At 36.1% G+C, this 144,179-nt stretch overlaps 1 protein-coding gene across 2 annotated transcripts; it reads left to right on the top strand.

Moving 5' to 3' along the window:
• Nucleotides 1–23,818: 23,818 nt before the first annotated feature.
• Pex12 (peroxisomal biogenesis factor 12) lies at nucleotides 23,819–127,018 on the top strand. Of its 2 annotated transcripts, none has more exons than XM_090410471.1 (7): nucleotides 23,819–24,208; nucleotides 36,082–36,190; nucleotides 61,631–61,695; nucleotides 78,448–78,668; nucleotides 105,430–105,604; nucleotides 115,315–115,394; nucleotides 126,737–127,018. In XM_090410471.1, the coding sequence occupies exons 1-7, from the start codon at nucleotides 24,089–24,091 to the stop codon at nucleotides 126,849–126,851; spliced, it is 885 nt and encodes a 294-aa protein (XP_090266597.1). In that variant the 5' UTR covers nucleotides 23,819–24,088; the 3' UTR covers nucleotides 126,852–127,018. The 2 variants fall into 2 exon arrangements, with proteins under 2 accessions (XP_090266597.1, XP_090266595.1); XM_090410469.1 differs by lacking the exon at nucleotides 61,631–61,695 and adding an exon at nucleotides 56,531–56,745.
• Nucleotides 127,019–144,179: the final 17,161 nt, after the last annotated feature.

The raw sequence follows: 144,179 nt of genomic DNA, 5'->3' as shown, positions 1-144,179 counted from the left end.
TTCCTTATTCCTTTTCGTAGTTTTTTCTTTTTTTTTTCTTTCACTATCAATGTGCTGTTCTTTCGTTTTCACAATTTGTCTCCTAGACTTCAGCTCCCCGACCACAAGAAACTGAATTCACGCTTCATCGTTTTCTTGCGGTGCAGTCACACACACACACACACACACACACACACACACACACACACACACACACACACACACACACACACACACACACACACTTTAGTGAAGAACCTCATGCACTGAATTTACCATCGTTATCTCCTGCGCACGTTAATCTGTCCAAATACTAATACAGTCTCAACATCACCTTTATTTAGTATCGCCTCCCAGTTTGCATTCATTTCATCAGCACATATTCTTCCCCTCCCTAATATATATATATATATATTTTTTTTTTTTTTTTTTTTTTTTTTCAGAATTCATTTTTACTCGGTTGGAATATTATGAAAAAGCTTTAATGACTGATACCGAGAGATAAAAAGATAACATGATATATTTGAAAAGATACTACTAGAACGAACTGATCAGCATCTTCAGGCATCACAATCAAAGAAATATATAAAGAATTACAGAGACTTAAAATTGTAATAACAGAACATGTACAAAAAGACAGTAGCGTGCTTGAAAACAAAATGCGAGCTTGAGTTCCAAACAAACGTATACTACGGGCTGTCGCGAGTGCGCCAATACTAAACAGAGGCAACGTGTGCGTCAGACAGATTGAAACTTAGGCTGTTGTTGATATGAGAGGAATCTAGAGAAATTTCTCTAGATTCGACAATCTTTCTCTCGAGTTCATCATAGCACACATGGATGTTAGAAGTTTGAGTCCAGTTCACAATGTGTTGGCGGCCTTCGTCTGAGTTAACTGAAAAGAGAACGTGGCTAGAGAGAGCGCTGGCTCTAGTCCTGTTATAGGAGATATCTCTACGGTGTTCATCCAAACGTAGAAGGATGGATTTAGCAGTCTATGGCTTTCCACAATCACATAAAATCTTGTACACTTCTGGAAAATGAGTTGGAAGATGTTTCTCTTTAGGTTTGCTAAGTATTGAACGACGTTTTGGGAGCGTAGTGAAGCAAGTTACACAACTTACCAGATGTGCTGAGAGTATTAAAATCTCAATTTTTAGAAAGCCTACTCATACTGATAGATACCTTCATGCTTCTTCCCATCACTATCCCCCACAAATATTTGGTATTATTTCCACTTAGCTCACCGAGCCAAATATTTACTTACAGAAGAAACAGAAATTGAAAATGAACTCCTTTTTCTTAAAAAAAACTTTTATTAATAATGGTTTCTCTCCTAAGAAAATTGACAAATTTCTTTTCCCCAGTCACTCAACCACTTCTGAAGATCCCTCTTCCCCCAGCGCCTTCATCTATTTGCCTTACATCAGTTCTCTTTCACCAAAACTGGCAAAAATTCTCAAAAGGTTTAACTTCAAAACTTGCTTCACTACGCTCCCAAAACGTCGTTCAATACTTAGTAAACCTAAAGAGAAACATCTTCCGACTCAGTTTCCAGGAGTGTACAAGATTTTATATGTGGAAAGCCATACTATGGCCAGACTGGTAAATCCATCCTTCTACGTTTGGAAGAACACCGTAGAGATATCTCCTACAACAGGACTAGAGCCGTATGAACATTTGAAGATATCCCCTATATCTCTCCATTGTTGGGCGTGCACTTGCGTTCAAAATCACGTGAACGGCAAAGTTGGATGGCAGCACAATGGCAGTCTAAGAGATTATAGCTGAGGTTCTTGTTGTTGAGATGTATTTCATTAAGGATGATTTCTTTCGATTCCACAATTCTTCTTTCTAGTTCATCATAGCAGCTAAAGATATTTTCAGATTTGTCCCATAAGACTGGATGAACGAGGTTTTTCTCGTTAGTGTTAGCAGAATACAGAACATGGTTCTACAAAGCACTAGCTCTTGTTCTGCGGTATGTGACGTCTCGTTTATGTTCTTCAAGATGTAATTTGATGGATTTCTCAGTCTTGCCAAAATAAGGTTTAACGCAGTTGCACCAAATTCGATTAATGCCTGGATATTTAAGGATTTCGTGTCTTGTCTGGGCCTACTTAACAAGGAACACAGTTTCAGAAGAGGAGTGAATGAAGTTTGGCCAATTTTGGCGAAACGGGTAGGGAAATGTGGCCTTTTTCGCTATTTGTATCTTCAGTATGGCGAGGAGGTGGAATGAAAAGTAACTTATTAATTGTTTGCTTCGAAAAACCATTTTGTTGAAAAGTAGTAAGAAGAAACTGAACCTTTTTGTTAATATCTTCCTCTTCACACAGGACTGAGCGAGCACGCTTGCCTAGCGTAGAGATAATACCAAGTTTTTGAAGTGGGTAGTGATGGGATTATGCATGAAGATATGTGTCGGTGTGAGTTGGTTTTCTGTAAATTGAGATTCTTAATTTCTCAGAAATGCGAGTGAGTCTAACATCCAGGAAAGGGAGAGTGCCATCAATATCTAATTCTGGTAAATTTGAATTTGGGTGATGACTGTTGAGGTGATCAACGCTGTTCTTTAGAGATTCAGAACCGTGGCTCCAAATTAAAAAGATGTCATCGATATATGTTTTCCACGTTTTTGGTTTCCAAGAAAAGGAGAAGACAGCTTTTCCTTCAAAAGATTCTAAATACATGTTTGCCAGTATGGACGATAACGGGTTACCCATGGCTAAGCCAGATTTTTGTTTGTAAATAATGTCTTTAAACTGAAAATAGCCAGAATTAACCCAATGGGTCAAGAAAGACAACTTTTTTTTAATAATTTATCTTTCAGAAGCATAAGAACTTCTTTTGTAGGTACATTTGTGAACAGGGAGACGACATCAAACTAGCCATACGGGAACAACATAGGCGTTAGCTGATTTTTTTTTTTTTTTTTTTATATACTTGAAACAAAATCAACGGAATTTTTGTTAAAAGAAGAGAATAAGCCGAAAAGACATTTTAGTGATTGTGCTAAATACTTGGAGAGTTTATAAGTGGGTGAATCGATGTCTTCTACAATTGATCTTAGTGGAGTGTCTTCTTTCTGGTAAACTCTGTAGTTGTTCTAAGAAGGTTGTTTGTACAGTTATGGAGTTCATGAGTTGGATCTCTGTCAAGAATCGAGTATTCGTTTGCAATAATTGGAACATTTTGTTCTAATAATCTTCAGTATTCAGGATGACAGTGGCGTTATCATTATTAGCAGGAAGGATGATTATATCTTTGATTTTTTTTTTTTTGTAGTTTTTTAATCCCTTGACGTTCTGCTGGAGAGATGTTGTCTGCAGGAGGTTTCGGATTATTGATAATAAAAATAGATTCCACACGGAGTAAATTAGTTTCTTGAGTAGGAAAGAAAGAGGTAGGCTTTTCAATTTTAATAACAGCTCCTTTGGGATGGATTTTGCTGACATCACGAAATTATAGCCCTTATTAAGGATACTCTTTCAGCACTGGAAAGGTTGTAACTAGATTTGTTAATAACAATCTTCTCAGAACAGAGTTGGAACTTAGGTGTCAATGATTTTTCTTGTTTTTTTGCTTTAGAGCTTCGAATTTCCTAATTAATTTTAATTTGTTGTTAGTTTGAGACCTTGAAGTTTGAAATTCGGTCGTCTCTTTGATAAGTTTCCAAGTGTCGCAGTCTAAAGTATGTTCAATAGTATCAGATAAAGAAGCTTTTTTTTTTAATAAATAAATAAGCCAAAATGAGCCAAAGTGATATATATATACTGTATATAACACCACTAGTAATCCCTGGTCTAGCATCTCTTCCAGCATACACCACTTTTTGTGTATCGGCAACCCAATTATTCATATCACCAACTTCATATTCCCATCCATTTTTGCTGTACAATTCCTTGAACGTGTCTATTATGCTCTGTTTACATCGTTAAGTATTATTATTATGCGCCATTATGAATTTCAGTTTCAATTTTTTTTAATGATATTTTCAGTTACTTTTCTGTAAGAGATCCTCTCCACTCCTTCCAGATCGTACCTTGAATTGGGCATATGCTATGTCATCTTGCAGTACTGCACTTTTTTGTACTGCAAGTTAGACAGCTCGTAAAAGTGAAACTTTGAAGTGCACTTTTGTTCAATCCATACGTCCACCTGTTCATAATGAATTCCAGAACTCTAGCTGGAATAATTCAATTAGGTTTAAAAAAAAAAAACATCAGCTAACGCCTTTTTATTCCCGTACAGGGAGTTAGCGAGGCCGTTTTAGCCCTATCTAACTTTTGGAGACTGAGTGGGCAGTTCAGTCTCCATTGGTACCCAATCAGAGATAGCTGGCCCAAGGCTCTCATTAATTAAGTGCACGCAGTGAAGAGAGATGGCTCAACAAGTGCCGCCATCTCGTGGTCCCTAACACAATATATTTAATGTCAATAATGTGAGTTCTACGGTCGATTTTATTGAGTTTACAGGACGAGAAACTCGAGTTTCCGGTTTTCCGTTTTATTTATTTATTTATTTATTTTTTAAATATGAACGAGTGTAGACACTCATAAAAATATGTATTCTTTGATTATCACAACTGAACTTAGAGCGGTTTTGACAATGTAAACATAATTTTGTCTCACCTAACTTGCTAATAAAATCACTCCAATTATAGCGAGAGAGGGGGGAGAAAGAAAAAGGAAAAAACATGTGATTAACATTTCAAAGCGTTTAAAAAAAGAATTATAATAGGAGGGGGAAATTGAAGAAAGAAAAAAAAATCTCTCGAGCCTGTGTAGCTCAGTGGATGTGGCGTTTGCACACCATCGCACTAGGCCGCACGAAGGAAGTCTTGGTTTCGAGTCTAGTCGGCGACTAGAGGAAATTTTTCTAAGCCTTTTTTCGACCGGTTCCCGAGTTAGTCGATCTCTGGCACGGGCAAGCAGGTTTTTCCTCCCGGAAACTCGGGTTTTTCGTCCTGTAAACTCAAGAAAATCGACCGTAGAACCCACATTATTTCAGACATTAAATATATTGTGTTAGGGTTAGAAACCACGAGATGGCGGCACATTTGAGCCGTCTCTCTTCACTGCGTACCGCTTAATTAGTGATAGCCTTGGGCCATCTGTCTCTGATTGGGTACCAGTGGAGATTGAACTGCCCACTCAGTCTCCAAAAGTTAGATAGGGCTAAATGGCCTCGCCTACTCCCGTATATACGGGAATAAAAAGGCGTTAGCTGATTTTTTTTTTTTTTTTTTTTTTTTTTTTTTTTTTTTTTTTTTAAATCTCTCTACAAACAGGTTATCAAAACCTGTTATAAATTATGTATATTATTTCTGGGAAAACTCCCATGTTACTCCTCATTATCAACTATTATAATACAGCTATATTGCCTGCTTCAGTTTAGGAGTGCCCCTGTTTAAATGTCATTGGCTATTTACTCATGGGTTCTTAGGGCATTATGAGTGTAGATGTACTAAAAAGTATATGTAGCTTAAGGAATAGAAATTGCACATACCTTTTTCTGGGTGTTGTGGCTTTTCCTCAGTCTGCGATGTCGAGAACTGCAGAGTGTGTGTGTGGTGTGGAGGGGGGGGGTAGGCAGTTTGGTAGAATAAGTTAGAAAAAACCCGGGTTTTTTCTAACTTATTCTACCAAACTGCCTACCCCCCCCCTCCACACCACACACACACTCTGCAGTTCTCGACATCGCAGACTGAGGAAAAGCCACAACACCCAGAAAAAGGTATGTGCAATTTCTATTCCTTAAGCTACATATACTTTTTAGTACATCTACACTCATAATGCCCTAAGAACCCATGAGTAAATAGCTAATGACATTTAAACAGGGGCACTCCTAAACTGAAGCAGGCAATATAGCTGTATTATAATACCTGTTATAAATGTTTATAAACCTCCTATTAAACTTTCTATAAGTAAGAGTATTTATTATATTGTTCATAACACACGGATTTATGCATTTTATGCCAGTCATAAAATATATTATTATTATTACCTGACACCTCCAGGGAGTCCAAAGACTCATCGAGGGGAGGGCATCTACTCTACATCTCTTTCCACCTGAATGGTGGAGAGAGAGAAAGTTGTAGTTGATTGAGTCTAGTTGTAGACCCAATCCACGAACTAACTCAACGACAGCTACTCCCCACCCCCACAGACAATCACAAGCGGGATTAGAACCCGCATCTTTTTGGTTGGCAGGCGAATACACTAACCACTCGGCCAACCAGGCCGGCAATATTGCCAACAGATTTTTATTAATGTTTCATCGAAGGGAGATAGTAGTAATGTATGGCAGTAATTTGAAAATTAGGTTTTTTCACTGCATTGAAGAAAAGACTCAATGCTGTGAAAAAACTTTAGCGGTCAGTGCTATTTTTAAATTTAGAAGGTATTCTTGTGTGATCAAGACTTGCAAGATATCTAAATGCTGAATATTTGTTTTTCGTTATGGTTCCCTATGACTGAATAGATTACCTAAAAATTAAAAATGTCCTCTTCCATTAGATTTTTTATGGTTTGAACAACTTTCGGAATAATAAAATTCTTAGAAAGTAATGCACTCATTAAAATAAAACAATAAATAAATAAATAAATATATATATATATATATAATAGTAATTCGAGAGCCGATGTCTTTAGGTATTCGGATATCATATGCGCGGCCATTTAAGTCAGTCATAATCATTCGTTAAACAGCTTTAAAAAAGGGGTGGGAGAAAGCATCATGGATGTATTCAATTAATATGCTTATATATTTCTTTTTCTTTGTTATTCAGGATAGTTTTGTGACAGAAGCATAACTTCCTGCTTAATGTACTGCGTAATTCGCTCTTCAACCAACACGTGTGAATTCAAATCGTCTGCAACTTTGCACGGAATGACGCAATTCACACGCGCTGTTCTTACATATTTCTTTTTCTTTGTTATTCTTTGAAAAAATTACAAACAGAATAATTTCTGTACGGAAGCAAAACCACCTACTCTGCCGAATGCGCCGCATATCCTCTCTACAGCAAGTGATTTCAAATCGTGCAGCAGATGAAAATCGTCTGCTACCTGTAACTTGGCACGGAATGAGATCAATACGCTGTATATTACAGACCTGAAAGTAGATAGCTGTAAAAAGTTTCATGTTGGTTTATAGAGAGGGTATGCCATGAATAATCTATCTTCACACCCACCGTGCTAATCTACAAGATTACATTTTGTGGGTAAAATTTATATTTAAAACAGAAAAAAAAACATACGCATTGTACTCAGGTATTCATATGATGACACAATGGCCTTGAGGCCCCTATAGTGCCATATTTATGGAGAAATATGGCACTATATCACCCCCCCCTCCTCATTTTATCTGGGCTGGGAACCGGCATAGTTGACGGACCAGGCTGGGTGTTAAGTATTCCTGACTGTAATCCGTGTGTGTTCACGGGGGTCAGTTTGCCTGTTCTGGGGAAAAAAAACCCGAGTTACCGTTTGAAAAAAACCCCTACCTCTCTGTATGAGACCGGCTAAGTGGCAGCCAAAATCACAACGATACCGAATTAATTCATAATTAAATTATATTGATGATTAATGAATCACATTAAATGAAAATGCCTCACCTTCCTTTTCATGTTAAGGCTCAATGAAAACCTAATAACTGCTGGCGACAGGGTGGTTAATCCTGTCTATATGCCTGTAAATTGAGTCTGTACTTACTGGCTCCTGTTTTGTGTTATGAAAAACCAGAGTTTCCAGGAAGAAAACCCCTTCCAATCCATATGAGACCGGCTAATTCACCTTCACTTGAAAAGCGCTGAAAAAGGTTATTTGTATCCTTGACGGGATTCGAACGCAGGTCTTTCCGACCAACGAGAATTGTTGATATTGAGTGAGCCATGAATACTCTCTAAATGAAAGCATATATAAATAAAAATATTCATAATTAAGCAAATCAATCAATATAAAATAAATTTCATTAATTAAGAAAAATTCTTGATGCCATTACAGAAATTTAACCTAGCTAAACTATAATGTATAAATATATAGTAATACTATAGTATATTCTCTCCCCTTCCCCCCCCCCCCCGGTGTGGCAATCCCGTTGATTAAAAAAAGGCATGAAAAACCCGTAACTAGCACTTGTCGGTAGTCATTAGTTATTTTTGGACCGATGGTTAACGACCATTAAAGGCTAACATAAATTTATGTGTATGCCCATCCTTACATGCTTTGAAGCACTAAGGAAAGCTTTCTGGAGTCAAGTTTATACAATCGTTATTGAAAATTACCCATTTTTGATGCAATCAAACTTAAGAACAATAAGGCAGATGATACCAGACAATAAATTCTCTGGTATCATCTTTTGCTTAAACTATAGTCAGGCAATAAATTATTTTCTAAAGTAACATAATTACACAATTTCTTAATCCCAGTTTACAATAAATACAGTATTTGATTTTCATCGCGATTTGTAATTCAGTACGAAAATATTCAGTAACAATATTATTCTTACTCGATCAAGTTGTTCTTTCAGCTGAGTCAGTTGTGATAAACTCATGCTTGTCAAGTCGATTTTTTCAGTCTTTTCTTCAGCCATTTTAATTTACCTTTGGATTGAAATATTAAACTAAATAATTACAAAACTGTTCATGCAAAGAAAAATAATAAATTAAACTTCATAGCTTGCACACCACTCATGTTAGAAAACGTAATCGCATAAATTGCCACAGAATAGAGGTCGCATTTGTCCCTGATAATGAGTAACTTTCAAAAGTCAATTTTTCGAAACACAGTGCATTTTTGAATGGCGCTGTACTATATTTTTCTCTGGTTATTATTGCAGGTGCGATACTCAGGTATTAGCATTTCTCTGTGAATATATTTGCAGCATGCAAAATTAAAATTCAGAAACACTTCCTCTTTAAGATAGCTCTGAATTAACATTCATACATGACAATGTCATATGAATCATTTCGATAGTGAATTCACACCCTGGGGTGTTAATTCACCTCTTCCCAGTAGAAATCATTCATAAGTTTCCATAAAATTGTAATGAAGGATATTCTCCCACAAAACAGACTAATATAATAGTAATAGTAAAATAATAATAATAAATAAAATAAATGATAATAAAATCTACGACTAGACGTGATTAGGCTAATTCTAATAGCGAACTCTAGATGTGGGAGTTACTACGTTAGTAGATTCAACGCTTTTTAAAATATCTCCAGGAACAAATTCCCAAGCGAATGAAATTTATCCAGGGAAAAAAATAATAAGGTAGAATATGATGTTCGTAGAGCAAATATTAATGCGCACGAAAGAGCGGAGTTGCTATGCTTGTCTTGGACTCTGTTCACTATAGTATCATAGTGTTCATTCTGGAACAGTAAAGAATTCTGTATTGTAGGAGCATCTAATAGGAGCATGTAAGCTTCATGTAATGAAGCTGGAATGAATCTTCTATGATGAAATCTCACAGCTCCATGGAAGTCTGAAGTTATTAATTTTACCAAATTTCGAAAAACTGCAGATCAGAAATCGGAAATACTATTTAAGGTGAGGAATATATAATGACAGAGCTATTGCCATTTCATATTCCTAACCTTAACTGGAATAACTGCCTGCCATATGGAATTTAATTAAGGCAAGAAACTAAGGCTATGAGGCTAGTACATTATGTTTGTTAATTGCATGTATTCTTTTAGTCGTTCTTTTCTTTTGAAGGAAGAAAAGTTCGACATTTATGGAGGAATCTTCACCTCTGTATGAAATGGCTAACTCTCTTTCAGGTAAAATTCATTTATAAAGGTTGTTCCGGTTCCGCACAGGATTCAAACCAAGCGCTTTAAATTCAAACGTGACGTACCAGCCTTGAACATGGTCCACGTGAAGGACGTCCAAAAAATGTAACAACACCAGAAATCATTGATCAAATGCATTATATGTATTGGATGATCGGCGAGTTAAAGTGATTGAAATTGCTAAGAACATAGCCATTTCAAAGGAACATGAAGGATATATTTTGCCTGAAGAATTGCAAGTGAATAAGCTTTGCGCAAGATGGGTGCCGCATTTGCTCACAGCAGATCAAAAACGCACTCGCATGAAAATCTCTGAATAGGGCTTGGAGCGTTTTAACAAGAATAAAACTGATTTTGTGTGTTTATTTATTACTATGGATGAGACTTGGATTCACCATTACACACTAGAATCCAAACAGCAGTCAAAACAGTGGACAGAAGCTGTTGTTCACCATTGTTCAGCGCCAAAGAAGACAAAGTCTGTTCCGTCAGCAGGAAAGGTCATGGCATCGGTGTTTTGGGAAGCTAAAGGCATTTTGTTTATTAATTATCTTGAAAAGGGTAACACAATAACTGGGGGGCATTATTCCGATCTTTTAACCAGACTAGACAAAAATATTCTTGAGAAAAGACCCGGTTTGCAGAAGAAAAAATCCCCTTTCATCAGAACAATGCACCTGCTCACAAAAGTGTTTTGGTAATGGAAAAATTAAGGGATCTGCACTATGAATTGTTGGAACATCCACCCTATTTCCCAGATTTGGCTCACTCTACTTCTATCTCTTCAGAAAATTAAAACTCTTCCTCGCTGGTCAGCGTTTTTCTTTGAATCAAGAGGTGATCATCTTTAGAGGGTTATTTTGCAGATTTTACTGGAACCACTACAGGGGAGGGGTAATGGCGATGGAACATCGCTGGAATAAATGTATTAGTCTTAACGGAGATTATGTTTAAAATTAAAAATAATTTTGAAATTATAAATTCTTTTTTTTTCATTGTTAGGCCGAAACCGTTTTAGACCACCCTCGTATAATTCATTATTTTGCTGTCTCTCTCTCTCTCTCTCTCTCTCTCTCCATATAGAAATTATTGTTTTCAGCAGCCTAGTTATTAATCCAAACCTGGAACTTATGAATGAAAGTAACGTACTCTTTCTTTCAATGCTATACAGTACTTCTAAATTTAAAGTATAACATTCCAGATGTAGCTTTCTAAAATCATTCGCCTTAAGGAACCTCAAGGATCATGTGTTTCATGGATCATGAAACGCATGATTTCTAACATAACACAATATATCTTAAATGAGATCAATATATTCCTGAATATTTAGCTCTCTGTCATGCTGTTTTTGATTTCTGAGAGTTTCTTCTGTTCCACTAAGACCTGATTGATTTTAAAACCCCATTTCATGGGGCTACAAAATTTTACCAAGTTCCACAGGAACTTTATTATTGGACAAATTTTCTTCCAAGATTCCTTTGCTCTCTCCTTTTGAAGGACAGTAGGCATCTCGAACAGATCTACTTTCTTAGAGTTCTGAGCCCTAAGAATATTTTCATCTTGTATGCAATAAAGTCTTCTTTAACATTGAACGAAGTCATTATATTCTCATATCACTCATAGTTCATTCAGAACTTAACAATGAAGAGCAATGAATAATGCTGCTCCTGTCTTGTGTAAACTGAAAAGTTTTATCCTTCTCAAAAGTCCATTTTATATCCTTAACGGACATTTGAGAAGAAAAAAGTGAGAAACGGATTTATGAGGAAAAAAAAACTAAATCCTCTAATACCTTATGAGGATGTGTATTTTCACATAAATTAAAATAGGCCATAAATAACTTAATAAATACATGGTGGGAAGTCCTAATGGAATGGCATTTGCTTGCCTACTTCTAGAAAGCTCGAAGAAAGATTTAGAGGTTCGATTTTAATCTACCGACCGAATGAACTTTTTCAACTATTTATACAGCCGGTTCCCATTATGTCGGTGGTTGACACAAAGGAATAGGTTTCCTTTCTGAAAACTATAGTTTTCAAACACGAATTTTAAAAGTGGAACATGGAAGTGTGTTACAATTTAGTTCATGGGATGGTGGCAGTGGTCTGCTTTATTTTCGATCCTCAAAATGATTTTTTAAGAGCGTAAATAATCATTTTTATGGTTCAAAAATACAACAGAGCTTGTGCTCATCATGAAGGCTTGAAAGATGAATGGGACTAATCACCTGAATTCTAAAACGTTATTTATTAAATTAATTAATTATTAAAAGCTACACCTGGTCACACTGAGAACAAAAAAGTGTTAGATAATTTGGTTACATTTTATAAGAAAGTTATCTGACACCATTAATTCCCGTTGGGTAGACAGCTGTTTTAACTTTAAGTAATGATTGAGAAACAGATTTTACCCATTGACATCACATGATTGAGCTCAAGACTAAAGTTACTTCTTCGCTGGGAACCTGCATGAAGGTCAAAAACTAGAGATTTTAACCTCGAAACTCAACTTTCGTCTATGTTTCTATCCATTTCAGTTGGTTTCGTCAACCACTGAAAGCCAATCGAAATACTAGATGTATGACTGGATATGTGATAGAATTTTATCGTTGGGGTTGGCAGAATTAAAGATGTGATTAGACAGTTCTCTAGTTTTAGTTCTACCATATGTGATGTCTCTCATATATTCTTCCACATTAATTTAATGGATTTCAGTCTGAACAAAACAGAGATATTTGCAGTTGCAACAAAGATTGTAAACGCCAGGATATTTTCAGATGTTGTATTTTTGTGTAGGTGTACTGAATAAGGAATGGAGCTTGGGTAGATGGGTGAAAGAAGTCCAGATTTTAAATTTCTTGGGAACTTCACCTTTCCTAGGAACAACCATTTTCTTCAAGGTCGTAGTAAGAAACTGTTGTTCTTTGTTGAAATCCTCTTCTTCACAAGGACGGAGTGAGCAGGTTTACCGAATGTAGAGATAATGCGAAGTATATGAGGCGGAGATGAGATTTTTCATTCACAATTTAGGCAAAATTAAAATATTTTATATTTTGTTTTTTGCTGTAATTACTAAAATGTTTTTTTTTACCACAACTAAGTATCCAAATACTTTTGCAAACATTTTGTCAATCCGATTACAAAGAGGATCAGCAAAATAACCGTTATATACGGTGTAAAAATAAACCTCTGCATGCGTAGCCAATTTGTTCGAGATCCGGAGCAAAGAAAACTGACATGACGAAGACGAGGTAATAGCTAAAATGTACCACATATAAACAACCGCTATCAAGATATAAAATTGACTATGGAGATTGAAGAAAATAGTTCCATCTGTTTCCTAGATGTTAAACTCACCAAGACGCCTGAATCAATTAAAGTCTCTATATTTAGAAAGCCAACTCATACAGACAGATATTTGCATGCGTCATCCCATTACCATCCAGCGCAAAAGTTAGGTATTATATCAACTCTAGCGAATCGTGCAAGATCTGTACTGTTAGATGAAGAAGAACTGAAAAAGGAACTACAACATTTTAAATGGACCTTTAAAAACAATGGCTACTCTCTAAAAAATATTAACAACCAATTATCCCACCGTCAACGTAGCAACGTAGAGACACAGGACGACTCCAAAGGTCATATCGTCTTGCCATATATCAGCACACTATCCAAAAAGCTGAGTAGAATTCTAAAGAAGTTTAACATAAAAACGTGCTTTTCGACTATGCCAAAAATAAGATCACGCTTCAAACTATAAACAACCTCAAAACCTTCTACAATTCCCAGGTGTATATAAGGTGACTTGTGAATGCGGAAAGCCTTACTATGTGCAGACAGAGAAATCTATCTTACTACGCCTCGAAGAGCACCAGCGAGACATTGCTTATAAAAGAACCAGAGCAACTGCTCTGTCAAGCCATGTCCTGTTTTCAATAAACACGAACAACGAAAGCCACCAACATGAAATAAACTGGACATCAACTTCAAACCTACACATCTGCCATGATAAAGTAGAGCGCCGCATTGTCGAGTCAAAAGAAATCACCTTGGACCCTTTACACATGAATAACAATCTTAGCTATAATTTGGCTGACTCTTTCAACTCTACTATTAGATACTGGAGATCGCGTGATTCCACACACGCACAGGTGTACAACAATAGAACTTTAACTCGGACTGTAGTTCAAGCTCATAATAACTGTAATTTACAATCGAATATTATGGCTTTATAATTGTATAGCTTTAGAGTGTGTCAATGTTAATTTCGTGTCTTTTAATATCTTTCTATGTTCTTATTGCCTGATGAAGTCATTCTTGACGAAACATGTTGCGTTTTTTCAAATAAATGTCATTGTGTTATAATTCTCGGGTTTTAAGCCAGTTAATTTAGAAAAATGAATATATATATATATATATATATAAAAGGTTTAATGACTATTACCGAGAGAAAAGATGACAAGATATATTTAAAAAAGATACTACTAGTTTACTAGTTTCGTTACAAGAACATCCTCAGGTATCACAATCAAAGAAGTATATATAAAAAAAAAAATTTAAAAAAAAATACAGAGACTTAAAATTGTACTAACAGAACAAGTATAAAAAACAGTAGCGTGTTTGAAAAAAATGCAAGTATGAGTTCCAAACAAACGAATACTATGCGCTGTCGCGAGTGCCCCAGTACTGAACAGAAGCAACGTGTGCATCAGAGAGATTGTAACTCAGGCTGTTGTTGATATGAGAGGAATCTAGAGAAATTTCCCTAGATTCAACAATCTTTCTTTTGAGTTCATCGTAGCACACATGGATGTTAGCAGTTTGAGTCCAGTTTACAATGTACTGGCGGCCTTCGTCTGAGTTAGCTGAAAAGAGAACGTGGCTAGAGAGAGCGCTAGCTCTAGTCCTGTTATAGGAGATATCTCTACGGTGTTCATCCAAACGTAGAAGGATGGATTTAGCAGTCTGTCCATAGTATGGCTTTCTGCAATCACAAAATCTGGTACACTCCTGGAAACCGAGTAGGAAGATGTTTCTGTTTATGTTTGCTAAGTAATGAACGAAGTTTTGGAAGCGTAGTGACGCACGTTTTGAAGTTGAATTTCTTGAGAATCTTGGCTAGTTTTGGTGAAAGAGAGCTGATTTAAGGCAAGGAGATGAAGGCTCTTGGGGAAGAGAGATCTTCAGAAGTAGTTGAATGCCTGGGGGGAAGAAATTTGTCAATTTTCTTTGGAGAGAAACCATTGTTAATAAACGTTTTTTTAAGAAAACGGAGTTCATTTTCAATTTCTGTTTCTTCTGTAAGTAATGATTTGGCTCGGTGGGCTAAAGTGGAAATAATACCACATTTTTGTGGGGGATAGTGATGGGAGGAAGCAAAGGTATCTGTCAGTATGAGTAGGCTTTCTAAAAATTGAAATTTTAATGCTCTCAGCACATCTGGTAAGTTTGAGGTCTAAAAAGGGAAGGCAGTCATCTGATTCCAGTTCGAAGGTGAAAGAGATTTTTTCATGGCACTTGTTCAGGTGGTCTAAAAATAAATAGAGGTTATTGACACCGTCTTCCCAGATGAGGAAAATATCATCAATATAGCGGTACCAGACTTTTGGTTTAAAGTGAAAGCTGTTAATAGCTTTTTCTTCAAAATCGTTGAGAAATATATCCGCAAGAATCGGAGAGAGTGGGCTGCCCATAGCCAGATCTGAGTTTTGTAAGTAGATCTTGTTATCATATTTGAGGTATCCTGATTTTATGCAATGAGAGAGAAGAGCAAAGAGTTTTTTTGATAATTTGTTCTTGAGAAGATCGAGGACTTCTAAGAAGACCTATCACGAAACACGTTTTTCTCATTCTCTAGACAGTTCATCTTGGAACCATTTAAAAGAAATTAGCACTCTTAAAGCTTCTAAAATACATAATTTAAATAAAATAAAACTCATTAGAAAATATGATTCTCTTAAATATAATCAGGATAGCAAAACCTCATTTTGACTCTACATATCTAAAAAATGTTGTCATCAATAAGTCTTCCCATCAATTATCTTTGGCAGAAGAAAGCATAATTGCTAAAGGTCTCGACTTTGTCACTGCTCCTACATCCATCCCTAAAGAACATCTCTTAACAAAGATAGAAAAGGCAGCTTCTTTATTACCAAACAAAGACGCTAACCTCCTCCGTATGGAAGCAATTTTCTCTATAAATAAAGCTAGACCTCCTCCTGACAACATTTCTTACTCTGAAAGGAAAGCTATCAAGTCCTTAAAAGGTAATAGTAACACAGTTATCCTTCCGGCAGACAAAGGGAATGCAATTGTCATCTTAAACAAGTCTGATTACCATAATAAAATCTTGGAACTTTTAAATAGTGATACCTACTCAGAAATTGCTAATGACCCTACGATGGAACTACACAATAGAACTAATAAATTATTAAAAACCACCTTAGAGTTACGAAGAAACATTCGGCTTTCTCTTAGGTCACTTCATCCCTTGATACCTCGAATGTATGGTCTCCCCAAGATTCACAAAAATAACTGCCTACTCAGACCTATAGTTGAGGGCATACACTCTCCCACTTATAATCTCTCCAAATTTCTAGCGAGTTTTCTAAGAAATCTTTCTGGAATTTCCTCTTCACATATTAAAAACTCTGCAGATTTTGTTTCTAAAATCAAGGACATCAAACTTAAAAAAACAGATTTAATGGCCAGTTTTGATATTGTTTCTCTTTTTACAAATGTACCTGCTCAGAAGTCCTCGATCTTCTCAAGAACAAATTATCAAAAAAAACTCTTTGCTCTTCTCTCTCATTGCATAAAGTCAGGTTACCTCAAATATTATAACAAGATCTACTTACAAAACTCAGATCTGGCTATGGGCAGCCCACTCTCTCCGATTCTTGCGGATATATTTCTCAACGATTTTGAAGAAAAAGCTATTAACAGCTTTCACTTTAAACCAAAAGTCTGGTACCGCTATATTGATGATATTTTCCTCATCTGGGAAGACGGTGTCAATAACCTCTATTTATTTTTAGACCACCTAAACAAGTGCCATGAAAAAATCTCTTTCACCTTCGAACTGGAATCAGATGACTGCCTTCCCTTTTTAGACCTCAAACTTACCAGATGTGCTGAGAGCATTAAAATCTCAATTTTTAGAAAGCCTACTCATACTGACAGATACCTTTGCTTCCTCCCATCACTATCCCCCACAAAAATGTGGTATTATTTCCACTTTAGCCCACCGAGCCAAATCATTACTTACAGAAGAAACAGAAATTGAAAATGAACTCCGTTTTCTTAAAAAAACGTTTATTAACAATGGTTTCTCTCCAAAGAAAATTGACAAATTTCTTCCCCCCAGGCATTCAACTACTTCTGAAGATCTCTCTTCCCCAAGAGCCTTCATCTCCTTGCCTTAAATCAGCTCTCTTTCACCAAAACTAGCCAAGATTCTCAAGAAATTCAACTTCAAAACGTGCGTCACTACGCTTCCAAAACTTCGTTCATTACTTAGCAAACATAAACAGAAACATCTTCCTACTCGGTTTCCAGGAGTGTACCAGATTTTGTGATTGCAGAAAGCCATACTATGGACAGACTGCTAAATCCATCCTTCTACGTTTGGATGAACACCGTAGAGATATCTCCTATAACAGGACTAGAGCTAGCGCTCTCTCTAGCCACGTTCTCTTTTCAGCCAACTCAGACGAAGGCCACCAGCACATTGTAAACTGGACTCAAACTGCTAACATCCATGTGTGCTACGATGAAATCGAAAGAAAGATTGTTGAATCTAGGGAAATTTCTCTAGATTCCTCTCATATCAACAACAGCCTGAGTTACAATCTCTCTGACGCACACGTTGCTTCTGTTCAGTACTGGCGCACTCGCGACAGCGCGTAGTATTCGTTTGTTTGGAACTCATACTTGCATTTTTTTCAAACACGCTACTGTTTTTTATACTTGTTCTGTTAGTACAATTTTAAGTCTCTGTAATTTTTTTTAATTTTTTTTTTTTATATATACTTCTTTGATTGTGATACCTGAGGATGTTCTTGTAACGAAACTAGTAAACTAGTAGTATCTTTTTTAAATATATCTTGTCATATTTTCTCTCGGTAATAGTCATTAAACCTTTTTTATAATATTCCAACCGAGTAAAAATGAATTTGAAAAAAAAAAATATATATATATATATATATATACAGGGTGTTCGGGATAAATTTGACATATTTATAATTAATTATATTTTTCCGTAAGTTACATGTATTAACACACACTTCTCTTCATTTAAAAGTTTGGACCCTTCTTCATTCATATACAAGATGTCATAAAGGATGGACAGCTGGAACCCACCTGAATCATGGAAGAGAATAACTTGTATCATGATGATTCGTGCCCGCCATCAAAATAAGGATATTACGACTGCTGCCCAATGCTCCCTGAATACAGTAAAAACAATCAGGCATGAACTAGAGACTTGCAATGGTGACTACGAGGATGTAGCAAGAAGAAAGATCCCTAGCAGACGATCTGATTGCGTTCGTACAGCAGAATTCCTCGCAAATCTGCAGGAACAGGTGTTGAAGAACCCTGGCATTGGAATTCGGGCTTTGTTCGTGGAGTTGCTAACTGTAGTCAAGCCCTGGATAACAAGGGTAGCCAATGGTAGGCCGTATGTATGGCAGCAGGATTCGGCCCCTTGCCACACCTCTGGGAAAAGTCAAAAATGGTTGTCTGAAAATTTCTACGACTTCACCAGTCCAAATGTTTGGCCTCCAAACTCCCCAGACCTTAACCCCATGGATTATTTTGTATGGGGCGCAGTTGAAAAAGACACCAATCGCACTTCCAGTAATACAAAAGCCCAGTTAATGGATAAAATTAAAACAGTTTTTGCGGCCCTTCCCAGGGAGACTGTAGCATCAGCTTGTTCGAGGTTCCGAAGCAGAATTGAAGCTGTGATCGATGCTAATGGTGGTTATTTTGAGTAAATCTTGTTGATAGTATTGTAATTAACTCTGCCTGTAATGTTTTTTTTGTCAATTCATTAAATTTAATAGATACAAAGAAGATTTTCTTTTTCCTTACGAAACTGTCAAATTTATCCCGAACACCCTGTATATAATGATAAGGCTTTGTATGTTACGTTTCTATGTCACGTTTTTGAAACGTCTTGAAACTCAAGGGCTACCCTGAGTGTCGAGTCTTCAAAATTCGTGTCATCAGAATTCAAGGAGAATCGGCCTAGCAGTCCAGAACTCGGGGATTCGGCGCCAAGGGGGAGGAGCCCCCCCCTTGAAGACTCAACACTCACGGTAGCCCCTGAGTGTCTAGTCTTTGAAGTAGCCACAGCCGCTCGCTCTGTTGATAACTTTAATAGGAACCAGGGTTTAATTCTCTCAGAGTATTAAGATATGGAGACCCCTAATTAGAAAACAGGAAATGAAGTTCAATTCAAACTACAGAACGTTCCTTAGCAACAACTAGTTAATCATCTACACGCGATACGTCTATCACTGACGTTCAATGCTATTTTAGTTTGTAACTATAATGATTAGAATTTTACAGTTATTCATATATGTGTAATGTTTTTTAACCTAAGTGCTTGTACTCTGAAGATGACAACAGCTAAAGTTTGGTGAAACTAGTAGGTTTAATAAATATTTATTAGTTAACACTTGATCTAAAAAAAAAAAAATCAGTTAACGCCTATTTGTTCCCGAATAGGGAGTAGACCTTGATCTATTGTTCAAATAATTGCTCTAGTTAGATGATCAAGAAAATAAACATTGATTATGAATAGAATCTATGGTGATACGAAAATAAAGGTACGCCGTTATGAACTCCTGAAATGTAAAAAAGCCAGGTTATTAAATCATCTTACACTTTAGACATCATTTCAATTCGAGTCGGGCCAGAAATATTTATTTCAAGACATCGGTGTTGCTCCTTCGTGAAAGGTCACAACACACAAGATTCTTGCTAAGTCAAATAGATTCACAATGTTACGACTTCTTCATGGATCTCTCCGGCTCTCTAGATAAGGAAGTTTGGCAATTGTTAGACAGAATGATCAACACTAGCTAGACAAAAGTTTTTAATAAAAGCAAACAGACCCAGATCAAGAAATTCAACTACCTTTATACAACCCATAATAAGTCTAAACCTTCTTTACCAGATAACCAAGTTATTCTTAATTTCTCAGACCACATCCTAAAGAAACCTGAAATCGTTATTCTCAAGAAAGGTTTCAACTATGCCATAACTCCTCAACAGATACCTAAAGTGGAATTCATCTGAAGTTTAGACAAAGCAATCTCATTATTACCACTACACATAGCAAATGATCTAAGACTAAAAAGTTGCATAATACTCTCCTCTCCTAGAACCACAAAACAAAACTTCATTTTCTACAGATAGAAGGACTGTTCATAATCTGAAAAGGAACAAATACATCATAATACTTAAGGCAGATAAAGGCAACAGTACTGTAATACTGAACATCAAGGACTACAAGGATGAAGTAAACAATCTACTATCGGATTTGTCTGTTTACCGTATTTTAACGAAAGATCCTACATTAAAAACCATCATGATACAAACGAATTACTATGCAATATGGCCAACAGATCTGATTAAAAAACTAAAATCTATGCACCCTTTAACTCCAAGACTCTATGGTGTTCCAAAAGTGCATAAAGATGGTATTCCTTTACGCCCTATTGTGGATAGAATCAACTCACCTATCTACTTATTGTCCAAACATCTCTCCAAACTCTTACAACAACATATCCACAACTCAGAGAGTTACATTAGAAATTCACAAATTTTGTGGAAAAATTAAAAAACAATACCATATCAGAAAATGATCTTCTAGCTAGCCTAGATGTCACCTCTTTTTTTACAAACGTTCCCGTGGTGGAGGTCATCAGCATCCTAGGTACCTTGTTTCCACAAGATATAACCTCACTGTATGATCATTGCCTAAATTCAAACTATTTTTCTTGGAAGAATACGATTTACCAACAATTAACTGGCTTGGCAATGGGCAGTCCACTTTCACCGTCTTGTGCCGACCTATTTATGGAAGACCTCGAAAATAAAATCCTATCTCAAATAATTCCTAAACCAACAATTTGGTGGAGATATGTGGATGACATCTTCATTCTATAGAACCAGAACAAGGATGACCTACTTGACTTCCTCAATAAGATCAACTCCTTTCATCATTCTATTAACTTTACTCTGGAACTTGAAAGAGACAAACAACTGCCGTTCTTAGTTAATTCTTAATTAAGAATTAAGAAGCAAATTAATGGCCATATAAACCTATCAGTTTACAGGAAACCTACGAGTACAGGTAACGAGTACATTTCAGCTCCTCTCACCATATTTCCCACAAACTCAGCGTGCATAGTACACATGTTAAAGAAATGAGCTGCCCACATCACAACAGATAACAAGAACCTTCAAAACAAGTTAACATTAATATCCAATAATCTGAATTTGAACGCTACCCACGAAGACTCGTTAACAAAATCCTTTTCTCTGAACCACCACAAAGAGAGCGAGATGATACTCAATATATCAAACTATCGGAATTCCGTATGTGAGTGGCATCTCCAACAAGCTCGGTAGTCTCCTTAAACCACACAAAATAAGAGTGACATTCAAACCTATAGAAATAATTCGTGAACTACTAAGATCTCTAAAAGATAACCATCCTTTCTATAAATATGCTGGAGTTTACAATATTCCATGCACATGTGGCTCAAGTTACATCGGGCAGACATCAAGAAGCCTCGAAATTAGACAGGAGTACATTGTTCCCCTTACATAGAAGAAGACTACCACTCCCGAATGTTTAAAGAAGCAGCTACAGTCGCTCGCTCTGTTGATTACCTTAAGAGGAACCAGGGTTTAATACTCCCAGAGATATGGAAAACCCTAATTAGACCTATTAACACAGGAAATGAAGTTCAATTCAAACTGCAGAACGTTCCTTAGCAACAACTAGTTAATCATGTACACACGATACGTCTATCACTCACGTTCAATGCTATTTTAGTTTGTAACTATAATCGTTAGTTATTCATATTTGTGTAATGTTTTTTAACCTAAGTGCTTGTACCCTGAAGATGCCAACGGTTAAAGTTTGGTGAAACTAGTAGGTTTAATAAATATTTATTAGTTAACACTTGATCTATTGTCCAAATAATTACTCTAGTTAGATGATGAAGAAAATATACATTCATTATGAATGTAATAAATAATTCTAATAATTAAAAAATTATATAAACAAAAAAATTATATAAACAAAAAAAATTATTATAAAAAAATTCTGAATAATGTTCATTGTTAACATTAGAAGAACGTGTGTTATAAATACATAATATAGAGGCAAAAAAATGCTATTAAAATTTTAGTCGAAATCAGTGTAGAAAATAAAGCACTTAGAGCTGAATTCTGTAAAATGATAAGTTGCAATGTCACTCAAGATGTCTATTGTATGTGTAAATATTTTAGCAATCAATAAATTACTATTACTATTAAAAAAAAAAATAATAATAATTTATTATTAATAATAATAATAATAATAATTTATTAATAATAATAATAATTTATTAATAATAATAATAAATTATTATTATTATTATTATTATTATTATTATTATTATTATTATTATTATTATTATTATTATTCAGTATATTCTATATTCAAAAATTCTGTATAATCTTTATTGTTAATATTAGAAGAACATGTGTTGTAAATACATAATATAGAGGCAAAAAAATATTATTAAAAATTTTAATTGAAATCCAATGTAGAAAATGCAACACTTAGTACTGAATTCTGTAAAATTATAAGTTGCAATGTCACTCAAGATGTTTATTGTATGTGTAAATATTTTAGCAATCAATAAAAAATATTATCATTAAAAAATATATATATATATATATATATATATATTATTATTATTATTATTATTATTATTATTATTATTATTATTATTATTATCTCTTCGGTTAGATTTTTATTTTTCGTGGAATTGTTAATTGTGATAGGTTTTGTCTAGGTCCTCAGAGATATTTCCAATTATGTATCTTGTCATGTTTAATGTTAAGAATAGTTAAGTTTCCTTCCCATTGCACGCTTAGACACGAAGATTAGAGTCTTGCATTCAGTGGCTGAATATAACCTCGCGAAAATTTTAATTGAAATCCAATATAGAAAATGCAACACTTAGTACTGAATTCTGTAAAATTATAAGTGCAATGTCACTCAAGATGTTTATTGTATGTGTAAATATTTTAGCAATCAATAAAAAATATTATCATTAAAAATATATTATTATTATTATTATTATTATTATTATTATTATTATTATTATTATTATTATTATTATCTCTTCGGTTGGATTTTTATTTTTCGTGGAATTGCTAATTGTGGTAGGTTTTGTCTAGGTCCTCAGAGATATTTCCAATCAGAGATATTTCCTCAGAGATATTTCCAATATTCCCATGAATCTTGTCATGTTTAATGACAAGATACATAATTGTTAAGTTTCCTTCCCACTTGCACGCTTAGACACGAAGATTACAGTCTTGCATTCAGTGGCTAAATATAACCTTGCTTAAAAAATGTTATGTTGAATTGCTCTCATTAAGACCCTTTTTTATTTTATAAAAATATATCATGTATTTTTCGAAATAAGATTTATTTAGAGGAAAAATAATATTTATTTATTTATTTATGTAGGCTATTTGTGTATAGTCTACTGGGAAGAGGACACCACCTAAAATTTGGTGGACATATTTATATGACATCGTTACAGTTGTATTATTATTGGACTAGTGTTGATCTAATTGTGGATCAACACTAGTCCTTTTAATAAATAACATAAATTTTACCAAAATATTACCGGAAACGTTCAGGAAGATGGGACTCATAGAGGGAGGCACATATCAACCACGCCAGCTGTACTTATTCTTGAATTCATTCACATTACTGAGTAATATACAAATGTGTTATGTCGCATTTCTGTTTTATGTTCCGTGCAAGTTGTTAGCTAACTTTGTTATAATATGCGTACTTTCTTTTTCCTTCTTTTTTTTTTTTTTTGGAGTGATTTGAAGTTAAAAAATCGATTGAAGATATGAAATAAACATTTTGCAGTAATGGACGTATAATTCAAAACTTTGAAAAGTGAAGAATCTCCACGGAGTAGATCTTATCACAAAACTTTTGTACATATTTATTGCTTGCCTATTCTTTTTTTAATCTTTGCGCACAAGAATGGCAGAGTACGGAGCTCATCTGACGAACTTTCCAGACGAAAAGCCGTCAGTATTCGAAGTTCTTGCTCAAGACAGTCTGTCCACTGGACTACGCTCTGGGATAAAATACTTGTGTTTGGTAGTATACGTTTTTTTTTTTTTTTTTTTTTTGGGTGTGGGGGGGGGAAGGATTGTGGGAGCCGAAAATAATGTAATCCAAAAAAAAAAAAAAATCAGAATACTGTTACTATCTGACATGGATGTATTTTCAACATAAATGAGTTTTGTCTTGGCTAAAGTTGAATGTGAATATAATAATTATTAAAGATTACATATCTTATTATTATTATGACATCTCCAATTGTGAGAGTGCACCTACTCTACAACTCTCCATCTCCACCAACTGTTGGAAGTTTATTTTTCACTTGGTTAGACTATAATAAATTTAGTTTAATCCTTTATCCAAGTGTAAGCAAACAAAGTTTGCACCTGAAAATATCTTCAGGACTGGGGTAAAGTAGTGCAACACCAGGCAACTCTGAGCAAAGGTGGACCAAGCTCTCATTACTCCTTGTCTCAGTATCTTCCATTATGCAAAGCACATCTCCTTGTGGACATGTATACTGCTATGCATTAAGGGAAGGGCCACTACCAAGGTGGTACACCTGTTGGCAACTCCTATAGGTAAATATGACCTCTCCTATTGCTTCTGCCTTAGTATCTCCATGTTTGGGTTTGCCTCTCACTGATGAGACCTCAATAAAGGTTGAAACTGGTCTGGGTAGTGGCCTTAATGCATAGCAGTATACATGTTTGCAAGACGATGTGCTTTGCATTCTTGGAGACACTGAGACGAGGAGTAATGCGAGCTTGGTACACCTTTGCTCAGAGTTGCCTGGTGTTGTACTACCTTACCCCAGTCCTGAAGATACGTTCAGACGCAAACTTTGTTTGCTTACACTTGGATAAAGGATTAAACTAAATTTATTATAGTCTAACCAAATGAAAAATAAACTTCCAACATCTTTCTCTAAATCCAGAGAAATTCAATAATAAGGTGGTACACCTGTTGGCAACTCCTATAGGTAAATATGACATCTCCTATTGCTTCTGCCTTAGTATCTCCACGTTTGGGTCTGCCTCCCATGCTGGATATGAGAGACTCTGCTTAGGGTAGGTTTTTGTCTGTCTCTGAGTAGAGCCACAGCTGAGATTATGGCTCTGCTGGTGGTGGGGTGAGCCTGTCACTGAGTGGAACAAAGCTGAGTTGGGCAATCTTTTGGGATCGTCTAATTTTTAGAGAGGTCTTTACTTAAATACACCTCAATAAAGGTTGAAACCGGTCTGGGTAGTGGCCCTTCTCTTAATGCATAGCAGTATACATGTCTGCAAGGAGATGTGCTTTGCATTATGGGAGATACTGAGACAGGGAGCAATGAGAGTTTGGTCCACCTTTGCTCGTAGTTGCCTGGTGTTGCACTACCTTAACCCAGTTCTGAATATATTTTCAGGCACAAACTTTGTTTGCTTACACTTGGATAAATGATTAAACTAAAATTATTATATCTCCACCATCACCACTAATCTTTTCACAGACAGTTACAAACATCCATGCACGTGGCGGATTCGAACCCATGTCCTTTTGGCTGGAGAGCAGACATGCTAATCACTTGGCCAACCAGGCTGCATATCTTAGTATCACTATGATAAGAAATATTAACATGTAGGAATAAGGTGGCTCTGCCACTGTATAAAGCACTAGTCAGACCACACTAGGACTATTATGCTCAGATTTGATTGCCTGGTTTTCATTGTGTTGTGGAAACATTGGAGATGGTCCAGAGACAAGTGACTAAGACAATATCAGAACTCTGGAATGTTGGCTATGGAGAGAAGATGAAAGAATGTGGATGGGGAGAGAGAAGAGGTGATATGATAAAGATGTTTAAGTTAGTGACAAGACTTTATCAGATTAATAGGTGATTATAAAAAGAGTAGAAGGCAAGAGAGAAAGAACCAGAGGCTATCCCTGGAAGTTTTGTAAGAGTGTGGTAAAGAAGGGTGTAAGGAGTAGATTTTTTAGATGGAGAATGGTGAATGAATGGAATGCATTATCGAAATATATTGTTAATGCAGGGAGTGAGAATTTTAAGAGTCAGTATGATAAATATGTTGTCACTTGAATGAACCCATCATGATGAGTCTGCCAACATGGAGGGTGTAATAATAATAGATTAGAGACATTAAACAATGTAGAGGAAAGTATTTTTTAAATGTTTCCAGTAGTAATCACTTATATTCTCTTACCAAACATTTCTTGTTAGACAGCTTCAAAAAAAACAGAGCAGACAGATATCAGCAAAGTGACTAGCAGATTTAAAAAATGTATTAGCCAACTGCATAGTTGGATAATAGTGAAGGGGAAGTGTATTAAATCAGAAATAAAAATAAACACTGGAGTATGATTTATTAATAGCAGTAACCATGAGTTGTTTCTCTATCCAGCTTTTTTTTTTTTTAATATGAATCTCATCTGCAAAAGGCTACTCTGAGTAGGCCAAATCCTAGTTGACACTTTTTTACTGTAGGATATGAGGATGAGATTGGCTATGAGAAGGTCAGCCTGTGGAAAAGGAAAATTGAACAAGGTTATGGTTGTTGCCAAGTGCAGAGAGCTAACATTTACATGTAGTTTATTTGGATGGAGAGTTGGCTAAGAAAAGTTTCATTGGAAGGATGATGAGGAATAACTTGTTTTCTGGTAGGTATGATAGAAGCTTAACTATTTACTGTCATTACTGACGACAGATAGTTAAGCTAGTCACACACCCTTTTTCACCATATATTTATGCAACTTCTAGGGATGGCCTCGCGTTCTTCCCATCTTAATATCCACTCTTTTATAATTCCTTCTTTATTAATCTAGTAGAATAAGTATTAATTTGTATTAATCCTGGTGTTGTAGGGGGATGCCAGTTGAGGTTCCATAAGGAAATTAGACTAGAAATTAATTCCTTTGAGTTGTGGTGCACATCATTAATGTTTGTACTGATGTCTTAGATGTTTGGTGAAATTATTGTGAAAGTATTTTTGTCAAAAAACTATTACAATTGTTATCTCTCATGGATGGTGTACTGATTAAAACTTGATAGTAAGGACGTGCAGTAAGATGAAGTTATTATAGACAAAATTTCTACACCGGGAGTCCCATATTTCTGTCAGTATTTCCTCAACAGTCTCCTGCACTGTCCTATATATGCACTTTTTAAAGGTGCTACCTGCCAGAGTTAACATGCAGCTACAACAGCAGCATTATTCACCAGTTGGTTGAGAAGCCTTTAGATATGTTACCATCAGGTTGAATACTGTGTACTGTCTAGCTAAAATAAATTTCTGCATTTGGCCTGTGGAAACTGCTTTACTACTGTACCCTCAAATGGAGGGGCGTGTCTGAAGAAAAGGTGGGAAACACAAAGCAGAGACCCTATTCTCGAGACAGAACATGTCAATAGCCACTGCTTCTAGGAATCAGGATGGTGGTGTTTCACCAAGTGATGAGTCATCTGTTGCCAAGAGGTCTAGTTGACATTTTATCTAGTGAGGACAATGTGCTTTCAGACTTAATGTCAGACTTAAGCCTTAACACACAAATGTGTTTATAAGGTAGTAGTACTTCCTTGCTAGAGCCTCATTTATGGAAACAAGCAGAATCAAAGAATGGTGGGTTGACTTGGGAAGAAGCAGCTATATATTTTGCATCACCAGACCATTAATGAAAATTGATAAATTTTCAAACAGAAATGGATGACATAACAAATCTGGTATTCAATTTCTACACCATAATAGATCTGCTCTACTGTTGGAAGTTGAATCAATTTATGTATAAAGGAGATTGGGCAAAGCAGAGATGATTGTGTAGATATAAATCGAGCCTGTTTACATCTGCACAGAATTTAATAAAGTTTCAATATTAAATTCTTAAATTAAATTGTCTTGCATTTGGCCATAATATAATAGCTGCTGCATTATGTTACACAAGACTTTTGCTAATTTAATTTCTGGTAGAAAATTGGTGGTACTGTTTCCTCCCCCCCTTTCTTGCAAAGACATCCACAGCTACATAATATACATTGTTATTGCCAACTATGTATATCCAACATTATAGCAATTTTATGATACTATCCCTTACAAACCTTCCATCATGAAATGCACCCTGCCACAAGGCAATAAGTGTAAACAGACAGTTCACAGAGAATCATATGGAGCATTGTAGCCAGCACAAAACTGCTGACTGAACTCAAAATCATATTAGTAAGATGAAATGCAATGTAAATTTAGGATATCGCCAAGTCTTGCAATATTGGACTTATCCTAAATTTACGTTACATTTCATCCTGTTGATATTCTTTTGTGTTCAATGAGGATTTTTGTGCTGACTATTGCAATGTTCCATATCATTCTCTTTGAAATCTGTGTTGATGTTTATTACCTTGTGGCATGGTGTGTTATCATGAAAGTTTATAAAGGCTGGTATTATAAAAGTGCCACAATATAGGATACACACAATTGGCCATAATGTATACTATGTAATCTGTATCATCATCACATCACTACTTACTTCCAAACTTCATCACTAGGACAATACTAAGATGAGAAGTATTCATAAGTAACATCCATATCCATGGCCATAGTCATCAGATTGGAATTGTAGAGTGATTTGCTGCACTGTGGTCTGGGAATTCCATGCTTGCCATTGAAATGGGCAATATGCAATCATTGTTGCTTTTAGGGCACTACTCTTCTACAAAAAGTCGTTGTTGTTATTATTACATGCTACTCAAGAGTCCTTAGACTCATCGAGGGAGGCTCTAAACATCATGTCAAGCACTATCCAATATTTGCACAGTACCTATCATACTTTGCTTTGAACTCATTCATAGTCATGGCACCCATAACAGACTCTGGCAACCTATTCCACTCATTCACCACTCTCCAAGCAAAAAACTGCTAACTATCTACTTACTCTGTTTCCAAGAATGGTCCCTAGTTCTTCCACCACCAGACTTGTTCTGAAAAATTTCCTCTGAATTAATCTTATAAAAAAAACCTTTAGTAATTTGTATGTCTCAATCATATCATCCCTTTTCTGCCTATCAACCAGTTTCTGTAATCCACAAATCTTCAACTTGTTCTCATAAGGTTCATTCCATAAATCTGCTACCATCTTGGTTACTTGCCTCTAAATCTTGTCCACCTTTTCCTCATTTCCAAGAAACACTGGTTCCGCAGTTTTTCAACAAAATCTTCCTTAAGACTAATACGTTTATTCCAGCAATGCTCCAGCGCCATTATCCCATCCCTGTAGTGGTTCTCAGTAAGATCTGAAAAATACCCCTCTACAGCTGCAATCACCTCTTGATTTGAAGAAAAACGCTTAACAGTGAGGAACAGTTTTAGTTTTGGGAAGAGATAGAAGTCAGAGGGAGCCAAATTTGGGGAATAGTATGGATGTTCCAACAATTCATAGTGCAGATCCCTTAATTTTCCCATTGCCAACACACCTTTGTGGGGAGGTGCATTTTCCTGAAAAAAGATGATTTTTTTCTTCTGCAAACCAGGTCTTTTCTCACGAATTTTTTCATCTAGTCTGGTTAAAAGATTGGAATAATATTCCCTGGTTATTGTTTTACCTTTTCAAGATAATTAATAAACAAAAGGCCTTTAACATTCCCAAAACAACGATGCCATGACCTTTCCTGCTGATGGAACCGACTTTGTCTTCTTTGCTGCTGAACAACCAGCTTCTATCCACTGTTTTGACTGCTGTTTGGATTCTAGTGTGTAATGGTGAATCCAAGTCTCATCCATAGTAATAAATTGATATACAGAATCAGTTTTATTCTTGTTAAAACGCTCCAAGCACTGTTCAGAGATTTTCATGAAAGTGTGTTTTTGATCTACTATGAGCAAGTGCCTCACCCATCTTGCTTAAAGCTTTTTCATTTGCAATTCTTCATGCAGAATATATCCTACATGTTCTCTTGAAATGCCTGTAGTCTCAACAATTTCACGCACTTTGACTCGCTGGTCATCCAATACCATATCGTGCACTTGATCAGTGATTCCTCTTTTGTTGCACTTTTTGGACATCCTTCATGTGGATCATCTTCAAGGCTGGTACGGCCATGTTTAAACTTGGCAGCCCATTTCTTAATTGTCAAAAATGAAGGAGAAGAGTTCTCATAAACTTTTATGAACTTCGAATGAATTTCTTTTGGTGTTAAACTTTCTTTTACAAAAAATTTTATAGCTGCACGATACTCAATTTTATCCATTTCAAGGGATACAGACAACGCTTTTGCTTCAGACAGCTGTATAAAACAAACATGATAGAATGACTTGCAATTTCACATGGATGTGTATGACAGATGTACCAACTTAGAAAAAAAAAAATCTTGCTGATAGTGTTGCCATCTAGTCAAGGCTGAGAACTTTTCAGACCACCCTTGTATTCTTCAGTAACCAAATAATCTAATGAGCTGTTTTAGCCACTTTTGCTATGTGCCTGCCCCGTAAACTTTATCTGCCTATCCACTAACCCTCCCAAATCTCTGACTACTTCAATTTCCTGAAGTACAGTTTCAACAACGTGGTATAGATCTGGTAATCTTGTCACCCCAAAATGCATAACCTTACACTTTGCCACATTAACATCTATTCTTCTTTGCCCAGAATGCCAGTCTATCCAAATCATCTGCAAAATTTTAACATAATCTGCATTAACTATTGCGCTACCCAACTTTGCATCATCAGCAAACAATGGAACAGCATGTATTTTATAGCATTCATTTCTCTGTGTTGAGAAAACATGAAATTACAAGTAGCTGCTCAGATGTTCAAACACGCCCCCTCCTCCCCATTCCAGATGGTGAATTGAATAATCAACCTTCCCAGGAAGTGTGCGACTCCTGTATATCAGTATTTATTATTATGATGATTATTATTATTACATGACAACTCCAGGGAGTCCAAGGACTCAAGGAGGGAGGGCATCTACTCTACGATCTCCAACACCATCTACCACCCACCACCACCACTAGTATTTCTACAGACAATCACAAACATCTATGCCTGCAGCGAGATTTGAACCTGCAGCCTTTTGGATGGAGAGTGGATATGCTAACCACTCGGCCAACTAGACTGGCTGGTTGGCTGAGTGATTTTAGGCCTGCTTGGTCATATTTTGGGCTAGTATTGCATGTATACCTCTTTAGCGTGTTGGTACTTAGGGACTTAAGAGTGCGTCACCGCTGCATAATAGCATATATAGTTTTTCTCCACACTGTAGGATCCTTCTCTCTGTGTTCTGATTGTCCAGCATAAGAATAAAATGACTACAGACTGAACTGCTGATTTTGATTAGGCATGAAATGTGCATATTGTGTTCCTATTACAACAGTATCCAGTAATGTTAATGTATATATTTTATTTTATTTTTTTAAATTATGACTTGATTTAGCTGCCTAATGATGCCAAGAATAATGATCCTAAAATTGTTTACAGTGGTTTCAATGTATAGCTGTGCCATGAGTTATGTGCCTGAAGTAATTAATTTGGATGTCAAATCTTCTAATATAGTGTTTAATGAAGCTAATCTTCTAATAATCAGTTTAATGTCCACGCGGTTAGCCTAGTGGCTGTGCACTTCGCAACCGTATGCCTGGGGAAGGAGTGTCCTTGGTTCGATTCCTGCCGACGACGTGAGGAGCTTAAGGATCTTCCTCAGCCGTAGCCAAGTTAGCCGGTCTTGGACGTAGACAGTAGGGTTTCCCCCAGTTTATCCTGGGGTTTATCATCCTGCAAGCAGGCAAACTGACCTTGAGAACTCAACATTACAGGCCATAGGATACACCGGGGCATAAGGCTGACCACCTTATCCTGTAAACGGTTTGAGGTCCGACGATTAACTAACCCTCGACACCGCAAGGTAAAAGAGGGTAAAAGGAAGATGATGATAATGATGATGAAGCTAATCTCATCCACATTATTATTATTATTACTAGCTTTCGGTTATAAGTGCAGAACAGTGATCTCAATATCTTTCAAGCTTTGAAGCAATATTATTCTGTTGTGAAGAATCTTGAAATGATCAAGAGAAAAGATTGTCAATCGACTCAGAGCTTACAACAAGACAAAATCATAACAGAATTTTAACCAAATTGAGCCTATGAATTCTGAACAAAAGAAATAAAAAAAATCCCATTAAAAATAAGGTTAATATACCAGCCTGGCTGGCTGAGTAGTTAGTGTATTCGCTTTCCAGCTAAAAGGCTGCGGGCTCGAATCTGGCTGTGGGCATGGATGTTTGTGATTGTCTATGGAAATACTAGTAGTGGTACCAGGTGGTCGGCGGTAGATGGCATTCATATACGCATGGATAGGCTTATGTGTTCGTCAGTCACGTTGTAATAGGTTTCACGGTATGATAAGAACACAGATGGTTAAGAAAATAACTATTTATTAACTTAAAAGCTAATATTTCGCTGGTATTATATCCAGCATCTTCAGAGCACACAACACAAAGTTTGATACAAATGCAAGACAACCACAATCCAGTGTAACAGTGGGGCTAGTATAAGTGATTGCAGCGTGCAACACAAGACTAAAGTCCTAATATGGCGCCATCTAGGTTAAAAAAAAAAAAAAAAAAAAATTCAAGTTTTGAAATAGTAGTCCAAATGATAGTCTTAAAAAGTTTGAAAAATATAAATTAAAAAATAAAAGTAATAAATATTAATTTGGTCTTAGGATGACTGTCTCCCAAATCTTTGGTAGATTTATACAGCCATACTTGTTAAGGTTTGGAGTATGTTTTAAGGCTTCTGTTGATTCCAGGAACAACCTCTCTGACTTGTAGAAGCTTCTGTGCATTACTTTTGTTTCTTTCCAATTGATCCTGTGTGCAGGGGTATCCACAGCATGGTCTGCCAGACTCGACTTACCATAGCGAAAATGTCGGATATATTTTTTGTGTTCACTGAGGCGGATGTCCACATTTCTTCCTGTCTGTCCATAGTAGGCTTGATGGCAAGAACAGGGCACTTCATAGACACCTGGATGTGATAAAGGAGTGCATTTGTCCTTAGGTGAATGGATGAGAGTTGCTAATTTTATATAAGGTTTAAATACTGTGCATAGTTGGTGTTTGTTAAGCACCCTAGATATCTTTTCAGATGTTCCTTTAATGTATGGGATGGTGATGGTTTTGTTGTAGTCTTCTGTGGTAGATAGAGGGGATTTATGGGTAGCATTTAGTATGTTATCTATTTTATGGGGATTATAACCATTGATTAAGAAGGTTTGACGTAGGTGAGAAAGTTTAGCAGTGAGAGCAATGTCATTGGAACAGATTGCCCTAGCTCTATGGGTTATTGTTTTTAAGATACCATATTGTTGAGAAGGGTGATGGTGTGATTGTTTGTGTAAGTATCTCCCTGTATGTGTGGGTTTTCTATAAACCGAAAATGATAAGGAACCTTCTGGAAGACGTGTGATCAGTGTGTCCAAGAAGGGTAGGCAGTCATTGTAAAGTGGATTTTAGGGTGCTGGCTATTTAGATGCACTAAAAATGTATTCAATGTGTCTGGGCCATGTGGCCAAATAGCAAACACATCGTCAACATAGCGTAGCCAGAGACTAGGTTTGAGAGCGGCTGTGTTGATAGCTAATTTTTCCAGATTTTCTACGTAGAAGTTGGCTAAGGGGGAAGAAGGGGTGAACCCATAGCTGTCCCATCTAATTGTTTGTATATTTTCCCTTTCCATGTAAAATAGCCTGCCTGTAATGTGAATTTAAATAGCTAAAATATATCTGGGGGAAATTGTGAATTTAGTAAGTTAAGTGTTTCAATCAGTGATACATTAGTGAATAATGAGGTGATATCAAAACTCACCATTAGGTCTGAACTATTTAAGGTGTGGTTTTCTAAAATACTTTTTAGGTGGGTAGAATTTTTAACAAAAGAGGGAGAATTGTTTGTGTAAGTGGTTAATAATTTTGCTAAATGTTTAGCTAGTTTATATGTAGGACTGTTTATACTATCTACAATGGGACGCAAAGGTGTACCTTGTTTGTGCATTTTAAGAGCACCATATATTCTGGGTGCTTTAACGTGCACGGGTTTGAGTTTTTTGAAAATTTCTTTAGGCCAGGAAGTGATTTTGTTCAGTAACTTGCATACCTTATTCTTTTGTGAGTTGGTGGGATCTCGATCTATGATTTTATATATAGACCGGTCTTGGAGCAGTGCATGCATTTTGCTTTCATATTCTGTTGTATCCATTACTACAGTGGCATTTCCTTTGTCTGATTTGGTTATTGTAATGTGATTATTATTGCGTAGTTCTTTTAGAGCTATTATTTCTTTATGTGGGATATTATTTTTGGGAGGCTTAGAATAGATAAGGATATTGGCCACGTCTAACCTAATATTATTGGCTATGGCTGGAGGCAAGTGGTAAATCCCACGTTCAATGGAAGCCATTATTATGGTTTTAGGCACATCTTTTGGAGTAACGGCAAAATTGTGTCCAAGACTTAACACTCATGGCCTCTTTGGATAAGGTTGTCGATGATAGGTTCACAACGACGCCATCTTGATGAAATTGCGGCCGCTGTGTAACATTGCGTTGCTGGAGGATTTCAAATTTTTTCTGGTGTTGGTTTTTACGCAGGATCAATTAGAAAGAAACAAAAGTAATGCACAGAAGCTTCTACAAGTCAGAGAGGTTGTTCCTGGAATCAACAGAAGCCTTAAAACATATTCCAAACCTTAACAAGTATGGCTGTATAAATCTACCAAAGATTTGGGAGACAGTCATCCTAAGACCAAATTAATATTTATTACTTTTATTTTTTAATTTATATTTTCAAACTTTTTAAGACTATCATTTGGACTACTATTTCAAAACTTGAATTTTTTTTTTTTTTTTTTTTTAACCTAGATGGCGCCATATTAGGACTTTAGTCTCGTGTTGCACGCTGCAATCACTTATACTAGCCCCACTGTTACACCGGATTGTGGTTGTCTTGCATTTGTAACAAACTTTGTGTTGTGTGCTCTGAAGATGCAAATAGTTATTTTCTTAACCATCTGTGTTCTTATCATACCGTGAAACCTATTACAACAGGCATTCGTATAGTTGAGGTCAGTTGGTGGATTGAGTTGTGGAGACAGAGTTGTAGAGTAGGTACCCTCCCTCGATGAATTTTTGGACTCTCTGGAGGTGTGAAATAATAATCATAATAAAATAATTGTCTTATCAGAAACTACACTATTCTGTTTAAAACAGTTTCTAGCAATAAGCAAGCCTACATGAATAAATAAATAAATAACATTGTCTCAATATTATTCTTGACTAGTGCCTAATAATCTGAATTTATTAAAATGCAGATTAGACAAGAATGATATCAGCCTTTGTGGCCGAGTGGTTACCGTATCTGCTCTCCAGCCAAAACAGGTTCGAATCTTGCCGTGGGCATGGATGTTTGTGATTTTCTATGGAAATATTAGTGTGGTGGTGGGCGATGGATGGATTTGGTGTAGTTGCGCTTAGTTGTAGTTGATGGAGACAGGTGTAGATAAGGTGTCCTCTCTCTCAATGAGTCTTTGGACTCCCTGGAGGTGTCACATTATAATAATAATATTGAGACAATATTATTTATTATTTATGTATTCATTGTAGGCTTATTTATTACTATGGATTTTTTTGAACAGAACTGTGTAGTTTCAATAAGATAGTTATCCTTATGATATTTTTAATGGGATTTTTTGAATTTCTTTTGTTCAGAATTCATAGGCTCAATTGGGTTAAAGATTTTGTAAGTGCTTAGTCATTAACTTTATAGAATAATTTTAATATGATGCTGAATAATCAGATCTCTTCACATTATTGTTGTACGAATGTTATTTTATGTTTAAGCACATTAATAATTACTTTCTCTCTCTTTTAGGTTTTAGCAAACAATTCATCAACAAAATTTCAGTATCTCTATAGAAACTTTGATGAATTTTATACACTACTGGACTGTGTCATTCAGTATTTTCATCTCAAAAATTATGGTGGGTGGCCAATTGTTTATTATTCAATAAAATCAGCAAAGTTTGATTTTGGTGTATATATATATTTTTTTTTACTAATATGTTCACATTTGATATTGCAGGTACATTATGAAGTTGCAAAAACTGGTGTGTTATAGCACCATTATTTTTCGATATGTAATTGTTATGAAAGTGGTGGAATCAATTGTGCAAAGTACAGCAAGTATAATTACGAGGGTGGTCTGTAAAGTTCTCCGCCTCGACCATACGTGACAACACTATTGGCAAGATTTTTTTTTTCTAAGTTGGTATCTGTTATAAGCATCCATGTGAAATTGCAAGTCATCCTATCAAGTAGTTTGTTTTATACAGCTGTCTGAAGCAAAAGTGTTGTCTGCCCTTGAAATGGATAAAATTGAGTATCATGTGGTTATAAAATTCTTTGTATAAAAAGGTTTAATGGCAAAAGAAATTCATTTGAAAAGTTCATAATAGTTTATGGGCACTCTTCTCCTTTGTTTTTGAAAATTAAGAAATGGGCAGCCAAGTTTAAACATGGGCATACCAGCCTATAAGATGGTCCACGTGAAAGACATCCCAAAAGTATAACAACACGAGAAATCATTGATCAAGTGCACGTATGGTATTGGATGAGCAGCGAGTCAAAGTGTGTGAAATTGCTGACACTATAGGCATTTCAAAAGAATGTGTAGGATATATTTTGCATGAAGAATTGCAAACGAAAAAAGCCTAGTGCAAGACGGGTGCCGCACTTGCTCAGCAGATCAAAAGCGCACATGCATGAAATCTCTGAACAGTGCTTGGAGTGTTTTAAAAAATAAAATAAAATAAAGAATAAAATGATTTTGTGCGTCTATTTATTACTATGGATGAGACTTGGATTCACCGTAACACACCAGAATCCAAACATCAGTCAAAACAGTTGACAGAAGCCGGTTGTTCAGCGCCAAAAAAGACAGTCTGTTCCATCAGCAGGAATGGTCATGGCATTGGTGTTTTGGGATGCTAAAGGCATTTTGTGTATTAATTATCTTGAAAAGGGTAAACACTAACCGGGGAATATTATTCCAATCTTTTAACCAGACTAGACAAAAGAATTCGTGAGAAAAGACCTGGTTTGCAGAAGAAAAAAAACATCTTTCATCAAGACAATGAAGCTGTCCACAAGTGTTTTGGCAATAAGAAAATTAAGGGATCTGCACTGTTAATTGCTAGAACATCCACCCTATTCTCCAGATTTGGCTCTCTCTGACTTCTATCTCTTCCTAAAACTCTTCCTCCCTGGTCAGCATTTTTCTTTGAATCAAGAAGTGATTGCAGCTTTAGAGGGGTATTTTGCAGATCTTACTGAGAACCACTACAGGGATGTGATAATGGCACTTGGAACATCTCTGGAATAAATGTATTAGTCTTAAGGGAGATTATGTCGAAAAATAAAAATAATTTTGAAATTCTAAATTCATTTTTTCATTGTTAGGCCGAGAACATTTCAGACAACCCTCATATTTCAAGCTACTTGCAACACACTGAGATCCCAGCCACTTAATCATCTGTAATCACTGGTGTAAATTGTTGAGAGATGTTATTTGGTGATGGTCTGCCAGTATATTTCACTGCATTACAATGATGTACGAGGGGGGTCTCGTCTTTAGCTGTAAGGGGAAATACACTTATTTTACTGTGGACTCCTTTCTTTGACATGAAATACTCACTTTTGAGCTTGACCATTAAGCATTGAGGAGGAATAGAGTAATCTTTATCGATTCACATCAGATGTTATGTTTTGATTCATCAAGTGTTATATGGCAATTTTGGTTTAAGACTGGCCTAACGTACCCTTCCCTGAGGGTGGGGGGGGTTATTACACCCTCCACGGAGTTGGTAGACTCATCGTGGGAAGTTCATTCAACTGACAACAAAATCTATCATACTGAATCTTAAAATCCCTAACACTCCCTGCATTAATAACATATTCCTGTAATACATTCCATTCACTGACAATTCTCTGTGTAAAAAATTTACTCCTCACATACCTCTTTACCACACTCTCCCACAACTTCCAGTGATGTTCTCTGGCTCTTCCTCTCTTGCCTTGTACTCTTTTTATAATTTCCTCTGGATTAATCTAATAAAATCCCCTTACTAACTTAGACATCTCTATCATATCATCTCTTTTCCTCCTATCCACCACCAGCCTGGTTGGGGATAGGAGGAATGCTGCTGGCATGGATATTTGTGATTGTTTTACCTTGTCTACTGCTTTAATCTTTGATATGGTGCAGTTATCCTATCCACCAATCTCTGCAATCCACATTTCTTTAATCTCTCTCTCTCTCTCTCTTCATAGCCAGCATTCCTGATATTGTCTTAGTCTTAGTCACTCTTTTCTGGACCCTCTCCAATGTTTCCACATCACAGTGAAAACCAGATGACCAAATCTGAGCACAGTAGTTGAATTGTGGTCTGATCAGTGCGTTATACAGTGTCACAACCACCTTCTTATTCCTGCATGTTAGAGTACTTCGGATCATAGCGGCATTATGATGTGCAGTCTTTTCAACACTTGCAATATGTCCTCTAAACTTCAGTTGGTGTCAACCATCACTCCCATATCTTGAATCTCATCCACTTTGGTGGATGAGATTCAAGATTTCTGCACTCCGAAATGCAACACCTTGCACTTATTATTATTAAAACTACTACCTCACTCCTTTGTCCAAGTCAAAAGTGTATTCATATCTTCCTGAAAGGATTTAATAGTACTGAAGCTACTTATAATTCTCCACAACTTTGCATCAGCAGCAAACAATGAAGATCCTGTCAGTCTACATGATATATTATTTACAAACAAATTAAACAGCATTGGCTCAAGAACAGAACAAGGACATGCAACTCGTTATTCTCTGTTTTGAGACTCTGCTCCATCATACACAACTTGCTGGTATCATTCAGAGAGCCAATCTCCAATTCATCTAACCATTATACTATCTAATTCCCATTGTCTGCAGTTATACACCAATTTATCATGTGCTAATCTGTCAAAATGCTTTTGCAAAGTCCAAGAATATCACTATATATTATTCTCCTTTATTTAACACACTAATTACCTTTTCATAAAATTCGAGTAAATTGCTAAAACCTACCCTTTACAAATCCATGCTGATCATCATAAAGAATACTATGTCCATCAACTCAATCTTGTATTCTATTCTTAATTAATCTCTCCAACACCTTGGCTATAACTGCGGTTATAGACTGGTCTATAATTGGAACCTTCTGTCCTAGAACCATGTTTGTGGAGTGGTACTATTTTGCCTTCTTTCCACTCCTTAGGAACCTTACACATGGCAAGACTTTCACTAAATAACTAGGTCAAGGGCATAGCTAACTTTTGTGCACATTTCTTAAGAATACATTTTGATATGTCATCCATTCCCACAGCTTTATTAACATATCACCCAATCAACAACATATACACCTCCTGATTCTTTTGCTTCCAATTCTCGTAATACTTGCCTTCTTTCTATATATTGCTTGGCATCATTTACACCAGTATGATATACACTGATAAAGTGGTCATTCAATAATTTCGCTATATCCTTTGCAATGGTTACTCTGCTGCCATGACTATCCAGATTTATTTTTTTATTTTTTGCTTGCCATATAGCAGAAAAATTTCCTTCCATTAACCTTGGACTGACCAGCCAAGGTTAATTGAAGTCTTCTCTAATACTGCATCATTTCTTTACCATGTTTGTCATCTTCCTAGCCTGCACTTTATATTCTTCATGGATCCAATTGTCACCAGCTGTCTTGTACCTTCTCCATAGCATTTTCTTTTCTAATACAGCTTGCTTGATTTCACTGTTCATCCATTTCACTCCTCCTCTCTTGCTCACAATTGCTGTAAGTGTTGCTAGTTGTGAGAGGAGTTTTTCTAAATAAAACTGATTAAGAATTACCTACATTACTATGAAATAAACTTCAGCAATGTCATCGACGATTTTGCTAACAGAAAAGCAAGAAAAATAACATTTTAGAATGTTGAAATTAAAGTTTTACTTCAAAAATAAACATACTGTTTTAATTTATTTCCCTATACGTCGTTTTGACTTTTTATAGTATTTTTCGTGTGTATTGAGAGGGGCAGCAAACTCAGGGACTGCCCCCCGGGTGGCAAAAGCTCTAGCTACACCACTACACTACACACATGACCAAAGTCATGTAAGAAAGTTTTAAAGCAAATAAAAGTTGAGCAGCTCTCAGATGTGAACTGTAGACTAAAATACACAAAGATTATTGAAGAAAAATGAAAGAGTTTGAGAACAAGAACCGAACCTTGGAGATTCAGTGGCAAACTTTGAAGAAAACCCTGATTGATTCAGCCAGAGAGGCATGTGAGGTTGTCTGCAAGGATAGAAAAATCAGAACTCCATGGTGGACACAGGAAGTTAAAGAGGCAGTGAAGGAAAAGAAGAAAGCATATCAAAAGTTCCTGGCAAATAAGTAAGCTTGTGCTCTTAGAGAATACAGAGACAAATGTAAGAAAGCTAAACACTGTGTTCTAAACAAAAGTCATGGGAGGACTTTGGCAAGAACATGATTTTTGTTTAGCTGTTGCTAAATGAAACAAGCAGCGATAGCACAGTGGTAAAAAAAAACACTCAACAGGCATACAGTCAGGAATACATATCTCTCTTGAAGTAGAAAAAGCCATCAAAGGCTTGAAATGTGGAAAGGCAGCAGGAGTAGATGATATTCGACCAGAAATGCTGAAGTATGGTGGTATAAAAGTCTTACAGTGGCTGCACTTCATAGTTCAGAAGGCGTGAACAGAGGGACGAATTCCTGATGATTGGAATAGAGCTCTAATAGTACACGTATATAAAAAGGGAAATAAAACTGAATGTGAGAATTACAGAGTGTTTCCCTACTGAGTGTTCCTGGCAAGATTTATGCAAGTATACTTGAGAAACGGTTGAGAAGAATTGTGGAAGAAAAGCTTGGTGAAGAACAAGCTGAATTCAGTCCAAATAGAGGCTGTCAGGATCAGATCTTCACTTTACAACAAATAGTTGAGAAATCATGGGAATATAACAAATTAGAAGTGAATAGTCTATTACAGAACATTAATGTGAATACATCTGTGGGATTGGATTGTATACCAGCACGGGTCTTACGTGAAGCGGCCAAAGAGTTGTCAGTGCCCTTGACCATATTGTTTAATCTGAGTCTTGGGTCTGGTTTAGTCCCAAAGGGGGTGGAAAGAGGGGAAAATAGGAGGATCTGCATAAAGGAGGATCCAAGACTACTGTTGCAAATTACTGACCAATCAGCATATCAGGAGTCATTGTCAAGTTCTTGGAGAAAGTAGTCAAGGGAAAAATACAGGAATGGATTAATGAAAATGAGATACTGTATGGAGGACAGCATGGTTTTGTGAAGGATAGATCATGCCTCAGTAACTTGCTCAGCTTTTATAACACAGTGACGGCTGAACTGGATAAGGGTAATGGTTTACAGTGATAATGCTGGGCCTGGCTAAGGCCTTTGACAGGATACCACATGGAATTCTAATCCGTAAACTGCAACATATAGGAATGAATATAGGGTTAGTGAGATGGATAGGAGGGTGGTTGATGGAGCAATATCAGAAAGTAGTTTACTCAGGAGTAGAGTCCAAAAGATGGCCTGTGACTAGTGGTGTGCTGCAGGGTTCTGTTCTTGGACCACTGCTGTTTAATTTGTTCATTAACGATATATGGAAGGATCTGAGAGGAACGGTTCATTTATTCACTGATGATGCAAAGTTGGGTAGGGCAATAGTGAATGCAGAGGATGTCAACATTTTGCAGAATGATTTGGATAGATTGGAGGTATGGGAGAATGATGTCAATTTAATGTGGCAAAATGTAATGTTATGAATTTTGGAGTGAAAAGATTAGCAGCAGTATATCACATTGGTGGAACTGTACTCCAGGAGATTGATGAAGCCAGGTACTTGAGAGTGTTGGTGGATAGGGAGTTGACAGGATACCACATGGAATTCTAATCCGTAAACTGCAACATATGGGAATGGATATAGGGTTGGTGAGATGGATAGGAGGGTGGTTGATGAAGTTTAGGGGTCACATTGCAAAAGTAGCTAAATCAGCTCATCAAATAACTTGGATGCTGAAGAATACTTTGACGAGCAGAGACAAGCAAGTTATTGTTCCTCTGTATCGAGCCTTGATAGGACACCATCTCGACTACTGTGCCCAGATTTGGTCACTAGGTTTCTTCTTGATGGGGAGGAGGTTGAGAGGATCCAGAGGCGAGTGACCAAGATGATAGCAGGTCTATGGAATGAACCTTATGAGAACAGGTTGAAGATTTGTGGGTTGCAAAAATTGGTTGATAGGCAGAAAAGGGGAGATGTGATTGAGACATTCATATTGCTGAAGGGTTTCTATAGGATTAATTCAGAGGATATTTTTGAGAACAGGACTGGTGGTGGGAGGACTAGGGGACATCCATGGAAGCTGGGCAAGAGTGTGGTTAGTAAGGGTGTTAGAGCTAGGTTTTTTACTTTTAGAGTGGTGAATGAGTGGAATAAGCTGCCAGAGTCTGTTGTGGATGCTGTGACAGTGAATGATTTCAAGGCAAAGTATGATAGATACTGTGTGAATGTCAAATAGTTGTGATGGACATGATGTTTAGGGCCTCCCTCGATGAGTTTAAGGACTCCTTGGAGTCACCCGTAATAATAATCTGTATTTAAGTTTTGTCGATCCGGAAAATGAATATGATAAGGTACCAAGAGAGAAGCTATTCGATATGCTACAGTTACATGGTGTCAATGGGGCACTATATCAAGCAATATAGTGCCTTGCAACTGACTTGCAACTCAAATATTAGCTTTATTTGAGTTGCAAGTCAGCAGTTAGAATTGAATTAAATCTGGTGTGAGATTTAACATTAAACATAATGTTTAATGTTAAACATTTTTTTAAACATTAAATATTATGTTAAATTTAAATTTAATATAATGACAAGGATGTACATTATCACCTCTGTTATTCATTATCTATATGAATCACATTATGAAGGAAAGTGGTATTAAACATGATATCAGAATTGGAATGTTAATGTCAGCTGTATGCTTTATGCAGACGATGTTATATTTCTAAATAAATCCGCTACAAGTTTGCAAGATTTCCTGACTAAATTGAATAACTGTTGTAATAGATATGGTATGAAGGTCAGCAATAAAAAGACAAAGACAATGAAAATAGGTAGAATTGTTGAAATATCAACTGTGTTTTGAATGGGGAACCTGTGGAACAAGTTAAACATTTCAGCTACTTAGGCACGATTTTTAGTGAAGATGGTAAATTAAATATGGAAATAGACAACAGAATCAACAAAGCTGGTATGGTAGGAAGTCAATTGAATAAAGTCATATGGAATAAGAGAGAAATTAGTCGGAACACTAAATTAGCTGTTTACAAGACGGTGTTGAAATCAGTTTTATGTATCTGAGAGCTGGGTCAGAAGTAAAACACTTGACCAAAGACTAGAGACAGCAGATATGAGAGTTCTGAGAAAGATTAGAGGCATGAACAGATGCCATCAATGGCAATATCATATTAAAAACGAGGATATTAGAAAAGAACTTGACCTTGTCAGCATTTAGGAATGTATTAGCAGAGCCAATCTCAGGTGGTATGGTCACTTGAACAGAATGGGCAAGGAAAGATTAGCAAAACAAGTGTTCTCTGCCAGGTTGGCAGGAAAACTACCCAGAGGAAGACCAAGATATAGGTGGATTAATATGGTACAAAGTGCCTTAGATGATAGAAATATAAGTTCTGATAATGTTGGAGTCTTGACAATTAACAGACTGATTTGAAGGAAAATTGTAGGTAGGAGCTTAGTAATGATGTAAATTTTTCATGTAGTACTATCATATCCTGTACACTCCTTGAGGGTACATGTCAGGAATTTGTTGATGATGATGAATTAAAATAAAATTTGTTTCAATCTATATATCAATGTCAACCTCAGTTTGACTTTGATATATACACATAAATATGTGTATATATTTGATGTATATGTAGCAGGCTGAGAATAACTACTTGGTCAACCATTGACCATAGTTTGCCTACTGGTTAAAATAAATAAATTAAATAGAATTTAAACAAATTATGGATAATAATAATAAAATTCAATAAAACATAACACTCTTAGTAAAAACTACATCAGCAGTTAATTGTTTCTTTAAGTTCTGTCACTTTTAATTTCTGTTAGCTGCCTGAGAGTTATTGGGTTGTTAGTTTCAAGCTATCATTTTTTGTTGAGATTTGGCTGGTTGATGAACATTTCATAGACTTTCTTGAATTCATACCAGATTTTGATCTGATAATAAGGACTTAGGTGCTTTCCAGTCATTTTGGTGATATGTTGCAAGTGTATGGTCGGAAAGATTTCCTTTTCCGTTATAAAGGTACTTGATGTGTTGTTTATGTTCTTTGCATTTTGGGATAGTATTGCCTGTTTCACATATGTAGAATAAGATACAGGTACAATGGATTTGGTATAATATACTTGGATGGACAAGTATATTATACCAAGGAAGGCACTATACAGGGCAGCCATAATTAAACTTCCCCTATTCAGAGCCTTATGCAGCTTGATACAACTGGAATGCCACCAAATTTGGTACGGAAAATAATCAGAACATGAGAAGTATTCTGTTAAAAAAAAAAAAAAAAAAAAAAAAAAAAAAAAGTTTGAAATGTTGCCAATAGGGGGAAATATGGCACTGTACAATCTGTAAAAAAAACATTAAAATGAACAGACAAATGAATAACAAAGATTAAACTGAAATGAAAAATTATCCTTATGGGTTGCACTTATGATAACACAGCAATGAAACAATTGCCATTTAATTTAGCACAGTTATTACAGTCACTGCCACATAAGTGCTGTCACAAACCTGTTGCACAGCTCGAGCATGTTGAGTTCACCTGTGCAAAAGAGGACCCTGGTTCAGTGTGACTGACATTCTTGTGGACCAGAAATTGCATCCTGTACACAGCATTCTCAACAGCAGAATGTAACGTCTGAAGGAATGTTCGTCACAGTCAGTGATATGTTATTCTTTAAGGCTGCCAAGTTCAAGACACCACCATGATAGATATTGGCTTTCAGGTAACCCCACAACCAAAAATTGCATGGAGTAATATCAGGGAAGTGAAGTAGCTAGAACTGGAAAGAAGCAAGTAATCTATTTCTTCTGTGAAGTGATGCCGTAGAAACGGCTGTACTGGTCATGCAATGTGGGGAGGTGCTACATCTTGCATTAAAATGGTCTTGCCCAGACGTTGTCATTTGCTGAAGTTGCAGAATGATGAAACGGTTCAGCATGTCACAATATTTCCATGTAGTAATGGAAAAAACTACTGGTCCTGTCAGAATGATGTCCTCAAAAAAGAATGGTCCTATTATAACATCTGCTGTGAAGCAACACCAAATGGTAATTTTTTGGTGAATGTAATGGGAGTTCCTGGATCATATTGGGGTGATTTGGAAGTCCAAATTCAACAATTTTTAGGTGTTTACAGTCCTGTTCAGATAAAAAAAAATGCATCTCATCTCCCCCACAGAATTTTCCATGACTAAGCATTGTTGACTTCCATTCTGACCAGACATATCAGAGCAAATATCAGTTGCTTATCATAATCATCATCTAACAGCTGCTATATGCAGTTGATCTTGTATGGATTAAATGTAATAATTGTATGCAAGACTTTCCATACCATGGAATAAGGCATGTCTAGTTGTTGCACCATCCATGAGCACTGCTACTACCAACAACATTTTCATATGATCTATCGACAATCGCGGTGGCAACTTCTTCAATTACCCATGGTGGCACTGGTTTCCATCCTCTTCCAGGTCGAATTTCCAAAGATCCTATTTCTTCAAACTTCTGACTCATTGATCTGTGTTAATTGACAGAGGACCTTTACAAAAGTTCTGGTAGGTTCTAAACTCACGAAGAGTGGCTGATGCATTGCACTTGTTAAAGTAAAATAACTTTATAAATAACAAATGATAAGGTAAAGTCCAAATGTTGAACACGACTATCAATAGGAATGCATTTGTGAAGTTCATAGCTCTAATGATGCTAGCAAAACAGGTGTTTAAGTTTGATTTATGCAAATTTTCAGCTTCCTTCTACAACAGCATCATATTCCCCCTATCGGCAACTTTACTAAGTTTTTTTTTTTTTTTTAACATGGAATAATTCTTCCTATGTCTTGATTAGTCTCTCTACCAAATTTGGTGAAATTTCCAGCTGTTAGATTGAGCTACATAAGGTTTCTGAATAGGGCAAGTTTAATTATGGTCACCCTGTATATATGAGGATTATCCGAAAGAATAGACAATATGAGGGTGATCTGAAAAGTTCTCATCCTAACAATGAAAAAACCAATTTATAATTTCAAAATTATTTTTAATTTTCAACATAATTTCCCTTAAGACTAATACTTTTATTTCAGTGATACTCCAGCACCATTATCCCACCCTTGTAGAGGTTCTCAGTCAGATCTGCAAAATACCCCTCTAAAGCTGCAACCACCTCTTGATTTGAAGAAAAATGCTGACTAGCGAGGAATAGTTTTAGTTTAGGGAAGAGATAGTCACAGGAAGCCAAATCTGGGGAATAGGGTGGATGTTCCAACAATTCATGATGCAGATCCCTTAATTTTCCCATTTTGGGAATGGGAAAATTAAGGAATCAGTGCACCTGCCCACCTTTGTGGGTAGGTGCATTGTCCTGATGAAAGATGATTTTTTGAATTCTGCAAACAGAGTCTTTTCTCCTGAATTTCTTCATCTAGCCTGGTTAAAAGATCGGAATAATATTCCCCGGTTATTGTTTTACCCTTTTCAAGATAATCAATAAACAAAATGCCTTTAGCATCCCAAAACAACGATGCCATGACCTTTCTTGCTGATGGAACCGACTTTGTCTTCTTTGGCACTGAACAACCGGCTTCTGTCCACTGTTTTGACTGATGTTTGGATTCTGGTGTGTTACGGTGAATCCAAGTCTCATCCATAGTAATAAATAGACGCACAAAATCATTTTATTCTTTATTTTATTTTATTTTTTAAAACACTCCAAGCACTGTTCAGAGATTTTCATGCATGTGCGTTTTTGATCTGCTGTGAGCAAGTGTGGCACCCGTCTTGCACTAAGCTTTTTCATTTGCAATTCTTCGTGCAAAATATATCCTACACATTCTTTTGAAATGCCTGTAGTCTCAGCAGTCTCATGCACTTTGACTCACCAGTCATCCAATGCCATATCGTATACTTGATCAATGATTTCTGGTGTTGTTACACTTTTTGGACTTCCTTCACATGGATGATCTTCAAGACTGGTATGGCCGCGTTTTTACTCGGCAGCCCAGTTTTTAATTGTCAAAAACGAAGGAGAAGAGTGCCCATAAACTTTTATGAACTTCGAATGACTTTCTTTTGATGTTAAACCTTCTTTTACAAAGAATTTTATTACCGCATGATGCTCAATTTTATCCATTTCAAGGGATACAGACAACACCTCTGCTTCAGACAGCTGTATAAAACAAACTACTTCATAGAATGACTTGCAATTTCAAATGGATGCTTATGACAGATGTACCAACTTAGAAAAAAAAAAAAAAATTGCCGATAGTGTTGCCATCTATGGTTGAGCACTTTTCAGATCACCCTCGTACACTACAAAAGTTCAGCATTAAGGCCATATTCAAACCATCAATGAAAATAAAACCTATACTAAGATCTTTTAACGACCTATTATAAGTTGGTGCATATACATTGTAAATGTATATGCACCAACTTATAATGCTGGTGAAAAAGAAAAATACGAATTTTATGATATACTACAAAAAGTAATAGATGACACAAGGCCTAGAGATGTAGTAATGGGAATTCTAAATGCTAAAATAAGAAGTGATTTTACAGGTAGAGAAATAATAATGCGAAAAAGAAGGTACAGGAAATATAAATAAGAATGGAAAGATTTTATTGGATTTCTGCATGATGAATGAATTTGTAATTCATTCAGCATGTAGGATAGGTTACAGGTGCAGACTGTGATAGGATTACTTTAAACAGTGCTGATGGTAGGAAGGTAATGGAGGGAAAAGATACAATACAATACACCTTTTGATATATCGATGTATCATCCAGGTGGAGATTTTTCAGTTGATAGAAATTCACAGGAGGAGTTCAGCATATTGAAAGATATCAGTGTGAATATAGCAGGACTGAATGGCCTATCAGCTCATTTACTATGTGAATGTGCAAGAGAATTGACATTGCTTGTGATGGAAGTTGTTCATTCTAAGTCTCAGCTCTGGCAGAGTTTCAGGGAGGGTAAGATAGTTCATAAAGAGGGTAAGATAGTTTCATTGTTGTATAAGGGTGGCTCCAATACAGATGTAGAAAACTACAGACTGATTATTATATCAACAATGGTTATGAATGTATTGGAATAGTTGGTTAAAGGTAAAATCCAATAGTGGGTGGATAAGGATGCAAACTTCTATAGTGGGCAGCATGGCTTTGTAAAGAGTAGTTCTTGTCTCAATAATTTATTCACATTTTATAATGAAGTGACAATGGAATTGATTAAAAGAAATGGCCACACCATGATATTGCTGATTTTGTAATGACATTTGATAGAATACCACATGAAAAGCAGTTACAAAAGTTGGAGGAAATGGATATGAAGCTACTAGCATGGATGGGAGTAACTGACAGACACTCGAGAGTATTATATGGTGGAGTACCTAGGGTTCTGTACTAGGGCCACTGTTTAATTTTATATGAATGATACAAGGAAAAATTTAAGGGAGATATCAGTTGTTTGCTGATGCAAAAGTCGGGAGAGCAATAGTTGATAAAGGTGATATAGATATCCTGCAGAATGATTAAATAAATTTGCACTGTGGGTAACTTATAATGATTGTCAATATAATGTTGCAAAATGTAAGGTTATGCATGTTGGGTTAAAAAGGTTACATCCGGTGTATCATATTGATAACAATGGGTTGCAGGAAACTGATGAGACTAGGGACTTGGGGATGATGGTGGACAGAGAGTTAGAGTTCAGAGGATATATTAATAGCTAAAGTTCATAAAATAACTCAAAGGATTACTTGGATGTTGAAAAATATGCTAACAAGTAAAGATATGGAAGTTATTATCTCTCTTTATAAAGCTATGATTTGGCTGCATCTTTACTACGATGCACAGATTTGGTCACCTGGATTTCTTGGGGGATCAGCAGCTGGTAGAGAGCTCAGAGATGAGGGACCAAGCTGGTGATGGGGCAGGGATACTCCTTATGAAGACAGGTTGAAGTTATGTGGATTACAAAGTTTGGTTGATAGGTCGAAAACAGAGGACATGATAAAAATTTCTAAGACATTCAAGAGATTTTATAAAATTCATCCAAAAGAAATTTACAATCTATGACAAATAGAGAATTAGGTGTTGTCTGTGGAAGTTGTGTAAGAGTGTGGTTATTATGGGTGTGTGGACTAGATTTTTTGCATGGAGAGGGGTAAATGAGTGGAGTGATTGTCAGAATTGGTTGGGATTTCCATGACAGTGAATGAGTTTAAGGAGAGGTATGAATAAGTTTGTGTGTAAAATATTTAGTTTCGGTTTCCTACAGTGAGTTTCTGGACTTTATGGAAGTAATATATAATAATAATAATAATTATTCACATCTGACCTCCATGCAGTCGGAGAATGTTGTGAATGTGTACATTCACAACATACTCAGGCAATGCATTCCACTCGCCAACCACTCCATGCAAAGAACACTCTTCTGCTCACACCTTCCTTATACAGTTTTCAGTGATGCCTCCCTCCCTCCCATTCTATGAAAAATCTCTTCCGTGTCAGCCTGATAACTCCTGACTAGCTTATATGTCTCAATCATATCCCCCTGTCCTCTTCCTCCTATTCACAAGGCTCTGCAACTTACATGCTCTCAATCTGTCTTCGTATTCCACATTCCAAAGACCACTTCACTACCTTTGTGAATCTTTCCTGGCCACTTTCTAACATATCCTCATCATCATGAAAACCTGCCAACCAAATCTGTGCACAATAATACATATGAGGCTGATCAAGGCCTTATACAGTGGCATCAGAATGTATCTATTTCTGTATGTCAGGGTTCTCTGCATCATTGCCATTATCCGATGCGACATCTTCACAACTTGTGCAATGTAGCCCCTGAATTTCTCTGTCTCTGTCCACCATCACTCCTAGATCTCTCATCTCTTCTACTTCCTTTAAAGTTTCCCCACCAAGTGTATACTTTGCATCCCATTGTTGCTTACCACATCTCAAAAACCTTACACTTCGCAACATTGAACGGATAGTTCTACTTATGCCCATTCATGCAATCTATTCAAATAATAATAGAATGTATGACATAAATGAACTAAAAAGTATGGAAACTAAAAGAAAATATGCAGTAGAGATTAAAAATAGATATGATGTTCTTGCTCACACCAGACAGAATGAATATGAAGAATTTAGAAGCATTGAAGAAATGTTAACTGGTATTAAAAACATAATACCACAAAGCTGCAGAAAAAATACTAGGAGTGCATAGAAGAAAAGACAAATAATGGATTTGTTCACATACAAACTCAGAATTGAAGAAAAAACTAAATAAATAAATAAAAAATAATACCAGATAAGAATAACTTCAGATTACAAGAGAAATATAAAGAAATACATAAAGAGATTAAGAAAAATTCAAGACACGATAAGAGGGAGTTTATAGAAAACCCACTAAATGAGACGGAAAAAATTGGAGCTAAGAGGTGATACTAAAACATATAATATTACGAGAACAATGACAAGCAAGAAAAGAAGATATATTATCAAAGACAAACAAGGAAAAAAACAATAATAGAAAGTTGGATAGAATACCTGAAAGAGATAATCGGATGCAACTTCTACTCACTTTCACTTCCACTTGTCTCCTCCAGATGCCAGTGTTATAGCATCCAAAGATAAATCTGATCTCCTGATATCACACTCTTTCTCTAACTCCTGCATAGATGATGAAGGCATATCGCCTCCTTCCATGCCAGCAACCAACCTCTCTATGCCTCCTGTGGTCTTTCAGCAAAAAGACAAATGAAGAATATTAGGCAACCTCGACACTATAAAGTCTTCTGATCCTGATGGCATCTCTCCTATTGTACTCGTGCTCCCAAGCTAATACTTTCCATTATCGCCTCTTCAATCTATACTCAGCTGGCACGTATCGCATCTCACAGAAACAAGCATACATACAACTACTGACCAATTGCCATCACCTCAATCCTGTCCAAAGTAGTGTTGAGAAAGTTATCAATCATCAATATCTTCACTACATAGGAGCTCGCCAGTTAATTAGTGACCACAAGTGTGGATTCTGCCGATTGCGATCCAGATTTTTTATCCTACATCACTCACCACTGGACATGTGCCATGGAAAGGTTTGGAGAGATGTGTGTTGTCACTCTTGACATTTCTTGGACTTTCAATCATGTTTGGCATCAAGGCCTGCATTGCAAGCTGCCTTCCTGCAGTGTACCTGACACCATCTGTAACTGGATAGCCAACTTTTTCTGGTTGTTCACTGCATGTCATATAGTAGATGGCACCCTCTCTTTGAGCTTTGTGACCAATGCAGGAATACCTCAGGGTGCCATTCTATCACCTACCTATATAGCTGAGTGTCGCTATAAACCAGGGAGTTATCAGGATATGTATGGGTACAGGGTGAGTGAGACATGACTATCTTAAGTATCATTTAATGCTACCTAAGCTAGTTCCCTCAAGGTCAGTCAGTTGGTTCTTTAGTTGTTTTGGACATACAGTTGAAGCAATTAAGGCTGAGGGCAGTTTATGTCCAAGTTACATGTGTTCTTCTTGTCAGTTTGCATGTTTTGGGGAATGAAAAAACAGAGTTTTCCTTGAAGGAAGATGATGCTGACTTAGTCATCTTCAGTTGAAAGCTACTTCCATATGATGCTGGCTTAGTCACCTTCAGTTGAAGAATCCTTATAAAGATTATTTGCATCCTAAATGGGATTCAAATCCATGTCTTTTCCTGAAGAGGACATTGTTAGTGCCAGCTGAGGCATGAAGGCTCCAGATCAGAAGGTATGAGCGCTAATATAACTAGAGCTCATACAGTTGTGACCTGAGAAATAACCAGATATGATGAGTATGCCAGGTGGTGTTTCACTGGAAGGTTTCTGTAAAGAAGGCTCCAAGTTTAGATAAGTTTTTTGACTAATTAATTGTAAATAAGTGTGTGTGTGTGTGTGTGTGTGTGTGTGTGTGTGTGTGTGTGTGTGTGTGTGTGTGAGAGAGAGAGAGAGAGAGAGAGAGTTGCAGTAGAAGTGGTGTGTTTGTAGTGTGTGGATCTGTTTAAGTTTGTGTACAAAATTGTTAAACTTAGCACACTGATACAACATGGCAGTGAAAAGCAAGTTGTTGCATAGATCTGCATGAAAGATAAATAAGGTAGATAGTATAGATTTCTCAAAGATGGTAGGTGTCATGAGTGTAGTATTTATGCATGGGGAGATGTTGTGAATGTTTATGTGGAGGGGCTGAATAAGAGAAAAGAATGAGTTCAGATAAGTAGGAAGTTGACCATGAGACTTGTTTAAATACGAGTAGGGAACATGGCATCGTAACTGACACAGCAGTTGAAGATTGTGCAAATGTTCAGAGTGTGTGCATGTGGAAATGATAGGGCAGAAAAAAGTTCAGTTGACGATAAAGCAGTGATAATTTATACAGCTTTAAAAAACAGAGTGAAATTAATGATAAGGTGGGCAATAATGACGTTGAAAAACAAAGTGCAGTTAACAGTAAGGTGATGAGTAGGACTGTCAGCGAACAAGCATGTGTGATTTGTATAAGATACTGAGAATGAATGATAGTGAATAAGGATGCGAGATTTGAAAGCTTAGTTAGCAAAAATGAAGCAAGAGATATGATGGAAGCAGAGTGAAATGAAAAGAATTGTAGATATGTATGGAAGAGTGAAGAAGACAAAAAAAATTGTCGGTATGAAAATGGTAACAAAAGACCTGACTGGCATTGTATGGTGATTTGATTATTAGAGATGTGGTAAATGAGAAGATGCACAAAGTTTGTTTTCCTGGAGATAAAATGAATAGAGTGATTGTGACACTGGATGTGAAGACTAAGCGATCAAAGGAGTTGGTAGTGGTAGTAGTGACAAATGATGACTGAGAATAAGGAGAATGTAAGATTGGATATCAGGAGGTTGTTGAGGAGGATAAAAGATAATAGTGTGATAGGAAAGGTAATCTGTTGCTCAGGTATGAAATGAGGTGGAGAGCGAGAATTATGAATGATGACTTAGTAGAAATGTGTGACAAGAAAAGAGTACAGTTTGTTAATGTGTGGAACGAGTCTGAAGGAAGAATTGAACCGCATAAGAGTGATGGACTGCTTTCAGATGGTTTTGGTATGACTCATTTGGAGAGACTGCTGTTGGAAAGAAGAGTAATGAGTGTAGAGAAAGAATCTGAGCAAGGAAGAAGTGATGTGAAAGAGCAGGAGAGTAAGGAAGGAGAAATTGACGTGGTGCTTATGAAGTGTGTAGCATGAGTGTAGAGAATGAGAGAACAAGTGTGCAAGACAAACAAGGAAATAGGGAGACAGAGGAACACAACTTAAGAAAGGTTTATGCTCCAAGAGGATGTGTGTGTATGTTGACAAAAAGGGAAGAGGTGACTTGGGATGTAGAGAAAGCAGTTGAATTTGAAGAGGAGTTCTGGGACGAGTAAGGAGAAAAAGAAATGGCCCAAGGAAAGTATGAAGTCGCATTTAATAAGTGGTCTTCTTCTTCCTTCCATGGTATTCCTGTACTTCTTTTCCTTTTTGGTTTATAAGTTAGTATTCTTTTTGGTAATCTTTCTGGTGACATTCTATTTACATGTTTGATCCATTTGTTTCTGTAATTTTCTATGTGTGAAATTGGTTGTTTTTGAAGTTCTTTTAAAATATCTGCATTTCTTTTCTTATCTAATTTAATATAGCCTGTAGTTCTTAGAAATTTAATTTCTGCTGATGTTATCCTTTGGTAATCTATTTTCCTCATTGTCCATGTTTCGTTTTCATATAATATTATAGGTTTTGCTAAAACATTGAATATTCTTAATCTAGTATTTCTTTGTACCAAATTTGACTTGAAAATATTGTTAATCATGCCTATAGCTTTGGTGAATTTACTAATTTTATGTTTTGAATCATTTTCTTCAATGTAACTTATATTACAACTGAGATAATTAAAATGATTAACTTGTTCAATTGGTTTATTGTTTAGAACTATTTTGCTTCTTATTGGTTCCCTTTAAATGCCATAACTTTTTTTTTTTTTTTTTTTTCAGAAGATATTTTCATGCTGCATTTGGTAACAATCCTTTTAAGATTGTAGAGAGCCAACTGTATTTCGTCTTCTGTGTTAGCAATTAAAATTTGATCATCTGCATATAATAATGTATTTAAACAGTAATTTGTTTCTAGTTGTATTCCTGTATTATTGATGCACTGCCATTCTTTTAGTATTTCATTTATATATATATATTAAAAAGAATTGGAGACAGGCTGCATCCCTTTCTTACTCCTCTATTTATTTTTATCCACTCTGTAGGTGTGTCTTTGGTTTTCACTGTTATGATATTATTTTCATAAATATTGCCCACTGCTTTTATTAATTGTGGAGGTAATTCTATTTTAATTAATATTTCAAAGAGTTATTTCTTTTTACTAAATCAAAGACTTTTTCATAGTCTATAAATAATATGAGTATCTAGGTTAAATTTCTCTTTGTTTTTCAATTAACTGTTTTAAAATGAAGACTGAGTCAATGCATGATCGACCCTTTCTTAATCCGTTTTGTTGTTCTTCTAAATGTTTTTCAATATAGATGTTTATTTTCTTTTTCAAGAGTGCTGTGTATATTTTATATCCAGAATCCAGAACTTATTCCTCTGTAGTTTGAGCAATTTGATTTTACCACCTTTTTTATAAATAGGTAAAATAATTAATTTTTTTGAGTGATCTGGAGCTGTTCCTGTTTGTAAAATTATGTTTAGCAAATTTAATAATCTCTGATGTAGTTCTATGCTAGCATATTGAAATAATTCTAAAGTTATTCCATCATTACCAGGCACTTTCTTATTTTTAATTTTCTTTAGTTTCCAAGTAAGGAAGGAGAAACTGAAGTGGGTAGCATGAATGTAGAAAATGAGATAAAAATGACATGGAAGTTAAAAGTGATATTGAAAAAGACACTGATGTGTAAGTACAGATACCTCTTGGTATAATTTGACACACATGGGCTACTGTGCACAATCTAGTCTCCAGAATTCTGAAAGAGTGTGTGCAGAGCCATATAACATGATTATTGGGATGGAATATTGAGTCTGAGTACATATCAAGGGAGTGCAAGCATTTCATGGGTGGGGATTGCCATAAAACAAAGTATAAGTGAAAAGGAATTTATATGACGGAAGTTAGTGAAATCTCGCTGCATGGTAGAAGAAGAGAAAGTGGTAAGAATGAATGAATGAGTTGCTGGTAAGTTGTGATTAGTCATCTGTTAGCAAATTTAAGGGAAGGTATAGTAGGTGACGTGTGCACTGAATGGACTCCTATTGATGACACCTTGAAAGTTTTCATATGTTATAGTATTTTAATACATTTTTTCATCATTTAGGAGATTTTCTTTGTTAGGTATTGCTGTAAAATGCACTTGAGCATCTATAAATATATCTTGTCCCCCTATATGCATAAAAATTTCCCTCTAGATAGATAAATTTTAATGAAATTTGCAATCCTTACTAAAATGTGTTTTATCATCTCTCAATTTTGGTTTAAAGCAGACTATTTACAGTCATAAAAATAATCAAAACTGAATTATACAAAACAGAATTACAAAAAAAAAAAAAAAATGAACCAAGTTATTGTACATCTTGGTAAAAACTAGTTCTTGATTCAACTGTTGTAGTGCAAGGATAACATTACCATTCAGTTGTAAATAACCAGGATGTGAGAAACCTTTGTAAGAGCTTTTCAACTGAACATGAGTCAACAAGTCCCATAAGGAGGTAGCAGATTTTTTCTTTCTAGAAACTAGTTTCATCCGTTATTTTGTATTATATGTTTTCCAAATGATGAACACCGATATTACTGAATCATACATTTCTCTTTTAGGAGCATCATTTTCAGAGCACTTTTATGGATTAAAGCGCATTCCAGTAGATGTTAATGAGCTGAACAGTATCAAAGTTGGTAGTTTTTTACCAGGAAAACTTATTTTCAGATCACTTGTTATTCTCATTGGAGTTCCATACATTAGGTTACGTATGGAAAATTTCCTTACAGACCTTAAAGAAAAAGAAGCTGATGGTTCCCTTGAACTAATGGAGGTATGAAAATACAAAATTTCCTTAACTCGGTGTTAGTAAAGTGGGGGTGTCACAGACCGCAAAGATTTTAAATTGACTATAACTTTTTAACAACTCGTGGCAGTGAGTCATGCCTCAGTATAGCTTCCCCTCCCGTAACCTGCTACTTGATGCCATAGGCAACAGGCTGTTGTGTGCAAGCAAGTTTAGTGTGCAGAGGTGTAAAGTGTGCTTGGATCCACCCACCAAACCCCACCTTACCAAAAGTGTGACTATATTTACTTCTGAAACATAAGTTGTTTTCATGTATATTCTACTAAAATATTATCATTACTGCTGTGTCTTCTATATTTTTAAACAACTATAAGCAAATAAGTTTTCATAAATATTTAGCGGGTATTTTGAGAATAATATCTTTTTTTTACCAGATGAGTTACGAGCAGGAAGAAGAGAGGTTACGTCAACTTATAGATGACGCTTTGACAGATGAGGAGCCATTTAGTAGAGATGATGATAGTGAAACTGATTTAGAATTAGTCAGTAACCATGAGTCTGATATAGAACAAGACTGTGAGGGAGAATGTTAAACAATACATAATCTAATATTGATTAAAAAGATATGGATTTCTATGATACACTACATTATTTGGGTGGGTCTGTGGGATCCCACCTTACCACTTTTGTTATATTTTCCCACCTCACCAGCACCGGGTTAATACTCATGTCAATTTGTATTTTTTATTAAGTTAATTTTGTAACATAAATTAACAAATAATTTAAGTGTTTCTGTGAGCTTTTTGATTAATAAGAACAAAAAAAGTGTATACTTCATTAGTATAATACATAGAATTCCAAAGGCATTTTTTGTTATAATTTAGTACCAGATAACTTTAACATTTATGAATTTTTTCCTATTAGAAATTCTGATTAATACATAGATGCTCACTGTAACAAACATGTTCATTATGATAAGATACTGAAAAGTCTTAGCTATGGTCCCATAGATATGCTAAAAAGAAATTCGCTATAGCAAATTATCCACTGTAACAAACTCTTGCCATTATTCCCATGAGTTTGCATGAAAGTTGATTGTATATTGCTTTTATACCAAATTATGAAAATTAAAATTTCTGAGAACTAAAAAACCTCCCTAGATACCATCAGATCTCTTTTTCTCAGCTGACATTTATCTCTAATCTCTCCTGGCACAAACTAAATCAGTTTCTGCTCAAGGCATTAGCTCTCACTTTTCAAACTACTAATCCAATACAAATCCCAAATCGATCTAACCTAGAATACCCGTTTCGTGTTTAGGGTAGTGCAAAAACACTCCCTAAAAATTCTTTTTTTTTCCCAGAAAAGGACGATTCAGCTTAAATTGATCTCTCTCTCTGTCCAAATGCTCACTCACATATGGTAATTTTTAAATTATATCTTTCTTACAGATATCCATGAGTGGCTTTTACTGAAACAAGATCTATCATTCCTCTGTTTAGCCTTATAATAACACAAGAAGAGGCTGCCTAACATTTATTTACTATCCAAATATAAATTAAAGATGCCAAGAAATTATATTCTTGGTTTAATCCTTGATCCAGGTGTAAGCAAATAAAGTTTGCACATGAAGTATCTTCATGACTGCACTGCTTGTATATAGAGGCTAATGACTTCACATCAGTTGCCTTAGTATTCCATAATGCAAACACTTCTGTTAACACTTCCATAAGGGGGTGTGCTTTGAGGCTAATGACTTCACATCAGTTGCCTTAGTATTCCATAATGCAAAGCACACCCCCTTATGGAAGTGTTAACAGAAGTGTTTGCATTATGGAATACTAAGGCAATTGATGTGAAGTCTTAGCCTCTATATATAGGTAGCCCAGTTGTGAAGATATTTCATGTACAAACTTTGCTTACACTTGCGTAGAGGATTAAACTAAGAATATAATTTCTTGGCATCTTTAATTTATAGTATAACCAAGTGAAAAAAAACTTTCAGCATACTATTCAACTGCTAATCTCTGGACCTCTTTCTTGTCACAGTGCCTATTTACTTCTATTTTAATGAACATCTGTTTTCACAAAAGTTTTCCCTAAGGACTACCAGTTGTTCAAAAGGAATATTACTGGTTAAGAGAAGAAGAATATTACTAATATTCTTCGTCTCTTAACTCTTCCTACACATCGTTAATGTCACAATGGGTTCTGTATCCCCCTGTATGTATGGTGGGATAAGTCTAAAAATATGAATAAAACTGCTCTGTTAACCTTTCTGCTGGCTGTGGTGGATGAAATAGTGAGATCAAATGCACTTCTTATCCATTTTATTCAATAGGTGTTACAGAATCGTATCCATATTTTGCTGGACGTTTATAGACATCATTTTCTTTAATATCCCATCATTGGGATATTAAAGAAAACTCACTCTTGTCCCTATTATCATCTTTCCTTGTACTATTTGAGCCTCTGTAGCTCAGTCAGAACAACACAATGCCTTTTGGTTTGAAAGACCTAGCTTTGATCCTCCTTCATATAGGGCACCAGTTTGTGGTGGAGACTTCTCAGTGATGGTACTGAGAAATCTCAGTACCATCACTGAGACGTTTAATTTTCATCTCTATTCTTTTCTGAGTGTTTTCTCTTCTTCTATCTTCCATATTACAATCAATAGGAAACCAGTGCTCTACTGTGTTTGCTGTGCCATATGATCTGTGAACATCCAGAAAGGGGCCTGGTGAGATTGCATTATTTTGGCTTCTGCTTTAACAAGACAGTCAGTCTTGGATAGTCTAGCCAAGATCAGTCAGCTAGTGGGCTCATCCCTAAGAGTCAACAGTGTTTCAGCACTTCTCTTTCTCAATTGTCTAGGGACAGTGTCTGATGCTTGCTGTGGTGCCAGTATAGCATCTGGGATTGGGACAGTCCTGAGATTCCATTTCCAAGCACAGTCATTTATTATTAGATAGTGGTATCCATGTGTGGATCTATAGTTGGTGGAGGCTCTGGCACTGAATTCCCCTCTTTTAGATATGTGTAATTCATCCTCAAATACATCAGGTCCTTAATAAGCTCCAATCCACCCTTTTTCTAAGAAGTCATATTTTCATATATGAGTAGCCTTCATATATGACACCTTTTAGCTACTCATATATGACAATGACTTCTTCATTACTTCAACCTTGGTATCACCTCTGGGTCTGGCTCCAATGATGAGACCTCAATAAAGGTCAAGCTGGTCTGGGTAGTGACTCTTTCCATAATGCATAGCATTATACATCTCCGTAAGGAGATTTGCTTTGCATTATGTGATACTACAGCAAGTGATGTACAGTCATTAGCTTCTATATACAAGTTGTCCAGTCTTGAAAATTTTTCAGGTGCAAACTTTGTTTGCTTACACTTGGATAAAGGATTAAACCAAGAATATAATTTCTTGGCATCTTTAATTTATATGATAAATATGTTGTCAGTTGAATGAACCTTCGAGTGTGCTGACTCCATAGAGGGTGTAATAATAAAGATCTCCATTTAGCTTTTGTTAATCATCCCCCCCCTCCCAAAAAAAAAAATAAGTGTGATATAAACAATTGAGGATTAAGAATATTTTGAATGTCTTGAATAATTGTTTTGAAAAATGAAATGAAATAACCATTCAGTTATTTCATTTCATAGAAACCTGAAATGTGGAAACAGTTGGACTAGATGATATCTACCTAAGTGTTTAAATATGTGGAGTTGTGAAACTTTTGCAATCATAATACTGCAGAATTCAGAAATTTCTTGATTAGAAAGTTGCATTCCTAGAAGATTAACTAATATAGGTTTATAAAAAAAAAGGGAAATAAAACTGAAAATGAGAAGTTTCTTACATATGGCTCCAAGAAAATTCTATGCAAGAATGTTCAAAAAAAAGGCTGGCACTCACAAGCATTTTAATTTTTTCATTTTCTCTCCACCCCTTTTGTTCTTAAAAAGTAGACTATTTATGTTAAATAGAAATTACAAAGGCTGAGTTTTCATTTTTAGGAATAATATTTGATTAATCAGGAAATATAATTAAAATCTCCTTTTAGTTTTATTGATCATTCAACAAAGCTATAAGTTACCAAGAATGCTAAAAAAAAACTTCATTTCAGAGACTACGAAAAATAATATACCAGTATGAAAGAATGTTGTTGTTGGTGGAAAACTAGAAAAATTTATTGTGTTGGACTATTATATCTGATAGAGCCTCCATAGCTCAGTCTGTATAGACGAAGCCCTTTGGTTGGAATGACCTGGGTTTGATTCTCGTCCGTGATGTGAGGAATCTATATCTGGTCTCTTTTGACTAAAAGTGAGTTAGCTGGTCTCATATGTAGAGGGTTTTTCCACCCTGAAACTCAGGTTTTTTCCCTTTCAGAACAGGCATACCGGGCTTGTGAACACACACACGAATCTACAGTCATAAAATATACTTAAATCCCTCATTAGGAAGGATTAAAGTATATTTGGGGAGGATAGGAAGAACCCCACATGAAATAAATTATATCTGGTACACACTCCCCAGGGGTATAATATATACAATAGAAAATAATGTCTTTGCTTTATTTCTGTTGTTTCTCAGTCAGCTTGCTTGTTTTGAGAGATCTTTATATATATATATATTTCCCCCCCCCCCCCAACCTTTACAGTCATTCCCTTCTTGTTTTGGTTTTGCTACCTGTTTTATTATTTTTCTATTTCATCATTTTTGATCATTTTAGATTATTTTCTATTGCTGCTCTTTTTTGATATTAGACCTAGGTTATTTATTTTTTTTTTTCTTCATATGATTATTTCATTTATCAGTTTCCATCCACAGAATCTTGGATCACTTTACTTACATTATGTTAGTTATATGTCCTTCATTCTTGTTTTGTGTCAGCTCAGCCTTCTGCTGCATTGGAAGCATCTTCTCTGAAAGTGAACTCCATGACATCTTGTGAACCAGTAAGTACTAGTTATTTACGTTATTTAGTTTATTATAGTTGATTAATTTATCAGTTGGCTCATGCTTCGTTGTCTGATTGAAGAGCTAGTTATGAACAAAGTGAGTGGCTTGAGTATAGAGAATGAGAAAACAGGTGTGCAAGATAGACAGGGAAAAGGGGAGGCTCAGGGTGGACAGGAGGAACACAGCACGAGAAAGGTGGTTGCTCCAAGATGATGTGTAGACAAGAAAGGAAGGGGATAACCTGGGATCAAGAGGAAACAGTTGGATTTGAAGAGTTCTAAGATGAATAAGGAGAAAGGGAAATGGCTTGAGTTGAGAATGGAGAAATCACATCGAATGAGTTGTATCAGTGGAACTAGCCATAGATCCAGGAATGAGCAGCTGTGTTTGTATACAAATGCTAGAAGTCTAAGAAACAAGGCAAATGAAATCGTTGCATTAATTGAGTCTGTTCATCCAAAAATTGTTGGAATAAGTAAGACATGGTTGGATGAGGACAACATCCTGACAGGAATAGAGATGGAAGGGTACGATGTGTTTTATGAGGATATAAAGGGTAAAAAGAGAGGGTGGAGTGCTATTGATGATAGAGAAAGAGTTATGTTCATACAAACTAGAGATGCAGGAGGGAAATAGTGCCAATGGTTTGAGGCGGTATGGTGTGAGATAGAGGTGAATAGAATGAAATACTTGGTTGGATGTTGTTATAGACATAGTAATGTGGATGGTAGTGACTATGAAATGTGTAATCAAATGAGCCAAGCAAATAAGAAAAGGGTGAAAATTATGGACAATTTTAATTATGGCAATATAGACTGGGATGATGAAATAGCAACTGGAAGTAAAGAAAATGAGTTTCTTGAGTTTTTGATTGACAACTCCCTCTGTCACATACTGTCTGAGGTAGTTGTCAATCAAAAACTCAAGAAACTCATTTTCTTCACTTCCAGTTGCTATTTCATCATCCCAGGATTGAAGGGTCTTGGATTTGATCATCTTATCAGAGGATGTTATTATAAATGAAGTATCCAATCACCCTCAATTGGTGAAAGTGACCATGAAGTGATTCCCTGGGTGGTTGCAGCAGTGTGAGGACCTCTGTGAGAAAAGGTTATATGTGGATCTGCAAGGTTGGTGATTATGAAGAGATCAGTGCAGCTTTGGGGATATTCAAGAGCTAACTAGTAGAAGCAATGTCTAAATGTATTGCAAGGGTCAGAAGGTTAAATAAGGTGGGTGTGAAATGGATGAATAAAGAGATTAAGCATGCGATATAGAGAAAAAGGGCATTATGGAGACAGCATAAGAGAAGTGGTAATAACCAATTCCATGAGGATTACAAAGACCAAGCAAGGCAGGTGACTTTGGTTGGTAAGGGTAGCAAAAGTGAGGTATGAGCTGCAGTTGGCTAATGAAGCCAAAAAGAGTCCTAGGGAGTTCTTTCAATATGTAGCTAGCAAAAAAAAAAAAAAAATGAATGATTATGGAAGGATGACATTGATTGGAGAAAATGGTATAAGGACAACTTTTGCAGAAGATATAGCGGAGATACTTAATGAGCAGTTCATAAGGGTCTTTTATTCTTGTGAATGTGACTTCATGTAGAGATTGATGATAGGGAAGAAAGGCTTGACTGTAAGTGAGCAAGAGCTGTATGGGGGAATTGAGCAAACTTGATGTTAATAAGGCTGTGGGGACTTGATAATATATCACCATGTATTCTGTAAGAATGTGCCAGGGAGTTGATATGTGCCTTGACATCTTTTTTTTAAAAATATGAGTCTTGCACTGGGTCAAGTTTCAAAGGAGTGGAAGGAGGGCAAGATTGTGCTGCTTCATAAGGGAGGTGATAGAACTCAAGCATTCAATTATAGGCCTATCTGTGTGTCAGGTGTTGTGTTTAAGTTGTTGGAGAAGCTTGTAAGAACTAGGATCCAGAACTGGGTTGACAACAATGGTATTATCTTTGATGGAAGCATGGATTTGCTAAAGGAAGATCATTCATTTTCGATATTATGGATTCTACAACCGTGTTAGAATAACTCTTTTTATTATCCCGACGTTTCGATCTTCATATCAAGATCATCATCTGGAGCATACATAAATATACAAGACAAGCTGCGTTACATTTCAAACTGAAAGCTAGAGAAACAATGATTTCATCACGTGCTACTCACTGGCATAACCTCTAGTGGGGAAAAAAAAAACATCAAGCTAGATTTAATTTATGATTACATGAATAAACCTTCTTCCTTACAGATAATTTTCTTTCCAGTAACAGTGATGTCCTATTTCTATTATTACAATTGTTATTTTTGATTTAAAAAATTATTCATAAATTACAACATGAATAAACATTCTTTCTTACAGATTATTTCTTTAACAGTGATGTCCTATTTTTTAGTGTTAATGTTGTTATTTTAGATTTAGGATCCTGGATTTTCTACAGTCCTATTTATAGTTGTTCTTAGAGAGGAAGGATTCATGGGACAAATATATGCCTTCCATATGTATGGGATTTTTAGACCATCATTATTGTTTCGATTGGGGTGGTTGATAATGATCTCACATGCTTCCTTAAATTTGCATTCATACCATGTTTTGGTGTGATGTAGACAACTTGTGCTTTTCCAGTCAATTCTATGTAAGGTGTTCAGGGCATGATCAGAAATGCCCATTCACTCAATTTATTAAAGTCTTCTTGTAAGGCCACAACATCTTCTCTACTCAAATTTCTGATCATTCCCTTGAACACCTTACATATGATCTGGTTTAAAATATGATCTGGTCAAACTGGATGCCAGAGATATGAAAGTTCTGAGAAAAATTAGGTGAATAATCTAATTATATTAGCGATGGACTCATTAAAAATAAAGATTATTAGGAAGGAACTTGATATTGATAGATAATGAATAACAGTGTAGATAGTATGCACCCTTGTCTCCAACTTGATTTTATATCAAACCATCACTCTGTATCTCTTTCAATTGAAACTGCTGACTTAAAATTCAAATATAGACTGTTTTGCTTGATACAATATAATTGTAGCTTTTTTGAATGGCTTTGCTTTCCACCCTTTGTCACATTGCCTTTTCCAGATCTACCAAACTTAAATACAGAGCCTTGTTATATTTCCATGAAATCACCAGTATTTGTCTTAAAGTGAAAATTTTATACTGACAAACTCTATTTGGCCCAAACTTAGCACTAATTCTTCTCCCACACTCCAATATGGTTTTCTATTCCCTTTCACAATTTTTCTTAATCTCTGAAGTATACTTGAATAAATCATATCTGGAACACTCAGATAGCCCTTTGTAATTCTTATATCCAGTTTTAATTCCTTTTATATAGATGGATATTATGAGAGCTCTACATTCATCCAGAATTCAAACCTTCTGAATTATGAGGAGAGAGGGAATGGTAAGAGGTTTAATGTATGGTGACTCAATGATCCATGGTGTTCAAGATAGGATGCATGAGGAGTGTTTTCCAGGAGGAACAATAGAAAGGGTGGCTATGGCAATTAAGAGAGGTGAAAGGGTAGATGAGATAATTGTGATAGTAGGAACAAATGACTTGAGCGGTAATGTAAGTCGGGCAGCAAGAGATATGTGATTTTTGCTTGAGGCTGTACGGAAGAAGACAGAGAGAGGAAAAATAGTGTGCGTGTTGCCTAGGTATGATAATGATGAGCTGAGCAGAAGAGCGGTGATATTGAATGGCATAATAGCGAGAATGTATGACAAGAGATGACTGGTATATGTACGGGGTCGGCAACCTTTTGAGTCGGAAGAGTCAAAAATTACAATTTACAAAATTTCAAAGTTTTTAAAGAGCCACAAAATTTTAAAAAGTTTTTAAAGAGCCACAAGATCTTATTGTCTTCAAGGCATTTTTGCACAGCATTCGCTATATCTTCCCCTCTAGTTTGTTAGATACTACAAATATTAGATACTTAGTTTACGAGTAAAGGTGTTATGCCCAGCTATGCCGAAATCAATGAAAATTGCCAAACATATAAACTTCCGAGAGCTTCCGACGGACTGACTACAGTGACGATGCGTGTCACGGGGGAGGGGTGTGGTGAAAAGCGAGTACAAGTGGCTGAGAGATAGAATCGGTGCCTAATCCTCGTTAATCGATTCAGAACGATTTTTAAATTTTTTTTTTTTGATAAAATAAATAATATTTGCGTATGGAACTAAAGAGCCGCAGCTTCACATCCAAAGAGCCGCATGTGGCTCGCGAGCCGCAGGTTGCCGACCCCTGGTATATGTGGATGCTTGTGTTTCAGGAAAGTGAGGAATTGTATGTGAGAGACTGCTTACATTTGAATGAGGAAGGATGTAGGCATCTGGAGAGATTGCTGTTCTGAACGAGTCAGTGTGTCCCAGGGAGGATGATAGCAGGGGTGGCCTCTTGTGGGAATGAATACTTGGGCGAAGGGAGACAACATCAGGTAACACTGAGTCCAGTGGAGTCTAGAAGGGATAATGCTGGGTATAGAAACAATGGCATTTATATGCTTTATACCCAACATTATCCCTTCTAGACTCCACTGGGCTCAGTGTTACCTGATGTCGTCTCCCTTCCTGTTATTATATCCCCTTCTGGGATATAATAACAGGAATAGAAGTCGCTGGGTACAGCATTTTTCAGGATAGGAGAGAAAGCGTGGTGGTGAGGTATTGCTTATGATAAGTGATGACCTATGTCCTCTAAGATGGAGGCTTTGCAAGGAAGTGAGACAAATGATTTTGAGAGCATATGGTGTGAGGTAGCGGTAGTCAAGACAGGATATTTAGCGGGGTGTTGCTACAGACCCAGGAGCACAGAGGACGGGGACCAGGAGATGTTTAGACAGTTAAGTTTGGCAAGTGCAAGAAGAATGATTGTTATGGGAGATTTTAACTACAGTAGTATAAATTGGAGAGGAAGATGCATGTAGCAATAGGGGAATGGAATTTCTAGAATTCTTGAGGGACAGATGTCTTAGGCAACATGTAACAGAGGGAAGAAGAGGTTCAAGAGTTTTGGATTTGGTTGTAGCATCAGAAAAGTTGATAATAACTGAGATGACATCTCTCCCACCAGTTGGAGAGAGAGAGTGACCATATGGTTTTGACTTGGAAAATGAATAGACATGCAGGAGTATCAAAGAGTCGGGAACTTATGTGGAATTATAAAGCAGGTGATTATAATAGTCTTAGACGTCAACTTCGGGAAGTTTCACGGAAGGAGGAATTGGAAGGCCGGGATATCATTAGTGCGTGGGAAATTGTGAAAGAATATTTGTTAGCAGCAATGGTAAGTTGTATATTACGAGTAAAGAAGAGGACACAATTTGAAGTAAAGTGGATGACAAACAATATTAAACAGGAATTGCATGCAAAAAAGAGGCTATGGAAGAGATATAAGGAGACAGGTGAAGAGAAGATGCATGAAGAATATAAGACACAGGCCAGAAGAGTGACTAGTGTGGTAAGGAAAGCGAAACTGGAATATGAGCGGAGATTGGCCCTAAGATCCAAAGAAAATCCTAGGGAATATTTTAGCTATGTGGCCAGTAGGAGGAGAAATGACTGTGGAAGAATGATATTGTAGGATAAAAATGGGAATAGAGTGACTGATGCAGAGGACATAGTGGAATTGTTCAATGAACACTTTATTGGAGTATTTCATCCTGCAGGAGTCAGTTTTAATGCTAGAGGGATAGGGCTGGTTCGAGGTTTAGAGGTACAGGAGGAGAGTGTGTTTCAGATACTGAGTACTTTGGATGTCAGTAAAGCTTTGGGACTGGATGGTATTTCACCACAAGTTTTGAGAAAATGTGCTGGGTAACTGGCAGTGCCTTTAACCTGGCTTTTCATTGAAAGTCTGGCTGCAGGAAAGGTGCCCAGGGAATGGAAGGAAGGTAAGATAGTGCCATTGCATAAGGGTGGTAACAGATTTGAAGTGTCTAATTATAGACCAGTCTGTGTGTCATCAGTAGTTAAGATCTTGGAGAAAGTAGTGAGGGACCGTATACAGCATTGGGCAGATGACGGTAATGTTATCTGTGAGAATCAACATGGATTTGTGAGGAGGTGCTCTTGTTTTAGTAATATGCTAGCCTTTTATAATAAAGTTACAAGAACATTAGATGAAGGAAAGGCATATACTGCAATTTTCTTAGATTTAGCAAAGGCATTTGACAGGGTGCCACATGATAAGCTGATATTTAAGTTGCAGCACATAGGTCTGGATGTCGGAGATTGGTCAATGGATTCAGGATTGGCTGTCTGATAGGTATCAGAGAGTTGTGTATGGTGGAGCAGTTTCAAGGAGGCAGAGGGTTACAAGTGGGGTCCCACAGGGCTCAGTACCAGGACCTATATTGTTTAACTTTTATATCAGTGACATTGCTAGTGGATTGCAAGGGGATATTCAGTTGTTTGCAGATGATGCGAAGCTGGGAAGGATTATTAGTAATAGTGCAGATGTGGTAGCCCTGCAAGTGGATTTGAATAAGCTAGATAGATGGGCAAATGAATGGGGGTGTCAGTTTAATGCAGCAAAATGTAAGGTCTTGAGGTTTGAGAAACATCGATGGGATGCTGCATCCTCTGTGGGAGGAGTTATACTGGAGGAAGTAGGGGAGAGAAGAGATCTGGGGTTGATGATTGATAAAAACCTGAAATTTAGGGGACATATTGCAAAGGTGGTGAAGGTAACACAGAGGATTGCTGCAATTATGAGAAGGACACTGACCTGCAGAGATAAAAGAGTTATCATTCCATTGTATAAGTCTCTGATCAGACCACACTTAGACTATTGTTCTCAGATTTTGTCCCCAGGATTTGAAGGGGATAAATTAACTGTGGAAAGATACAAAGACAGATGACAAAGATGGTTTCAGGACTGTACAAGAATAGTTATGAGGATCGGCTGAGGGAATGTGGACTGCAGAGTTTGGTGGATAGAAGAAGGAGAGGTGATATGATTGAGACTTTTAAACTATTGAGAGGTGGTTACAGGGTTGACACTGGGGAGTTTCGCTTGGTTGAACAGCGGGAAGGAGTGATGACAAGAGGCCATCCCTGGAAGTTATGAAAGGAAACTGTGAGCAAGAGGGTGAGGAGTGGTTTCTTTGCGTGGAGGGTGGTTGAACCGTGGAATGTATTGCCTGATGGAGTAGTGAGAGCGAGAACGGTCAATGAGTTTAAGGAGTGGTATGATAGACTTTGTGTTTCTTAAGGGGGACCTCCCCTCAATGAATCTTGACAGACTTTATGTTCTTAGGAAGGACCTCCCACGATGAGTCTTTTGACTCCATGGAGGCCTGAATAATAATAATGATAATAAATGCAGTGTAGGCACTCTAAAAGTCCATATTTGAGCATTCCTGGCAAATGTCATCTACATCAGCTACTTTTACAAATTTCTGGCCTTTAATGACTATTTCTACCTCTAGTATTCACATGTATTCCTGATTGCATTGCTTTTCAGTATGTTCTACCACTCTTCTGTCATGGTTTATTTATTATTATTGTTGTTGTACAGGCACCTCCATGGAGTCTGAAGATTCATCACAGAAGATCCAAACTATTCACACAATCTATCCTACCTCTCCTTGAACCCATTAATAGATAAAGCACTAAAAATGTCATCTACATCAGCTGACTCTGGCAACCCATTTCACTCATTCACAATTCCAAGCAAAAAACTAGTCCTTATACCCATTATATTCAATATCCAGCGATGATTTCTTGTTCTGGCCTCTCTAGCCTAGTGCTAAAACATTTTCCCTGCATCAATCCTGTAAACCCTTTAAGTAACTTCAATGTTTCTATCATATCCTCTTTTTTTATCCTATCAAACAACATTTGCAATCCACACATACCCTCAATCTATCCTTATAGGGAACATTCCACAGACCACTCATCATCTTGGTCACTTGCCTCTGAATCTTTTCCACTGCTTCCTCATCCCCAAGAAACCCAGGAGACCAGAGCACAGTAATCCAGATGTGGAACAGATGAGTGCCTTATAAAGTGGAATAACAACTTCTCTATCTCTACTTCTTAGTGTGTTCTTCAGTAGCAGTGTAATCTTATGAACTACCTTAGCAACCTTAGCAATATGTCCTCTAAACTTTAACCCTCTGTTTATCACTATCCCTAAATCTCTAGCTTCATCTATTTACTGGAGCATAGTTCCATCAATGCGGTACACAGGTTGTAATCTGTTTATCCCCAAATGCATAACTTTAAATTTCTCCACATTGAACTGATGCCCATTATCTTTTGGCCATACTGATATCCTATTTAAATCGTCTTGCAAGCACTCCACATCACTTTGATTAACTATTACTCTACCTAACTTTGCATCATCAGCAAACAGCTGATTATTTCCTTTCAGGTTATTTCATATATCATTTATTTAAAAATTAAACATTAGTGGTCCCTACACTGAACCTTGCAGCACACCCCTAGTCACTTATTTACGTCTTGATTCTGGCCCGCCATATACCACTTTTTGATATCTGTCCAGCAGCCATCCTCTTATCCACATAACAAGTATCATATCCATTCCAATTTGTTCTAATTTGTGTAACATAGTTCCATGTGGTATTCTGTCAAATGCCTTTGTAAAATCCAGATTATTTTCGTTTAGCCATTTCCTTTATCCAACTCAGCTGTTCCTCTATTATAAAAAATTAGCAAATTACTAAAGCATGATAACCCTTCACAAAGACATGTTGTACTTCTACAGTATCATATTCTTATCCACCCATTCTTGAATTCTCTTTTTCACCAATTTTTCCAGTGCTGTTACCACCATGCCTGAGATACAGATTCGTCTATAATTTACTACTGCTGTCTTAGAACCTCCCTTATACAAGGGATTATTTTGCCCTCTTTACACTCCCTCTGAACTCTACCGCAGCCAAGACCTAAATTAAAGAGCCTGATCAGAATCATTGCCTGTTCCCTTGCACATTCTTGCAAAACATGAGTTGATATCCCATATAATCTCGATGTATTTACATCGAGATTCTGCAATATTCTAAGAACCTCCATTCATCCACCTCTATTCCCATATCAGTCTGTCACATATGTTGCAGCATTAAACTCACTTGGATCACGTACCCTTGCAAAGTGGTCACTCAGTAACTCAACTATTTTATTTTATCTGCTTCTGTCACCTCGTCACTATCAGTCCTCATTAAGGTTAATCTTCTATAGTCATTCTTCCTTTGACTCCACATTACTAAAGAACTCTTTGGGATTTTCTTTGGCCTGCTCAGCTAGATTCTTTTCATAATCTGATTTTGTCTTCCTTACCATACTGGTCACCCTTCTTACCTGACCCTTGTACTGTTCATGAGTTTGTTGGCCACCTTTCTCCTTATATACCCTCAACAGCATTTTCTTATTCTTCTACAGCTCATGCTTAATGATATTAATCATCAATCTAACCACTACCTGATTAACCCTCCTTACCTTAGGTACACAGTTTATCGCTTCCTCTAGATGCTCCTTAACTGTCTCCCATGCACTACTACCATCCTTCCCTTGTAGGGTTTTATGCCATGGCACAGCTTTGAGCTTCTTACTAAGATTGTTATAATCATCTGCCTTGTAATTCCACATATTCCTCTTCTTGACAGAATATTCCTCATGTTTTACAATCTGCCAAGTCAAGACCACATGGTCACTTTCCAGTAGGTGGCAATCTGGTCACCTTATTTATGGATAACTTTTCTGATCCTATGACCAGGTCCAATACTCTTGCTCCTTGCATCTTCATCACATGCTGCCTTAAATAATTATCTCTCATTAGGTATATAAATTCTATTTATATACCTTCCTGCCATGTGACTTTCTTCCTTCATCTTTATCTCCCTAGTTGAAGTCTCTCAAAATAATCACTCGACCTGCACTCATTGTCTTCCAGATCCTCAGTTGAAATCCATGGCCTATACATAGTAGGAGTGTCAAATTTGTTTGGCTTTGTGGACTGGATTGAATCATAAACTAGATCTCATGGGCTGGATAACGGCAATTATTCCTAAAAATCCTATTCATAGTATTGGTACATAATAATTTTCCAAAAAAAGTTTTTTAGATATTTTTATGTAGTCAAAAATAAATGAAATAAAAGTTTGTTTTTTTTTACCTTGATTTTTGCTGCAGCCTCCTGAAACTTGGCTTCTCTTCTTTTCTACCAGAATATTAAAGTTTGGAGAGAAGGACTTGGTGGTTGAGACTTTTATTATTGCATTTAAAAGGTCATCAGTTATTCTTGAACGATATTTTGATTTCTTTATGTGCATTCAAGAGAATAACTGCTTGCAAACATATGAACTCCCAAACAGAAAATAGTTTGAATTCAGGATATTTATATAGCAAATACTGATAAAATGTTTTTATGTCTACTTTTGAGAATTATCCTTAAGAATTAAATCACACTTCATATCTATCACTTCAATCTTTCTGCTATAATCTTTAAATTTCTTTTCATGATTAGTTTTATAATGTTGTTGCACATTGTACTCTTTATCAACAGAAATTTGTTTATTGCAAATCAAGCAGATCAGTTTACCATCCAATTCAACCAAAAAAATATAAATCCGTCCCTTTTTTTCTTGCACTTTTCTACATTCAGTATCAACTCTTCTTTGCTTTTGCATAATGGAGTTAGGTAGATATAAAATTTTTACATAAAATAATTTATAAAACTAAAATTATCTTTAGCGAAAGCAGTACACTATCACTGACTGTGTGTGTGTGTGCGCGTGCACTTTAACACAGCTTTGTGCATTTGTTCCATGGCATAAACACAGCTCTGCAGTGAAAGGTTAAGCCTTAAACAGTTTATCCTTAACCCTTAACAGTTAAGGGCTAAAGATAAACTGTTTTATAACCTCTGTAAGTATATATTAACAGAATAATTTAAAATTAAAAAAGAATAATAAAAAATGATTTTTTATTTTTTTATAAAATTGAGCCACAGGCTAGATGGAACATGATCGTGGCCAGATCTGGCCCTCGGCCACATGTTTGACACCCCCTGGCCTTTATCAACAGCCAACTGTATGTTTTGTCTGACTGGCCTTGATCTCGCACCAGACTGCTTCAAATGAACAGACATCTCCCTCTTCCCATCTATCTCCTATTCTTTTTGGCTGTAATTCCTCTGCTATCATCATCAATATCCTCCCCAATCCTATCGTTTCTGTCTTCCCTGAAAATACTAAACCCTTCACATTCTATCCTTGTAACTATGTCATCTGCTGTTAGCCAAGTCTCACTAATGCTTATAACTTTCGGCGAGGTTGTGCACTAACCAATGCCAAAAACTCCTCCCTCTTGTTCCAACTGCGGTATCCCATTAGCCCCCTCCCACCCACTTTACTTCTTGAATTGACAACCCTATTCAATATTTTTTGCTTGCGAAACTAGATTCTGCACTTGCTCATTCTCACACTCATTCACCTCATGAGTGCCTTCACACAAACTCACCTGCTTCACCTTAATTGCTTAAGCTTTCCTGAATTTGCATTCCAGTATACTCAATGAACAAAGCTCTCTTTCTAACCATCTAACATAAAAACCATTTAGTTGCAGCCCATCAGCATTATACAAATCCTTCTTTCCATCAAACACAGACCACAAATCCACAAATCCTACATCATTCCTTCTGCACAACCTACATATTTATTTGTTTGCTACCAATGCCCTACTTCTCGTTTTGTCTCTATCATAGAATGGCAGGAGACTTACAATCTATACCTTCTTGCCTCTCAGATCATTTGTGCCAACAAGAAAATTAGTTCTTTCACCTTACCTTTTTTTGCATCCGGATGGCATGTCTAATTTCATGAATTTTGTTACCCTTTCATTAATACTCCCTGATCATTGAGTCAGTACATGATACATAATTTTCTCCTTATTTTTCTCATTTCTTCGCTTGGTCTCTATTATTACTTTGGACCACCTGCTTCTTTCTTTTGTCAGTCCTGTGAAGGATAACATTCAAGCGACTTTCTTTATATCCATTTTGTTCTCACCATTGCACATTCAATATTAATCCTGACATTTTTCATTCTACCATTGATACTGTCCATTCTGCTAGCATTTGTTCCATTCTCGTCACCTAATTGACACTCACTTTTGAAATATTTTAATACACACCACCTCTCCTATTTCAATTTCTTTCCACGATCCTTTAATTTTTGCAATGAATACATCTCATACACACTGCACTGCACAAAATCCTGCAAATTTAAATCGCCCTACAACGTGATCTTTGCTGCCATTATTCTACCATGCATTGGTGCCATACTGACAATCATATTAAAAAAATAAATAAATAAATACAAGGTTTACTTTTATTTTAATTAAATACAATACTGTCTTTTTTTTTTCTTTTTTTTTCCAGCCTGTACCTTTTCCTCACTGCTGGGATAAAGGCCTCTCCCATTGTGGGAGGGTTGGGTTTACTTCTCCCATGGTGACCCACTCCATCTTGGGAGAGTATTTATTCACTTGTATGAGTGAATATATGAAAGTGGAAGACAATCACAAACAGCATGCCTAGGCGGGATTCAAACCCACAGTCTCTTGGCTAGAGAGCAAATATGCTAACCACTCAGCCAACCAGGCCAGCATTGTCATATTAATATGACATTATTTAAATGCTGTCCTTTAATTATTTGTCCTGTAAAGAATAACATTCAAGCCCACTATTTCTTTATGTCCATTTCATTCTCCTCCATCACTGCACTTTTGATGTTAATTCTGAAATTTTTCATCCTACCATCGATACTGTCATCGCTAGTATTGATTCTTCTTCTTCTTCGTTCTTAGAAGTCTGATTTGGATTTGTTAATAGTTCTTTTCTCATTTTTATAGTATTCAGCACAGGCTCAGAATGAAGCTAGAGATTTTACCTCAAGTCACATGTTATATATTGATTCCTCCCCTTGGGATTGGCTTCACATACTTATTGGAAAACCATGGCTTAGATGTTAAACAGGAATTTTGATTAGAGTGAAGATAAAAGCCTTTGTTCCAATAAAGATAATTTATTCTTTAGATCTGAAGAGCAGAAACAATAGTGTGACCATGGAAAGAAATTACTGTATTTGATGTTATAATGCCAAAGGGCACAACATTGAGAGCAGCTGAAGGAAGAACATTCTGTAGAAGATGAAATACAAGATAATGGTCTGAGTTGCTGAGAGAAGAGGTGACCTGTACAGTATATTTGGAAGGAGAACTGGTTAAAAAAAATATTGAGTAATAAGTGAGTGGGGAGGGTTATCTAGTATCTGGCTGGATACCAGACAACAGATGGATGATTTGCAAATTATTGCTTAACAGCAAATATCTCAGCATCTTTTCCAGCTTCATCATTGAAACTAGAAAAATGTAAGCCACTTGGAGTTTTGAACATTAAAGTAACTAAGATGATTTCATTGTTTGAGTAGTTAGACTGCAGAAAAATAAAGCTTTGTAGATGAAAAATCAGATAGTGATTTGCTAAATTAGAGAAGTGGTAGAGACAGGAAATGGATATTATAGAATGAGGCAAGGAAATCTTAAATCAGAGAAGTCCTAAAAGAGGGATTCAAGATTTGGAAATCTCTAGCATGTACAGTTTCTATTAATGTTTTCCTCTCTTGCTTTATCCTCTTACTCCCTTTTTATCATTAAATTATCTTTTATTTTAATCATATGTTTAAACCTTTAATTTGTATAAATTATGCAATTTGTCCATGAATAATCCCATTAATCAAACAGTACATCTTTACTGTGTTATGTTTTTTTTATTACTCCTCAATCTTATTTGTTTTATTTACATTAGTACTTTTATTGCTGTTTTTTTATTATTATTAAAAATGGAGACTAGCACAAATAAAATTATTATTATTCTCAGACCTCCATGCAGCCAGACTCATCGTGAAAATTCCCTCTGTCATACATGCAGCTCATCATATTCTGCCTTAAATATGTTCACATTCTCTGATGACACTACGCTCTCTGACAATACATTCCAATCAGTCGCCACTGTTCATGCAAAACACCTGCTTCTCACTCTATTGCTTATACCTCCTTACACAAGTAATGACCTCTTGTTCTCCCGCTATTCTATGAAAAACCTGTTTAACATTAATCAACTTTTCTCATTCTCAACTTTTCTTCACACTCAACATTCCAAAGACCAGAAAGCACCTTAGTCAATCACTTCTTTGAAATGAACTAAAACTAATTGATTTGACTAGGACTTTTCGAAATAATAAATATGATATTCAGAAATTTAAGATTTGCAGCTGTGTATTATACTTCTAAATAAGGGTAATGTGCAAGGCTGCAAGTGAGTGTATAATGCATTGTTCTGGAAAGTCAGCCTATAAGACAGAAGTAGTAGAGGGAAAAGATTGAATAAATGAGGTGAAATAATAATTACAGTAAATGAATAGCTCTGTGTGTGTGTGTGTGTGTGTGTGTGTGTAGTCAAAAAGGACAGTAGGATTTGTCAGAATGAAGGCTGTAAAGTGAAGTAAGGAAATCTTGAGCTCAAGTGAATTGAAAAATGTGAGTTCTAAGTTGGATAGGCTTTGTCAGAGGATATCAGATTTCATATAAGCACATGCTTTGCTCTTTTTGCAAAATGCAACATGTAGGATATAGCTGGAATAGTTTGAGATGGACTATAGTCATGGAGGATACCAGCTGAGGTTATGTTAGGAAAAAGAGATCAGGTTTTGATAAGTAGTAGGGTAAGTAGTGATGTAAGTCACTAACGTTTGTATTAATGCCTTGAATATTGTGAAATGAATATGGAAGTGTTTATTATTGGAAAAAGTTTTGGTATTATTTTGGGTGGGTTGAGGCATATTTTTATTATTTGTTCCAGTTTTTTTTGTTTATTTTTCATGTGTTTTTTATTTTTTTTTGTTATTTTCATGGAAGATTTTTTATGTCTGTAGTTAAAACTAGTATTTTTATGATGGCTTTCATGTGGTTGATTCAGAAAACAAAGAGAAGGGGGCATGCAGCCAGGGTGAGGGACTTGTGTACATAACTCACACACAGGGAGTGCTCAGACTCTAGTCCAAGTGTCACCTCGGACAGTGCCCCTGTATACCATTGATCCAGTTTTCTTCCAATCATGGCTTGGCAGCATAAGTGGCAGCAGAATTATTCACCAGCTGATTGGGAACCCTCTAACAGATGTGTTACCATTGGGTTTGATAACACATCTGTTAACACATCCTATGCACTATCTGGAAGCCACCCTGCAGAAAACTGTTTTATTGCTCTACTTTTAGATGCAGAAACTGGCTTCCTAATTGAAAATTGATTGATACAGTAGAGGATTGTAGAATATTGATTATGAAGACAGAGTAAGAATTTGTAGTCTGCAGATGCTAGCAAACAGGAGAAAGAGAGGTGATATTGATTGAGACTTAGAAATTTCTGAAACGGACATCACCCACATATGAAAAGAAATGGGGGACAGAAACCAGAGGCCCTACTTTGGGGTTGAAACATGGCAGAAGCAACTTCACATCTATGAAAAAGTAGGGTAGTGGTGTTTCACTGGGTGATGAAAGACATATATCACTTGGGAATGGCTTGTGAATGTCTTTAGGTAGGAAATTAATTCATCACCTGGTGTGAGATTATGACACTGCTTTTTTTGAGGCCTGAAGTGGAATGATTTGAAAAAGTTCCATGTTTAGTCTCTAGAATAAAGTTTTTCTAGATTATATAAAAAATTTTCTAGTCTATGCTTTGGATACTCACTACAGGATCTACCAGAAAAAGACACTTTATCCTACCAAAGAGTTTAAGTACAAAAGATTTTTCCTGGAATCTGCTTCAGTCCTAACAAACTACCCCAATCTAAATATCAAGTTTCATCAAGCTGCCTCTCATATTGGAAACTATCATCCACAGGCAATCAGTCCAACAGCCAAGAGTACTGTCAGTATATTATTTCTGAATGAAGAATGAAGAATTCTTCAAAATGAAGAATTTATTAACCACATGAAAAACTTTAAAAAATGTATGGAAATAGCAGCTAAATGATACGTGCCTCTTAAAATGCCATATCTTGTGCACTGTATTTGAACTTCTTATGAAAGAATGTTGTTTGAATATATTTAAGGATATTTTATTTTCTTGTGCTGTGATCCTTTTTCCTCAGATGTGACATCTTCAGTTGTTAGATGAATTGTATGATGTTAGATGTAATAGATGAGAGTAATACAGTAGTTAGAATGGATCTCCTGTAATGAAGATCATCTAACATGCAATGGGAATTACAATTATCATTGCATGTTAGATGAAATAGTATGTCATGTACCAAGTAATCTATCTGCTTATGTTCTTCTGGCTTGTTTGCCTATTTTGCAAGAAGAAAAACTCAAGCTTTTAAGTCGCCTTCGTATTTGACTGCCTTATTCACCTTCATTTGAAAAGCTCTGATAAAGGTTCATGTCCTAGATGGGATTTGAACCCAGGTATTTCCAACCAAAGGGCATCATTGAAACTGACTGAGCTATCCCTGCTCTGATAATGAGAATGCTAAACAGATTATAATAACGAGTTATGTTTTTACAAATTAGCAGTTATTACTTTTACTTAACATTATCTTTGAGCTGTATTATTTGCAAATTATGATATTTACTATTATTAAATGTGTAGAATTAATTTAGACTTCTATTCATTATGATTTTATTTTCACAGACAAACTGGAAGATTGCTTGTAAATTATACCTTAAGATATATCCAGTTATGCATTTTATGTGGGAGATTCTTGGACTCATTTACCAAGTAGCATATGCTGTGGGCAGAAGTCGTTTCTACTCACCTCTGCTACATATGTCTAGAACACAGCTAGATACACTAAATGCAGGAGATATGAAGATTTTTGAAGAGAAAATGAATAATACATTTAACTATGAGAGGTGGGTGAATAGATTAAAATTGGAAAGAAATTTGAAAACAAACTCATAAAAACAAATTAATAATATTAATAATTCAGGATTAATTAATGATTAAATTCTAAGTAGAACAGTGAGTTAGTGTTCTTGAGAGTTCTGGTGTAAGGACCACAGCTAATTCTGAGATTTAAAAAAAGACCAAAAAAACTTAATTCTAGCATGTCAGAACATGTTAAAAATGTGGAAAAGAAGAGAACACAAATCTGGAATAACCTACAAAGATCATCCTGTACTATGGCAGAAAATAGGTGCTGTAACATATACCATAACTGCTTTGTCAAAAAAATCCAAGTAAGCTTCAGAAATGCTATTCACACCAACTCAGTGCACTAAGAGGCAAGGCATCATCCTACATGAACCCTGGTCATTGTTCATCAAAAATCTTCTGCATGCAGAAATTTGATATGATACATTTTTCTTTAAAACAAGATTGGGGAGGACATTGGCCATAAGAAATAAAAGGGTGATAATCCCATTGTATAAAGTTTTGATCAGACCACATCTGGATTTCTGTGCTCAGATCTGGTTGCCAGGATTTGAAATAACCTTGGAGAGAGTACAGAGACAGATAACAAAAATGATATCAGGACTGCAATGTCAATTATGAAGGCAGAGCATGTAGACTATAAAGTTAGGTGGATAAGAAGACAAGTGGGAGGGGGATATGATTGAAAATCTGAGCTGTTGAAGGTTATCAGATTAACACTGGGGAGATTTTTCATATAGTAGAATGAGAAGGGCAAAAGGGCCATCCCTGAAAGTTGAAAAAGGAAGTGATAAGTAAAAGAGGTAAGAAGTTTTTTGCATGGCGATTAGTAGGAGCATGGAATGAATTTACCTGACAGAGTGGTGAAAGTGTAAACAGTGGATGAGTTTAAGGAATGGTATGATAGACTTTCTGTTGACTAGTGTTTGTCTCCACAATGAGTTTTTTGACTTCATGGAGGTCAAGAAATAATTCTTGCTAAGTGCATGTGCTATCACAAATCCATCGTTAATCCATTTTCAACTATTGATTCCATTCCTGCTAGATTTGATAAGTAAATGTATCTTTGTCATTTAGCTTATATTTAACAAACATGCTCCAAGAAGTGTACAAAAATGTATATGTTCAGAATTAATTATTTGGTCCTTATACTGAAACTGTCAAGAATTTCAACCAAACTGCAAAAGTCTTAGAGGCTAATACGTTAGTGTGTGCGATGTATATGTAGGTTACAGATATATTATAATTATCTATTTTCAATGTTATATGACTGAAAATGAGCTGAAACCAAACAAGCTATAAAGAGTAGACGGCACACCTGAGAGTAATACTTGACTTTGTTTGTTGCCTAAATGTCTGTTAGGTACCATTTCTAGATAAATAGATTGTTCACAAAGAGGAAAGGGGATGAATGTTATGTTCTGTATTTCTGAAGTAAGTCATCTTGATGTGAATATGCCAATAATGTTTAGTTTTAAACTTGTTTATAATTAAAGTGATTAAGAGTTTTCAAGATTGTGTGATGAATTGAAATTGCAGAGTCAGTTTGAATCTTGGAAAGTAAGTATTTTCTTTAGACCAGATATGATTATTAGTTGTGATAGAGCCTCTAATAAAACTGCCAAAAATCAGGATATATTTTTGTCTTCTTACATCTTATAAACCAGACTAAATTTAAGTTCCAGCACTGGTAGAAAGAGGGCATGATGGTTCCTGTATACATACTTTGTATAATAATTCAAAGAACTCTTTGAATCCACTGACCTCTACGTAACTGTAATGCTCTCACACACCACAAGGAAGCAAGAAAGAAATCGCAAGAGTTCCTTAGGTGAAGATGGGTATGCTCCAAGACTGAGGTTTCAAATTATAGACCAGTTAATATTTTGAAAGTGGTAGTTCAAGTGAAAAGTTAAGGGCAGAATTCATGCATTGTCAGATAGATATATTACTATTATTACTATTATTACGGGCAACTCCAGGGAGTCATTAGACTCATCGAGGGAGGCCCCAAATCATATTCATCACAACTATTTGACATTCATACAGTATCTATCATACCTCGCCTTAAACTCATTCACTGTCACAGCATCCACTACAGACTCAGGGAGCGCATTCCACTCATTCACTACTCTAAAAGTAAAGAACCCAGCTCTAACACCTTTACTAACCACACTTTTGCCCAGTTTCCATGGATGTCCCCTAGTCCTCCCACAACCAGCCCTGTTCTCAAAAATATCTTCTTAATTAATTTTATAGAAACCCTTCAGTAATTTGAATGTCTCAATCATATCTCCCCTCCTCCACCTATCAACCAATTTTTGCAACCCACAAATCCTCAACCTGTTCTCATACGGTTCATTCCACAGACCTGCTATCATCTTGGTCACTCGCCTCTGGATCCTCTCCACCTCCTCCCCATCAAGAAGAAACCTAGGTGACCAAATCTGAGTACAGTAGTCTAGATGGGGTCTTATCAAGGCTCGATAGAGAGGAACAATAACAATATATGATACTGTATCGAGGACAGCATAGTTTTGTCAAGGAAAGGAGGTCTTATGTTAGTTGTTTACTCAATTTGACAAAGTGACAGCTGAGCTGAATAAGAAAAATGGCTACACCATGATTCTGCTGACTTTGCAGAGGCATTTGACAGGAAACTGCATGATTAACAGTTTTTATTCACAATACAAGAATAATAAGAAAATAATTACTATTTAATAAACTATAACACTTTTTATGAATGTGATTTTTCATGATTTATTTGTTACGAGACATAATGTAATTGGCATGAAAGTTCATTTCTTTGATGTTTAGTGATCTAATTAAAGTTTTCCAAATTTCCGGTAGGATTAGACCTTGATTCTTATTTAGGTTTCCTGTTGAACGGGCGACCATAGCAGCCTCCTTGAAGGTTCTGGAATGGTAGTTCTCTTCTATATAGGGCATATGACTCTTATCCCACTCAATAATATGGGTGGTAGAGGCAAAGTGGGAAGAAAGGCCTGAAATATCTTGTCTGTTGTTTCTAACATAGCCTATGTGCTCCTTCTGTTTCGTTTCGAAGCTTCTAGAGGTCTGACCAATGTAACTAACACCACAGGAGCAAGGTATATTATATACTCCAGAGTACTTGTAGAAAGGATGAGGGTCTTTCAGTGATCTTAAAAATTTCTGAATAGTATTTGACCGGCTTGAATGCTACTCTAATATTGTGTGGTTTTAGAAGGATAGCCAATTTTTTGGAAATGCTGCTGACAAATGGAATAGTTATAGTACTGATGTATTGGGTGTCATCACGTTGTCTTTGTGGTATATCCGAAAAGAGAATCTTGTTGCAGAGTCTTTTAGGATAACCATTTAAGGATAGCTCTCTGGATATTGTATTTAATTCTTTTTGTAATCATCCTGGTCTGTGGTGTACTGTATAGCTCTTTTCTTAAGCATATGGATAATACAAAAAAGGGGATACATCTTATAGACCGGTGTGTCTTATATGCCGGCAAATACGGTAATTTGCTGATATTTTGCTGGTGTTATACCCAACATCTTCAGAGCACCAAAAAAAATAGTTTGTCATAGTAGACAAACAGCAAAAATTAGTTAATAGTGGGACCAGTTTGAAAATTGTACCGGACAATACAAGGAACTAATATCCTAATTGGCGCCATATATTGTTGGATAAGGGGAAAGAGAGAGTTAACAAGTGTTAATTTGATCTTAAAATGACTGTCTCCCTCTAATAGATTTTTGATAAATTGATATATCCATACTTGTTGGGATTTGGAAAATGTTTTAAAGTCATTGCTGATTCCAAAAATATTCTGACTTATAATGATTTCTGTGTGACACTTTTGTGTTTTTTCTGTTTGAACACCTGTGTGTAGAGACATGATCTGCTAGTCCTGAATGTATTTTTTGTTTTCCCTATATAGGATTTTAACAGTTCTTCCTGTCTATCCATAGTAAGCCAGGTCACAAGTATAGGGCACTTATATTTTCCTGGATATGATAAAGGAGAGAGTTCCTTAGGTGAAGATGTTGATAATTTGAAATATGGTGAGGAGCTGACATTTATTAAATGCTCTGGATATCTTTTCCATTGCCATGAACATATGGGATGTTGACAGTTTAGTTATGTTTTGTCTCGCATATTAGGTGATGAAGCGAATTTCAGGAAACCATTTAGTATTTTTTTATATTTTTTGAGGATTATAGTCATTGGTTAAAAAAAAGTGTGGTGCAGGTAAGTGAATTCAGTGATTAGAGCATTATCATTGGACTGGATAACTCTGGCTCTGTGAGTTAGTGTTTTTAGAATACCATATTAATTAATTAATTAAGGAATTGACAGTGTACACTAGAAATATAAATTAAATCAACTTTAATATATACTTTCCGATATTTCGGCAACGTCATGTTGCCATCTTCATGGGAACTTAAGATAAAGACACTTGCATGCACGTGTCTTTATAATGATATTTTTATATAATTGTAATTATATAAAAAAATATAATGCTTTTCATTGCATGGTGTGAGACATCATCCTACTATAGTAGCAACCTAATCCTTAGACTACCTATGATATTAAATAGTTTACCATCTTTATATATTAGGTAGGCTGAATGTGTGCCATCCAGATCCTTGGAATTTTCATGCCATCTTTGTTGTTGATATTTGGGTGGTTTATCAGGATTTCACAGGCTTCCTTAAATTTCCTTTCGTACCAGGTTTTTAATTAAATTAAATATGGTTATATTTAATTTAATTACATGTAACCATTATGGTGAAGCAGGCCTCTCAGACCACGCACTCAACACCTTACACCAAATCAACTCGAAAAGCACCCACTCTTTACACCGCACGAAAACCTAGTACGAAAGGAAATTTAAGGAAGCCTGCGAAATCTTGATAAACCACCTAAATATCAACAACAAAGATGGCATGAAAATTCCGAGGATCTGGGTGGCACACATTCAGCCTACCTGATGTATAAGATCCAGTATAAGTCAGGACTCTAGCCAATCTTCAGCGAGTATTAGAAACCATTCCATACCAACTGGCTGGAATTATACATGATGTTAATATATGTATATAGATAGATACTTGTTGTTGTGCCCAATGTATTTCTACAACCAACAGATAACACTAATAATAGGACTCTAGTGTTGATGTATAATTTTTTTTTCCCCACCAGAGGTCAGGCCAACAATTGTTATAGCGGTTGGTCAGTGTCTTTAGCAAACCAGTTTGATTGTAGTGTAGCTTGTTTTCTGTGTATAGTTGTATGCTCCAGAAGATGACCTTGACATAAACGTCGAATGTAGATTTTAGTTATATTAAACTAAAGTTTTTATTCAAACACGGTAGTTGTCTCCATAATTTTCAAAATGCATGTCTTTATTATTCTTTAATTTGAGTAGTGTTCTTCTTTCCATTTGGTTAGAGTTTGTGTTTAGGAGATCTTGACGGAGCAGAGAGGATTATGCTGCTTTTTAATCGTAGGTCATTAGCTATTGGGTGTGGTAGCAATGAGATGGCTTTTTCTAAGTTGCAGATGAAATCTATTTTAGGAATAGCAGTAGGTTTTAATGCGAAATTGAATCTTTTTTGAGAATTGAGATCTCAGTTTTTGTTAAAATGTGTTTAGATTGGTTCACTATAACTTGGTTATCTCGTAGAGACGGTTTAGAGTTAATGTGATTATCATATAGCAGGCTGAATCAGTGAAACTAGTTGGATAATAAATATTACTCACTTGACTAACATTCCTAAAATGAGTTATAGTTTCTAAGGTTTAGACTAATTTGTAAGGAAATTGTTGATAGGAAGTTAATTTTATGTATCTCCCACACATGAAAGGTCATAAACCTATAGTGCATCAGTACTGTAAGTAGACTAAGGATTTTTTTAAAAACCATGTTTGGTTATTATTTTTATTTATTTACTTTTATCTAGTTAGGAAATGTTGCTCTACAGACCAAACAATGAACTTGTTTGGTCTGTAGAGCAAACAAGTTCATTTTTTTTTTTTTCGTATTGGAGGTTTAATGGAATATTTTCAGCACTGGGAAAGGATTAAATCTAATTTTAATGCTTTCAATATTTTGAAATCATTAAAATATTGAAAGCATTAAAATTAGAGTAACGTGTTTCAATATTTTAGAGTAACGTGGGTTACTCTAAAATCCTATCTAGGTGATGCATCCTCTATGGGCATTTGTAGGTGGCTGGCGCATTGTTTTTCAAGTGAGTGAGTTGGTAATCTCACACTGGACAAAAATTCATCTCATAGCTTAGTTGGTAAAAGTCGCATGTTTTTTTTTTTTTTTTGGAAAAGTAGAGGGTTCAAATTCTGCATAATATATGAATTCTTCAATTTAGACTTATTTTAAAATATATACAGTTAGAAATTTATATATATATATAAAAGTTGTTTTCCAAAAAAACCTGTGTTTGATCAAAAATGGCATTTGATCTTATTGAATACAGATGTTTTATCACATTGTCTGCGGGACAAAACTGTAATGCATAATATCAAATTACTGACCCTATTCTCCTAATATGATTGAATAAACATCTTTCAAAATTAATGCTTTAATTACTTTCTACCATTCTGTGCAGTCGAAGTTAATGAGGTACTTGAATTTCAGTTGATAAAATCTTAAAACAACTTTTTTTACGATGTTGGAAGAGGTAGAACAATGGTCGTGTCATCATTAGAATAGTATCTGTTTGAGAGGTTCCTATTTCAATGCTAATTTAATCATGAATTATATATACACCTAAACCTCTTTTTCTGTGAATTTGAAGTTACGCGAATTGGGATATCAAAAATAATTTTTTTTATGCGATTTTTATTCACTTTTCCACGACCAACCTAAAGTCTAAGTTAGGAAAAAATCCGTAATTCAAGAAAATTCTGAGAATTTTGTAGAATTGCATTCTCGTTTCAATTAAGAAAATTCTAAATTCTTACAAATTTCATTTATTGGGAATTCCCTGAATTACAATACATAACTGACTGTGCATAAAAAAGCAGTTCTTAGTAGTTTGAATTTGGTTTTTGAGTAGACAACACAGTTACCGCAATTTTTGTATTTGCATTTTTTAAGTGAAATCAAAATAAAAATCGCATTATAAAATTAAGAAATAATAAATGGTAAGCTATATGTCATTTTCAAACTTTCATTTCATTAACCAAAGATTTTAATCCAGCCCTCACATGATGTTGCCGATAACCAAAAAAAAAAAAAATGGAAAGCCGTTTCCTTGGATATAAAAATTCAAATTTTAGATAGTCTTCAAACTGGGGAAGGTGCGACAGCTGTGGGTAAGCATTTTGGAGTCCGTGAATCAACTGTCAGATCTATAAAGAAAAATGAAGAGACTATTAGAAAAGCAGTATGTTCTGGTACAAAATCGAGTGCGAAATTATCAACAAGAGATGTTGTTCTAGAAAAGGCTGAAAAAGCTTTAGTGATGTGGATAGAAGATAATGTACAAAAAAGAATTTTGTATATTATCTTTTTTAATCTGTTCATTTTATGAACAGATTAAAAAGCTGCAGCCAGATACTTCATCTCAATCGAGAAAAAAATATGAATTTCATGCAAGCAATGGTTGGCTGGCTAAGTTTATTAAAAGACACGCTCTTCATAATATAAAAATTAAAGGTGAAATGGCTTCTGCTGATGAAACAGCTGCTAAATCATTTCCACAAAAACTTGCTAAAACAATTAAAGATGGAGGTTACACTCGTGAACAAGTTTGGAATATGGATGAAACCGGCCTTTTCTAAAAAAAAAAATGCCAAACATAACTTACTTATCAAAAATGTAAAAAACTGTTGGTGGGTTCAAAGCAGCAAAGGATTGCATAACACTCCTATTTTGTTTGAACGCTTTAGGAGATCGGATGTTAAAACCACTGCTCATAAATCGATCATTAAGACCACGGCCAATGAAAGGCATAGATTTTCAAAAATTGCCAGCTCATTGGATGGTCAACAAAAAATCTGACCATTGATATTTTCACTGAGTGGTTCCATAAACATTTTGTGCCAGAAGTTAGATGCTATTTGAATGACAAGGGTCTCCCATTTAAAGTGCTTTTGATTCTTGATAATGCACCTGGTCATCTTGCCATAGAACACCCTAATGTGCAATTTTTTTTTCTGCCGCCCAATACCACATAATTGCTACAACCTCTAGATCAGGGTATAATTGCGACTTTTAAAACATATTATGTCAGACGAACATTTCAGTATGTTTTGAACAAGCTAAATGATGATGAAACACTGTCAGTTATGGATGTGGGGAAAAAATTTTCAGTTATGGATTGTATTGATCAGGTTCGGTTATCGTTATCTGAATTGAGACCAGAAACTATGAATGCATGCTGGAAAGCTATTTGGCCTGCATGTGTTAAAGAGAATGCTCCTGTTCCTTTCAATCATACTGCAGAATTCCCCAATATAATAAGTTTGGCATGTGAAATTGGCAGAGAAGGATTCGCTGCTGACTCTCACAGTTAACGCTACCCTCATCTGCCCAATGCTGTAAATTATCCCTCACTAATTTCTCCAAATCTTAACAACTATTAATATATAAACTGGTTAGTTTGATACTTCCATTCTACTACCACCCTAATGCAATGGCATTATCTTACCCTCCTTTCATTCCTTGGGCATCTTTACTATGTTCAGAATCTCAGTGAAAACAGGTGAATGAAGCTGTGAGTTCTTTGGTCCATTCTCTCAAAAGTGTGGCAAAATACCATCCAGTCCCATTGCTTTATTGACATTTTGAAACATGCCCTCTTCTTGCACTTCTAAAACCTCAAACTTGCCTCATCCCTCTAGGTTTAAAACTTTACTTCTCAACTATATCTTTTGCACCAGTCACTCTGTTCCCATTTTTATCTAAGAATGTCATTCTTTCACAAAAGTTTCCTTCTACTCTCCACATACAGGGTGTTCGGGATAAATTTGACATATTTATAATTAATTATATTTTTCCGTAAGTTACATGTATTAACACACACTTCTCTTCATTTAAAAGTTTGGACCCTTCTTCATTCATATACAAGATGTCAGAAAGGATGGATAGCTGGAACCCACCTGAATCATGGAAGAGAATAACTTGTATCATGATGATTCGTGCCCGCCATCAAAATAAGGATATTACGACTGCTGCCCAATGCTCCCTGAATACAGTAAAAACAATCAGGCATGAACTAGAGACTTGCAATGGTGACTACGAGGATGTAGCAAGAAGAAAGATCCCTAGCAGACGATCTGATTGCGTTCGTACAGCAGAATTCCTCGCAAATCTGCAGGAACAGGTGTTGAAGAACCCTGGCATTGGAATTCGGGCTTTGTTCGTGGAGTTGCTAACTGTAGTCAAGCCCTCGATAACAAGGGTAGCCAATGGTAGGCCGTATGTATGGCAGCAGAATTCGGCCCCTTGCCACACCTCTGGGAAAAGTCAAAAATGGTTGTCTGAAAATTTCTACGACTTCACCAGTCCAAATGTTTGGCCTCCAAACTCCCCAGACCTTAACCCCATGGATTATTTTGTATGGGGCGCAGTTGAAAAAGACACCAATCGCATTTCCAGTAATACAAAAGCCCAGTTAATGGATAAAATTAAAACAGTTTTTGCGGCCCTTCCCAGGGAGACTGTAGCATCAGCTTGTTCGAGGTTCCGAAGCAGAATTGAAGCTGTGATCGATGCTAATGGTGGTTATTTTGAGTAAATCTTGTTGATAGTATTGTAATTAACTCTGCCTGTAATGTTTTTTTGTCAATTCATTAAATTTAATAGATACAAAGAAGATTTTCTTTTTCCTTACGAAACTGTCAAATTTATCCCGAACACCCTGTAAAAGAATTCCTCAGGATTTTCTTTGGATCTCAGGGCCAATCTCTTTTCATATTCCAGTTTTGCATCCTTACCATACTAATCACTCTCGTGGCCTGAGTCTTATATTCCTCATTCAGCTGCTCTTCACCTCTCTCCTTATATCTCTTCCATAACCTCTTTTTCTTACCTGCAGTTCCTGTTTGATATTGTTTGTTATCCACTTTACACCAAATTGTCTTCTCTTTTTCACTCGAGGTGTACAACTTGCCATTGCTGCTAATAAATATTCTTTTACCAGTTTCCAAGCACTGATATCTCACTGTTCCAATTCTTTTATTCATGGAATTGCCCCAAACTGATTTTTAAGATTATTATAATCATTGTCTTATAATTCCACATACATTTCTTTCTCTTTGGTACTCCTGCATGTCTATTCATTTTTCAAGTCAAAACCACATGGTTGCTCCCTCTCTAACCAGGGGCACAGATGCCATTTCAGTTATTACAGGCAGATCTTCTGATGCTATGACCAAATCCCAAATTCTTGAACCTTGTGTTCCTTCTACTGCCTGAAGCATTTGTCTCAAGAATTCCAGAAATTCCATTCCCATGTTACTACATGCAGTTTCCTCCTCCCAGTTTATACTGCTGTACCATGACAATAATTTTTTTTTTTTTTTTTCATTCCATGCTCAACTGCCTAAACATCTGCTTTTTACCCTATATATGTTCCCGGGCTTATAGCAAGACACCACTAAATATCCTGTCTACCTTCATCAAAACCATTAGTGCCATTGCCTTCCAAATCCGCCACTTTGTGAGGACACAACTCATCACTTATCATAAGCAGTACTCCACCTTCACATTTGCACTTTCTATCCTGCCAAAAAATGCTATACCCTGCTACTTCTATTCCTGTCAGTATGTCATCTTCTGTCAACATGTCTCAGTGATCTTCATAATCTTTGGACAGGCTGAGGCTATCAGCACCACCAACTAATTTCCTTTATTCTAGATACTCTTGGCATTAGTATAAAGAATAACAAATGCATTGTCAATGTTTCTATACCTATCATTATTTCCTCCAGACTCCACTGGATTCTCTATTGTACAATGTAGTCTTCCTTCTCCCAAGTGACTATTCCCCCCAAGAGGTGACCCCTGCTGCCATCCACCCTGATAATTCTAGTTTCTCTGCATTGGTACTGACATTCAGAAAACAACATTCTCTCCAGATGCCTACATTATTCCTCATTGAGATGCAAGCTATCTCTTGCATACAATTCCTTTCTATCCTCAAATATCCTCCAAGCATCCACGTAATTCAAGGCTCTCTTTCAGAGTTCAGTACTAAATACATGAAAATAAAAAAATCCTTTAAGTTAAAACTTAAAAGTGCAACAAATATGTTGAATATTTTCCACTTGAGAATGTTCAGGTAAATTTCTTCAGTCAGTATTATTTTTAACAGCAAAATTTAATTAGAAATCTTACATATTTGATTTGTAGCCTCATGGATAAGTGAAGGGTCAATTTCTTGCTCTTACTGTTGGTGTTTCCTTTCATGATTCAGGGAAGGGTAGCATGAAACTTTCAGTCAACAGATGAATTGTATATCATCACCCCAAACCTTAGAAATTGAGAACCCCAGATCCCAAGCAACCCCAGTTTTGAATATTCTACTTGTAAATATGCAACTTCATTATAGCCAGGATTTTATATTTATTTTTTCTGTAAGAAGATAGTATTAAGTGGTAATGCTAGTGCTATTAGCAGGATGTAACCTTGAGTTGCTGCTAAGGCGATTTAGCCATATCTTTTGCTAGTGTGTTAGCTGAATTGAGTGAGTGTGATCTATCTATCTATCTATCTTTTCTCTTCATGCCCTATGGCATATGACTGGAATCAGTCTTCTTCCCCAGTTAACCCTGTCTTTTGCAACTAAGTGCAATCCAGGTCTCAACCAGTCATCCTTTTTTCTTTTCTGTCATTCTTTACAAATTTAGTTTATGCCTTCTCATTTTTTTTTTCTGGGATCCAAGGTCCAACCTATCATTGCAATCTCTCTTCTCTGTATATTCTCAGTATATGTCCAATTCAGTTCTGTTTTTTTTTTTTTTCCACTTTTTATTTTTATTTTTGCTTCATATGTTTATATAATTTATCAGTTTTTAGCATTGAACAAGAATATTTTTAATATTTCATTCAAACACATGTTTGAAAACTTCAAGGAAGAACAGCATTTAATTTTTTATTATTATTATTAAGAGAGCCCCCCCCCCCCAGGGAGTCTGGAACTCATCAAGGGAGGCCATACTATTCGCACCAATAGTCATACTTGTTCTTGAATTCATTAACTATTTGCACACACCACATCCAATGGTAGTCCATTCTAATCGCGCACCACTCTATGAGAGAAAAATCTAGCCCTTCTTGAACTAAGGCTTTGTAACTGGCTTTCCATCTATGACACTTGATGGCATCCAAGAATCTTAATGGGAACACCTTAAATAAAGCCTCATTGATTTTCTTTATCCCTTGAGCCGTCAACTCTATCTCATGAGCGGCGAAGATCTTTTCTTCTTCTGCAGTTCAACGTGCTTTGACGCGCTCTGTTCTTATTGTGGTGTTGGCTTTGGCTGGATGTTTCGAGGTGCGATACACACCAAGGCCAACTGTGGTGGAGAATGCATGATCGCAGACCTCACATATGAAGTGTCTGAGATTGGAAACTCCTTGTCTGCCCGAACAAGCATGATGAGAACTTGAATAAATGGGTTGATTGAGTCCTTGCAGAGCTTTCTTTTAACTTTCTTCCTGAGGACGCTGCTGGGATGGGTGGCAGGATCACCTCCAAACAAGAAACAGACATCTGGATTCACACTCAACGAGTTTCCTGGCTCTGGCCTATAAGAGTCGGAGCCTTCATCTGATAAGTTATTGCAAGCGAGGAAACTTAACCCTACTAGGGCTGCTAACCCTGGAAGGGAGGAATAGCGTAGCAGGCCAGTCAGTCACCTGAAGGTGTCCAGGAATTGCACCTAGGAGGCTGCCGCACTTGCGAAGTGTCTCAGGGGATGTGCAAGCCAAGACAACAACGCTTCAGATTCACATCCCCAATATACCAATTTTTGATATCTACCAGTCAGTCATCCTCTTATCCAATCCCTTAGCAAAATCCAAAAGTATCATGACATATTCATTCCCCTTGTCTTACTCAACAGTAACATTATTATAGAATGTGAGCAAGTTGCTCAACATGATATTTTCTTAGTGAACCCATCCTGTTCATTGTAAAGTATAATTTCTTTGTCAACCCATTTCTGTATGCAAGTCCTAACCAACTTTTCCAAAATCTTCACCACCATTCCAGAGATAGTGATTGGTTGATAGTTGGACACATCAGTATTTGTACACCCCCTCCCCTTGTGCAATGGAATTACCATACATTCTTTCCACTCCTGTGGAATCTTCCCTGTTCTGCAACTCAAATTATATAGTTTTGTCAAAGAAATAGCCACTTCATTGAACACTCTTTTAGCATACACGCTGATATCCCATCAATCCCTACTGCATAATTCTTATTCAGTTTATGCAACTTCTGTAGTACCTTGACCTCATAATACTTGAGGTTCTATATACATTGAAAATGTAGCAGTGAGCTTAACATTGCATACACCAAGTTGATAGCTTTTAGAAAAATGGACACTTATTAGTTGAACAATCTCTTCTGTATCAGTCACCTGCATGTAGCAGAGTTATTCTTTCATATTCATTCTTTCTTTTACTTGCTGCATTACAATAGAATTCTTTTGGGTTGTCTTTAGCTTGCAAAGCCAGTTTCTTTTCATACTCAGACTTGGCATTCTGTACAATTGACTTCTGGCCTGTTGCTTATAATTTTCATAACTGTGACATCATACTTATGCACATGGTATTCTTTCTACTTAATCATTTTCTTACAAATCTCTTGCATAATTAGATTACACATTTATTTCACTTCTACTCTATTTATTCTTCGAACTATAGGGACACATCGTAATATCACATCATTTTTTATTTCCCCACAAGCTGTCGATCCTTCCCATCTGACATCTGATGATACCATGTGCAGAACCCAGCATACTCCTCAGGTGATCATAATTTTCTGCTTTGTAGTTTATCATGTAACCTTTCTGAATAGAACATTTAGATCACTGTCATAAACTGGAAGAAGAATAGTTACATCTTTAACTGAAACTACCTCTGACACTATAATCAGATCTAACACTCTTTGATCTTTAATTCCTTATGTCACATGCTGCTTGAGGAACTTGTCTTGCAACAGCTCAATAAATTTAGTTTCATTCTTCTCACGAGATTTCACAGCTATCCAATGAATGTTCAGACAAGTCATTATCCACAAGGAATTCCCTCCCTCCCCAGGTCAAACTGTCAATGGCAAGTTTTACCATGAGGTTTTGAAATGACTAAGGGAGAGCATTCACTGCAAATATCCAGACAAGTGGAACAACAGGGTTCTCCACAATGATTCATTATTTGACAATTCATAGCTTCCAAAAACACGACAGTTATTCTCCCACCCCAACTTGTTTCTGTTCCCCAAGATGAAATTCTTGCTGATAGGCATCATTTTGACATAACTAAGGCAATCCAGGCAGAATTGTAGGAGGTGCACAACACAGTCACACTTGAGGATAATCCAGAGATGCATGAAATAATGGAAAAAACCACCACGGGAATTGCTGTATACATGCCCAAGGGATTGCTTTGAAGAGATGGTTGCAACTAGCAGTTGGGTAATTTTATTTTATTATTTTTTTTTTTATGGTCACATTCCCCGAACTTTTGGGTAGCACCTGACATCTAACTAGATGTGTGGAAATGCTACTTTGACATTATCACACTTGCTGTACAAATGAATAGGTCACCTGCCTCTATTCTTATCTCATCTAATTACTCTGCCTTAGAATATGTCTAAGTGACTAAGTAAGCTATGCAGTCTTCAACTTCTGGAGACATCTAGTTATATGAAAATTTATTACTAATACCTTAGTAATATACTTTCTTGTGTCTGTGTGTTCATATGTTATTATTGCTTACAAGTTAATGTACTGGAATGGTTTAATAATTTATTTAACAGCACTTTCTAAAATTTCTAAATTTTAATGCTGATTTTAAAATTTCTAAAATTTTAAAATCAGCATGATTTACTATTTCTTATGATGCCACAGTTTCAGCTACAGAACACTGTTAATTCTTCTAACATGAGGATTATTACACTTCAGTCATCGAACCAGCAACTCAGGCTTCTGTTAATCAGTCTACTAATAGATGAACATATAGAGAGTAACCATTCACAACAGAACACTGTATGATATTCAGGAGGTGCAGCAATTTGATATCTGGATTTCAGGGTATTAAAAACTACTAGAGATGGTTTGGAGGCAGGTATATGGAGTATAAAGAATATGACATGGATGAGGATAGTAGACATTCTGTAATTCTGAGGAAAAATTACAAGAATCGAAATACAGACTTAGTTATATAGGAGGAAAATGGCTGATCAGATTCAGGCATAACAGTATGTAAAAGAAACTTCTATCTGGAAACAGAAATGCATAATGTTTTTCATAGAAAAGGAGATGAAAGTAGTGAAAACAAAAGATCATTCCCAGTATATTCCTATGGCAATATTGCAAACAAAGACATAGGAGGGTGGTCTGAAAATTTCTCTGCCTGACGATTAAAAAACGAATTTATTTTTTTCAAAATTATTTTTATTTTTCAACATAATCGTCCTTAAGACTAATACATTTATTCCAGTGATGCTCCAGTGCCATTATCCCATCCCTGTACTGGTTCTCAGTAAGATCTGCAAAATATCCCTCTACAACTGCAATCACCTCTTGATTCGAGGAGGAAAGTTTTAGTTTTGGGAAGAGATAGAAGTCAGAGGGAGCCTGGGGAATGGAGTGTATATCCCTTAATTTTCCCATTGCCGAAACACCTTTGTTGGCAGGTGCATTGTCCTGATGAAAGATTTTTTTTTTCCCTTCTGCAAACCAGGTCTTTTCTCATAAATTTTTTTCATCTAGTCTGAGTAAAAGATAATATTCCCCAGTTGTTATTTCACCCTTTTCAAGATAATTAATAAACAAAATGCCTTTAGCATCCCAAAACACCTATGCCATGACCTTTCCTGCTGATAGAACCGACTCTATCTTCTTTAGTGCTGAACAACCAGCTTCTGTCAACTGTTTTGACTGCTGTTTGGATTCTAGTGTGTAATGGTGAATCCAAGTCTCATCCATAGTCATAAATCAATGTATGAAATCAGTTTTATTCTTGTTAAAACGCTCCATGCACTGTTCATAGATTTTCATGCGAGCGTGTTTTTGATCTGCTGTGAGCAAGCATGGTACCCATCTTCTGCAAAGATTTTTCATATCCTACAATTCTTCATGCAAAATATATATTTTACACGTTCTTTTGAAATGCCTGTAGTCTCAGCAAGTTCATGCACTTTGACTTGCCGGTCATCCAGTACCATATCGTGCACTTAATCAGCGATTTCTGGTTGTTACACTTTTTGGACATCCTTCATGTGGATCATTTTCAATGCTGGTACAGCCATGTTTAAATTCGTCAGCCCATTTCTTAATTGTCAAAAATGAAGGGGAAGAGTGCCCATAAACTTTTATTAACTTCGAATGAATTTCTTTTGGCGTTAAACCATCTTTTACAAAGAAATTTATAACTGCACAACACTTTTGCTTCAGACAGCTGTATAAAAGAAACTACTTGATAGAATGAGTTGCAATTTTACATGGATGCTTATGACAGATGTACCAACTTAGAAAAAAAAATCTTGCTGATAGTGTTGCCATCTATGGTTGAGGCCAAGAACTTTTCAGACCAACCTCATACAATTTAACTTTCTGTTTATTTGTCATTATAAGAAAAAAACAAAATCATTCCAGATTAAAAAAAAAAATCATGATCATATCTAGTAGAACAGAACAGATGATTTGAAAGGAGATAAAAGTGGTGAGAGAAGATATGAGAGTTGGATAAGGAAAAAAAAAAATGAAGACTGAGTTTATTGCCAAGATATATATAAGTGAAATCAGAAAGAACCATGAGTGCAATCCCCCCCCCCCCCCCCCCCAATTTCCTTTTTCTTTCTTTTAACAGAAGAAACTGTGCAAATTAATTTTTCAGGAAAACTTGTCCTGCTTCAACAGACCATACAATGCTTACTACAAACTATCATTTTAGACAAGTATCCTGTAAAAGAATGGACAAGGAATCCAAAATTATATTAATGCATCATAACTTTTCTTTTGAGAAGAAAGTAGATTGAAATTTTTCAATGTGCAAGAGGAGTACATAAATAAATCTATTTCAAAGAAGTGCAGAGTTTTCTCCTGAAAAACAATGAGAATTCATTTGATTTTATATCTGCAAATTTCAGTCATTTGCTGAATGAACTAGCTCTTTTTGCTGTTGTAAAAAGCTCTATATATCTGTTACTTACTCCTTTATTTACAAAAAAAACAAACTCGTGAATTTCCATATGAATTTAGCAAACATAATAGAGCTGTTTGCAATTTGATAAGCTATTTCCTGATGGTATGTGCAAGCATTCAGAAGCAAACATGCTGACAATTAAAACTATAAAATTCTCCTTCTATGAATAGGATATATGACTTGCAGAAATCTGAAATAAGAGAATTTACATTATTTTGTTATACACCAAGAAGAAGCATATGACAGGTTTTTAATACATGCTAAGATGTATGAAGTGGAATTCTTGAAATTAATTCCATGCAAAATCTCCATCCCCATTACAGAACAGTAATTTCATAATACAAATTTAAGTAACAGAATTTCTTTAATGAGTACAGTAATGCAGTTTCAAAATTTTTCAAAGTACATGAAAAAGGATTTCATTAGTATAGCTGTATGATTCATCTGTTTTTTTTCCATATGCACACATAGCCTAATTCCTGTTAGGTTTATGACCTTTATTATTTAATTTTATAGAAATATCAAATGAATTTCTTTCATTTAATTATTACAAAAAATGTTTTTTTGTTCTTCTAAATGTTTTTTTAGAAAATTATTGGTATTGAATAGCATTAATGATGCTATGCTATTCTAAGTGAAGAATTAAAAATAATACTTTGAAATTATATGATCTCGATTTTCCTTTCCATTTTATCTGATTTAATGCAATTTCAAAAATAAGATAAATATCAATATAATGTGGCATATCTGAAAAATCAACAGACATCCCATAATACTCTTCCTTCGTAAAAACCATATCCATCCCAAAATGAATCGACTATCTTTTCCTTATACTTTTTTTACAGAAAATAGGTTCTTCTTTTGGATTTTAGTGATTTAGGGCCATTTACTAAGATGGCCTTAAATCATTAAAATCCAAAATTTGCTATACTATTTAAGAGACAGTGGAATCATGTTCAATTAGAAAATTCAGAAGTTAATGAATTTTCTAATTTGGGATTTCCTCACATCTCTCTCTCTACCCACACTCTCCGGGCAGCTTTGATGAACCAAATTTGCCTTGTAGATGTTTCGTATTCTTTTATGCTTCCCCTTCTGAAATTTTCAGTTAATCAGAGCAGTGGTTTCCTTTGCAAATAACTATATTTGGTGCATTATTTATCCAGTTTGAAATGTAGTTTCTTATGTTGATTTTAGTTGATCTATTCAGAATAAATTGGGTCAGAGTTGAGAGTTTATTCTTTCATAAATATTCCTATAAGTTGCATGATTCAGCTGATTTCGACAAGTTATTCGTTAATAGTTTCACAATCTTCACTGAAAAAAAAATAAGTGATATGTAAAAAAAAAAAATTTTTTTTTAAATATATGAACTAATAGTAGAGACTAGTTACAATTTAGAAGCAGTTATTTTGTCAATACTATCATTTTTATTGTAGAGAATGTAAATTTTCTCAGAAATTTGAGCAGTACCATACCAGTAACAATGCCACAAATAAAATAAAATAAAAAATTGACAGATTAGCTGTTTCTAAACTGCAGTTAGCATTATTGCTTTCTCTGTACCTGACCCAATTTTTTGTAATGTTATAAACTTGCTTTTCCATTATTAATATTATTACATAGACATGTAAATGTAATATAAATTAAAGATACCAAGAATATAATTTATGCTTGGTGAGGATATACTGTCGAAGGTGGAGGAAATAGATCATGGGGATAAGGATCTGAAATAAGGAGGTTCTTGTTCCATTGTATAAGGCTTTGATTAGGCCACACATGGACTACTGTGCTAATCGGTCACCTGGTTTTTAGAAGGACGAAGAGATGTGGGAAAGGGTTAAGAGGCGACTAACTAAAGTAGTTTCTGACCTCGGGAATGTCGAATATGAGGAAAGATTGAGAAGATGCAATTTACAGAGTCTGGTGGATAGGAGGAAGAGGGGGGAGATATGATAGAGACCTACAAGTTAGTAAGGGGTTATTATAGGATAAGTGTTGGAGAGGTTCTACAGAAAACAGTGAGAAATCAGGGGAGAACCAGAGGTCATCCCTGGAAACTGTATAAAGAGGGTGTGAGCAGAGGAGTGAGAAGCAGGTTTTTTGCATGCAGAGTTGTGAATGATTGGAATGGCTTGCCTGAGAGTGGTGTCTGCAGAGAATTTGAGTGTGTTTAAAGCATGGTATGATGAGCTGTGTGCATGATAATAGGACCTCCTAGATGAGTCTTCGACTCCATGGGGTCTTGGGTGATAATAATTTCTGGGTATCTTTAATTTATAGTATAATTATTATTATTATTATTATTTCGGGCGACTCCAGGAGTCCTTAGACTCATCGAGGGAGGCCCTAAACATCATGTCCACACAACTATGCGATTACATTCTCACAGTATCTATCATACCTTGTCTTGAACTCGTTCACCGTCATAGCACCCACAACAGACTCTGGCAGCTTATTCCACTCATTTACCACTCTAAAAGTAAAGAACCCAGCTCTAACACCCCTGCTAACCACACTCTTGCCCAGCTTCCATAAGTGTCCCCTAGTTCTCCCACCACCAGTCCTGATCTCAAAAATATCCTCTGAATTAATCCTATAGAATCCCTTTAACAATTTGAATGTCTCAATCATATCTCCCCTCCTCCGCCTATCAACTAGTTTCTGCAACCCACAAATCTTCAACCTGTTCTCATATGGTTCATTCCATAGACCTGTTATCATCTTAGTCACTCGCCTCTGGATCCTCTCCACCTCCCCCCCATCAAGAAGGAACCGAGGTGACCAAATCTGGGCACAGTAGTCGAGATGAGGTCTTATCAAGGCTCGGTACAGAGGTACAATAACTTGCTTGTCTCTGCTCGTCAAGGTATTTTTCAACAACCAAGTGAGTTAATGAGCTGATTTAGCTACTTTTGCAGTATGCCCCCTAAACTTCATCTCCCTATCCACCAACACTCCCAAGTCCCTGGCCTCATCAATCTCTTGGAGTGCAGTTCCACCAATGTGGTATACTGCTGCTAATCTTTTCACCCCAAAATGCATAACCTTACATTTTGTCACATTAAATTGACATCCATTCTGCTTAGCCCAGAACTCCAATCTATCTAAGTCATCCTGCAAGACTTTGACATCTTCTGCATTCACTATTGCCCTACCCAACTTTGCATCATCAGCGAACAAATGAATTGTTCCACTTAGATCCTTCCCTATATCGTTAATGAACAGATTAAACAGCAGTGGTCCAAGAACAGAACCCTGCGGCACACCACTAGTCACAGGCCGTCTTTTGGACTCTACTCCTGAATAAACTACTCTTTGATATCTCTCCATCAACCAACCACCTATCCACCTCACCAACCCTATATCCATTCCCATATGTTGTAGTTTACGGATTAGTATTCCATGTGGTATCCTGTCAAACGCCTTTGCCAGGTCCAGCAGTATCACTGTAAACCCATTTCCCTTATCCAGTTCAGCCGTCACCTTGTTATAAAACTTGAGCAAGTTACTGAAGCATCATCTACCCTTCACAAAGCCATGCTGTCCCTTGTACAGTATCTTGTTTTCATCAATCCATTCCTGTATTTTTCCCTTGACTACTTTCTCTAAGACCTTGACGACGACTCCTGATATGCTGATCGGTCGGTAATTTGCAACCGTAGGCTTGGATCCTCATAGTTTACGGGTTAGTATTCCATGTGGTATCCTGTCAAACGCCTTTGCCAGGTCCAGCAGTATCACTGTAAACCCATTTCCCTTATCCAGTTCAGCCGTCACCTTGTTATAAAACTTGAGCAAGTTACTGAATTTTCATCAATCCATTCCTGTATTTTTCCCTTGACTACTTTCTCTAAGACCTTGACGACGACTCCTGATATGCTGATCGGTCGGTAATTTGCAACCGTAGTCTTGGATCCTCATAGTTTACGGATTAGTATTCCATGTGGTATCCTGTACAGTATCTCGTTTTCATCAATCCATTCCTGTATTTTTCCCTTGACTACTTTCTCTAAGACCTTGACGACGACTCCTGATATGCTGATCGGTCGGTAATTTGCAACCGTAGTCTTGGATCCTCCTTTATGCAGTGAAACTATTTTCCCCTCTTTCCACACCTTCGGGACTAAGCCAGACCTGAGACTCAGATTAAACAACATGGTCAAGGGCACTGATAATTCTTTAGCCGCTTCACGCAAGACCCGTGCCGGTATACCATCCAATCCCACAGATGTGTTCACATTAAGGTTCTGTAATAGACTAGTCACCTCCACTTCATTCATCACTATTCCCGTATAAACTAATGGTTCCTTCATTTTTTCAATGTCACCACCTGGATGATATGCTTTTGCAAAGTGCGCACTCAGTAACTCCACTATATCGACTGATTCAGTGACCTCCTTACCATCGTCATTCCTTAAAATCATTTTACCGTGTACAGTTTTTTTCTTGCTTGCAGCATATTGAAAGAACTGTTTTGGATTCTCTTTTGCTTGCAAAGCTAGTTTCCTTTCATAATCTGCTTTTGCTTTTTTTACCACACTCGTTACCTTTCTGGCCTGCACTTTATACCATTCGTGTGCCTGCAGGTCACACCTTTCTTCAAATTCCCGCCACAGTTGTTTCTTTTTTTGCAGCTCAAGCTTAATGGTGTCCATTTAACCCCTACTTGTTTTACTATTCAGATCCTAGGTATACAATCAGCCATTACCTCCTGTAAATGCTCCTTGACCACTTCCCATGCTCTATCGACGTCCAGCCCTTGCAGTTGTACATGCCATGGCACTGATCCAAGCAATCTCCTAAGCTTGTCATACTTGCCAGCACGGTAATTCCACATATACCCTGTCTTAATCGAAAATTCCACACCTTTAGCCACCTTCCAGGTCAAGGTGGATCCTAGGTATACAAGACCTTATGATCACTCTCACCAATAGGTGGCAACATGGTCATATTCATTACAGTCAAATTCTCAGATGCTATTACCAGGTCAAGCACTCTCGCACCCCTAGTATTTTCAATTACATGCTGTTTCAGATAGTTATCCCTTAATAATTGAATAAAATCCTTTTCCTTCCTCACATGTGTCCTCTCCTCCTTCCAATCAATGTTACCATAGTTGAAATCCCCCATAATAATTACCCTCCTTCCACTCATTTCATCAATTTCCCTATGCATACTATCACCACCATCTATTCCATCACCTGGTCTATAGCAGCACCCAACTGTATATTTTATTCTGCCAGTCTCAATCTCACACTAAATCGCCTCAAATGAGCTCCTTTCACTATCCTGCGATACAACTTCAATTCTCCTTGGCTGCAGTTCATCAGCTATCGTCAATAATACCCCTCCCCCCATTTTATTCCCTCTTCCCTTCCTAAACACACTATAACCTACACATTCTATCCCACTAACTATATCTTCTTCCGTCTCACTAATGCCAATAACCTGTGGCCAGGAAGAGCCAATCAAGGCCAAAAATTCTTCCTTCTTGTTCCTAATACTCCTGGCATTAGTATACATGAAATGCAGTGATCCCTTAGTCCCACCCCTATATTGATACGTTATTCTAAATGACCCATTCCCATTTTTTGTCCTTAGTGCTGGCTCGGGTACATTATATACATTCTTACACTCATCTGTCTCACTGATGTCTGCATATCCATTCCCCCCCCCCTCCTTGGTGGTTCTAGTTTCCCTGGTTTTGCACATCCATAAGTCCTTTCGCCCTTCAAACTCATTCCACACATCCACGAATTCCACACCACACCGTCTGCATAACCTACGCATAATGTCATTTGCAATTATGGCCCTCCTCCTAAACTCCTCTCTGTCATACCTCTGTCATAATCAAGTGGGAAAACTTCCAACATGTACATGTAATAATAGCCTCCTGTGATGAATCTTTGGACTCATTGCAGGAAGCCCATATTAAACATTATTCACACATTAAATAATTCTCCTTAAACTTTCACTAATACAGCACTCGCAACTGACTGTGGCAACTCATTCCACTCACTCACTACTCTCTAAGAGAAAAGTCTCGTCCTCACATCCTTGCTAGCTATATTCTTACACAATTTCCAGGGATGATTTCTGTCCTTTATTTTGTTCATCCTAGAAAATTCCTTTAGTGACTTATATTTGTCATATCCAATCTTTTCCACCTGGCAATTAAATTTGTAACCCACAGACATTCAGTGTATTTTCATAAATAGCATTATAAACTTCATGACCAAATTTTATTTCATCAGATCCTTATAGAGATAATAAGCTCCTTATCTCTGCTTGTAAGCATGTTCTTCAATAACCAGCAATGTCATATTTACCTCTAGGCAGAGGAGCCTAGAGCATTAGGATAAAGGCCTTATAACTTTTAAGTCATAATTTTTTCACTTCATATATTTTTTTCATTATTTATTATTATTTTTCATAATTTTCATACTATAAATTTTGTACATCAGAACATGGGTGGCTGTGTAATATATAATTTTACACAGCAGTGTTACGTTATTTTCTCTTGCATGCAAATATACTTTTCCTTTATTTTTATTACAAATTTGAATGCTTTTTTCTTCCTTCCATATCAGCACGAAATGCACTTAGTATCAAGAACTGGCTAATCAACAAATTCATTATGTCACCACCTACTGGTGCCAAACAGTAGTTTTATAAGTAACTATACACCCAGTCACACTAATGTATTGCCATCTACTGTTTTATGTATAGTACGCCCACCATTTGTAGATCTCTGCTTGGCATTTTGCCAAGAATAGTCGATTCATGCCGAAGGGGAGAAAGAAATGAAGGATGTAAGAATTAGTTGCCAACATGCGAAATCACGTGCTTTCTTGTCTGTCGCTGTACTAGTAGTAGCTTGATTTTTGTTGTCGCTTTTTTGCATTATTTTTTTATTATTAATTTGTATGATGGATCCAGTACAGTCAACAAGTTCTGTTGTTAAATGTTTCAGTAACTCTTGCAATAGAATATTAAATAATGTGCTGACATGCTGCAAAAAAGAATCGTTAAAAGGCAGTCTCCTTGTTACCCTTTCTCAAGTCATAAAACATGCAAGTGCAATTGTGGGCATATCGGGGTCGACTGTTAACAGAATTCGTAGGGAATCAAAAGGGTGAAGGTAAGCCAAAATTTAAATCTCCTAAAAAAAAAAAAAAAAGCGCCAGAGAAAGAAAACCATCGAAACCGTAGCTTTGAATGATTTTGATGTAGATGTTATAAGAAGAACTATTCACGAATTTTACGTGGTCGAGAAAAGAGTGCCAACTGTTCCGAAATTGATTCCTGTGCTTAAAGAAAAAATTAATTTTCCTTGGGAAAGAGAAACTTGAAGGAAAATACTTCATGAAATCGGATTCTGTTTTAATGCTATTGAGTATGTTTGGGCAGAAGTGAAAAGTTTCATTCGCCATCACAATGTAACTGGGGATATTGACATGTTGAAACTTATTTAAGCTTTCAGAACAGGCGATTGAAAGTATTACAGTTCAAAACTGGGGAAAATATTGTTCTCATGTCACCTCATTAGAAAATATGTATTGGGACAGAGATGGAATTATTGAAGAATTATGCGAACCTTTGGTGATCAGTTTAAGTGAAAGTGATGGTGATTCGGACACCGATTCAGATGACTCTGAATTGGTGAGTCTTGAATCTTGTCTTGAGTCTTGAATCTGAATCAAATTCTTTTAATCTGAAGATTAAAAGAATTTGATAATGGTATTTTTTTCCAACCTTTTTTTTTGCATGAGTTTTTTAAAAGAGTCACAACAAGTCATAAATAATTAATCGGTTTAGGACATTAAAGTGTCTCAGTTCTCTCAACTGATTCTTCAACTGTAAGTTTAGAACAGTGCTTCCCAAACTGTGGGCTGCAGCCCCTTGGGGACCGTAGGTTTTTGTTGAGGGGGACCGTGAAATAATGAAACAAATTTAAAATGTTTTAAGACTAAGATTTTTTTTATCTTAAAAGAAACTTATTTAATTTTTATTATTTATTATTTCTTTTTTATATTTTAATGAAAAAACATCACACATTGGTGTGGGTTCACAAATTTTGCTTTCCGTGTATTTCGGCACTTAATGAATATTAGTAAATATATGCTTATTCATATAAGTTTCATTTCAAAGCAGGAATCTAAGAATTGTAGTTTCAAATATTTCACCTGATATTGACTTTTTTGTGTAGCAGTATTGAAACACATCCATCACATTAAATTGTAATTAAACTTCTTTTATGTTTTTAATTCTTTCCTCATTACTAATCATTTTACGTTTCATGTGCTTGTACTGCAAATGTACAATAACAATATATCTATTTATATAAAAATATGAGATAATGTGCCATGTCAAATGTGTATTTAAGATCCTAAAAATGTAATATTTGCATTTGATTTTTGCAATATTCGCTGTGTATATTTTGTACTGAATATAAATACAATAAATATTATAATAATATATGTATGTTACCATTTTTTTTCGAGGGGGGACGTGAAATATTTTGATGTTTGCAAAGGGGTCCCTGACATCCAGAAGTTTGGGAAGCACTGGTTTAGAATATCTAAGTTCATTTGAAAAAAATTTCTGTTTTTCTGTATAATTATTTTTATTTTATAGAAAACTTTCTTAAAAATAAATTTCTTAAAATTTTTGTTTTATGCTATACCTTTTTTTAATTTTGTTAATACTCTACGTACATTTTTACAACTGTTATACAAGCAAAATAGTTACACTTTAAAAACTACAATGTTCGTAAAAGAAAAGCTAAATTTTCCGACCTGTAATAATAAACAAACTCATCCCAGAAGACGGATTGATTACCCTATTATCGGAATAGATTCTCCTTTTTGGGACATGTGCAGAAGTGTCGAAAGGTCTCTAATCTGTGGATGAACTATACTGCCCTTTTTTTTTTTTTATTTTCATAATGATTTAGTCTTATGTTTTTGCTTTCACCAATAGCAATGGTAGAGGTAGAATAGTGAGAGTCTTTGCAAAATAAGTTTTTTGTATGTTTTTATAAAGTAAATTGCACACGTGCTTTAATAATACATGTAGTAGCTACTTTTGTTTGGAAAAGTATGGCCTCATACTTATTTCTAGCCTAAGGCCACATAAAATATAAATCTATTGATAACCACGTAATCTCATGAGCTTATTTTTGACCACTTTTGCAGTGTCCTCTGAACTTCAACTCCCTTTCAACCATCACTCCAAATCTCTAGGTTAAATAGTAAAAACATACTTTTTAAATAAAAGCAAAATTATAATAAAATACTAAAAGCAAACTTTTTTTTTTTTATTTGTATGATTCAAGGTGTTACCAGATTCCTTCATACATTATTTTGTCTGTTTTGAAGAGAATTCCAACCAGCATATCTACTGGTCTTTCTGTTGGAGCTTTTTTTTTACAGTTCCTGGATTGGTGGTACAGTAGGAATGATGCACCAGCTTCATTAGTTTCTCTTCCAGTACCACCACCACCTCCAAAAGTAGGTATATCTTATACCTGTATCTTTGGCATTTTTATGTTTCATATTCTTGTTTTATGTGCAACATTTATTATTATTATTCTGGTACAAGATAGATGATACAGTTTGCTCACAAGTATCAGAAATTCAACAATTTCCTCCCAGTTAGCTTTGACCCTTAAACATTCCTTTTACATATTTACCAGATGCTAGATGTTCAAATCGGTTAAATAGTAAAAGGAATGCTTAAGGTCAAAGCTAACTGGGAGGAAATCTCCACATAGCCTTTTAAGGAATGTGGAGGATTCTGACCTAATATCCTATTGTCACCTTCTCATGGTGCATTCTGTTAGGTATCTACCTGAATACTAAACAAACGAGGATGAGCTGGCAATTTGGGATTTAGCCAACCAAATTGTATTTACTAAAAGAAAGACACCAAAGACTTCAGTTCAGCAATGTAAAATTATATAGGCATAGTGGATACTAGATCCATCATTATTTCAAAGGCAAATTTTTGTAGAAACTATGAAAGTTTCGTAAGTTGACCTGAGAGCCTATGAGAATACAATCCTTGACATCCCCGAGTTGCCTTAGCTCGCACTACTTAAAAGACATTAGTGCCATCCAAGTGTCTATATATTTGCCTTTTATTAGTGCATTTGATAAAGGTTTCCTTTATCAAATATATGGATGCTTGGGTAGTGTTCATGTCTTTTAAATAGTGCAAGCTAAGGCAACTCGAGAATGTCGAGGATTGTATTCTCATATGCTCTCACGTCAACTTAGGAAACTTTCATAGTTTCTACAAACATTTGGCTTTAATATAGTGATGGATCCAGTATCCACTACCTATGTAACAAAATTGTATTTTTTTGGGCTTAAACCACAATGTGAAATGATGGTACAACATAACAGAATTTCATGCCAGGTTGGGCTTGTCCAGTTAAACAAGGCCCCCATTGTTTTCGTTTTCATCAGAGAACAATGGTGAACAGTGCAGTGGAGCAAATACTGGAACACATCCCAACTCAACATCAGCTCTGCTGATGTTGAGTTGGGATGTGTGGGATGTTGGGATGAGCTGATGATGTAAGGAGCTCAACATACTTAAGAGACAATCTAATGAATGGGCATTCAGGATCACCCCATCCAAAACCCAGCAAAGTTAAGATGTCATGACACGGATTCTCCACTGTGTTTGTTGTATGACAATGCATGATATCATGTGTCACAATTGGTGATGGAGATATTGGGCAGGTGGCAATGGGAAGTATTGGAACATCCTCCATATTCACCACATATGAGTCCTTGTGACTTCGACTTGTTCCCCAAAATAAAAGAACCTCTTAGAGGTTTGTGGTTTTGTGGATGTGCAAGAGGTTCTTCAGCAGTAGGTCACACTATCACTGATATCAACAGGCAAAACTCTGCTGGTGGTATTCAGCAGCTCCTACAAATTTGGAAACAGATGCAGAACATGGCAGATGTTGAAGGGATGTAACTGTATAAACTTGGTAAATAAACTATTTTACATTTTGTGCACATGTTGCCACTACTTTATTTACAACTCCAATATAATATTCCCCAAACATTAATTTTTATAAAATTGTATCCCTACCTTAAAAATGAGTTTTAAGAAAACTCATGTTAGAAGTTTAAAGGAGGGAAACAGCACTTGGAGAGGATTTAAAATATTTAATTCTTCCAATATTGCATCTCAGTTGCAAAGTTATCATAAAGGGACCACTATATGAAACTTGTAACACACACAAAGGTGACGCAGTTTTTCATCTATATGTTTCACTTAGTTTTGTGTTGCTGTGTGTGTGTTACAAATTCCATATTGTACTCCCTGATGATGTTTCTGTAACTGAGACAAAATGTTGGAAGAATTAAATATTATATTTAATCCTTAATGCTGTTTCACTGCATTAAACTTCTGACTTGAGTTTCTCCTAGCACTTAAGCCTTAACATATGTTGTACAAAAACTAATGCTAATTCAGTGCAGAATTAGCATTGCTTTGTTAAAATTTTATCTGCTATTTGAATAATGTTTGTCATAAGCAAGATCTGAAGAAGATCAGGTAATTGAATGGTAAAATCATCCTTACCTTTTAAATAATTTTATGATTTTACCTTTTAAATCATTCTTGCACCTTCATAGCATGAATTTGCAACCATACTGTGGCGATATTGTTCACTTACTGAATGATTGTTTTGTCAGAGTGTATCATCTAAGGCAAGATGATAGTAATGCATGAGATTGTAATAGTATGAGCAGTGCTCAACAAGTATCTTGCCCACTGCCTGGCAAGTAAATTTTGTCAGCTGTAGGGTTTGCATGATTTGTTGAGCTTTGGATATGAGAAGAGAGATAAATGAACTGGAGGTGTTCAGAAAATTTAAAATCTCAGTATTAATAAAGGAGTGAAAGATCTGTATATGCTATCATTAGAACATATTAATTGGCAGTATATTCATCTTAGAGCTGGCAGCATCCCAGTGGAGTGAAAGTAGTGCAAGATAGTTTTATTAATTAAAGGAATATCCAAGATAGATAATAGCAAATTATAAACTGGTCAGTATTTCTAGAATGGTGGTTAAGGTATTAGGAAAGTTTATTAAGGTTAGTCAAAAATTGTTAGATAACAATATATGATACTCTGTGGTGGAGGTGGGGGGGGGGGGTATAGCATGAGTTTGTGAATGGAAAGTAATTTGCTCACTTTCTGTAATAAAATTAGTTGAGTTTGTCAAGGAGAATGATTGACTGTTACCACAATATTTCTGGACTTTGCAAAGTTATTTGACAGGATATCAGCATCAGAAACTTTTGTTTCAAATTATGTAAAAGCCTTTCATGCTGTTAAGCTGATTATATGGATAAGGTATTGGTATCTGACAAACATGCATTAAAGAGGTAGCATATAATGGAGTAGTCTAGGAAAATACAGTAACCAGTGGCATATATGCATGTACATTACGTGGATCTCACCCAGTAAAAGCTTATTGTGCATTAGGGCTGTGGGAAGAAAGTTTCACATTAGGAACAGAATGTGAAACTTTTTCAAGCTTTCGCTAAGCATGGTCGTGGTATCTTTGTACCAGGTAATGAAATATCTCCTACCTAAAGACAAAATCCATGCCTGTAATTCAATCAATTTGAACCATGACTGTTGATTGGAGAGTTGAAATGCTATTCATTTAGTTAACAAAGCCAGTGAAACAAAACACAGCAATTCAGACACAAAGCCTTTGTGTGTGACACATAAATTTATACTTGGACTGTTGCTTTTAATTTGTATGGGAATGTGATATTCAGCTATTTGCTTTGGAAAGACAGTAAATGTCATGATGAAATTGTGCAGGAAGATCTTCTTTTCTTGACTTTGTTAGCAGCAGGAAGTTGTTTATTCAGGAGGTGACCCAAATCATCATGGTTGGTGTGATACTGAAGACAGTTCAAGCAAGAACCCTTCTTGGTTATAATCCCATCAATGACAGGATACTTTGTATTAGACTTAAGGCTCATCCTACCAATGTGTCAATCTTGATAGACCTGATGAAGAGAGTGAGGAATTCTATGAAAACTTAGATTGTTTTGGCTGCTTGCCAAAGAGAGAGATGTACTTCACATCTTAGGGAACTTTAATGTAAAAGTGGAAAAGAGTATGAGAGTTGGGCCTGAGTGTGGCATGTTTGGTCTGGATGAATGCAACACCTGTAGTGAAAGACTTTTGGAATATGCTAACAGGTTAGTTATTATCAATATCTACTTCCAGAAACACCCAGTCAAGGTTATGATACAGACAAGAAGTATGGCCCAATAAGATGACCAAGAGACCCATGGTTATCAGATTCAAGGTGGGATCTAATCAAAAGGTGGTGGTTGGAAAAACAAAGAGACACAGGGACTGAAGAATATAAGAGATTACATAGAGAAGTCAGAAGAGCCATCAGGCAGGATAAGGAAAAGTTTTATATTAATAAATGTGAAGAGATAGAATTCCAGATGAGAAGGCACAATTATAAAAGGTGTTTTATTTAGTTTGTGACCTAAAGCATAAGTTTAAGCCCAAATTGAACCTCCTCCACTCGGGCATGAGGTTGAAAGAGCAGTTGAAAGAAACAACTTAATAGCATTAAGGCCATGGATGCAGATGAAATCCCAGCAGAGTTAGTTAAGGCTACAAGAGATAGAGGGATAAGAGCGTTTCATAGATTGATTACATATAAGGATATGGGAGACAGGATCATGGCCTAGAGACTGGAAGAAGCTGGTTTTCATACCATTACATAAGAAGGGAGATATGACGGATTGCAAAACTATAGAACTATTAGCTTAATATCTCATGCAAGCAAGATTTTATTAAAGATCATTCTAAATAGGATTGAAGCCAAAGTTGAGGCAAGGATGCCTGAGGAACAAGCAAGTTTTAGGAAAGATAAAGGTACCACAGATCATATCCTTTCCCTTAGATCATTGAAAACAATAAAGAATGTAGACTCTGTATGGTAATGTGTTTCATATGCTACTCTAAAGCTTTTGACTGTTCAGCATGTGAAACTGTGGAAAGTAATGAAAAGAATGGATCTTTCTCAACACACTATCAGGCTGATAGCTAACTGGTACAGGGAGCATGGTAAGAACATGTGTTGGATTGGCTTTGGGTTGGAAAGGGAGTTAAGCAAGGGTGTCTGCTTTCTCCTCACTTGTTTAGTATCTATGCAGAGGACATCGTGTGTGTAACATTGGATAAGCTCAGGATAGGAATAGGATAGGTGGTAGATTGATCAGTAATCTGAGTATGCTGATGATACAGTACTCCTTCATAATGACAAGTTCTTCATAATGACAGCACAAATTCTTGACAAAGTTAATGAGATCAGTAAGAACACATGATTTCAACTCAATTCTAGCAAGACAAAGATTATGGTACTCAAAAGAAAAACAGACAATGAAGCTCCAGAGAAACAAGTGTGTATCTTAATGTAGAAAGAACTAAGGAAGTCAGCAAGTTTTGAGTACCTGGGATCCATTATTAATATGAAGAATTGCTGTTTAAAAGATGTCAGAAGAAGATTAGGAATGGCTAAAATAACAGGCAGAGACGTGTCTAAAACCTGGAAGGATGGATCTATCACCATGGGATCAAAGTCAAGGATTTTGGATGCAGCTGTTTTTCCAACAGCAACTTATGGATGGGAGACTTGTAACCTAAAAAAGTCTGATAGAAAAAGGATAGCTGCTACTGAGATGTGGTGTTATAGAATGTTGTTGAGGATATCATATACTGAAAGGCAGATAAATTGTGCTAGAAAGGATCAGTAGAACTTTAAGCCCCCTTAAGGAGATTGACAGAAGAGAGTTGAAATACTGTGGGCACAATGAAAGAATGGAACCGAGGCCCTCTCAGAACATTAATATAAGGTAAAGTTCCCGGAAAAGAGGAAGGGGTAAGACTGTCAACGAGATGGTGTGCCTGGAATGACTGATCTTCAAAGAGTTAAAGCCTCTGGAAAAGCATACAACAGAACCACATGGTGAGGACTGGTGTGGTGTATCACGAAGCATCTTAGTGACCATACGGCATCTGTTGATATCCGATGAGCAGAGGATGGTTGGCAGCAGTTGCTACTTCAGCATTGCCCATCTCCCCCTATCAGTGTATTGCGCAGCTGGGACTGCATTGTAAATTGATTAAGTTGGGATCTATCAGTTGGTGGACAGGGAGTTTGAAGCTTGGGAAAAAAATATTGTGAATGCACATAAAATAATACAATTAGAAACATATTGCTGAGTAGAGATAAGGAAGCTATCACATCTTTCTTAATAATGCTTTGATATGATCACATATAGATTGCTGTTGTCAGGTTTAGTCACTTGGAACTAATGGAGAAGATGTTGTTGTTGATATCTTCCTATGACTCCTCATTGGAAAATTTGATGCCGTTGCCATGTTAGTCACCTTGAAATTGGACCTTAAGAAATTTGGTCAAGAGCTTCAAGGGTCCGGGGGGAGCACAAGGAGGTGTGGTCAGACTTCTCCCCCCCCCAATTGGAGAAGATGGAGAAGATTCAGAGGTGAATAAACTAAAATGATAAAAGGTCTGTGAGATGTCTTCAGCATTTCATCATGAAAAGTGATTGAAGTTATTAAATTCCAAATTTCGTGTAATATGCTGAAAAGACTGGATATGATAGATCTATTAGTAACTCATAAAAGATTAAAATTTTGTATGATACATGCAGAAGTTTTTCAAAACATGGAAGAAACGGGAGAATAAATAGTCATCTCTGAAAATTGAGTAAGAGTATGGTATTATTAAAATCTATATTTTATTGTTAAATCTATAGTTATTAATTATGGTTCTTATTAATTAATTCTTGTTTGGCTGCGCCTTTGTAAAATTTTACATTTTCTCGTTTGAAACTTATCTTAACTTTTACTATACTTCCAACTTATCGTCAGTTACGTCACCTCTATCTTGTGGCCGCAAATAGTAAGGCTCACGTGTGCAAGACATCAAGAACAAAGAAATTGCCTTGGGCTGGAGCCAATCTCTTTGTCTGATTTACTGGTGTTTATTCTAAATTAAATTTTGGAAAATTTGTTTGATAGTCAGCTGCACCACCAAAATTCTAAGAGGAGTATCTCCCTTCGAAGAATAGAACACCCAGTATGACACAGCTCCTTCTTTTCCAACTTATCTCTATACCAAATTACATATATTTTTTACTCTGCAGTCGTGGCAATATCTACTTCAAGATACATAGGTTCAATTTTATGCATTTGACTTAGAGACCAGGCTAGTTATTTTGACAGGAAAACAATTTATTCATCACTAAGCAACAAATACACAAATGACACAAATTAATTTTGACTTAAATCTAATATGTACGCTATATCTAACAACTCAATATAAGTTATATGTTCATTTCCCACAATCATCTGAATCTTAGCAGGACTACTTGTCTAGAATTTTTTTTGTCCCCCCCCCTTAGCTTTACATATAATCAGATCGTCAACATATAAAGTTTCAGGTTTAAGGAATGACTACAACAATAAATATAAGTAGATTCACTATACAATTCTGCTAGACTTTCTCTTACATAGAGTAAATTAATTCAATTGTTAGCTCAAGGCTTAATGTCCTGCAACTCTAATTTTAAAACAATTCCATCAATTCAAACCACCATCACAATCTAAGATTCTTTCTGACTAAATAATGGAAAGCTCTTACTTTTCATGAAGTCTGGTCCTCTATAGCTGATTATCTCTTCTTGTTCCCGTTAGACCTCGTCACTGTACCTGAACATTCTTTTCAAAATTTCAAGACTTCCTTCTTGTTATCAGGAGACAATTTAATTCCTATGGCTTGGAAGTTTGGCATTTGGTTCCTCCTAATATGACGTGCTTTAGTTGCATCGTTCTTCTGACCTTTGCTTTGTGAATATAGGTCTCTGAATAGGATAACGATTCATCACCCACAATTCTAGTGAAGCTCAGCTGCCTTTAACGAGCATCGTACTTTCTTCTAAACTCCTTGGCTTACGGTGACCTTGATACTGTCATGAGTCCGGACTCTCTCATCAGAACTTCACATCACTTCCTGCCCCACGAACAGAAACTCCACTCTGGAACGTACGCGAACTCCCAGGAACAGACTAAACCAAACAAGTCCTTTCTCGACACAGCAAACTCCTATTTATATGGTTCCGATGGCCTTCGTTTTTCTTACGGCGTAATCCCCTGGGTACTCTGATGTTCTACACCTGTCACCCTCATCGATCGGTGCATTTAGACGGGAAACTCCCGTGTAATGTTGACCTTCGCATTTGCAGTGGCCTCAGGTCATGACTTAATCTGTCTGGAATTTTAGTTGACTAGAGGTATACTTAGACACAATTTACCTTATATGTAATTTCCCTTTCCTTTGTTCTTGCACAAAACTTTTGATATTAAAATATTCAATAATTCAAAAAAAAAAACATTATTTCCATTTCAATTAACACCAAGTTTTTCTATTAATACACAAGTATTTTAGTGGGACTTAGCATACTTGTAAAATCTGCATAAAAGGTATTCTATTACAAAAACTCCTTTTATTCAAGATTTTACAGTATGAACAAGGAGATGAGGGTTGTTTTTTTTTTTTGCTTGGATAGTAATGAACACATAAATGGGTTACCAGAGAGAATAGACATATGGATTAGAGTTGAGAGAGAGAATAGACATATGGATTAGTATAGGCCTCTTACATTAGTTGTTAGTTCAGTTGGTCAAATGCATAACACTTCCAGTCAGCAGGCTGTGGTTGGTTTGGATCCCATTTTGCAAACATCCTATGGATGTTTGCAAAATGGGATCCAAAAATAAATTTTATCAACCAGTTTATCCTGCTTACTTGGAAGCAAGGACTGAGAAAGAGGATAAAGTTCATGTTTCATTTCTAGAATGTGTTTCTAAATCCCTTGTGTTTCTAATTAGTCTGCCTGTGATACTAAATGTACGATCTTTGTGCTGCTTGCTTCTAATAAGCTGGTGTCCCCCTTTCTTCATGGATTTAGAAACTCTGAACCAGTAATATTATTATTACATGACACCTCCAAGGAGTCCAACGACTCATCGAGGGAGGGCACCAACTACAACGAACTGAAACTACTTTCATCATCTACACCAACACCATCTACCTCCGACCATCATCACCATTTATTTTCACAGATAATCACAAACACATCCACGCCCACAGCAGGATTCGAACCCGCAGCCTTTTGGCTGGAGAGCAGATACGCTAACCACTTGGCCAACCAGGCCAGCAAAATATTCCTCCAGTCGGAGACTAGACTAGACTAGACTCAAACTTCGTGCGATCAAGCACGTAGAGTTCAAACGCCACTTGTACTGAGCTACACAGGATTAGGTGATGAGCTACACAGGTATATAAACACGAAAGTTCCAAAAACATGTTATTACAACTCCAGTGCAAATTTTTTATTTATTTTACAAATGTCTTGTTTTATTTCTCCCCACAAAAATGTTCAGACGTTGTGGGGAGAAATAAAACATCTTGATATAGAAGGCAACTACGTAGTTGTCAGTCAACATGTTAATACATTTGTCTCTTTCACTTGGCTGTTCCTATATTCCCACTCTTAGCCATATTACTCCATTCCAAACATCAAATTTTCATGCTAAAAAAAAATTGAAAAAATTATACGAGAAGCTCTGTAGGAAGAGTGTGTTATAAGTGCTACCACTCTAATAGTGTTTAATGTTGTTACCACTGAGTTCTGCAGCATTCTTGTCAGGTCTAATTGTGTTACATCAACCTTGTCAACAGCATACTTTTCATAGCCAGAGAAAAATATCAACATGCTACTTAAATTTTATTTTTCTGAACTAAATAGTTTGAGTAGCCTGCAATTGTCAACTAATGTCATTTCTTCTATCGCTAAGGAATGAATTATTATTATTTTCAACTTAAGTTGTATGAGTTCTTCAACTGGATATCTTTCAAGTGAGGGCACAATGCTTTCTTAGTTGGTTATTATTTATAGGAGTTGTTTCATTTGAACATTTCATATGTAATGTATGCTAATAATGTTAAATGGTTCTAAGACACTTAGCCTATCAGTTCTCCATTAATATATATTTAGAATTTATTGACAAATCAAGGTAAACGAATAGTAATAATTTTCAATAGAAAAACTTTTGATTTTAGTGGCCTGTAGATGTTCACCGTAATATATGTCCCATATGTCACAAAGAAAGGACAAATGATACAGTTCTATCAACAAGTGGGTAAGTAGTTTCATAAATTTTTGAAGCAGTTTCATAAAATTCTAAAGTTATTAAGAATTAAATGGTGAGGCAGATTTTTGCATGCATAATTCATTTGAGAATCACACACACACATATATAACTTGCCTAGTAAGGACCTCTTTCACTCCCCTCCCACCTTTAACTAAACCAAGTGGCTGACAAGTAAGTTGCACCTGCAATTTTGCACTTGATCAATCAGTTCTGAAGTGCTAATACTAAATATGTGCCAAAACTTCTTAGAGAAACATGGATTCATATTTTCAGGATGTCTGACATCCGTCAGACATCCTGAAAATATGAATAACAGTTTAATCCGTGTAAAAATCATGATTTATTGGCTAGAGAGAAAGCTAACAGTAAAACAACATTCAAAAGATGTGTAAAATTTACAACCGGAGTCTTAACATTAGAATTCAAAATTTTAAATGACAAATAATAAACATTATTATTTGAGTTTTTCAAAGGAAAAACTTTGCTTATGCTTTGTGTAGCCATTGAGTCTGTTCATTTTTGTTTTGTATTTGATCACTTCAATATTGAAACTTGAGCTTTTTTTCTTGGTATTATTCATTGACCAGATATTTGTAAATGATATGCATGAATTGTCAACTAGTTTCACCAACTATTCTGTCTGGCTTCTTCAGGACAAGTATAACGGTACAAACTAACATTTGCTAGTAAAAAATAAGAATGTGGTGTATCAGTCATTGTTTATTGATCGTGTTATATAGTTTTTAGTGAAATGAAATTCTGGTAAGCTGAGTGAACTTATTAGGCTTTTTCAGATGTCTTCAGAATCATTCCTTGATTTCTGTTTAGATTTTCTCCAGAGCAGAATACAACCGTCGCTTCTTTGAAGTTTCTACATCGAAATTTTTTTTCTATATAAGACATGGAGTTGTTATCTATATAAGTGATGGGCTAATCCTGAAGTATATGTTCCGTTGTTGTCCACATACCCTACATGTTCTTTTTTCGAATTTCCAGGCTGCTTGATGTTTGCACTATGTAATTTAATCCACAGGAATGGGATGTTGTATACACCGACGCATTTCAAGAAGGCATTAATGTCCTTTGGAGATCTTAAAATGTGGCATATTGTCTTGACAGGTTTGAGAGCAACTCTGACGGAAGACTTAAGGAGTTTGGCTATTTTTGTTGACACAGCCTGCATGAGGGATGATGATGGACGATGTATATTGCATGACTGGAGGTTGCTGCTGTGGAGGGTTTCTATGAAGAATCTTTTTGATTATATTTCTTGGGTAACCGTTGACTAGGGTTTGAGATATGAGAGTGAGTTCATCAAGGAGATCCTTTTCTTCTGAGATAATATTGGTCACTCTATTTTTAAGCATATGTATTATGCGGAGTTTTGTGCAATATGGTGAGATGATTTGAAGTGCAGGTAATGTCCAGTGTCTGCTGGTTTGCGATAGATTATGAGCTGGATTTGTCCATTCTCTTGTTTCTTTGTTACCGTATCTAGAAAAGGCAATTGGCTATTCTTTTCACGCTCTAATCTGAACTGTATTTTTTGGTGGAAGGAATATATTTTTGTAAGGAAATCAAATAAGGTAGATTCTGTGCCTCTCCAAATTATGAAAACATCATCTATATATATCCATCAAACCAACGGCTTTGGATTTAATTTGGAAAGGATGTCAGCTTCTAGTTTTTCCATGAACAGATCAGCACAGGGAGGTGATAAGGGACTGCCCATGGCTAAGCCATCACGTTGTTCATAAATTGTGTCATTCACTTTGAAATAATTCGATTTGAGACAATGGCAAAAAAGCTGAGCTGTGTCGTGTGGATAGAGATTGTCTAGGATCTTGATCACTTCTTCAACAAAAATTAAAAGTCATCTCCATCTTAAAAACAGACATACTCACAAGCTTAGACATGGTTTCATTATTTACCAACGTACCTGTTGAAGTTATCAAGATCCTAGATTTATTTATTAAAAATTTATTCATTAAAACTCTTGGTGAAACTTTGCAGAATTTCTTATTTGCATACCTTCTTATAATAATTCTACATTCATATATTAAAAAAATTATAAACAATAATTAGTGACACTTTATTGTAACCACTACCCAAAAATTTTTATGATGATGTACAGCCTGAGTTACAGAAAATTGTACTGCAAAGCAGTATTTCATTCATCTTCATGAAAATATTATTAAATTGGAATTATTTTGTGATATCTTTATTTGGTTCCATTATACTTTGCCTGATGTCAGCTGATTGAACAGTTTGTCCAGAATAGGACAGATGATAGAAGCAATGCACCTGGTAGATGCCATGTAAAATACGACTGTTTTTTAACCAGCTTGAAAGTATGTATATTTGTGTGTTTTTTTTTTTATGGGTCCTTTGCTCACAAAAGGCTGTAAAATTATAGTATGTTAGTACTGAGGACTTTTTTTTGTGTGTGTGTAATCTGGAAACTCTGCTCCAGAGACCAAACATGGAATTTTTCTAAGCTACTTCAAGCCTCCTGTAAATAAGTAGGGTAATGAAATTCATTTCACACTTAAAGACAACCCCAGACATTCATGATTCAAATCTGAAGTCTATTGTTTGGAAAGCAAGTATGTTAACCAGACCAGTGCATCATATTCATAAACATCTGACTGAGGTTTATTCAATCAGATGTCAACTAATCAACTTTGAAATTTCTTTGGCCACTCTGAGTCTTTCATATATATATATATATATATATATATATATATATATATAACCATTGTTTTTATGTGGTAGTGGGAGGTGGGGGGTCTTTGCTTATATGATACTGAAATTATTTCTTTTGGTATACACTAGTGGCCAAAATTGTGGAAACCTTTTGGAAAAAGTGTATTTTTGAGGTTTGATGGCTCATAATACCACTTTTTTCGTGTAATACCATAAAATTATATATCGATGGAAAGATAAGTTAATCAAGAATTTAATGCAACAAAGTTTGTCCAATTATCTGTATTCTATGAAAAGGTATAGCCAAATAACCTGAAAAAAGAAGCACAACTTGCTTAGGTTGATATGAAGCAGCTTTCCTTCATTTGAATGTAGCCACTGAGCATGAGTGTTTAGAGAGCCAATCAGGTGTCGTCTTGTTTTGGCAATAAGCCAATAAGGTTGCAGTAGGATTCAGCTATTGATCTCATGTATTGGAGCTAAGAGGAGGACATTTGTTAGTGTTATGTGATTGCTATCGAGTTGGTTGGTTTTTTTGTGTTCTTTCATTTAGTGAGCTTGTAAAATGTAATAAAATTAAAGAAATGGTTCAAAGAGTTGACTGGTCACTCAGAAAGTGATGTAAAATAGTACTATTAAGTGAACAAGGCTACAGTTATGAAGAAATTAGAAGAAAAATTGGTGGAAACTTAACCAAAGGTGGCATTTCTAAATTTTTGAAGAGGTATAAGGAGGCTCAGTCACTACAAAACCAGACTGGTAAAGGCAGGAAAAGTGCACAACAGCAAGTGATGATAGAAGAATTGAGAGACTGTGCCTACGTGACAGAAGAAAATCATCTGGGTGTATACAAGATGAAATGGCGCAATACAATGTGAAGTTGAATGCAAGGACTGTTTAGCGCAGTGCAGGAATTTGGTCTAAATGCTAGAATTCCATGAAAAAAGCCATTTTTATCTCTCAAACAAAGGTTGAAAAGATTATACTGGGCTTAAACCCATGTTAACTGGACAGCAGAACAATGGGACAGTGTTATTTGGAGTGATGAGACCAAAATCTCCCTGTTTGGTAGTGATGGCATAAAATACGCAAGGAGAAGAATTGGAGAAGATTTGCATCCTGATTGCATTACACCTACTGTGAAACATCCACTTAGTGTTATGATCTGGGGTTGTATGACATCAAAAGGTGTGGGCAGAATTTGCATGATTAATGGGAATATAAATGCTCAAAAATACATAAATGAAATACTTGAGCCCAAACTGAAGCCTTCCGCACGTGATATTTTCCAAGATAATGAAGCATTTATATTTCAACAGGATTCAGCTCCATGTCATGTTGCTGCTGTGTGCAAAAAGTGGTTTCAGGATAATCATATTCCACTGCTGGAATGGCCTGGGAATAGCCCAGACCTTAACCCAATCGAAAATATATGGAGCCGGCTAAAGAAACTTGTTAGTCAGAAGCAACCCACCAATAATGCCCAATTAATAGAAGCAATAACTCAATCTTGGTTTCACATTATAACAGCTGCAGAACTAAAAAACTTGGTTCACTTCATGGGAAGGCATTGTAAGGCCGTAATTAACGCTAAAGGTTACCCAACTAAGTATTAACTCACATTGTGAGAGTTTTTGTATATCTCATTTTTTCTATGTGTTTCATTTTTTATTCTTTATAACTGCTGTTCTAATAAAAAATCCTTCATAAAAGTTATTGCATTACATTCTCGATTAAATTATCTTTCTATTGATATATAATTTTGGTGTATTACTCCAAGAAAAAAAGTGGTGTTATGAGCCATCAAACCTCAGAAATACTTTTTCCAAAAGGTTTCCACAAATTTGGCCACTAGTGTATACTATCATTATTTACAAACTGCTCCAAGAAACTCTTCATTTTCTATGATATTTCCCTGAAGAATTATTCTTGACTTATATAATTTCACTATCAGTTCTGATTATTTCACTTTGAAAAACAAATTGTACAGACATTCAGAAGAAACTGCAATGGGTAGTATAACTCTAGCAGCCTGCTTCCAGACATTTGAAAAGTCAATTTTTCAATATTATATATTTGCAGTGTGATTGCTCTCTGAGACTAAATTATTGCAGTATTTTGACACAACTCGGTGCATAATTTCATTAAGTTCGCTGTTGAATGACAAAACAACCATCTTTGTTTCCCTGACACATAACATGTACTCCTACTGAAACCATTCTTTTTTTTTTTTTTTTTTTTTTGCTGGAAACCTGCTCTTATAGGTTAGTTCACACAGTTGTCCTCATATCAATCATAGAAGGTAGGCATTTTCAGTATGCTGGTATACCAAACTCGTGCCGTTTTCTGTAGAGTTCAGTCTGTAGATTGAATTGCAGCTAACATTCAGTAAATCTTGAATAATCTTTTAACATGTGCATAGTCTAGTTGAGAGTGTTGAAATTTAAGCTGTACTTGACAAATTATGTTCTTGTTTTTACCCTTTATCTTCACATCTAGGATACTTACATACAGTCCTTTTTTTCTCGAAAAAAAAGGTGCTAGCACTCACCATGAAGATGTTATTACAGCAACTTCCACACTTTTAACATATCCTCCGATATACCCTTGTCGTCTCTAGATCACTTCTTGCTTTTGGTATCAACTGCAGAATGACGACCTCGGAGCAGCCATGAGTCCTCTCACTCAGTTCAACCCTAGCAAACATATTTGCTAGGGTTGAACTTAGTGAGAGGAGGTCCTACTATCCTGATGAACATCAGTACAGAAGTTTTCCATACAAGCAGAGGTGACCTAGATGAAGTTACTATAAGATTCATCTGAAAGAAACCCCCTTCACATTCACTGGAAGATATTGCAGTATGTCTGGGACTTTATTTTCTTGAAGATATTCACGGAAGCCATGAACTGCTTCTCTTTCATTTAAGTGAAATTTGCGTGCTAACTTTTTAATTTCAGCTTCACCAAATGTCAGATACTTCTCAGGATTTTCTGGCCAATACTTGAAATCTGAAATCTTAGCACATTCAGGCAAATCAGCATCATCTCCTTCAAGCAGATGCTTTCCAACAGCTTCTTTCAGACTTTTATAGAAAACAGATGAACTTATTGCAGGACAACAAGTTTTTGTGGAGCTCAATCCCTTTGAACTTCATGTTCTTCTGACTTTGAAGAGAAATACTGTAGTATGGACCAGGATTTTCAATTCTTTCTTCAAAAAGTTGAACTGTATTCTTTATCTTCCTGTCTGCTTTGTACAAGTCAGTATTTCTCTCTTATAAATCTAGACTTAGTGAACTAAGTTCTTGGAGAGCATCACACATTAGGCTCAAATCAAGAACAAACTCGCATGACATTATTTTTCTTAAAAGGCCCTCATAAAGAAAGCGATCTGTTTTGCTTCTTCTGCTGTCTTCTTTTGCCTCCAGAAAGTCATGGATGAGGGTTCAAAGTCTTGCCACACTGCAGAAACAGTGCAAAAGCTAGATGCAACCCAGCAAGTGCTTAAAATTCTGCCAATTTTAAGAAGTTGAAGTTCTAGAGGTGCTGTACATTCCTGTAGTTCCCTGGCATTCTTAGGTGAAGCATGATAAGTCACATAAAGTTTGTCCATGAAACTCTTAAAGCGATTCACTCCTGCCACATTGTTCGCTGTATCACTAACAAACATTTCAAGGCGATGGCTAGCACAATGCCAGAAAATAACACTAGGAAACTTCTCTTGCATTAGCCTCCTTACACTATTATGCACACCACACAACACGGCTGCACCATCACAAGTTGCAGACAATGAATACTCCTTTAAGTAACCTTCAGATAATTCTAAACACTCAAGATGACTAATTAAAGATTTTAGAATTCCTCTAGCAGTTAAATCTGATAATTCAATCAAATCTAGGAAAAGACTCACAGGAGCCGAAAGTTCAGGAAGAACTACACAAACAATAACAATCAATGTTGTTGTTGTGTTACTCACAGTTGTCGATTCATGAATGAGTAATGATATTTTGTTCTTGGAGTTCACTATATTGTCTATTAATGTTTTTCTCATTTCATTTGCGATATGGGCTCACAATGTTAATGCAAGCATTTGCAGAATGAAGAATATCCCATGTCTAGGCCATTAAGTTCCTGTAAATTTATTTCATCTTCAAAGTTGTTAAATGATTGATTTCTCCTCGCAACTTTGTAAGAGGTTTGAAACACTTTTACTGTTACGTCTTTATTATGAGACAAAGTATTTAGGAAAACTTTCTCTAATGTTTCATTTTTTGCTTCAGATTTTATTTTTTTGGCACGCATTGTGCGCTACACTCTCCTTATGATTGTAAATCTTTTTTCTTAATGACATTAACTGTTGTTTGGAGATTCTCCAAAATGACTGATTTTACCATTTGCCCACGCCACTGAAATTTTCGTTCCCATGTATTTATTGATGGCAAGACTTCCAACATCACGACACATTTTTTTTTTCTTGACATACAGCCACTAAAATTCCAACATTTGGGCCAATCATTATCAGAATCTGCTTCTTTTGACCACCTGTTTTATCTTCAGTCTTGGTTTCGTGATCCTCTTCACCAAGTGTATTTTCAGTGCTAGTTTTCTGTTTTACAGGATCACAAGTAGATTCAACAATTTCTGCTTCTTCATCCTTCCTTTTTTTACTAATTGGCATAAAGATTGGCATACTTATTTTACTCATTTTGAACAATGATTGCACTGATTTAACTTAGATTAATTCAAAGCTTACGTGAACACCTGCCTGTTGCAGAGTGAATATAGAACTGATAAACTGATTTGAGAACTCAACACTACAGGACATAGGATACACCGGGGTGTAAGGTTGATCACCTTATCCTGTGAACGGTTTGAGGTCTGATGATTAATAAACCCTCGACACCGCAAGGTAAAAGAGGGTAAAAGGAAGATGAGATGAAACTGATATTGGAAGCAATCGGAAGTGAACACAATTTCCTGTTTCCGGTTGCGTACCAATCTATGAAACAGGAAAGCAGGGTATCAACTTATGAGTAATCAAAACTGAAAATTCAATTCGTGAACACAGTACCACCTACTGGAATATTTATAATACATTTTGTTGTCAATAAATCAAAAATTTTTAAAACCTTAAGAAAAAAGGTGCCGGTACTGCGTACTGTTGCGTACCGCCAGAAAAAAAGTACTGCTTACATTTATCAGTGCAAAGATATACTACATAATCTTTTTATTCTAGAGTGAATAAATTTACATTATGCAACATTAAACCGACAACCATTATCCTTTGCCTACACTGGCAGTTTATTTAAATAATCTTGCAGGAACTCTACGCCGTCTTTTATTATTGCCTCACTATTTTTGCATCATCAACAAATAACTAAATATCTCTCCTCAAATCATTCGCTGTATCATTGATATTCAAATTAAACAACAATGGCTCTAATACAGAGTCTTCTTTTTCCAGAATCTAATCCATCATATACTACTCTGTGCTGCCTGTCTCTTCCCCAATCCATGCCACAAGCTTCATATCTCTTCTCATTTGCTCCATTCCATGTGCAACATTCTGTCAAATGTTTTTGCAAAATTGTGCTGTATCATGGTATAGCCATTTCCCTTATCCAACTTATCACTTTATTAATAAAATGTGAGTAAATTACTAAGGTAGGTCCTACATTTCACAAGCCATGATGCTCAGGAGAAAATTCACTGAAGATAATTTACTGAATGACAGTTCATTGAAAAAACAATTAATCAAACAGTTATTGAAAAAGCACTTCATCAAAACTACAAATCATAGAATGAACACTTCACAGAATAATGCATTATAAGGAGGAACGAGTCAACTTCAGTTTATATTGGATGCTGTTATTTGATGTCGGCACTGCTTTATCATGTTTAGTCAATATTCTCACTATCTTCTTTCTCACACTTTTCTGCTTAAATTTCTAATATTAACCTCAGATCTCTTGTTAACCAATTCACAGTACTTATCAGTTCATTCATACCCATTATCACTATCATCTCATCCACATTTCCACCTTAAATTGCTAAGGTCACACTATCATTACTTCAGACAAGCAGTCCTCCAACATTCAATTTTGCACTCCATGAATCATTGAATCTGTACATCATACATTGATCCATTCATTCCTTACTCATCTACATCTCTCTTTCTCCCACAACTCCCTCCTTGCTCTCTCACTTCTCTGCTTTCTCTTATCTCCCTGTCCATTGCTGTTGCATTATCTCAACTTCCTCACAATTCTTCTCTTTATGAGGTTTTCCTATTCTCTCTTTTTCCATCATTATGTTAATGCTCTCTCTCTCTCTTTCTCTCTCATGCCTACTGTTGTTTGTCTGACATCAGTTATCCTTTTCCAGATCTATCTCTGACTTAATGTTTATCATTTCACTTTCTCTCTCTCACTCAGCATTCTGTTCTCATTCAGCGGTTACCTACAACACAGTCATCGCCATCCTCCAAGTCTGCAACACTCCCTAGTGTTATATACATCTTGAGATTACATTCATCTTCATCCATCTATTCACTGGACATCATCAGATGTCGTATGGTCATTCTGATGCTTGGTAATATGCCACACTAGTCCTCACCAGGTGGTTCTGTTGTATGCTTTTCTGGAGGCTTCAACTCTCTAAGATCAGTCACTCCAGGCACACCATTCACCATCTCATTGATGGTCTATCCTTTCCTCTTTTTCCAGGAACTTGACCTTCTATTACTGTTCTGAGAAGTCATCCTTTCAGTATGTCCCAAGGATTTCAACTTTCTTCTGTCAATCTCCTTAAGGAGCCTTAAAGTTTTACCGATCCTTTCTAGTACCATCTGTTTGCCTTTCAGTATATAATATCTTCAACAGTTTTCTGTACCACCAAATCTCAGTAGCAGCTATCCTTTTCCTGTCACACTTCTTTAGGTTCAAAGTGTCACATCCATAAGTTGCTGTTAGAAAAACAGCTGCATCTAAATCCTCTATTTCGTTTCCATGGTGATAGATCCATCCTTCCAGATTTTAGACAAATCTTTGACTGTTATTTTAGCCATTCCTAATCTTCTTCTGACATCTTCTAAACAGAAATTCTTCACTCCATTAAGGTACACTTGTTCCTCTGGAGCTTCACTGTCTGTATTTCCTTTGAGAACCATAATCTTTGTCTTGCTAGGATTGAGCTGAAGTCATGTGTTCTTACTGATCTCATTAACTTTGTCAAGAATTTGTGTTAGTTCTCATTGTCATTACAGAGGAGCACTGTATCATCAGCATACTTCAGATTACTGATCACTCTACCACCATTCTAATTCCTGTCTTAAATTCATCCAGTGCTACACATATGATGTTCTCAGCATAGATACTAACAGGTGAGGAGGAAGTAGGTATCCTTGCCAAACTCGCTTTCTAGTCTGAAGCCAATCACTTAATCCAACACCTTTTCTTACAGTTGCTTGTTGCTCACTGTATAAGTTAGCTATCAACCTGATAATGTATTGAGGAAAAACAAATTACCATTGGGAGTCTAAATTCTTTATACTTTTCGATGATCAACAGTCCAAAGAATCTGATCTCTGGTATCATTTAGCCTGCTTTAGCCTCAGTCCTATTTAGAATGATCCTTAATAAAATCTTGCTTGCATGAGAGATTAAAGTAGTTCTATAGTTCTTGCAATCCTTCATATCTCCATGTGTAGTGGTATGTAAACTGACTTCTTCCAGTCTCTACACTATGATCCTGTCTCCATTATCCTTGTAATCAATCTATAAAACAGTCTTATCTCTACATCCCCTGTGGCCTTAATTCTGCTATGATTCCATCTGCACCTGGGGGCTTATTGTTGTTGTTGTTAAGGCATTTAACTGTTCTTTCAACCATCACACCTAAGTAGAGGATTCTCCAAATCAAAATTTTCCAGGTGAGAGGGGCTCATTTAAATTTTCTTTATCTTCTCATCTTCCTTATCTTCATTCATGCTACGTGTGTTTCTACCATCATCTCTGACACACTACTGCTTCTTCTGAAAATAGGGATGCCACCCATATCTTCCCATTGTCTATTTTATGCAGACATGCATAAAATATAGACCCTGTCTCTTACTAGCCACATTCTTAATAACTGGGTTGCCAACATGCTGCAAGCACAACATGCTACAAAATCATGTAGGATGATAGCAGTATGTAGACCTTAAATGGTGGTGAATTGGCTGATAACTTATCAGCTGACTGACTTACAGCAGCCACCATTATTGAAAGAGACACAGTACAGTGTACACAATTGAGATATACTAAAATAAAGTACTTTAAACTGTAAAAAAAATTTCAAAATATACACCCTCCACATTCAGTCAGACCAACCTAGGCAAGACTTGCTCGAAATTTAAAATAAATATCCTATTTATTAGTAACAAAACTTATCTTTTTTTACTTTCACCTTGCTGTCATTTGCTATATAGCATTACACTCAGAATTGTTTTTATTTCAATAGGGAGAAATATTAAGATATGGTTAAGATGCAGGGAATGATGTACGTAATTAGGTTTCAGAATTAAGAATTAATGTATATAGTTTTGATATATAATATAATATAATTTTATTTCAATTTTTTTCCAGGTTTGTATTTTGCTATCCTTGCATCTTTTCTTATGTACAGAATCACAAGAAATGCCCAGTAACCAGTTATCCATCTTCTAGTGATCACTTAATTAAACTTCACATTCCAGCATGATTTGAGAACCTCTTAACTATAAATCTTAAAATTAGAGAACTAAATAACTCCACTATTAAGTTGATTGTTTGATTTTGCAGCTCTGGTTAGACATCTGAATAGCATATATTTGTTTACTACAATTATGCGTTATTTTGGTGTTGGCAATAAATGTTATTTCTGTTTTACTCAAGTGTATTCAAACAATTTATGCATGAAATAATTTTGCAAGTGCTTTTTTGGTATTATTGAAAACAGTATGTATGTTATCTAAGTTATCAAAATCCCTTCTCCTTTTCTTTACACTCAAAGTTTTTGATTACTTCCTATTTCCTTTTATGTGACTCACCCACAAAAGGTATTTGTAAAACTGCATACCAGTGGCAGGATTCAAACCTACAGTTTGGAGAGTGGGTGCACTTACACTTGGCACTTTCTGTGAGATAATAAGAAAGTGGAGTACTGTCTTTTTTTTTTATATTCATTTGTTGTGTCATTTGTTTAGACTTGGAGTGTAACTAATAACAGTAGATTAAGAAAGAAAATCAGTTTCTTTCTTTATCCTTATCTGGGGAAAAGTGAACTTGTCCCTAGAATCACGCAGCTTTTAGAGGTAAACTGTACACTCAATTACACATACAGGCCACTGAATTAGGAATGTTAATGCAGATGTACGTAAGCGTCACTATGCAGTGTACATACAAAATACTTGGTCACATGCGTCCCGACAGTTTCTAGGCAACTATTTAAGAATGCTGCTAGTCAGCAATCATAAGTAGTGTGGATCACAATGGGAAAGTATCTTGTGGAGTTTGATAAAGGGCTTATTGTGGGTGCCCGTCTGAATGGATCCACGATTTCTGATGTTTAATCAGTAGAAAAAACTCACAGTTATGACTCTTAGTCCTAAGACAGTCTGCAGGAATGAGATCATTATCATCTGAGAAAGTTTGTATGGACAATTTCCTGTGTGCAGCAGTTGACTGAAGCATTTAATGAAGGCTGTTCCTGATCCATATCTCACTAAACTATACACAGGAATTGAAGAGAATCTGCATTGACATTTGCTGCTTATTCAGAACCCACTGAGTTCTGCAAAGAACCAAAAAGTTCATCTAAAGTGGTGTCAGGAATCCTTGACTGGACACTGAAAGACTGGAAAAAAAAAGTCGTGGTCCGATGAGTCATGGTATACCTTGTTCTATAGCGACGGTAGGTAGAGTGTGGTGGGTGCCTCATGAAGCAATGAACCCAGCTTGCCTTGTAAACACAACTCAAGGTTCTGGATATGGTGTCACAGTGTGGGTCACATTTTGTTGATATGGAACAGGTTCCATATTGCTGGAAGGTCAGGTGTCCTCCAAGGAATATCTGAACATTGTTGCTGATCAAGTCCATCCTACAATGTTGACTTTTTTTATCCAGTAGGTTACAGTTGTTTCATGGACAACAATGCTAATGTCCATTGCACAAGAATTATTCAGCAGTGGTTCAGCAAGCATGACAGCAACTTCCACCATCTTCCCTGGCCACCACAAAGCCCAGATCTGAATCTCGTTGAGAATATATGGGACTTGTTAGAAAAACAGATCCAGGAGCAATGTCCTCTTCTGTCACATCTGAGCCAGTTAAAGGACTGTTTGGTGAATGCCTAGTATGATGTAAATGTAATTCAGGCTAAAGGAGGTCCAACACAGTATTAAATAAGTTTCCTACTTCAGTGGCCAGTACACATATATACAAATATTATTCAAAACAAATGAAAAATAGAACCAGACCTAGAAGTCTGAGCAGCAAAGTCTGAAGAAAACTTCATTCATTTAGAGAGAGAGATGTGCGAAGTTGTTTGCAAGGATAGAAAAATCTAAACTTCATGGTGGATACAAAAAGTTAGAAACAATTCTGGAAAAGAAGAAGAAAGCATTGAGAAAGTTCTTAGCAACTAAGTTGCATTTGCTCTGAGAGAAGTACAGAGAAAAATGTAGACAGCAAACAGTGTGTAAATTATTATTATTATCAGACCTCCATGGAGTAAAGACTCATTGCAGGAAATCATGCATATGCAGCTCATACCATGACTTAAATGCACTCCCCATCTCTGCACTTGCCACATTTTCAGGCAATGCATTCCAATCACCTACCATTCTCCACACAAAAAACCTACTCCTCTTGTTCACACCCTCCTTATACAGCTTCCATGGATAACATCTTGTTCTTCTCTTGTTTCTACCCATTCCATGAGAAATCTCATCCACATTAATCCACTAATTACCACTTACTGATTTGTCTCGATCATATCCTCTATCCACTAGACTCTGCAGTTTGCATCCACACAATATGTCTTCATATTCAATAGACCAGAAAACACCTTAGTTCATCATCTTCTGAACCTTTTCCTACATCTCTTCATCCTTTTGAAAACCAGGTGACCAAATCTGTGCATAGTAATCAATGTATGGTCTAAATCGAAGCCTTATACAATGAATTCATAACATCCTTACTTCTACATACTAGTGTTCTCTGCAACATTGTGATAATGAGCTGTGCTGTCCTCACAATTTTAACAAAATGTTCCAAAATTTCAGGTATCCACCACCATCTTCAGATCCCTCATCTTTTCTAAGATATCTTCACCACTGTTATACTCTTCTTTCTACCTGTGCTCCTTTAACTTTAAAACCTTGCTTTCCTACATTAAACTGAGACCCCAACTCATTTGCCCATTCACCCAGTCTATTCAAGTTCTTTTGCTGGGGTGTAACATCCGTTCTACTCCTCATAGCTCAACCCACTTCACATCATCTGCAAACAATTGTATATCATCATTCAGGCCCTTTCCAATGTCAGTTATATGCAAATTAAACAATAACCTCAAAATAGACTCCTGGAGCACACTATGAGTGACTTTTTTCTTCTGGGATATCGCACCCATTTTAAGAAGCTTGGCAAGGTCGTTTTTATTGTAACTATTCTGTTCAAAAACTAAGGACAAAATTTGTTCTGCTGTTGAGGCTAAAGTTTTTAAAATCCCAAGTTTCTGGGCAGGGTAGTGAAGAGAGATGGCAGTGTATCTGCCTGTGCATGAAGCTTCCAATAGATTGAGCACAAGAGTGATCCATCCAATTGCCTTGTAACTGAAGAATCCAAGACGTCCAGAATCCCTTCTTTTTTTCTCTTCAACAGTAAAGGTAATTTGGAGGAGAGGGAGGGTAGATATTGTTCAAAATTGTAAATACGAGGTGCTATCAAAGAGAAACCAGGCTGTGCCAGACGCTTGGCAACAGATTGAGTTTCATTCTCATCTCATGCTGTCAGGTGTCAGTGGCATAAGCATTGTTGAGTCAGCCTGCCACATGGCATTGAGCTGTGTGCACCAGAATTCATGTAAGGCACATTATTCTTATCACATGATTGTCATTCTGCAATTTTGCAATGAATGCAAAATTAGAATAAATGGGCAAATGTAAAATTTTACATTTGCCCATTACTTAAAACTGGGGAAATCAGCCAGAGAGACTCTTGAATTACTTCATAAGGCATATGAAAATGAAGCTGAGCCAAACTCTGTGTTTTTGAGGAGGGCAGAAGTACTTCTTGTTGTACTTGAAGTATAATGAGAAGCAGGGATGACTGTACACCTGCACAACCCATGATAATTTCAAAACAATTCACAGATCCATGCATCACCATCCAGGAAGTTGCTGACTGAGTTTGGATTTGATATGAAGCAACTCAAGCGATCACCACAAAAGATTTGAACGTGCATCCTTTCGCTGCCAAGTTCATTCTTTGTCTCTTGACTTCTGACCAGAAGGAGCACTGTGCCAACGTCTGTCAAGATCTTCATCAAAAAGCCAGTGATGACCCAACCTTCATCTCAAGGGTCATCACAGGAAATGAGACTTAGGTATACTGCTATGACCCAGAGACAAAGCAGCAATCGTCACAATGGAAGAGTCCACAATCCTCAAGACCGAAGAAGCAAAGCAAGTCAGGAGTGCAACAAAAAGCATACTGAACATCTTTTTTGACATTAAGGGGATTGTGCACCAAGAATTTGTCCCACCTGGTCAGATGGTCAGTGCAGAATTCTACTATGTTTTAAAGCAGTTGAAAGAAGACATTTATCACAAAAGAATGAGACTCTTGGCAGAGCCTCAACTGACTCTTCCACCACAACAATGCTCCTCCCTTCCACAGTGCCTGAACAACATGAAAGTTTTTAGCAGCCAATTACATGGCAGTTGTCCCACATCCTCCTTACTCGCCAGATTTTAGCTCCTTGTGACTTTCTTTTGTTTCTAAAAATGAAGAAGCTGAAGGGACAGTGATTTGACACATTAAGAAGATCCAAGACAAATTGCAAGCGGTGCTTGATGTGCTTCAACAAAAAAAAACTTCCAGGAAGTGTTTGGAGCATGGAAAAAGTGGTGGAATGCTGCATGAACTCGGAAGGGCACTACTTTGAAGGGAGTTGAGTCCAAATTTAAATTAGGTAAGTTGTAAAGATTTTATCAGCCTAGTCCGGTTTCTTTTTGATAGCACATTGGAAAGAGCCTGTGGACCATGTGGCCAAATGGCAAAGACATTGTCTATGTATCTTTCAACCATTCATACAAACATTGTCTATATATCCCTCAACCTTTGTGCTTTGAGCTTATCACCCTCCATACACGACTGTTCTTTTTCTGGAGCTCATTTTAATTTTCAGTCTTCGCTGATTGCTTCACTCTTACTAAAGTGAGGACAATGCTTTTCTTCACACAATTGTTTTATGAAAGTTGTTTTCATCATTATGACTCTGAAATGAAAATTCAGTTTGTGAAATATCTCCATCTTGCCGAGAGTCATGAAAATTTCAAAATTCAACCTTCTGCTAGAAAGTTCAAGCTGACTCTCATTTAGGCTGACATAGGTGTTGTTTACACACACACACACACGCACGCACGCACACACAGCATGTACACTTCAGCAGCTATTGAAGAGATTGGATTTGAGGTTATGGAACACTCTCCCTACAGCCCTGACTTGGCTCCATCAGATATAATATATATTTGATGAAGAAATAACCTCTGTTTGGCCTGAATCCAAGCTTGTTCTTCACCAAACTTTACTTTCACAATTGTTCTTAGCCATTTCTCAAGTATACTTGCATAAATATTACCCGGAACACTCATAGGGAAATGCCTCTGCAATTCTTGCATTCAGTTTTATTTCCCTTTTTATAGGTGCATACTATGAGAACTCTGCTCCAATTCTCTGGAATTCAACCCTCTGACCAGGTCTTCTGAATTATGCAGTTCAACCACTGTAAAACTTTTATATATCCATATTTGAGCATTTCTGGCCGAATTTCATCTACTCCAGCTCCCTTTCCACATTTTAGGTTTTGATAACTTTTTCTACTTCTTCAAGTATGGATATGTATTCATGACTGAATTACTGTTGGGAGTTTCCTACCATCATTCTGATGTTGCTTGTTTCATTTAGCAGCATTGTTTGATTAATTATGCATTAATTTCAGTGATAAGGTACGATCTTCTGTAAATGGACTCTTGATCAATTTGCTGCTTAAAGTAGTAATTAGGATCAGAATACTAAGTAATAACAAATGCATTCATTTTAAAAGTTTCAGATTAATCATGGCAATTGCTTATTTTGTATTGATTTTCTATTTGTTTGACAGTCTTACTTCCTATCCATTTCAGTATATTTTCACATTGTTGAGCTGAATGATATTCACAAAAGCATCTGCTGCTCTTCATTCAGAAACTTCAACACTAGCATTATTAGTGGAATCATATTAGTAATATTGTACAATGAACTCTGTGAAGAATTCATGACAAAACAAACACACGCAATAACCACAGTAATAAGTTTTAATAAGTAAATATTTCATCCTAAAGTATCTTATATAAGTATCTTACAACATCGTCATTACAGTTAATTAATTCAAACAATACTAGGAATAATACATACAGTTAGGGTGCATGATTACAGTGGAATTCCAATATGCGTGCAGTAGTGTGTTATAGAATTTTTTTTTTCCTCCAGATATATTTTAATTTAATTATATCACACGCTACTGCACACACATTGGGATTCCATTGTAATCATGTGCCCTAACTGTATGTTATTCCTAGTATTGTTTAAATTAACTGTACTGAAGATGTCCTAAGATACTGAGGATGAAATATTTACTTATTAAAACTTGTTACTGTGGTTATTACTTGCATTTGTTTAGTCATATTAGTAATAGCAGTAATATTAGTATTATATAGATTTTCTTCTTTTTACTGTAAAGTCAACATTGCTCTCAGTGGTTTAATATCTTATCATTAACACTGAACAAAAGGTTGAGTTAAACATCACATCCTCAGGTTCAAGTGTTAGTCAATTGAATAAGCCCAGCTAAGATATTACGAATGGCCATACCCAAAGGCCAAGGAGTCATTCTGCAATTGTTAGCTGAGACAGCAAGTTTTGTTTTTAATGGACTGAAAAACGCAGTTTCTTCAGTTGACATGAGAATGGAATTGCTATGGATAATATGGTGTGAGAATTTATAAATCTTCGTTAATTCGAAAAACTGAAATAACTAAGATAAGATTTATTGCATTTTTTTTTTAACAACTATAAACAGGAATAAGTTAGCAGAACTGACATTTCACTCCTTGATTCCCAAATCGGATAAAAGATCAACCAAGCAGAGGTTGGACGAACATCAGCTTTACCTTTGAAATATTTCATTTAAGTGAAATTTTTACATTATATAGGCAATGTAATCAGAAGAATGACAAACTATCTTACAAACATAATACGTATGATGTCTCAAAAGCATATGCAATTTACAAACTGCAAATATAAATACAAAGAAATTTATGTAAGACTAAGATTATGAAGGAAAATCACTTCATCTTATTTACTGAAAGCACATATAAGGCAAAAGTGAATCATAGCAGAAAGCTGTTTTGTGTATGTACGAGAGAGAGAGAACTAAAAATGCAGTTAGTTGTGCATATAAAGATTTAGAAATCTGATATAATTTATTGAAGTTTTCCACATAAACTAGCACATGTTTAATATGTTAAAGAAACATGAATCCAAATAAGAATAATTTATACTGTGACAGACGTATTATGAAGAAATATCGTCTTCAAATTCTTTTAGATCAAGTTTAGAGGTCTTGAATTATTTTAGAAACTATCTTTAGATTTTTCTTGAAAATCTGATGAAGGCTTAGATGGTTGTATGATATTCCACTTGTTCTGAATTAATTCTGCTAAAGAATTTGGTGAATGTTTCATAGCCTGGAGCCTTTTTTCCACACTCTCTATAGCGTGATCATCTGTTTCAGATAAATAAGAAATTCAATCAGTTAATAATCATAAGACATCTACATCAGTAGCAAAATTCTTAACATGTTTAGTATAATAACAGGTGTTTAGTCTCTGCACTTGGTATATGTTATAGCATTTGTGTATATGAACAATGCTTTATTTTTTGATCACTTAAGAGTTAAGATAACTAAGAGACCTCCGCACATTGGTACACGGTAAATGAAAAGTGACTGGAGTTTGAAGAGAAACTTAATTTTGAAGACAAGTCAGGTTAAAGAATTATAGTGATTGCCAGGACCTTTATGAGGGGTTCCAAAAATTAAGGTAACACTTTTTTTTTTCTTTCTTTTTCTTTTCTTGAGGATGTTTAATAATGATAAGTTGAAATTATACTAAAAATGAGTGAAAATGCACTACTCCTCCACAAAGTCTACATATTCATTGATACACTTGTCCGAACAATAGATCAGTTTACCAATACCATTAATGAAGAAGGCCATGCCCACACCCAGTAACCAACATTGCACCACCTGATGAACTTCCTCATCTGTAGTGAAATGCTTCCAGAAAGGTGTTTCTTTAGGGGCCGAACGATTACAGCAACCACTCAGAAGTGGTATGTTGGAGTAGCATTGTAATGCACCAAAATCACTGCCAATTGTCAGTAGTCCTGGTCATTTGCATCATGCTTCTTTGACATCACCATTTTGCCATATAGCAACCAGTTCATGGCGAATGTCTCACTTGGAGAAGCCATTTTGCTTACAAAAAAAAAAAAAAAAAAACCTTCGCAGAAACGTGTTTTGGATCACACTCACATGGTAGTTGCCATCTTGCAAATGAAATTAGCTGTGATTCAACAGTAGTGCCACATTGCAATGGTGATCTTTTTGAATGTTATTAATAGGTCTATATGTTCGCTGTGTTTTATGTTATTTCCTTTCACAATTATTTTTAAAAAAATGTGTTACCTTGCTTTTTGGAAATCCCTTGTATTTACACACATGCATATATTTCCTTTTTTAAAAAAAGAAAAAAGACAAATCGGTGAGAAATCATAGAAACATAAGGACCTCTGTTTTTGTGGGTTTCAGAAGATATATGATGAAAAAAAAAAAAAGATATATGATAAAGTGTAAGAATTCTTCTGACATGCTAAAATAACCACACATTCACTTCTTTTAGCTTGTTTAGTGATATTTAGATTTGTTTTGAAATCTGGAAACTTTTTTAGGTGTTCTGATTTTGCTTCAACTATTTGTTAGCACTTAGCTAGGTAAACGGTTTACCAATTAAAAACTTATTCTGAGGCATTAAAGTTTCCTTTTTACAAGGGTGGTCTCGGCCTAACAATGAAAAAACTAATTTATAATTTCAAAATTATTTTTATTTTTCAACATAATCTCCTTTACGACTAATACATTTATTCCAGCGAAGATCCAGTACCATTATCCCATCCCTGTAGTGGTTCTCAGTAAGATCTGCAAAATATCCCTCTACAGCTGCAATCACCTCTTGATTCAAAGAAAAATGCTGACCAGTGAGGAAGAGTTTTGGGAAGAGATAGAAGTCAGAGGGAGCCAAATCTGAGGAATAGGATGGATGTTCCAACAATTCATAGTGCAGATCCCTTAATTTTCCCATTGCAAAAACACCTTTTGTGGGCAAAAACACCTATCTGAGACCTCCAGGGAGTCAAGGACTCATCGAGGGAGGCTGTAAATTACCCAACCCAGCTATCATACCTTCCCTTAACACGTTCGCTGCCAACTACGAGTATACTCTTAGTTGGGAAGCCAGCTACGAGTATATATTAGTAGTTGGGAAACCAGCTTCACAAGCCAGCTACGAGTATACTCGTCTAACGCTTACCGCCGGCAACGAGATTACTGTAGTGACCTTGAAGAAATGAAAATGCTTGGCTTGTGGAGCTAGCATCAAACTGTGTATTCTCATAGATAGTATATGCTCTGCACAAGCCAACTACAAGTATACTTGTATGACGCTTACCGCCGGCAACGAGATTACTGTACTGACCTCGAAGAAGTGAAATTGCTTGGTGTACGGGAAAAGACTATGCCGAAGTGGCGTGGCAGCGAACGTGTTAAATTCATTTACACTAGATGCACTCACTACCCATAAGGGCAAATTATTCTACTCACTCACTGCTCTCTGGGAGCAAAACTTAGCTCTTAACCCTTTCTTGACTGAAAATAACCTTAACTTCCATATAACGAAAAATTTCATCATTTGAAATGCTATTCAAAAGTTTTTAGACTTCTATCATATCATCCCTCTTTCTCCTGTTAACCAGAGTCTGTAATCCACATACTCGCAATCTGTCCTCATAATCTAAATCCCATAATCCAGACATTTTATGTCTGGATTATGGGATTTAGATTTCCACAGCTTCTTTATCCCCTTGGAACCCAGGAGACCAAATCTGCACACAGTAATCCACGTGTGGTCTTATCAAAACCTTATAAAGAGGCAAAATTACTTCCTTATCCTTACATGTCAAGGTTAGCTTCAACATAGCAATTATCCTCTTAGTTGTATTTGCAACTTTTGCTATATGACCTTTGAACTTTAAATTCTTATTCACTAATACACCAAGATCCCTTGCCTCTTCAGTTTCTTGTAGCATAACCCTGCTAATATAATATGCTGGTGGAACTCTAATCATGCCAAAGTGCATAGCTTTACACTTACTAACATTAAACGGAGAGCCATTTTTGTTTGCCCAGATTTCCATCATCATCATCATCAAATTCCTGCCATATACCGACAAGGGGTGTACAGGATACGATAGTACTACATGAAAAAATTATATCATTACTAACTTCCTATCTACAATTTGCCTCCAAATCAGTCTGTTCCTTGTCAAGACTCCAACATTATGAGATCTTATATTTCTATCGTCTAAAGCACTTTGTACCGTATCAATCCACCTATATCTTGGTCTTCCTCTGGGTCGTTTTGCTGCCAACCTGGCAGAGAACATTTGTTTTGCTAATCTTTCCTCGCCCATTCTGTTTAGGTGACCATACCACCTGAGATTAGCTCTGCTAACACATTCCTGGATGCTGACAATGTCAAGTTCTTTCCTAATATCCTCGTTTTTAATATGATATTGCCATTGATGCCATCTGTTCACGCCTGTAATCTTTCTCAGAACTCTCATGTCTGCGGTCTCTAGTCTTTGGTCAAGTGTTTTACTTCTGACCCAGCTCTCAGATCCATAAGTTAAAACTGGTTTGAACACTGTCTTGTATAGCCAATTTAGTGTTCAGACTAATTTCTCTCTTATTCCAAATGAATTTATTCAATTGACTTCCCACCATACCAGCTTTGCTGATTCTGTTGTCTATTTCTATATTTAATTCACCATCTTCACTAAAAATTGTGCCTAAGTAGCTGAAATGTTTTACTTGTTCCACAGGTTCTCCATTCGCAACACAGTTGACATTTTCAATGATTCTGCCTATTTTCATTGTCTTTGTTTTTTTATTGCTGACCTTCATACCATATCTATTACAACAGTTATTCAATTTAGTCAGTGAATCTTGCAGACTTGTAGAGGATTTATTTAGAAGTATAACATCATCCGCATAAAGCAAAGAGCTGACATTAACATCTCCAATTTTGATATCATGTTTAATACCACTCTCCTTCATAATGTGATCTATATAGATAATGAATAACAGAGGGGATAATGTACATCCTTGTCTCGCACCAGATTTAACATTAAACCATCTTCCTGTACTTCAATTCTAACTGCTGACTTACAACTCAAATAAAGACTAAGTATTGCTTGATATAATGCCCCATTGACACCATATAACTGCAGTGTATTGAATAGCTTCTCTCTTGGCACCTTATCATATGCCTTTTCCAAATTGACAAAACTTAAATACAGATCTTTGTTATATTCCCATGCTTTCTCGACTATTTGTCGTAAAGTGAAGATCTGATCCTGACAGCCCTTTCTCAAGTATTCTCAACATCTTAATATTCAATAATATTCAACCGTTTCTCAAGTATACTTGCATAGATCTTGCCAGGAACACTCAGTAGGGAAATACCTCTGTAATTCTCACATTCAGTTTTATTTCCCTTTTTTATATATGGGTACTATGAGAGCTCTACTCCAATCATCGGGAATTCGTCCCTCTGTCCAGGCTTTCTGAACTATGCAGTGCAGCCACTGTAAGACTTTTATACCACCATACTTCAGCATTTCTGGTCGAATATCATCTACTCCTGCTGCCTTTCCACATTTCAAGCCATGGATGGCTTTTTCTACTTCAGGTATGGATATGTATTCCTGACTGCATGCCTGGTCAGTGTTTTTTATCACTATGCTGTCAACACTGCTTGTTTCATTTAGCAGTTTTTCAAAGTAATTGCTCCATACTTCAAGGATATCTTCTTCTCCAGTTTTCATGTCACCTTTATCATCTCTAACTCCTTTTACAGCACTCTTTCCTCCATTCCTAAGCTTCTTCAACAACCTCCAGAATATTTTGCCACCTTCTTGATATTTATTTTCTATATTCTTGCCAAAGTCCTCCCATGACTTTTGTTTAGCTAGTTTTACACAGTGTTTAGCATTCTTGCATTTGTCTCTATATTCTCTAAGAGCACAAACCAACTTATTTGACAGGAACTTTTGATATACTTTCTTCTTTTCCTTCACTGCCTCTTTAACTTCTTGTGTCCACCAGGGAGTTCTGATTTTTTTATCCTTGCAGACAACCTCACCACATGCCTATTGCCTCCTCACCACAGTCTATTGAAATCATTTTGTAATTGCTGAATATCAGTAGCATCCCTGATTGCCCTGCCTATTTTTGCATCATCAGCAAACAATTGCAAATCTAATGATAGATCCTGCTTGATGTCATTGATGTATAGATTGAACAATAATGGCCCAAGAACTGAACCCTGAGGTACACCACTGCTTACCTTAATTCTGGAAAATTCACACCCACTGTATACCACTTTTTGATATCTGTCTGTCAACTATTCCTTGATCCAAATCAACAGATTATGTTCCAATCCCAGATTCTCCAGTTTACACAACAGTCTGTCATGTGGTATCCTATCAAATGCCTTAGCAAAATCCAACATTATCATAGTGTATCCATTCCCTTTATCCAGATATATAAAGATCAAGCCAGAAAAGTAACGATTATTGTGAGAAAAGCTAAAATGGAGTATGAAAAGAAAAGGCAATTCAAAACAATTTTATCGTTATGCCACAAGCAAAAGAAAGAATGAATGTGGAAGAATATCTTTATTCTTGGATTGGAGCGTGCAACACAAGACTAAAGTCCTAATACGGCGCCATCTATGTTTAAAAAAAAAAAAAAAAAAAAATTCAAAGTTTTGAAATAGTAGTCCAAATGATAGTCTTAAAAAGTTTGAAAGTATAAATTAAAAAATAAAAGTAATAAATATTAATTTGGTCTTAGGATGACTGCCTTCCAAATCTTTGGTAGATTTATACAGCCATACTTGTTAAGGTTTGGAGTATGTTTTAAGGCTTCTGTTGATTCCAGGAATAACCTCTCTGACTTGTAGAAGCTTCTGTGCATTACTTTTGTTTCTTTCCAATTTATCCTGTGTGCAGGGGTATCCAAAGCATGGCCTGCCAGACCCGACTTACCATAGCGAAAGTGTCGGATATATTTTTTGTGTTCACTGAGGCGGATGTCCACATTTCTTCCTGTCTGTCCGTAGTAGGCTTGATGGCAAGAACAGGGCACTTCATAGACACCTGGATGTGATAAAGGAGTGCATTTGTCCTTAGGTGAACAGATGAGAGTTGCTAATTTTATATAAGGTTTAAATACTGTGCATAGTTGGTGTTTGTTAAGCACCCTAGATATCTTGGGATACCCCTGCACACAGGATAAATTGGAAAGAAACAAAAGTAATGCACAGAAGCTTCTACAAGTCAGAGAGGTTATTCCTGGAATCAACAGAAGCCTTAAAACATACTCCAAACCTTAAGAAGTATGGCTGTATAAATCTATCAAAGATTTGGGAGACAGTCATCCTAAGACCAAATTAATATTTATTACTTTTATTTTTTAATTTATACTTTCAAACTTTTTAAGACTATCATTTGGACTACTATTTCAAAATTTTGAATTTTTTATTTTTATTTTTAAACCTAGATGGCGCCGTATTAGGACTTTAGCCTTGTGTTGCATGCTGCAATCACTTTTACTAGCCCCACTGTTACACCGGATTGTGGTTGTCTTGCCTTTGTAACAAACTTTGTGTTGTGTGCTCTGAAGATGCTGGATATAATACCAGTGAAATATTAGCTTTTAAGTTAATAAATAGTTATTTTCTTAACCATCTGTGTTCTTATTATACCATGAAACCTATTACAACATGTCTGACGAACACATAAGCCTATCCACGCGTACACATCTTATCTGTCATGCCACATCATTCATGATCACCATGCCAATCTCTACTTGGCAATATATTTGCAACTCTTTTTCACTTCTCATTCTGTAACACTGTCAAATTCCTTGCCACCTCATTCACATTTCCTTGTGACTCATCCATTCCAACCAACACAGTCACTCCTTTTGCATTTCCTCTCCTTAACTTCAGTCATGCCGCTTATTGTTCTCCTCGCTTAAACTTCAACACCTGCTTTCTTTGAATGCTCATCATCACTTTCAATTACTTCTGAAGCCACTCCCATGCATTTTCACAACTTTCTTAATATCCCCATGCTGCTCCTTCATGTTAGTGCTCTTACCTAGCGCTTGATATGGAAGAGGGAACTGAAGTTGATTAATGACCCATCTCTCACTAGTTTCCTCCATTCTCTTTCACAAAGGTATTCAGTTTTTGTTGCATTTTCTTCAAATATTTCCTGATTAGTATCCATCAAAATTGATATTGGTCATTTCAACATTTAGAAATGTTAATTCATCACTTTTTTGGTGAACACTTTTTGCTTTATCACATTTGGAGATGAACTTCACAGTTCATCTCCAAATTTTTTAAAGAGTATAGTCTGCAGGTCTTCAGATTAAATGTTAACAAATTTCTTCTTTCTCCTCAATTTCTGCTGCATTAATGTCTTATATGTTGAAGTTGAACAACCTCTTGGGAATGGGAAAAAAAAAATTATAAGTAGTTGATCCCTAAGCATAGGAACTCATTTTCTTTACTTCACATGCTGTTTCCTGCTGCACTTTAGCACTTTCACACCTGTCTGTCACTCCGTAAACCTATCTGCCTAAACATCTAATCTTCCTCAATATTTCTAGTCTCTGTGGCAGCTTTCCACTAAATGTCCAAGGTTAAAGTCGGGAACTGCATAACAGAAAAGTCTCAGATGGAAGATAGTGATCATATTACCCAGAATATGATCATACAGAAATGAGTAGGAGAGCCTCAATAATGAATGACATGATAGGAGAATATGCCAAAAGGACAAGGGGCCATTCCTGAAAAGTTGGGAAATCAAGTGACCTTTTTTGCATGGAGGATGGTTGAACTATGGAAGATGTTGCCTGATAGGAAGGTGAATGGATTTAAGGCGTGGTATGGTGGACTTTGTGCTGAATAATAATAATAATGATACACGTAACTCTGCCTCATACACTTATGAGTTGCTGTCTCCAACTCAAATTTCATACTACATCATTCATATTCTTTCAGAGATAATTTGGTTACCTGGATTTCAATTGAAAAATGTAATCAAGATACTGTCACACTGTACGATATTTACAATAACTTCAGTATTTTCCACTAGGATGAGTTACTGGTTGGAAAAACTTAGCTTTGAATCTTAGCAAGGATACAGTGGACATTTATGAACAGCTTGAAGGTGATGGCAGTGTTTTTTCTTCTTAAAAAATAGATGGTTCCCTTCATCTCTGCACTGAAGGTGCTGCAAATTGGCCAGAGAACACATGAAATTAACAAATATTAACACTTGCTTAATGGCAAACGTGACTGTCATTTACTACAGCATACTACTAAATAAAAGGATTTTTAATGGAATTTAACGACAGATACTTAAATAGTTGGGAGTGAATGGAATATCCATGGAAGTTGAATAAGATGTGGTTAGAAAAAATATAAGGCCTAATGTTTTCAAGACGCAGTGAATGAATGGAATATCATTGCTAAAAGAAATAATGCTTTCATCATTAGTGAATGAACCATAAGTTTCTGTGGAGGTCACCAAGTGTAATATGGCAGAAAATGTTCCAAATGTTTATCAGTCATTTCAAACATACCCATTTCTTTTTTGATGGTCAACTTGTTGAATTCATTATTTATAACTGACTTTTCAAATTCTTTCTCAGTGTCAAGCTTTTGAGTTTCATCCTCAGTAGAAAATTTGTCAGCTCCTTTTGTGGTATATTCTTTGTATTGGATGCCAAGAATCTGAAATATACAGTAATTTATTCTGAATTAATTGAAGAAACACAAACCTTAAAAAAAATCTTTCTTTCCAAAAAAAAAAAAAACAAACAGTGTGTGTGTGGGGGAGTAAATACATTGTAAATGTGTAGTGTATGTATATTACATGTGTATACACATAGTAGTCATTTTTTTTTATTAAATATACACTTTTTTTCATGATGCAATGCTCCTTCATTGCATTATGAAATATAATAACTTCAGTAAAACAGTTCATAATAATAATTATTTCCTTGGAGTCTAAGGTTCATGTGGGAGGTACACACTATTACACACAAGCTCATCAAAGCATACCTTAAACTCATTCAGTGTGTCTGCATTTGCAACAATATCCTCCTTATACTGTTTTCAGGCTTGACCTCTTCTTCTGCCTCCATTCTATGAAAGATTTCTTTCATGTTAACCTGGTAACAACCCCTGAAAAATTTATATGTATCAATCATATCCCTTCTCTTTCTATTCATGAGACTTTGCAAATTGGATTCCCCCCATTCCAAAGATCCTTATACAGTGAAATGATAACCTCATTGTTTCTGCATGACGACTTCAAAACTTGTGCAGTGTCACCCCTGAACTTCAGGTCCTTGTCCATGACACTCCCAGATCTCTCTCTCATCTCCCCCACCTTCTTCAAGGTTTCTTCACCAAGTGTATACTTTGCATCCCATAGTTTGGAAATTTGGTTTACCAGATTTCCAAACCTTATACTGTGCAACACTGAACTGATGGTTTCACATACCTGTCCACTCATATAATCTATTCAAGTCCTCCTGTATAAAGCCACGACATCTGCTTAACTCCCCATTTTTCTTCACGATTTGGAGTTGTGGTTAAGGTATTGGAGAGATTAGTGAGAGCTAGGATACAGAAATAGGTTGATAGATTTCCACATGACAAGCTAGTAACTAAATCGAAATGGATGGGATTGGATAACAGACTAGTGAGTTGGACAGAGGACTGGTTGTCAGATAGGTGTTAGCAAAGTTAAAAAAATGTTTAATTTTCTTGACCAAAAAGCTCTGGAATGATTTTTAATGGGATTATATTGATCAAGTGCATATAATAAACAACTATGTTATACCAACTAGTTTCACCAAACAAGGCTGTTGGCATCTTCAGGGTACATAACTGATGTAAGACACTAAAAAGTAAAAAACTGTTACAAACTATAATCAACTGATTCCAATTATATTAAACAAAGAACAGAGTGCGTACAATACATGCATAGAGCTTGCATGATCTCACTTGTTGTTATTTAGGAACATTCTATAGTTGGCACTGTAATTCAGTTCTGGCGAGTTGAGAGATCTAATAAGGGTCTTCCAGATCACGGGTAAGATTAGTCCTTGGTTCCTGTTAAGGTTTTATATACAGCGGGCAACTGTTGTGGCCTCTTTAAAAATTCGGGAGCGGAAGTCCTCCATGTAAGGAATTGTGTTGTGCTTCTATCCCACTCTATGTTATGGTTTGTTCTTGAGAAATAAAAAGCTAACCCCAATTTTTCTTCTATGTTATTATTGATGTCACCTATGTGTTCTTT

The sequence above is a fragment of the Typopeltis vanoorti genome, chromosome 20 (assembly GCF_054136105.1).
Source record: "Typopeltis vanoorti isolate ZY-2024b chromosome 20, IOZ_Tvanoo_1.0, whole genome shotgun sequence".
NCBI classification, from domain to species: Eukaryota; Metazoa; Arthropoda; class Arachnida; order Uropygi; family Thelyphonidae; genus Typopeltis; species Typopeltis vanoorti.
The sequence above is the reverse complement of the archived record's forward strand: the minus strand, read 5'-3'. Positions and strand labels throughout refer to the sequence as shown.

Bases quoted from the DNA above. Each gene is read 5' to 3' on its own strand.
- Pex12 (XM_090410469.1), top strand. From the start codon at position 24,089: ATGGCAGAGTACGGAGCTCATCTGACGAACTTTCCAGACGAAAAGCCG. The intron at 36,191-56,530 runs GTGGGTGGCCAA...TTTCTCTTTTAG, and splicing joins TTTTCATCTCAAAAATTATG to GAGCATCATTTTCAGAGCAC. The intron at 115,395-126,736 runs GTAAGTAGTTTC...ATTTTTTTCCAG, and splicing joins ACAGTTCTATCAACAAGTGG to GTTTGTATTTTGCTATCCTT.